General features: G+C 48.1%; 3 protein-coding genes and 1 non-coding gene across 7 annotated transcripts; 1 reads left to right on the top strand and 3 right to left on the bottom strand.

Annotated features, from left to right (window-relative positions):
* Positions 1–2292: 2292 nt before the first annotated feature.
* FBXO31 (F-box protein 31) lies at positions 2293–26913 on the bottom strand. Of its 4 annotated transcripts, none has more exons than XM_042027061.1 (10): positions 26523–26913; positions 19502–19573; positions 17616–17702; positions 13969–14045; positions 12359–12526; positions 11615–11689; positions 10164–10273; positions 9356–9509; positions 8410–8771; positions 2293–7157 (listed from the first exon to the last, which is right to left on the bottom strand). In XM_042027061.1, exons 1-10 carry the CDS (start codon positions 26911–26913, stop codon positions 6935–6937), a joined length of 1719 nt encoding a protein of 572 aa, XP_041882995.1. In that variant the 3' UTR covers positions 2293–6934. The 4 variants fall into 4 exon arrangements, with proteins under 4 accessions (XP_041882995.1, XP_041882997.1, XP_041882996.1 ...); XM_042027063.1 differs by lacking the exon at positions 26523–26913 and adding an exon at positions 21223–21396; XM_042027062.1 differs by lacking the exon at positions 17616–17702.
* Positions 26914–27360: 447 nt separating this feature from the next.
* TRNAM-CAU lies at positions 27361–27433 on the bottom strand. Its single transcript has one exon. It is a non-coding gene; the product is annotated as a tRNA-Met (tRNA).
* An 8586-nt stretch (positions 27434–36019) lies between these two features.
* Positions 36020–44618, top strand: MAP1LC3B (microtubule associated protein 1 light chain 3 beta). The gene is made up of 4 exons (XM_042027060.1): positions 36020–36193; positions 38730–38785; positions 41097–41203; positions 43107–44618. Exons 1-4 carry the CDS (start codon positions 36154–36156, stop codon positions 43279–43281), a joined length of 378 nt encoding a protein of 125 aa, XP_041882994.1. The 5' UTR covers positions 36020–36153; the 3' UTR covers positions 43282–44618.
* Positions 44619–44756: 138 nt separating this feature from the next.
* Positions 44757–94438, bottom strand: ZCCHC14 (zinc finger CCHC-type containing 14). The gene is made up of 13 exons (XM_042027058.1): positions 93785–94438; positions 80749–80872; positions 60705–60778; positions 58039–58110; positions 57723–57832; positions 55630–55724; positions 55484–55538; positions 54752–55025; positions 53393–53484; positions 52264–52391; positions 51801–51941; positions 50265–51731; positions 44757–48903 (listed from the first exon to the last, which is right to left on the bottom strand). The coding sequence occupies exons 1-13, from the start codon at positions 94346–94348 to the stop codon at positions 48848–48850; spliced, it is 3252 nt and encodes a 1083-aa protein (XP_041882992.1). The 5' UTR covers positions 94349–94438; the 3' UTR covers positions 44757–48847.
* Between the last annotated feature and the right edge of the window lie 15712 nt (positions 94439–110150).

The following is a 110150-nucleotide window of genomic DNA, read 5'->3' as shown; positions in this document are numbered from 1 at the left end:
TCCATGTCCATGTCCGTGTCCATTCGATCCCGGTCCCACGAGTGTCCGTGTCCGGTCTCCAGGCGCCCCCTGGCGGACACGGCGCCGCCCAGCCCCGCCCGGCAGCGGCTGCTCGGGGAGAATCCCACGGGAGGAAGCCCACGGGAGGAAGCCCACGGGGGCTCTGAAGGGACAAGGTGACATTAAAGCAGGAGCCAGGAGCAGAGCCCATCACCCACAGAGGTTTAATGACAACAAGAACATGGCAGTGGGCAAGGAAAGGAGTGACAGCTCCAAGGAACTACAGAGGGAGCTCAGAAGGCTTTAATTAGCCATTAATTAACCGCCTCCACTGGGAAGAGGAGGAAAAAAGCAAGTTCCTGCTGGGAATCGGGATGAGCAGAACACACAGCCCACAGTTTGCTCACCCTCCTCCAGGCAAGGCGCTGGGATGATGCAGAGACAGAGTGGACAGCCCAACTTTCCTCCTGTTCAGGTGTCTCCTGAAGTCTTGGGAATTGGGAAATGCAGCCCTTGGATCACGGAGCAAGGTGGGTAGAAAGGCAGAGGGAATGGCAGAGCCCGAAGCTGTCACACCCCATCCTTACCCCAAGGAAAGGCTCCGGCTGCTGCCAGGGCTGGGCTCACACTGGGAAGTGATTTCAGGCTCATATTTGTGGCTCTAAGAATGGAGAGCCACCTTCCTTCCTGTCTGGAAGCAAAAGCCTTGTGGGTTTTAGGAACAAGCCAGGTAGGAAGGAGGAGGAATGCTGTGCAGGAATGTTGTGGCCTCTCTGGTGGAGCAGAGACATTCCCGAGAGCAGAGACCAAGACCCAGCACAGATTATGTCCCCAAACCTGTGTAGGACGTGTCTGTCCTGTCAGAGAGGGAATAATTCACCCCTGCATGGCCTCAGCTCCTGAGCCAACACCTCCAGGGACAACTCTTACCCTGTTGCACATGAACAGCCCATAAAGGCCGTGACAGTCAGGAGCTGACCCCCAGCAGATGGCAAAATCTCTTTATCCACCACTGAGCTGGGAGGAGGAACCCACCTGCCCAGAACATCTCTGCCAGGTCCCAGGGAACTCCTCACTCCTTGGCCAGGGGTTACAGCAAAGGAGCTCAGCCCTGCAGTGATCCTTCACACCTCCAGCTTCCTTGGAAGGAGAGGGAGGCTCCCAATCCAGCACTTGGGAGGTGCCTGTGGCTGGGATTCAGCAACACTGCCTCTTGAGAAACCACATTCGTGCTCCTCCAAGCCAAACATACAGCAGGAGTTACTGCACTTGTTGTGTTTTACTCTTCCCTTGCCAACAGGCCTGCAGCACCACAAAATCAAGGCATGTGATGAGGGGAAGGCATTGGTGTATAAAAATACATAAAAGAGGGGAAATGGAAGATGCCAGACATTCAGAGGACGGCACTGGGCAGCTGTAACAGAGCCCTCCAGCCTGGATTAACCACCCGCACTAAAGCAGAGCCACTTCCAAATTAGCAGTTCGTGCCTGAACTTGGGGAGTTCAGTGCTCCCCAGCCAGGGTTTGTTCTCGAAAAGAATCAGCTGCCAAGGAACTCACCAGCAGAACTGGGCTGCAGAACTTGAAGCACGACATTCCCTCCAGGAAAGGCAGGACAGGGAGCACGGGGCTGGCACAGGATCTGCAGCAGGAGGAGGAAAAGCTCCTTGGTGGCAGCCGAGCTCATGCCACAAGTTGTCCCATTTCCACAGCATCACTTGGAAAAGCAGTGCAGAGCTGGCGTGGGTGTGGATTTCAAGTGCAGGGAATGCAGACAACTCCCAGTGTGACCCCACAGAGAAGGGGGATGACACCATCACGCTGCCTCCCTCTCCTCACCCTCATGCTGGGTCAGTGCCAGCCGATCCCTTTCAGACCAAGTGGAAGGAAGAATGGGAAAAAATAAAAAAATCCAGGATTACCTCATGCTTCCTTTCAGACAGAGAAAGCTGGGCCTGGGAGAGCAGAGAGGCTTTGTCAGGGCTCAGGGTGTCAGTTCTGCCCCCCCAAACCTGCAGTGTGAGGGAGCAGGGCACCACGGGCACCCCAGGGGAGATGGAGGAGGAGAGAACAGAAAATAGGGATAGGGGAAGAATTGGGATTTTACAGCATGAGGTGTGGGGGGTGTGTCTCACATCTTCAGGAAATCAGCACTGCTCACCAAGTACCCAAACAAGGGAAAATTAATTCCTGTCCCACGACGGAAGACAGGCAGCTGCACGTCAGGAGGGAGGAACTGGCCCAGCATTTTCCTTTGGGACAAGGGGGGGAAAAAAAAGAAGCAAACAGAAGTAAGTTCACAAAACTTTGCTTTTTATTATTTGAAATTGGAAAAGGCTCCTTGGGTAACAATGATCAGGTGTAAAAGTAACACACAGGGCTTGCTCAGCTTTCCAAAACCCGGGGTGAAGGAGGCCAGGTGCTGATTTTATACACCCTGTTCCTCTCAGAGCCACCAAGAACAGGACAGGCAAAGCCCCAGCCCTTGGGCAGGGGAGCAGACTGGGCAGCTGAGGTGTTTAAACTACAACTGCTCATGTTCCACATGGATATCTGTGGTGGTGGATGTCCAGTGGTTTCCTCCCACTGCCCTCTGTACAAAGCAGGGATTTATCTTTCACCTTCACTTTTAATACTTTATCGAGACTTATCCACACTCAAAACCTACAGGAAATGCCCAGATCAATCCATTAGTGTCATGTTAAAGTGGTGAGTGCAAAATACACGTGGGAACAGGGAAAGGGGAGTAATCAATGACAAAACAAAAGTGCAGATTGCTTTAATTAAGCTAATGAACACGGTCGAGCCAAGTGCTCTTTGCCTCAAAAGTTCCAAATATTGCAATCCAAACAAAAAACCAGAATCACACATTTTAATTCAGCACACAAAGCACCCAAAGGTCAGTGGCACTCACAGTTTAGTACCTCTATCTTCCACTCCACATCCCAAAAAATTCACTGTTCCACTGGGAAGGGCAGCACGAGCCTTTGGCAGCTGAACATCACAGAGGATTATTGGCCACGTGAGCAGCCAGCTACAAGACAGAGTTAACACATTACCATTCCCTAAACTAGCAAGTCGAGCCTAAACAACCCATTTCCACACAACAGCCAACACTCCCATCGAGTTCCACTAGGTTTAAATTAATAAAAAGCAAGAAAAAGTCATCCTTGTTGAAAAGTAAACACTGAGCCAGCTGCAGTTGGGGCTTTTCCTGGGAGCTGACAGCTCCAGGCACAGGAATTCCCTTTCTCCCCAGTACACATTTCCTAAGGAACCGCCCTCCAACAGCAGCACTGCTGTTCACTCCACAGAGAAGCTGACACCCAAATCCACAAACAATTCCATCCTTTTTCCCCATCCTTAGTAAAACCCAGCCTGACAAATCCCCGTGGAGGGAAGAGTCTCCCACAACCACCAGGCCTAAGCACAGCATGTTCACAGCTCTCAAATCAGGCCCAAGGCAAACAAACTGGAGCTTTGATGTTCCTCTTTTCCAGCTGGCCAAACCCATGTGTTCTGATGGAGGAGCAGAACCCAGCACATGAACCAGTCACTTCTTGTCCCTGAGCCAAAATTCAGCCCCAGGTCTTGCAGTGGCCATTGGGACTCTGCAACCTCCCTGCAAAGGCTTTGTTTAATCCAAAAGGCTCCTGCCAAGAGTATTCCTACCCCTGACAAGTTGTTTTCCATCCTCGCCAGCACTTTCCACCCATCTGGGATGAAGAAATCCAGCCAATTGTCCCCAAGATTTCCTGCAGAGCCAACAGGACGAGGAGACGTCGGCAGCAGAGATTGATCACCATCTGCAGGGCCCCAGCACACATTATCCCTGTCAACAGCTCCCAGAAAGATCCCAGGGGGCTGGAGAACCGGGATTTGGGAAAGCCATGGGGTATGCAGTGCTGGGCAGGGGGTGGAACAGCCTGTACCAAACACGAGCAAGCACAGCAAAGCCCTGTCCTGTCAGCACCACTTCCTGTGAGGAAAAGCAGGACTGGGGAAAGCAGGAGCATCCCCCTGGCCACGGGGGATCAGATCCAAACTGCCTGCTCCTAAATCTGTCTCCCCTTTCCCAAAGATTGCAGGGCTGGGAGTTTTAACTCCGTGTTACCCTGCTTTGCTGTGGAAGCACTGACAGAGCCAGGCACAAAGGAACTGGCACAGGAGCACCCCCAGCATTCCCAAATCCATCTCCACAGCTTTCCTCACCCTCAGCCGAATCAGAGGGGATTTTCTTCTGAAATGCCACTAAAGCCTGCCAGGCTTGGAGCAGCAGCAGGTGAGAAAAGGCATCAGAGGAGGAATATTAATACAAAACTTGCTATTTCCTTTGCTCCAGACAGAACAACGCCAGGGGGTACCAGCAGTTTTCCCTTTAATCAGGAATTATCCTGACGTTTTGAGGCCAGCCAGGTAAGTTATAAATAAAAAGATGCCACTACAGGGGCAAGGCAGAGCTGGGAAAAATTCCCACAGGGAATCAACTTCCACCAAAGCCCTTCTCTCCAGCCAGCCAAGCAGGTCTGGCCTTCAAGAGACCCTTGGCAGAAGGGACAAGAAGCCTGGAGAAGAGCAGATGCACAACCTGTGCCAAGAGCAAACAGGTGACACCTTGCCCAGGTGACAAAGGACAGAGGCTACAGACAGGTCGGTACTTGGGAGAGCGACTCAAGCCTCAGGCCAAGCACTTGCAGGGCAATCAATGCAATCTGGATTTTAATCTCCATTTAAAAAATGTGAATCGTAATTTAAAAGCTAAAAGCAAAAATTCTCAAGTCAGTAACGTAAAATTTCAGGATTTTGATTTTTTTTTGGTAGGGATATTGAAGTGGGGAGGAGGAATCTGCAATCAGAGCTATGGATCCAGCTGAAGAAGAGCTGGTTGTAGGGACATGCAATGGGAACAGCTGCCCAAGGGGACATCTCCCATCCCTTTGGGCTGTGAGGGAGAACACAAGGCAGACAAGAGATTGCCTAATGGCAAACTCCAAGATAAACAGGCCACTGAGACACCAAATAAAGCCCTAAACATAGAATCATTCAGGCTGGAAAAGACCTCTGAGATCGAGCCCAACCATTAACCCAGCTCTGAACATCTTCAGTTGTCCCAGGAACCTGCACCAAGCTGGAAACCTCAGTCTGCAAATCAGGCACAAGCTGTGCACAGAGCTCAGCAGCTGCAGCAGAAGGCTGAGATGCCCAATTTCAGCTCCAGGTCACCTCTCTGCCCACTCACCAAGGCACAGGGAGCAGTCACTCCCTCTCTCCCCAGCCCTGTGTGATCCAAACTGGCTCTTCCCTCTGCCAGGAAAACCCCTACAGGCTGCTCACAGCCAACCTACTTTTCACAGCTTATTCACCAAGCCTCTAACAGCTCCTCACCCCCACCACTGAGGCAGGCTTTCCACTCCTCACAAACCTGCAGGAAACACAGCAAAAAGTGCCCTACATCACCTTCAAATTCCCAGAAGTTTGGAGAACTCTGTTCAGAGAGACAGGAATTAATCCTGTGAGTGACATGAGCTGCTGCTCAGCATCCCTGCTGGAACCTGGGTTCTCACACAGCTCAGAGACCTCATGTGCCAGAAATGGCAAAAAAGCCCTTGTGAGAGTGAGAATAAAAGCTGCTCACAGGCACTGGAACCAGGCAGGGACTGAAAACTTCTCCACAGAAGGGGCCTGAAACCTCCCAGCACAGGTACAGACACATTTAAAGACCTAAAACTGCAGAGATGTAAAGGCAGGGGTTTGTTAGACACTGATGAGGGGAGAAGAGAAGGGACCTGGAGTTTGTCCTCACAGCCAGAGAGCAGCTGCAACAAAGGGTTGTGTTAGTGCTGCTGGTTTATAGCACAGCTCACAGCCTGGAGATGAGCACTGGCCAGGATTTTCCTGCACAGCACAGTCTAGAGGGAATCTGCTTCCTCTCCTGCAGCACACAATTCCCAGCAGAGCTCAGATCTGCCACAAAATCACCTGGGATGAAACAAGTGAAACTAGAAAGGGAGAGAAGGGCCCTGTGAGTGGGGCAGCAGCACCCACCCAGCAGCACCCACCATTCCAGGAGCCAGAACGAGCCACACAATAGGAGGACAATCCCTTGTCACTCCTTTGGACTCCAAAGGGCATCCTGAACAGGAATGACACCTGTGGGTCACACATGTGGCACCTTCTGCTGCCCAGCTGGGGTCATCTCACAGCTGGGTTTCTTTTTTGCTCCTTCCTTTCCATTTTCAGACCCACTTCACAAGATCTGAGAAAACCTTCCAGGTACAAACCAGTCTGAACACATCAGAGCTTCTGCAGTTTACACCCAGTTCCAGTGCCACAGCCAGCTCCTGCAAGGAGAAAGAATCATCTCTGTGCTCAGGGAGACACCCAGACCTGCAGCTCCAGGGACAGCACATCCATCCAGCTCCAGAAACCAGGACAATGCTGAGCACTCTCATCCTGCCCTTGCTGAGGGAGCTCTCCAGAGGAAACCACATACTCCAATTACCAAGCCAAGGACGCAGCTATCACACCAGCCTCTCCTGGCAACGCTGCACCCACAGAAAAGTTTCTGGAGAGGAGGATGTGCTTTGTCACTGCCTGTTCCTCTGCCCAGCTCTGACCAGGTGTTGGTTTTGTCCCAATATACTCTTTTTTTGCACTAAGGAAGGTCTGTTCCTTCCTCTGCAGGATCCCTTCAGCTCTAAAAAGCCCAGACTGGGGAACAAGGACTGCTGGGAAGCAGCGTGGAGCAGCACAGAGGAAAAGGGCAGTCATGGATGTCTGAACTGGGATGTGTGTACATTTGGGGTAAAAAGGCTTTATTCAAAGTGCATGCTTTTATCCAGAGGTACCAAGAGCGAGGACTCCCCAGCCCAGCCCCGGCTGGGGAGCGCAGCAGCCTTTGCCACCCCGAGCCCTGTCCATCACCAACCACTCATCAAGTAGCCAGGGACTGAATGTTCTTGAGCATCTCATCAAAGGCCTCCCGGGAAGGCGCTTGGGCGTTCTGGAAGGAGACCTTGATGCGGCTGTAGAGGCTGAAGGATTTGAGCTCCAGCCAGATGAAGCCAAAGCGGTCGTCGTCGAACAGGACGAACACCCCCGGCGTCCGCTCGGGGCTGGTGAAGCCGTGGCCAGCGATGAGCCCCGTCCCGTAAAAACTGCAAGGGGATAAAAAGAGGTGTGAGAACAACCAGAATCACCCAGTATTTAATCCAAAGAAATCAGCACAAAACTCTGATGAAGCCAGTCTTGATGAAGCCGGGTGTGACAGAATAGCGAGTTTTACACTCGGTTTTTAAGACAAGAAACTCCTCATTGCTACTTGCAGGTTGCTGCTTTGGGTTATCCTAATTAGCACCTGCACACCAAAGCTGGGTTTTTCAGTAGTTCAGCCCCCTAACCCATCTGAGATTAACTTGTGCAACTCAAGGATCAGCACAGGATCAATCCTCCCAGGAAAGCAAAGGCACGTTGAGAGCATGACCAGAGTGGCAAAACCTAAGGGAAGGGAGAGGAAAATCTAAAAAGCAGAAAAAAATCTACCAGGATCTGAGGAGGAATAAAGGTCAGTCAAAGCTCTGAGCAAGCAGCAGGTGGAGCAGGGTTTTATCCAAACAACTCAGCTGTGACAGCAGGAGCCTTCTGGGATTAACCAGCTCTGGGTAGGTTTTTCCATGAGCACAGATGTTTGGCTGAAGGTCACCTGCCTAAGCCGCAGCTTTAGGGCTCCTTTTCCACACTTCATTTAGTGTGCTGCTTCACCAACTCCAGCTCCCATTGAACACAGCTCTCTGCATGCCTGCACCTCCTGCTTGGGGTACTCAGCACCTGCCAGGGCTGCCCCACGGCACCAGAGGCCAGGGAAAGGTGGGAGAGAGCACTGTGTTCCCACAGCCAAGGAACATGAATGACACACATGGGAATGGGAAGCAGCTTGAACAGTTCTAAATATGTGAGCTGGGCAGCTCTGGGACATAAAACACACCAAAAAAATGGATGTGTGTGTGGAATTCAGGAGAGGTGCCAGCTTCAGAAGTAAATCCAGCAAGGAAGTGGGATGGCAGGTGACAGTGTGGTGAGAGAGGGAACAAACCAAAGCATGGGAAATTGGGCAGCAGAGGCAGGAACCAGAGAGGTTGTGAACTCCCCATCCCTGGAAGTGTTCAAGGCCAGGTTGGATGGGACTTGGAGAAACCTGGGATAGTGGAAGGTGTCCCTGTCCAGGGTGGGGGTGGAACAGGATGGGCTTTTAGGTCCCTTTCAACCCAAACCATCCCAGCATTCCATGAAATCAGAGCCCAAGGGGCTGGGAGATCCACAGGCAGGCAAAGGGCACACAAATACAGGACACACCTCCAAGATTCCCCCTTCCCTTTCAAAAAGTGACTGGGCCATAAAACCACCAGTTACCAGATCCGGCAGGTCCGGGGATAATCCTCGTTCCTCGATATCACTCCCATGGGCAGCACGAAGGGCTGGGAAGCTGGTGCCTTGTCCTGGGTCGTCCCCTCTGCCCCAGCTGCAGTCTCTTCCCCCTCAGCACCTTCTCCTCCCAGGGGACTGGCAGGCTGGGAGGCAGCCTGCTGGGAATGCTCCTCTTCCTCCTGCCGCTGCTCCCGCTCCTGCTCCTCCCGCCGGACCTGCTCCTGGACCTCCAGCACAATACGGGAGAGCTCGCTGAAGTCTCGCAGGTTCTCGATGTCAGGCAGCCGCAGAGGATGTGCCAGGTCTATCTCCACAGTCTGCTGTCCAGCTGGGATGTTGGGATCTCCCTAGGGCAGGAAGGAACAGCACGGCTGCACACACCAGGTGGTACAGAGCCATCACCTCATTTGTTAATAGTTCACTCTATTCTACAGTCACCAAGCTGGCAACAAAGAAAAAAAACCTGCTTGGACCTTGTTTGCTGTCCTCTGACATCTCTGCTTTCCCCTTCCTAGAAACAGAACTTTAAATCTAAAGCTGTACTTGCAAGGGTGAAAGAAAGTCAAAGCTGTAGCTGCACTTCACCAGAATCCCTCCCCCGTGGGGAGGAAGGAGCTCCCCAGCCTGACTTCAGTGAAGAGCTGCCAACATTTGGTACCTGCTCTTCAGACACACACAGAGGATCTCCAGAGACCTGCTACCAGCTGTTCACAGAAAGCAGCTGGAAGGGGGAGGAAAGGAAGGGGGAACCAGGAGAAACTTTGCAGAGCAGGTTCTGGCTACTCTGCATGTGCTGAGATTCACCCAATGCCACCAATCCCCACAGGGAGCAGGGTTTGGGCTGCCAACTCCCAGACAGAAATCTCTCCTGTGCATCCACGGCACTGAGAACACTTTCACAAGCACCTGAGAGAAAGGAAAATGCACTCACAGTGATCTTGGTGCCCTTGGCTTTCTTCCCATGAAAGCTCAGCATGACAATCTCCAGCCCGTGGCTGCCGTAGGTGCCTTTGAAGAGGCCTGGCTGGATGAGGTCGTCGGGGCTGCTGGGGGGGAGGTAGATGCGCCGGTACGTCAGGCAGTTGCTGTGCAAGAGAAAAACGTCAGAGAAGTCAAGAAAAAAACCCCTCCCCATCAGCAATGGGATTGCATTCTGCTCCTCCAGCAGCTTGGGGATGCTGTCAAGACAGGCAGGATCTGTGTATTCAGCAATGCCAACAAGCTGAATGGATTTGCTTTAGAGCTCTGCAAGCATTTCCTCCCTCCCTGCACTTCTCTCCCCACCATCCTTGTGAGCACACCAGGAGATTCCTGCAGCAAAGAAACCTCCTCAGTCCTCGAGATTCCCAGAGAACCTGAGAGTGAAGCATATTTAAACATCTGCTACACCGAGGTGGCTGCTAATAGAAACCTGGAGAGATGGTTACAATCCCCAATTTCTCAGGGACTCTGATTCCTGCCCTACAGAGCACACTGATTAATATGGATAATAACCAGACACTCCTTGGCATCACATTTGCTCTGTCTTCAAATTAAACACAGTTAAACGACTCAAAAGCACCTTCCTGTGCACAGTTATTGTGTAGAACTTGGAATCCTACTCCTACTGCTGTCGTTCCACCTCATCTCCCTGTACAGCTGGAAAGCACTGCAGAGACACAGCATTCCTCTGGCTGTGGAAGCCCATGGAAAACCCCTGTCTTGGGGAGAAATGCTTGTGAGGTTGTAGCAGCCCTTACTCATATTGGCTGGTGTAGATGAACTTCATCAGGATGAGCTCTTGCATGTGTTCGTGGAAGATGTCTTCCAGAGTCCGACCCCACTCCTCCCTCAGCCACGTCCGGAATTCCTGCAGCACGAGGAGAAAAGGGGGAGGATGAGGACATCGCCCCAAGATGACTTCACTGTGTGACTCTGTGGCAACACATTTCACTGGCAGAGCCACAGACAGGGCACACCCTCTGCCAAAGACAGGGAAACGTGGCTGGATTTGGGAACAAGCACGTGTTGGCTTGGAAATATGGTTAACAAACAGTGATTATGGTAACTGCCAGTGGTCACACCATCAACAGGCTTCCCTTCAAAGAAATCCCAGGTAGAACCAATACAACCCTTCAGAATAAAAGCAAAAGCACAGCCTGTTACTGCAGAGTAGCTCATCTACTCTTTCCCTCACAGTAACTCATTTGTGTGCCCACAAGCTGACTCCTGTGCCCTGTCCCGACATGTTCAACATAAAAGAAAAAGCTTTTGAAAAGCACTGAGGGTTTAGGAGGTTAAAACCTGCTGATTTAATTCTGATGCATCTAAATCCAAAGGGTACTTTGAAAGCATCTCCTGAAGTACCCCAACTCCAGCTCTGACAAGTTAATACCCTGCCAGGAGTTGGTGTGATAACAGCTTACACTGAGATAGCAGCCTGCCAAGTGATATTCCAAACCTGCCTCCTTTATCTTCCCAAGCCAGATCCTCCAATTACCATAATGCCACGCACACTTAACGTGGTGCTTTGAAAGTATTAAAGCATTTCTCATCTGCTCCAGCACCAGAAAACACTTCACTAAACCTTTCACCCAGCTGTTTCCCATTAGCAGACAGACATTTTACAGCATTCCTCAGAAGCAGCTCAAATATCAGATTTGTCACGTGGAACCAGCTGGAAGCAAACAGCAGTACCTGGCAAAGGTATTCATCCTGACATTTATACCTGCATTTAAACACAGGTATTTCACTCAGGAATCTGCCTTGCTGGGTAGAGCTGACAGACACAGGAGAAACAACCAAATGAAGCTTTTAATCCCTCGAGCAAGGCAAGCAGTGGGAAGGTGCCTCGCTGACCAGCAGGTATCCAAATGCAGCTGGTGCTCACTGTGTTTGAAAGATCTTAATTATACAGAGATCAGTGCCTGGAGTGTTGCTGATGTCCAAGATGTGCTGCTGACCCTCTCTGGACAGGTCTGCTACCAAAACAGGAGGAAGGTGCTGGGACTCAAAGAGCACCTTGACACAGAAAGCTGCCTGAAACAGGACATCAGCCAAAAGCTCACAGCCTGGGGTTTCATATCTGCTCAGTCACACAGAAATCAGAAGGCAGAAGGGCACCTCCCAGACCCCAACAGCAGCTGAGAGCTGCTCCTCAGGAAGGGGACACACAAAGAGCCTCAGTGTGGAGCCCTGGCAGAGCACTCACCTCCTGCCTCCCCCCTGACATCCGGTGGTGATCCGTCTGGTTGCACTTGGTGGAGAACTCGTCCTTCTTTACAATCTGTGGTTACCATGGAGGAGAATTGAACAGGTTACAGCCCTGTTCAGAGATGCTTTGGATGACGTAGCCAAGACTGCTCACAGCAAGTGCTTTACAAAACAAACATTACTGGATTTGCTACAACACAGAAATCCTTCAGTGCTACCGAGTGCAGCAGCTACAGAACAGAGAAATAAAAGCAATAAAACCTCAATGCACTCTAATGAAAGTAATAGTTTTAAGCTGCTTCCCTATTTGAGCTTCCTCCTTTAAAGAAAAACAAACAGCCTGTCAGGAAGCTTTTTAAAGCATCCAGTGGATGCTGCATCACCTTCTCAAGGTCTCACTGTGGAGAGAGCTGCAGAACAGGTCTGTGTCTGCCTGGGCACACTCACCAGCTGCCCAAGGCCAGTTTACACATCCTTTCCCCAGATCCTGGTGCTCCCACCATGCTCCAGCCCAATGGAAAACAGCACAACAGCCTGCCTGTGCCACTGCCAGGGAACAAATTCAGAGCAGGGAACAGCCCACACAACCTGTCAGACACATAATGAGCGTAAAGCTGGCGCCCACACACACAGCAGGGTGGTGAAAGCCACAGCTCTTAAATAAAATCCTCACAGCTTTTTGAGGAATCCATTCCCAGAGCCGAAGTGCACACACAATGCTGAGGGAGGCAGAGGAGCTCACCTGGATGTGGCCATTATGAGGTCCCTTGTGACCATACATGCACTCCACCGTGGCACATTTCCTCTCCATCAGATGGATCCTGAAGAGGGGTTTGAATCTCATGGGATCATCCACGTGAGGGTCATGAGGCGGCAGGTACATCCAGCCAATGATGAACAAACCATCTACCTGCAGAGGGACAGGACACAAAGCGCACGGGATCAGCCCTGCATGATTCCTTGTGAGTCTGCAGCAAACTCTGAGGCCTCTTCTGGCCCAGGGCAGGAGCTGCAGAACAGTTTGCTGCATTCCCAAACAGCTTTCCAGCCATTAACCCAGACCATATGCACTCCCAGCACTCCCTGGGTGAAGAGGGCTTTTTTACAAGGCTTCCTGCACCACTGGAAAAAGCTCAGGCCTTTATTGTTGCAAATGACTTGCCTGGAGCGCAGGATCCAGAGGGAGAGACCACACAGCAAGTCAGGCTCTAATTGGTTTGAGAGCTCCTGCTTGCAGATATTCCAGCAGATGAATTCTGCTTCCCATGATTATCCCTGCCTTTTGGATGAGGAATTATTTGGCTTTATTACTCAGAGAACACAGGAAGCAACACTCTCCTCTCCTAAGAGGCACAAGTGCCAGCCCCCTTCCTGCACACCTAACAGAATCCTTCCCCATAGTCTCTGCAATTCCAGAGGCAGGATATTCTCCAAACAGAGGGATCTGAGATGAAGGCAGAGCAGTGCCACAAAGTCTTTATAAGGTGACAGTGGAAGTATTGATGCAGTTGGGTGCCCTCTTACACCAGTTCATGGAACAGAATCTTGCAAAATGCAAAGGCCTCGTGATTTGTTCCGCTTCAACCTGGCAGTTATTGAACCTTGGTGCAGAGAACAAGGGCTCCAGGCAAACTCCTGGCTCAGCTCTCACCAGCTCAGTCTAACATTGTTCATTAACTGCTCTCCCAGCAGCACCAGAGCTGCCAGACTCCACACATCTTGTCACCAGTGTCACTCTACATCTGATGCACGAGTCTTAGAGCTGGTGTAAAGGTTTGCCAACCACACAACTGCAAAGCCCTTTGCAAAAAGTTCAGCTGCAGGCAAAGAAAATGAAGTGAACAGATTCCTGTGCCAGCCACCGGAATATCAGTGTCAAACTCTAAATCAAGCCTTTCCCTCAAACACTGATCATGTTTTCTACCTGCTCCTGGGGCTCTGTTTGGCACAGAGCTGAAAAATAAAAGAACTGTCTGCAGAAAGGTGGTGATGATAAAAAGAATCCCAGAACCATTCAGGCTGGAAGAGAGCTCCAAGACCATCGAGTCCAACCTGTGAGCAATCCCCACCCAGAGCAATGAGTGCCACGTGCACTCCAGGGATGGGGATCCCACCACCTCCCTGAGCAGCCCAGTCCTATGTTTAACAACCTTTCCTGTGAAGAAATTCCTCCTGATGTCCAACCTAAGACAAACCAAGGAAGAACCAAGGAGCACCCTCCGCGTCCATATCACTCACTTGAGGGCTGACTGTTCAGACTTCTTAATGGTCTGGGAACGGTTGCCAAGGGTGGAAAGTGTGGGAAAAACCCCCCTCAGCCCTCAGAAGCCCCAGGATGAGGTACTCACTCACCACCACGTTCAGCAGTCCCCCGTAGGGCCCGATATCCGGCTGCCACAATCCCAGGATGTGCCGGTAGCGGTGCAGCACTGGGGAACAGGGAGACACACTCAAGTGAGTACATCCAGAAGAAGGAATTGGGATTTTGGGAATGAAAAGCCTGCTCCCAGGTTGCACACAGCGCTGACCAATAGCACCCACAACTGCATTGACTTGGGAAAAGTGGTTGTGTCCAAGCCCAGCCAGGAAGTTCTGAGCTGAGGCCTCGCCCAAGCTCACACACATTTATATTCTTTGCTCCTGGCCCTGTGGAAGGGCAGAACCACCTACCTCAGCAGGAATTCCCGGGAAAGTTTTGCAACACAGTCCCAATAATACAAATCACACGATATAACCAGAGCTAAAAACAAATAGAAGCATCTGCCACCTCCAGTTACAAAAAACACACTCGATGCTTCACACTGCAAAGCAACAGAAAATAGGGAAGGGCAGGAAGGCAGGAAGGAACAAGGAAATTTGAATATTTTGAAAGCATTTCACTGCCTTGTGTAGACAAACTTGGCTCCAGAGTTAAGCATCCTTAGAAACAGCCACTGGGAGCAGGGGCAAAGCACATGGGTCACTCCAGCTTGGGAATCTGGTGGTGAGGCCAGCTCAGTCACGGCCTTAAAACTTCTACAGAAGCAGCCACACCTCAGCAGTGCCCAAAAGCTGCTTCCAAAACCCACTCAAAATCTACTGTAGCAGTTGAGGCTTCTCTGTTTCTTGTCTCAGAGCCAGGTGTCCCTCCAAGCCCACCTAAACAGAGGAGTATTTTCAGCAATCAGGAGGAAAGGGCTTTTACAGAATGATCTTAAACCCGCTGTTGTGAGGACAGCTTAGAGATGGGACCTGCCTCCAGTCCTCACACAGCCATTCCTCTTGTCCATCTAATTTCCTTCGGTCCATCTGATTTCCTCCCAGGATCAGTAACCTTCACAAGAAGGCATTACAGAGCCTGGCATTTTGGGCAGGAACAGCAGCATGCATGTTATTTCCATGAAGAAGGTATTTCACTTGCCTTAGAGATGTCCACAGCCAACTCAGAAGGCCACAAGAACCCATTTTAACTTCCAGGACTGGCTTAAATAATAGCTTTGGGTTTGCATCAATTTAAAAGAAGAATTGTGTTTCAGTGCAGCTGTTCCAGCAGCTTTGTTTCATTAATTACTTCAGACAGCAAGAGCTGCAGAAGTTTTTTTATCCCACCAAAGCAAGAACTTCCACAGGAGTTTAGGACAGCAGGGAGGGAAGTCCAGAGCTGCTGCCAACTGGCCTGGAGGAGCCTTTTCCCTGGGCAATAAACAATTTCAGACTGAGACTTGCACTAAGGCAAGCAGGCAAACCCCACTCCCAGCTCAGTAATTACACATTAATTAATGGCATGAGCTGCTCCACCCACCACAGTCTGCCTTCCACCCTGTCTGCCACAGAGCTGATAAAACCCAGCTTTTTTTAATGTATTACTATTTTTTAGGACAGAAAACAAAGCTATCCAAGGGGGATGAGGATGTTCCTCCTAGCCCAGCTCCTGCTGGGAGCAATTTCAGGAACTAGGGCTGATTTCTGGACACAGGAGACCAAAGAAAAAAATCCCATTCATTTCCAGAAGCTACGGGGGAGAATGCTGGTACTTGGCCAAGGGCCCAAACAAGTCTCAAAACACAGCTCAGTTTTCAAGCCTGGGCTGTCTCTGAGCTCCAGCAAAACAGCAGCTAATATTAATTGCAGGGAAAACCTGATGAATTCCAGCTCTGGCTCTTCCTGGTAGGAGACAGGATGAATCTGACAGTTGTTTCCCTTCCTGCTCCTCGAAAGAAAACAGCACTCGGGTCTTTCTCCAAGGTTTTCCACTGCCTGTGCTCAGTCCTGGAGAAGCCTCTTGCCTATCCAAATTTCTGAGTCCACCTCCTGCCAAATGGAGCAAAACCACATCCACGGGATGCTCCAGTACAACCTTCACCCAGCCTGAATATTCCCCACGTTCCACAAGGAGCCCTGCACACCCTTCAGATGGGAAGGGGGCTTGAATCCAGCTGGGGATGGGCTTGGAAAAGCAGGGAATGCCAAACTCCCACCAAGAAAAGGCTGCCTGGGGAAGATTCTGAGTAGGAAAAACCCAAACCACTGCAATTCTCCCAGACTCCTGGGATGCAGGAAGGTCTCTATAAGCAAATTGAGCTGGAATAATGGAAGCAGTGCTCAGGTTGGTGATGCCTGAACTGCTCATAGAGAGAGCTCAGAGTAATCCAGGTGAGCTTAAACCCCTGGGGAAAGCAATCTGAGCTCACCTGGGTGACACTGCAGGAACAGGAATTAGGGAAGACTTCCATGGAAAATCCTGACAACACAGGAAGGGAAAAAGGGGAAATGGGCCATTGCTTCTTAAACCACATGGGCTCAGAACCACGGAATCATTCAGGTTGGAAAAGACCTCTAAGATCATCGAGTCCAACTGTCCAAGCTTCTCCCCAAGGACACAACACAGCCCAAGAGAAAAGGGGCACATCAGAAGTTTGGGCCTACAGCTAAAGAAGTAATAACTGAGGGAACAGCAGTAAATGTCATTTAAGAGCCCCCACAAACAGCATGCTTGGAGCAAACATCCAATCTCCAAAGGAATCCATCTTGCAGCTTGGATTTGCTTCCCCTTCCCATCCAGCCCCAGAACACAGTTGGTGTTGACAGGCACCCCAGGCTGCCAAACCCCAAATTTTTGTCCCAGTTCCTGCTGTAGCCGTGCTGCTGGTCTGTCCTGACTCACATTAAAGTCCTCACCTTCCCAGCATGGCCCCTGCTCGGTTGCTTCCCTCAGCACAGGGGATTCTGCAGCATCCACTCCCTCATTAATGTGTGTGATAAACTCCATTCCCAAGCAGCAGTGAGTTAGTAACTGAGTCTGCCAAACTCTGCAGACCCAAAGGAGCATCAGAGACAGCTCAACACCCCCTCCAAATAAACACCAAACACTCCTGGCTTCCTTAACTGATGTAAACTAATCAGTCCTTCTTCCCCCTCAACTCCTGCTGAACACTAAACTCCAAGGGTTTAACTGTTCCTCCCTCAACACAACACGAGGAGGGGAAAAAAAAGGTTATCCAAAATGAGGAAGGCAAATCACAATCTTTAAAACATTAGCAGAACATTTCCTAGAGACAGATGGTGCTTAAAAGCATTCAGTGTGCAGGGAGGGAATTACTATGGGAACACTCAGCATTTTGCACTGGAGAGGGCTGTGGATTTGACTGTGGCTCACTTGGATCACGACAAAGCTCTTTGCCAGTCCAGAGTTGCTTTTGGGAGGCCTCACCAGGGTATCAGAATTCTTCCCTCTCAGAAAGGTGCAATTCCCAACGAGCAGAGTGAGTGCTCCTGTTCTGTGAGGAGAGATCCTCAAAAAAGCACCTCAAAAAAAGACCAACACCCCTGAGTGCCTGCCCTGCTCACGCTGTCACCCCGCAGGGTCACAGCGCTCCTCTAACACACACCAGCCACAACTGGTGGCACCTCCCTGCTGTCCCAAGGTCATCCCCAATCCTTTGCTCCAAGCCAGGGCACACTCCATGCAGCATCCCAGGCGTGCTGGGTGCAGGAAGCAGCAGCAGCAGCGGGGTACGTACGGCAGGTGTAAACATCTCTGTACTCCATGTGCTCGTAGTCGGGCAGGATTTTCATAAAACGCCCCGACTTCACCCGTGGGTTTATACCTGAACAGACAGAGCAGGGTGAGTGCCAGCAAACTCTGCTCCACTGGGACCAGCAAACAGTTCCATGGATCTGGGACAACCACGCAGGGAAGTCCAGCTCTCTCCTTGACTTTGCTTCCAGTTGGTTCCGTCACCCCCGGTCTCGTGTGAGCAGGATTTCTCACACAGGACGTGTTCCAGATTCCCACAGACATCATTTACAAATGGCATCCAGTGAATTCCAAGTGGAATCAAAGTCCTTCCTCAAACTCTGCACTGCTGCCTCAAGAAGACCAAGTAAGTCCACGGACAGCAGCCCAGGCCTTGGATTAGTTCTGCTTTCAGGCAATGAGCTCAGTTCCCATTTTGCCCCACCATTTCTCACAGAAGCACACTCAGTGAACAGAAAAGTCCATGCAGTAATCCCAAATTAACTCCTCTGCAATTAAAGAGGTTTGTGGGACAGTAGAGAAAATGGGGTGACACCACCAGGAAACTGCTCCTGGCACAGGGCAAAGTTCTGCATCTGAGCAGAGGAGCTGAGATGGCGCATCCTGAAAGCCAGAACGGCTGCCAAGCATTCCCACTCTGGAGCAACCATCACTGGTTGGGATTGCTGGATGGATACGGGCACAGACCTCACACAGAAGTGCAGGAAAGACCATCACAGGGGTGGTTCTCACACACCAAGTGTGACTCTCTGCTAATGGATGCCATGGGTTTGAAAACTACTCGTGGAAACAGAGTGAGACAGATCTATTGCAGGTTATTAAATAAACGAACTGATTACACTCTGGAAACCTGCAAACAGTGGGAACGTTTAGGAAAATATCCCATAGGGTTGCTCTCTCCTCGGCCTTCCTGCCCACAGCCATGGCTGGGAAATACCGGGCTAGAGAGTCACCACTGTCCTGAGCCAGGAGGGCCATTTTTACCCACAGCTTGTGCATAAAAAGCACCAAGTATCACTTTAGTATCTCTGAGCCATGGAAGTTACGTAGTAAAAAGGACTGCAGGTCATGAAGAGATGCTGTCCCACTTAAAAGTGGCAATGAAGAGCTAACATCTGACCTGGTGTGTGCTGTGTAGCTGTCACCACATCAGTGCCACACAGAGATATGGGATTAAATAAGAATTAAAGGTTAATGGGACTTCTCTGGGGACATCCGTGTGCTGGCCCAGCATCACTCAGCCCTCCCAGCCAGGAGAATTAGGCAGCTCCATCCCTAGTGTAGTATAGAATAGGGAAAGACAGATATCAGGTGATGAAGTAATTTTCCTGTGGATGCTCAGCAAGTCTATTAAGGATGGGATTAAACCCCTTCTACCTGTTCTTCTTCCCGGCTTTAAGATCAGTACTTGAGGTCACTGCTGCTTCAAGATTCTAAAGGGTGCCACCCCCACAGACATTCCCAAAACACACTGACAGCTCCTGCCAGGCTCTCCTCCTTCAGGGAATGCTCATCCCTTTTCCACTCTCCTATAGCCATTTCCTTTCACTGAGATCAAGGCTTAGAAAAAATATCTGTTAGCTCCTTAGCAAAATCTGAAAGTGGCAAAACAGGAGGAAAAACCCCCAATATACTTCATTAAAAAATTAAATTCCATGCTCTTTTCCCACCAAAGGATTGGGAGGCACAGAAATCCCAACTCTTGGCATCTGCTTGGTATGAAATAAAACTCCAAACATGTCAACTTCCCAATGAAACCCCTGCAAATCAGTCTGAAAAACTTCTGCCATCAAAGTTCAATAAATATTCAACACTTCTATGCTCTAAAAACGGGTATTAAGCAAGATTTGGATTGGGTTTACCACTTACGTTTGGCGTAAACATCTCGACAGGACACTCCTGTGATCTCCAGCTTCCTCAGGTTTTCACACACTCCATACTCTGCAACAACATGGAAAAAAGGGTCAACTCTGGCACAAACAGGTTTGCACCCAGAGTCTTGGTAGCAGCTACTGAGATCTGATCAGGTGCATTCTTGAAGCTGCCAGAGTAGACCAAGAACCTTATTTTTGCTTTAAAAACCGGATGTGATTTTGTGGAAGATTCCAAGACATTTCACAAGCAATGTCTGCAACAAACACACCATAAGGCACAAACACACCCAGCAAACTCACAGCTGCTCACACCTCAGCCAGGAAGAGTGTGAAATGTGGGAGACATCCCCATTCCAGCTGGGATTGTGTGCCTGTTTCCAGCAAATCACTGCTGTGCAGAGCAATTATCTACTCCCACTGAGGTACCCGACAGGGAAAACTGCTTATTAGGATCCTAAAGGAAAGGTCACAGATTAGAAAAAGAATGAAATGGAGACATAAAACAGGCCCCAGCATGCACAAATATGGTTACACTTGAAAGCAGATCAGATTGAGAGGGGGCTGTTGTACAGGCAGATGCCTTTGATTGCTCCCAGAAGCCCCGAAAACAAAGGGAGTCGGAGATCTCGGAGCAGCTTTGAAGCAGAAAATGAGATTCTCTCCTTTCATTTTCAGGAAGTCAACATCGAACTTCTAAGAAACTTCAAAAGTAATAAAAGCCAAGTACTAATGTCTCAATGCCAGAAATCTTCAGAAGAGCAGAGGGAGGAAATGAGAGTAGGGAGATCCCAAAAAAATCAGCAGTGACAATGCCACCCTGCTGCAGTGACCCCGATAGATCTCAGCAGTGGAAAGTGCCCTCCTTGACATCAAAGACATCAACAGCACAGATCAAACAGCCGCTTTCCTCAGCAGCACAAACATCTGCCAGCTATTTGACACAAAACTGTATCTCTGCAGACCCTCATCAAGCCGTTAAATATGAAACTGATCCTCAGCTGAGCATCCTTGAATTACCAACTGTGGCTGTGAAGCACCACCTAATGCTGGAAACCTGCTGCAGGAGAGCATTCAGGTTCCAAAGATGAGAAAAGCAGGAGTTTCCCTGAATGAATTCAGCCTCCTTGTGTCTATAAACACAAGCACATGATGAGAAAGCACTCAGAGGGTTTATTGTCAGCCTGTCTCCAGGGAACACCCGTCCCACACACATCGCTCCGCCTAAGCGGTGGTGAGGGCAGCAAAGGTGAGAGGGGCACAAGGCACAACAAACGCTGCCCTTCGTCAAAAACCACCAAGGGCAGCGGCAGAATTCCTGCTGACTTCTGTAGGCAAAGCCAGAGGAAGCTCTGAGGGTTCAGAGCTCAATCCCAAGGTGGGCTGAGGAAGCACAATTAGGAGAGGGCAGACGAGCTGAGCTCGCAGGAAGAACAGCCCAGCACAAACAAACCACTTACTGCTGGGTCTGTGCCAGCTGTGTCCTGCAGATCCATGAAACCAGAGCTCCACGGGAGCCTGGGAATGCAGCCCCACCCTGCCAGAGCCTTCCAGGCTCTCCAGCACTGCTCTGTCAGTGAGAATGTGGTGGGTAAACACATCACAGGGATGCAGGGAACAGCGTGGAATGTCCCCAGCTGACTGGAAAGTCTTTGGAAGAGGGCAGGAACAGCGTGGTTTGGGAACAGGCAACTCTTGTCCATGTAAACAAACACTCACCTGGCCCCAGGATGGGTGAGATGAGCCCTTCCCACTGCAGGCAGGTTGAAGTCAGGCAGGGAAGGGATTTATACTGCATGGGAAAGGGAGGATTCTGCCCAAATGGAATCTCTAACAGCACCAAGAGTGACACACTCTCTTCACACAGAAGGGGCTGATTTTTCCCAAAGCCTTCTCCCTAATCCATAAATCACTCAAGTGAGTGCCATGGGAGATCCACCACCAGCAGCTACCTCCAAATAGCAGGGTGGGAAGGCATTTGATGTCAAAGCTTCATGCAAGAGCTCCTGATAACCTGCAGTGAAATTTTATGAAAGTCAAACCATTATTAAAGTGGTTGTAATTAAAACCTTCCCTGGAAAGATTCAAATAACAATTTCCTTTAAATAACACAAAAATTTAGGATTTGTATATTGCTACACGTTATTTGTCATTAGATATCCAAGTCCTACAAGAAAGTATTATCAAGAAAAAAATAATTTCATCTTAATGTGCTTTAACACTCATTTTATAACTAATTCTTACCCTGTTTTGGTCAGCAAACAACTACAGAGAGTGAAAATGCCACAGTGATGGCTGAGCTCCACAAGTGCATTACTGCAGCTCTCCTGAACCAGCTGTTCACACCACGATGGCCATTTTATGGGAAAAATCAATCTCTTGGCTCACAGTGCCGAAAAACAACACCCCTCCAAACATCATAAGCAAGAAAGGCCATCTCTTTTTAACCCAGAAGGCAAGAGGGACATAAATTAACAGCAAGTAGAGCTTCAAGATAATGAGAGAAAAAGAAAACTGGTAAGGTTTTCTTTACAGAGAACTGAAATCCCTTTCCAAGAAAGATCTGAAGAGCTCAAGCTTCCTGGAAAATTCCACTTCAGTGCAATTAAATCTATTTTAAGGAAATGTATCTCAGTGCAATAGCTCACTGAGTTAAGTATTTTTATTTTAAGGAGTTAATAGTCACCGAAATTCACACCCTTAGAAAATGGCTACTTAATCCTGCTCCCAAAGCAAGGATGGAAATTGGTTTTTCCAAGTTCCCACTGACCAGCTGGAAAGGCTGCTGGAGTGGGTTTATAAGGAGTGCTGATTTCCCAAACACAGGGACACGCTGCTGTTTCCATGGTCACATGCACGGGAATTTAAAGGACTTGGAAAAGCAGTCTCCATCTAGGCATGAGCTGCACTAATACTTCTCCAAGTGGCATTTATTCCTTGCCCTGCTCCCACTTCCAAGCCTCACATTCCCTGTCCCTCCCCCAAAAGAAGCTCTGTCACCCCCACCCTGCGTGGCCCATGCAGGAGTTTAAAAACAAGCAAGGTTCTTCCACCCCAGGTTGGGAAGAACCCCTGTGCTCACATCAAAGCCCCAATTCCTGCTTTTCTGCTGCCTCTCCCAGCACAGCAATGCCAGGGAGCTGCTGGAAGCTGTGTGTGCACATCCACAGTTTTGAGGAAATGAGGATGTCTGGCAGAGCTCGATCCCCTTCACCATTACTGAACTCCCACTGTGTCCTGGCTAATCAAATCCTCCAATTATCCCTGGATAAATGCATATTCACAAGGCTGGACACAGAACAGAGAGGATAAAAACTCACCGGATTATTCCAGCTACCACAAAAATGGGAGATTCTCAGGTTAGCACCTCTGAAATACCAGGTGGACAAATTTGGAACTGGCTTCTTGTTTCCAAAGGCTGAGCAATCAGATTAAAACACACCCAGTCCTCTCCCAAACACTTCTCCCAGGGGAAAGCTTGGAGTTACCATGGAGGAAAGGGAGATTTGTTCTGCAACAAATGCAAGTATTTGTGGAAACCCTAGAGCAGAAGATGTGCAGCTTGCAGACAGGTCTGAGACTCTGAAGGGTGGCTGAGAGTGCTGAGCACCTGCCTGAGCAGTGAGGAACAGCAAACCACTGCCAGGTTGTAGCTTAAAGGCCAGAAAAGGTCATCAGAGATGAAGAAAAGCCACAGACTGACACACTGCACAATGCTTTCACCTCACACAAAGGGAGCTTGGAGCCTTGTGACTTATGAAAATCACCTCCACCTTTACAAGGGCACAGCACTGCAAGAAATGGCTCCTGGTGTGGCAGCTTTTGTGCATCAAACTCCTGCATGGATTCCCTGGAGTCTTGTAAGAGCTGAACCCCACCCAAGAGTCTCCTCACTGAGTGTACAAACCACATTTCCCAGCCTTTTTTCCCCACTCTTCTCCACAGGCACCTCTTTCCATACAACCTGAAGGTCAGAAACTTCAGCACCTTGGCTGACATTTTGCAGCAGGCCCAAAAGCTGCTGGAGGCTGTTTTCACAAACAAAAGCCTTTTCTTCCAAGCTCTAGAGCTGGTTATTCTGCATTACTGGTCTGTTCCCAGGTGCCCTGCTGCACTCGCCCTGTTCTGGTTTAAGAGAAAAGAAATTAAAGATTAAAAATGGACTATAAGGTGTTAATCAAGGTAGGTCAGGCCACCAGCCAGGGTGACACGAGCTTTAATTCTGCTCCTGCTGCAGAGATCAGCAATCTCCTATTTATAGAAAACATGGAAGTGACTGCAACCCTCTCCTTGCCAAGGAAGCGATCCAGAGACATTGTTTACCCCAAACAGTTGCAATGATAAAAGGACAACAGCTCTGACAGTCGTGTCAGTGCTACACAATTCCCCCTGCTTCATCCCAGCGCTCTCCCAGTCCTCCACCAGCAGCAAAAGCCACTCCACTTTCAGGCAGACAAGTCCTCTGGACACTTGGAATAATCACAGCATGTTTTCAGACTAATCTACAGCTGAGCTGGCCCAGAGCAGGGCAGAGCAAGACATCAACACTGCATGGACCGAGGGCCCCATCCAACTTGGGACACAGCCAGGCTGCTCCTCACATCCAGCGCTGCTCTTGTCCAAGGAGAAGGGAAAAATGGCCAAAACAAAGCACTGCAACAACAGCTTCTCCCAGAGCAGCTTCTGTCTGTTCTGATGAATTTCAGGATTCTTTCCTGCCTCTGCACTGCTGTGCATTCCTAAAAACAGAAGTAGTTTTGCACATGCAGCTGACACCAAGCTGAAGTTTCCCAGTTACTTCTGGAACATCGTGCTGGATTTGGATGATCCTCATGGATCCCTTCCAACTCAAGATATTCTGTGATTCCATGAGCATCAGGAGGCCTCAGAGCAAATAAACCAGCAAGGCATATGTGTTCTTGTTCTGTTTTTAGGACATGCAGCCTCACCACACGGCTCAGGCAATACAAACACACACTTAAGCACTGACTAGAGATGAGAATTGGTTTGGTTTTGGCAAAGATTACAAAAAGTGATGACATTTTATGTTTGACTATCACACAGCCCCCAGTGCATGGCTGTGCAGAAACACAGCACAGAGTATTTTAAGTTTTAAATGTGTATTTATTTACCAACACCTGATGTTTACCCATAAAATATTGCCTAATTTTATCCTCGTGTGTACAACTACTCAAAGTTCCACTCCTACCACAGCAGAGCAATGCAAAGCACCACAAACAGCGTGAGAAATCCAGCTGAGGAACTGTTTGGAAAACCAGGGCTGGTTAAAAGATTCAGGCTCAGTTTCACCACTGTAGGAAGTTTGCTGGCCAGGAACTGCCCCTTATCTGTTCAGCACGGCTTGGGCACCAGCCTTTGGTACAGGAGCCTCCTCAGCCACACCAGCAGCCATCAAGCTGCTCTCTGACACTCCTTGAAATGGATATGTTGGGAAGCAGGAGAAATTACATGCAAAAAGCATCAAAATTTGGTTTATGCACCTCTCACCTGGTAGTTAGCTAAGGGCCATAGACAAAAGTGTAGTCTTGATACCTTCCCTTCCTGTCCAGGTTAGTTTTAGCCATAAAAATTCCACTGTTTGCTTCATTTCCTTGAATTTCAGCTGAGCTTTTGAACACTGCTTTATCTACTGAAAAGAAAATCTGAGGAGCAGACATGAATTAGATAAATAAATGCATTTCCCCACCAGGCCTAATTTAGTGGCTCTTTTATAAGTCAACCGTGCCTATAGTTAAAAAGTGACATATATTTCTATATACACATCTTGCCAGGATCATAACCTATTAAAATAATTAATCAGTCAAGTTTTGCAAACCATTCATCAAACACACAAACATCCATGAGGGCTCTAAGTCACTAGAGGAGTGTAAGGAAGGAATTAACACCATTTCATTAGCCTGTCTCCTACAACCAGTGTTAAATTATTGGGACAATGCTGAACTATGAAATCAGAATGCTTTGGTTTACATTTTCCAGGTGCAGTTTTTGTGTTGTCCAAAGGTTCTTGGATAGTGCTGATAGAGGCACGAATTCATTCCTGCAAGGCTTCAGGCATTCCAACAGATCCCACAGCAGGCAGCCACTGACATACCCAAATCTTTCATCCCTGTGCCCTCACTGGTATTAAAAACAGAAAGCAAACAGGGAAATACACATGACTTCATGTGCTGGCAGCAACAGCACCTGGCAGGATGGCAGCGTTTGGAAAGAGGATGAGCACAGCAAGGCAGACCTTGGGAGGTGGGACAGGACTGAAATAACAGAGGACAGAGAGCCACAACGGTGGGAGGACGAGGATGAGGAGTAACGAGGGAGAACTGCAGCCTCATAGAGCACAGCTGAGGAAAAAGCACCTCCCAGGCCTTCACATTACTGCAGCACAGCATCCTTGCACCAGATGATCCCTGGAAAATGCACACGCGAACCTGGAACCTCTCCACACCTGGCCTTATGATTCCCCAAAGGATGTCCCTGGCCTCCTCCGTGCACCACAGGACCCAGAAGGCTCCCTGCCCCCGGTGTATCCCCCGTGTCTCCACGGCTCCAGGAATCCCAAGGGCACCCCTTTCTTCCCTGCTGCAGGGGCTGAGCATTCCCTGTCCTCGCTGCCGAAACCCCCCATCCTCAGGATTCCCCCAAGGACATGCTGCATGGAGGCATCATCTTCCCCGGCCTGCTGCCATCCCCCTCCTCCCTTTCAGCTACCCCTGGGGGACAACCTCAACTCAATGCCCTTTGCCACAAGTCAAGTGCCACCACCAAGGGACCGTGCCCAGGGGACCCGAAATGTGCCCACTTCTCCGCCCTGCACACGCGGAGCCCTGCGAGCCACGGCCCCACAGCCTGCACCCCCAGACCCCAGCTCTGCCCGGCACCCACGGAGCCCGGCCCTTCAGGATGCCCACTCCATCCCCTCCCGCACTCTCCGTGTCCTCCTGCATCCTCGAGGCTGCTGCCCTTGGACCCCCGGACCGTGCATCCCCTCGGGCGGGCGGTACCTTCGCGGCAGCGCCGCCGCCAGATCGTGTCGGTGCGGAGAATGCGGCGAAAAGTGGTGCAGACTCGGGCCAGGCTGGGCAGGTCGGTACCGGGCAGGGAGCCGAAGATCTGCACCAGGAGCTCCGGGGGCAGCTCCAACAGGGACAGCGGGGCCCGCCCGGCCGGGCCGGCCTCGACGGAAGGCGGCAAGGGCCGCCCGCCCTCAATGCGTTCCGCCGCCTCCTCGTCCTCCGTGACGACGACGACGCCGCCGCCACCGCCCGCTTCCTCGGGGTCGGTATCGGTGTCGGGCTCGCTGTCGGCGGCCCCGCGGCGCTGCTCCCTCGCCGAGCCGCGCCGGCGGCAGCCGCGGGCCGGCCCGACGCCGCACAGCCGTGCGCACACCGCCATGGCCGCCGCCGCTCTGGCCGCCGCTCCGGGGCGCGCCACCGTGCCCGCTGCTAAGCCCCGCCCACCCCAAAGCCACGCCCACCCCAAAGCCCCGCCAATCGGTGCCGCCCATCCCGCCGCTGGGCCGCGCCCACCGCGCGGCTCCGCCAATCAGCGCCGCCTCATCCAGCCGCGCCACGCCCCCGCCGGTAGCGGACGCTGCGCGGACGCTGTTCCCTAACCGATACAACCAGCGTGCGCGCCCCCTAGCGGGCGGGGGGACCGCGCGCATGGCGGGGCCGGTGCCCGGTAACGCGGCGCGCTGCGGGCCGGTGCAGGGCTGGGGAGCGCGTTCGCCCCGCTTCGATCCCGCCTCCTGCTCGAAATCCATGGAAAAAAATGGATATTCCCTTCCCTTGGGAAAGGCTGCGTGCGGGAAAACAGAAAAAAAAGAGAGGAAACCGTCTTTGCCCCGTGTGAGGATCGAACTCACGACCTTCAGATTATGAGACTGACGCGCTACCTACTGCGCTAACGAGGCTCCTCGGGAAACACGCCACCGCGCAGCACCCTTGTCCCTGTGCCTGCGCTTCCCCGGCCTCTCGCCAGTGTTCGTGTCGTCACCGCCGTTCCCGAGGCGCTGTCTGAGAAACCTCCTTCCTTACAAAAAGCTCCTTTTCTGCATCTGTTTTGTTCGTTTCGTTGTTTTTTTCCCCATTCGTTCTTCTCCCTGCTTTTCTGCCTGCCAGACCTCACATTTTGCGCAAATGGCTCCTCTTTCCCACGCTGTTCTGCAAGAAAGATCTTGGGTTTTGTCTCTTCTCTTTATTTTGTAAATGGGTCCTATTTTTTTCATGTTGTTCTGCAAAACAGCTGTAGAGTCCTTTGGGGTTCCTAAGCATCCTCATCCTGCTGGCCAGGAATAGACCATGAGAGCTGCACTGACAACACGCTCACGAGGAAATCAAATTGCTTCCACATAATTAACAAAAATTAGAGCCAGCCTCGTTTGCTGTGAAGACATGCTGTTCATCTGGGATTTCTGCAGTGGAATGAGCTCCCTGCTCTCAGAGAGTGCTCAGCACAAGAGGGTCCCCAGTGATGCAGGCTGAAGCGCTGCCCTGAATCCTAATGGAGGGGCCTCACCCTCAGCGAGGGTCCCACGGCAGCAGTCGCCATGACAATCAAGCAACAAATCCCCAAACTGGCAGAAGCCAGGAAAAGAGAGATTTAATTGATGCAGAAAGTCTGCGAGCGTCGCCCACAAGAATCGCTGCAGGGAGGCTGCTCTGCAGAGCGGGGAGCTGGCAGAGGATGAAGGAGGAACATTGTAGAATTGTAGAATGGTTTGGGTTGGAAGGGACCTTAAAATCATCCCATTCTCCCCCTGCCATGGGCAGGGACACCTTCCACTGTCCCAGGCTGCTCCAAGCCCTGTCCAACCTGGCCTTGGACACTTCCAGGGATCCAGGGACGGCCACAGCTGCTCTGGGCACCCTGTGCCAGGGCCTGCCCACCCTCCCAGGGAACAATTCCTTCCCAATATCCCATCCATCCCTGCCCTCTGGCACTGGGAAGCCATTCCCTGTGTCCTGTCCCTCCATGTCTTGTCCCCAGTCCCTCTCCAGCTCTCCTGGAGCCCTTTAGGCCCTGGAAGGGGCTCTGAGCTCTCCCTGGATCCTTCTCTTCTGCAGGTGAGCACCCCCAGCTCTCCCAGCCTGGCTCCAGAGCAGAGGGGCTCCAGCTTCTGGAGCATTTCCGTGGCTCCTCTGGACTCACTCCAGCAGCTCCACGTCCTTCTTACATTGGGGGCTCCAGGGCTGGACACAGAGCTCCAGTGGGGCTTCATGAGAGCAGAGAAGAGGGGGAGAATCATCCCCCTTGTCCCACTGCTCACACTCCTTTTAAGCCCTACCAGACCAGATGAGATGCTCGAGTTGCCCAAGAATTTTACTGATGGGCAGCTGTTGTTGTCAAGGCCAGGATACCCTGATTCCCAAGGACCTGGGTGGCCGTGCACATGGGATGATCACATCCAGGCTGCCTCGTGGTACAAACAACATTGCTCCAACCCTGGGATGAGCAAACGCTCGGTTTCTCCCAGGCTGAACCGCTGCATTCCGCCCTCTGACTCTGCCCACGTGCAGGATGAGGTGTCATTTTTAGTGCTGTGCTAATCATTTGGGGCCTCAGTGATGGACAAATTTAGTGCCCGCAGTTCTGATTACATTACAAGAAGCTGCTCCAAGCATCTAAACCAAAGCACATGGGCAGTGAGTCATGTAAACCAAACACCAGCTCTCTGGAAACACGGCCGGAGCTGTTTTGCACCTGTAGGGAATCACATGGCTTTTCTCACGTTGTTACACTATACTCAACTGGTACTCAAAGGTTCTGACACAGCTTTCGAAGGCCTTGTCATGTCTGTTTGTTTAGGAACTGATGGATTCATGGAGGGGACAGGGAAGAGTACTGATGGCAAGGATTTTCGTGTGAATGAAACAAAAGATGTCCTGGGTGACATTGCCTGGAGCAGAACCACAGCAGTCTAGAGCACACACATGCTTTCCCCTCTTTTGCCTTTCTATTTTTATCTGAACTTTATTCTTTTTCCTTTTCCACTGAATGCTCCTGCTGCCTAATCACCCTACAACCTTCTCTCCTTTCCCTCACCCACCTGACCCCTATAACCTTACCCCACAGTCTTGGCTCCGTGGGTGCTGAGCCACAGCTCTCATCAATCAGGCTTTCCCTTGGCCCACTGACCCCCTTTCCAGTCCAGCCCAGCAGAAGGCAGGACAGCCCATCCCAAATCCATGCCAATTCCCAAGGAGCTCCATTGCCCCGTGCTGATTTCCTCCAGATGAAGAAGGGCAAGGGGAAAAGTCTGCCCAGCAGCACCCACCTGCATCCCACACTGATGTCACCCAGAGCCCAGCAAAGCCTGAGGCAAAGCTCTCAGTGCTCCAAGTGACCATGTTTCCCCTTCCCACGGAGCAGAGTGAGGGAATCCCAGCCTTTCATCACATCAGAGAGGAGAAACACTCACTGTCTCCAATTTCCAGTGCTGTTCTTGTGGAGTAACACACAATAATTTTGGAGCCTGGGCACATCCCAGGTCCTTGGGGCCCAGAAGGTGGAGAGCTGGTGCACAACAGGGTGGTTATAACTGAACTTCACCATCAACTTCAGTATCCACCACCCCATCATCAAAGTATAAAACTGCTGCTTTCTCCCCTATCTTACCAAATCCATTATCTGAACCAACCAGCTTTGTTTGTCACGGTAGGGAAAACAGGAAAAGTGAGTTATCATCATCTCCCAGCCTCTGTGGCACTGTCTGAGCACCCTCCTTGCAAAACATTCCCAGAGTAATGGCCCAGAGCTTTCCAGTGCTGCTGTCTCAGGCAGGCAGCTTGCAGCCATTACCACAGGGCTCTTGAAAAAGGATGCAGCGAAGGGGGAAATGTTATTGTTTCATTTCCCCTCAGCAATTAAGGAGCTGATGCAGGTCTCGCTGTAGTCAATTAGTCTTCACGCTCACTAAAGGGCTTTGGATGGGTCCCAAAGTTAGTGTCCTCATTTTCTGTAATCCTGGATGTGTTTACCCCTTCCCAGGCTCTGAGTGGGGATGAGCCAGCTGATGGCACATCCAGCCAATTAGAACCACAACAGCGAGGAGAGAATGATTTATTTTCCATTTGGCAAGAGGGACAGAAGAGTGTGGCAAGGCAGGCCGAGACAGATGAACAAACCCCCTCTGCAAGCCCTGTTTGCCACAGAGAGTATTTGCAGCATGTTTTTTTGGCATGGGCCTGCACTGACATTTCTGCTTTGTAATAAAAAACAAAGACTCCTCCTGCCTCCTAAAAAACTGCCTCCATCCTTGGAGGCAGGACACATCAAAGGGAGAATATTCCAATAGAAAGGCCGAAGAGTTTTGCTTTGGTTTTTGTAATGTGTATATTTTAAGCTGGAAAACAGCTCTTCTTGTCCTGAGTCTATGATTTCCCACTTCCTTGCTCTCTCTGTGGACATCGATCTCACCAGACTTTGCAGGATAAACACCCTTGGACAGGCTGGGTTCTTCAGGGAAAATCCAGAGCACTGCAGAAAAGCTGCTGATGGCTCAGGAAGTGGTTACATCCTTCTGCTTTAGAGCAGAGCTTGGCGCCCTCTCTTTAATTGGCTCCCACTGCCAGAGGGCAGGGCTAGATGGGATATTGGGAAGGAATTCTTCCCTGGGAGGGTGGTGAGGCCCTGGCACAGGGTGCCCAGAGCAGCTGTGGCTGCTCCTGGATCCCTGCAAGTGCCCCCTGGACGGGGCTTAGAGCAACCTGGGATAGTGTGAGGTGTCCCTGCCCATGGCAGGGGGTGGGACAAGATGAGCTTTAAGATCCCTTCCAACCCCAAACATTCCATGATTCTATGATTTCTGGAAGAGGGCACAATCTTTCTTCACCGCGCTGCCCTTGCGTCTCAGCATCAGTGAGGAGGGTGTTTACTGAACCACAGGCGACGTAGAACTCGGTTAATATTTGAACATTGGGGCACTGCTGCAATCCTAGGAGTATCAAAAATCAGGGGAAGACCTTGTTACACGCTGTGTTATTCCACGATGTCCCCGCTCTGCCTCCCGCGCTCGCGCTGGCCTTGCTGCTTGCCAAGACGTTATGGATTTTCCGAGTGAAAAGCGGTACACAAACACAACTCACTGTTGCTTACACCAACTGATTTACTGTGTTCCCTCGTGAAAGCAACGTCTCCCACTTAAAACTTGATCCTGGAGCCAAGAGCCGTTCGCTGGAACAGCAGGAACAGCAGGAACTGATGTCGGTACCCGGCAATGATGTCTTGGGCAATCCTTCATGCAGAGGGAGTGCAGGGAGTTTTTAGCCAAACATTCTATGAACATGATGTTTTTGTGATGACATTGCACACATCTGTGTGTTAGCTTGGATTTGCCATCCAAAAAAGCATGTCTAATAGTCTAGAACGTGATATTCCAACAGACGGTGTTGTGTTCCCACTGAGGGACGGGCTCAGCTGTTGTTAGACCTCAGAGAAAACCCACCCAGGCTAAATGTTCTGCGAGTGGTCTCTTTAGCTTCACTTTTCTCAAATTACACTTTTCTACCCCCAAAACAGGTATTTTGCCATTCTCACTACTTCTTCCTAAAGTTCTCCTGACTCAAATGGTGAAATTTGAAGTGTGGGAATTTGTTCTTAAGGGTAGCTACCATCTTGAGGCAAATTTAAGAGGAAAACTTCCCAGAAGAGTTATTTTAAGGCATTGCAAACAATTCTCTATTATTTGATTCTGCCTGAAAATGTCCAATAGCAGCTGGGTAATGGCTGCACACTGATAAAAAAACCAAACCCACATTAATCTTGAGCTGAGCTGGATCAATAAGAACAATTTGTGAGAAAAGAACTGAGGGGAGGTATTTTAATTCAGGTTGAAATGCGAGTCATTATCAGCACAGTGTCCTTCCTTTTATTTTATGGGGCTTTTCTCTCCGTGTTCCTGGTGAATTTAATACTGCTGACAGCTGCTGAGCTCCCAGCCCCACACACTGAGCACTGTCTTCCAGGAAGGGTGCAGCACTGCAGAGGAACAGCTTCGCCTGTTCCCTGGGAAAAAAAGCCTTTTCAGTCCCGTTGTACCAGAAAAATGAGGGGATGATTTATAATTCTGAATGTGAAATACACTCACTTCATTGTGAGGCAGCTCATGTGGGAAAAAAATAGGAAAAGTGGGAGTTTTTCCCAAGGGAATTGCTGTGAATGTCAGCCACGGTTTGGAGTCACTGGCTTTTTTTCATACTGGCTTTTTAACAAAAAAACACCAACCCAACCTTGTGGAAGATAGAACAGTTGGGAAAACCTGTTTTTCTTTTTGTCTCTACTTGGTATTTAGTCTGGTGTATTAGGTGCAGCCAGGAGGATCTGAGCTGGAATCCAAACCCAGCCTGTGCTCTAACCTGCTTTGTAAATTTGGGAAATCACATCTCCTTTGCCTCAGGAAAAACTAGGGCTGACAGGGATTGTAGGGGATTATTTACCCCATCCTTTGCCCTGAGATCAGAATGATTCTCCCTGAACTCTTCAGAGCAGATGTTTTACTAATTTCTCATTAAATAAAAACACCCAAAGGTGATTATTCCATTTCTTTCCTGGGGAATTTCTTCTGGTGCTCAACTATTCTTACCCTTAGCCCAGTGCCTAATTTCTACAGCCTTTTCCAAGATGTAAGCTCATTATTTCTCATCCTGGTCCCACAGCATGCAGGGAAGAGCTAATTCCCTCCTGCTCTGCAGAAACCTTTTGCATATTTGAAGACGATGTAATGTCCCCTTTGGGTTAAGTCTCCTCCTCCTCAGCCTAAACGCTTTGTAAAGTGTTCTAAGGCCAGGATAAAAATGCTCTGCGGCTCCATTTTTGAAGGGCTCCGTTCCAGCGCCGTCGCCGAGTCTGAAGCCAAAGCATTTTCCAAAGCAGCGTTTTCTCACTAGGGCTGGGGGGCTGTGCTGAGGCAGAGCTGATCCCAAAGGCTATGTCCATGCTGTCATTCCAACTGCTCCTAACACCTTCCTCAAATCCAGACTCGCCAACTGTCTGTGCTGTCGACATGCAGACACGGGCGAAGGCTGAGATGAGGAGGGAAAGGTCAGGCGAGAGTCTCGGTGTGGATCTAAGTTTCCTTCTCACAGTCTCTGCAGATTATTTATGAGAGGAACATGTGATAGCCCAGCCTGTCAGCAGATACTCTGATTGTGGCTCTCCCCAAGCACCATATGGATGCTTTCAGCCGGAGCTGCAGCCCTGCTAACAGTCAGCTTGTGGATGCAAACCACACGGCACACAGAGCCCGGAATTGTCAGCCTTGACTCCAGGACGCACCTGTACACCCCAAAAATAACATTATGTGGTTTCACCAGGGCTCATCCTCCTGCCTTCAGCCTTCAGACACAATTCCGAGAGCGTAGTGGAATTTCCTCAACCTGGAAAACGTTTTTTTAAAAGGCAGACATTTAAATAAAGAGGAGTTCTGTTGACACAGAAATTTGGGGTTGTTAGTTTAAGCTGCAGATGTATCAGTGTTCTGCTGGTCATCCATGTCTCACCTGCTGTCCCTGGACAGTGATGTGATGGACAGAGCAATCATACACCTTAGGGCTGTATTTCCTTGTTAGTCACATCTTTAATGGCCTCATAATTACAGGCCACCGGAACTGTGTGACCGTGAATCACAAAAATAGGTAATGAGCCCTCATTCCATTGTGTGAGTGCAGATTCACTCCAACTTCAATGCGCTGCTCCACCCCAAAAATGCAAAAACACTGATAGTCTCTAAACTGGTTAGAAAGCTGTCCTTCTCCCTGTACTCCCAAGGACAATCCTGGCCGCACCTCTCTGCCCCCTGGATTGTACAATGAGATTGTGTCACCCTATTGCCACAAATTCATCCTTAAATTTCAAAACACGGTGCCAGGAACGTATGTGAGAGAAAGAGAGAAGGAGAGATGCAGCTGAAAGGCTCCAGCCAACAGCTTGTGTCAGAAAGCTGCTAAGCAGGAAACAGTTGGGCAGTTTTACTCACAACATGGTATCTGTGACTAAAATTGTGATTTAATCAATTCCTTACAAACCGCACGAGACCGGGAGGTAGCTTCCAAGACAATTGGAGCACCTGCTCCTAAAATTTTGTTCCCCAAATATAAACTCTACCACATACTCATGTCAATGTGAAGGCAAACTGGTGAGAGATCATTGAACTTGCATCTTTGCATGGAGAAAAGTGGTTAAGTGCTCATGCTGTTGAAGGGGATGTTGTGGGGCACTCCAAGGTGGCCATGGCTGGGAGTTCATGGAATCGTGGCAGAATTCAATACCAGGGTGGAGGGGACCTCAAGGATCATCTGGTCCAACCTTCCTTGGCAAAAGCACAATCTAGACAATCTAGACAAGACAGCTGAATCTTAAAAGTGTCCGATATTGGGGAATCTGCTGCTTGCCTGGGAAGATTGTTCTTTTTTGTTCCTGAAGGGGAACACGGCCTGGCACCGAGGTGCCCATGGCTCTGTGTGTGTCACTGAGAACACAGCCTGGCACCAAGGTGCCCATGGCTCTGTGTTTGTCACTGAGGGACACGGCCTGGCACCGAGGTGGCCATGGCTCTGTGTGTCACTGAGGGAACACAGCCTGGCACCGAGGTGCCCATGGCTCTGTGTGTGTCACTGAGGGACACGGCCTGGCACCAAGGTGGCCATGGCTCTGTGTGTGTCACTGAGAACACAGCCTGGCACCAAGGTGCCCATGGCTCTGTGTGTGTCACTGAGAACACAGCCTGGCACCAAGGTGCCCATGGCTCTGTGTGTGTCACTGAGGGACACAGCCTGGCACCGAGGCGCCCATGGCTCTGTGTGTGTCACTGAGAACACAGCCTGGCACCAAGGTGCCCATGGCTCTGTGTGTGTCACTGAGGGACACAGCCTGGCACCAAGGTGCCCATGGCTCTGTGTGTCACTGAGGGACACAGCCTGGCACCGAGGTGGCCATGGCTCTGTGTGCCACTGAGGGGAACACAGCCTGGCACCGAGGCGCCCATGGCTCTGTGTGTGTCACTGAGAACACAGCCTGGCACCAAGGTGCCCATGGCTCTGTGTGTGTCACTGAGGGACACAGCCTGGCACCAAGGTGCCCATGGCTCTGTGTGTCACTGAGGGACACAGCCTGGCACCGAGGTGGCCATGGCTCTGTGTGTCACTGAGGGAACACAGCCTGGCACCGAGGTGCCCATGGCTCTGTGTGTGTCACTGAGGGACATGGCCTGGCACCAAGGTGGCCATGGCTCTGTGTGTGTCACTGAGAAGAACACAGCCTGGCACCGAGGCAGCCATGAGGCAGCCATGCCTCTGTGTGTGTCACTGAGGAGAACACAGCCTGGCACCGAGGCATCCATGGCTGTGTGTCGCAGTGCGGGGACACGGGCAGGGCACTGTGACATTCACACAGCACGATGGCTGCGTGTGCCTGACGAGGAACACGGCCTGGCCCCGAGGCGGCCATAGCGGCGCTGCCCCGGCGCCACGCTCAAGATGCCGGCGGGGCGAGGCGAGGCGGGGCCGCCCGTGACGCGCGGGTCAGCTGACGGCCGAGCGGCCGTGGCGGCGCGGGGGGCGGGCGCCGGCACTCGGAGGTGTCCGCTGCCGCCGCCGCGCAGAGCCGCCGCTGGGCCCGGGCCGAGCGAACGCCGCCATGCCCTCGGAGAAGAGCTTCAAGCAGCGCCGCACCTTCGGTGAGCGCCCCGGCGAGGGATGCGGCGGGGTGGGGCCCGCCGGTGCTCCCGGCCCGGGTGGACTGCGGGGGGGGGGATCGGCGGGGAGAGGAGGGGGCAGATCGCGGTGGGAGCAGCGAAGATCCCCGGGCGGCTGCTGCTGCTGACAGCGGGGCCCCGCGGGCGGAGCGGGTCCGGAGCCGCCCCGGTGTCCCGGCCTGCTCGGGGCTGCGACGGAGTCAAAGCCCGGCCCGGCCTCCGGGGCTTGTTTACCCCGGTGAGAGCCCGGTGGCTCGGGACAGGGGGGTTTTGGGGTGCCGCGAGGTGTGGGGTGACAGCTGTGCTGTGCCCGGGCGAGCTCTGCGCTGGGAGAGGGGGCTTGGGGTGGGGAGATCTCTCCATGGCATCATCCATTATGGACTGCAAAACTCCCAGGAGCCTGGAAACATCCTCGGCGTGTGTGCCAGGAGCTGGGCCTGCCCTTCCCTCCGGTGTCTGCTCCGTGTCCGCCGGCCTCTGCGCCGGTGGCAGCGGAATTAAAGCTCCACTGGCAGCCGATGCTTGGTGCGGCGTGAGGAATTCTCCACCCGGGCAGCTGCGACTGGACTGGGGCGTGTGGCTCCTGTCTCTGTTTGGCTGTTGCAAACTAGCAGGGCATGGAAAAGAGCTGTGTAATGATGGCTGGGAAAATGAGATTAGTCCCTTCCGAGAAAGAACAGCCTCGATAGAGCCGTGCCACGCTTCTGTGTGTGTGCTCAGGATGGGACCGGAGCAATCAAAGGGCTCAGGATCTGCTCATGTGTGTCAGTAAGGGAGGCTGAAGCGCTGCGAGGGTAACAAGAACTGGCAGCGTAACCTATTTCTGCATGAACTATAAAATCCCGTACGTGAGATGGAATTGGTGGAAGTAATTGATCCAGATTTTCCTTTCTTCCTGCCTTTGGGTTAAAGTCAAGCTGCTTAAGAGAGCTTTGTGATATGCCCACCCTCGCCTTTGCTGTTGTGGTAAATGTAAGCTGTTCCCTGCAGTGAAGCAGGGAGGATTTTGATCTCATAAAACTCTGTGTTTATGCTGCCCCTTTTCTCGGAGCCTTCCAAAACTGTTGTTGACCCCATCGCCTGTCAGCAGCCTCTGTTGCAGGTATTAAGTTCAGCTAGGATGGCAGCCAAGCAGTTGCCACTGCAACTACTGTCGTCAGAGAACAGTGTTTATCTGTGGCTGACTGGGGCCTGATTTTGAACACGCCACACACAATAATCTCCATGATTTGCCCGGTTTATGTTCCTTCTACTCCAGGGAGTTCTGCTGAATAACGTTGCTGTGAACAAACGTGTTCCAGCTGAAAAGTTAGTGCTTGCCAGGTGGATGGTTGCTCTCACTCCCTCCACGTATCTTTTGTGTTTCTGGTTAATCTTAAAAAATATTTTAACGAGGTGGAACTCTCTGCCCTTGGCCGGCTCCCGCTGGGCTGTGGGAATGTGGCTCGGGATGTGGGGTGGCTTTCAGGTGAAGGCTTCTCGTGCTCCTTGCCTTAGTTCTGCTTGATTCACCTGCAGCTTCAAACGGTGATTCACGGCAGTTGCATTCCTTGCCGGGCTCGTGAGGAGGATGTATTCCATGGGCACAAACACGGACTAATGGAGACCGAGGGATGTTATTGCTGAGTGTCCTGCCATTAGCATTCCAGCAGGGAGCTGGCCTAAGTGCTTCTCTCCCTAGGCAGGTGTGTGTTCAAGCCGTGATGCAACGCTAAATCATCTCTCTCAGAGCTGTTCGGAGCATGAAAACAGCCTGGAAAGCCCCATCCCGCTGAAAAACCGGAGGGGTTAAAATTGAGTTCACTGAATCTGAAAGTAGGCAGAGCACACACAGATGCAGCGGCCCCTGAAAGCAACTGGCTGTTTACTCTGGCTCGTGTACTTTAGCCTGGTTCATGATATCTGTTCTATTAATATTTCTGTCTGAGGAGAGGCGAACTTTATCCTGAAAACTGGCATGGAGAGTGGCAAAATTTGCAGGTCCGGCAGAGCCTCCAGCAGCTCCTGCAACAATGGGTGCGGCCAAGTCAAAATAAAACCTGGAATTCGGTAACACGAGAGCGCACAAGGAAAGCTGATGCTGCCAGGCTTGGGCCAGTCCCGGGGCTCAAATAATTGTTGACCATTTCCTCTTCTGGGACCTCACAGAAATAGCACAGGGTATTTAGTTGTTAACTTGGGTAGTGTAATTTGAGGCCATAACTGTGTGAGGTTAAATGTGTGCTTCAGTGGGCAGAAAGTGAGGGGGTGTGGGGAGCAAAGGATCTCCTTTAACACTTTCTAGGAGTTCCAGGCAGGTGCACACAGCACTTGTCATCTTGGGTTAAGGAGCAGGGGATCAGCTGTCACAGGAGAGGCTGTACTCCTGATAGCGCTGGCCCATTTGGAAATTGCTTTGCCTGAATTTCCTCTTCTGGCTTTTCCTGACACGTGGTCCCTCTCTTCAGTGGTGTAGAAGTAAGGGAATAACAGCATTAGCTGTGAATGTTTAAACAGATTTTTTTTTAATCCCTTGCAGAACAAAGAGTGGAAGATGTACGACTGATTCGGGATCAGCATCCCACTAAAATACCAGTAAGTCCAGTTCTTTTAATTTTTTACTTCAGTTTTGAGTCTCATGTTCTTTTTAGCAGTTAGAAACCTGTGAAAGAGCTTTCCTGAGGAGACCAAATGAAAATGTGGCTGTTCAGGGTGGCTAAGCCTGGGTTTCAGGAGCATTCTCAAGGAGTAGTTCTCAGGGTTGGTGTGGGAGAGCAAGGTGCTCGCTGGGGGCTGGAGGAAGTGGCGTTTCCGGAGTTTAGCAGCTGTGTTGTAACTTGGAATAAAACCACGCCCCGGCTGAGCTCTGAGATCCTCCTGAGCGCTCAGCTCTGCTCCCTCAGTGGTTTTCCTCTCCGAATTAAGAGTCTTCAGAGGCTCACCAGGAAGAGTAGACAGGAGTGTAGAGGCAGATACGGATTTGATCCTCAGCCTGTGCTGAGAAGGACAGAAATGCTTTTCTCCTGGGAATGGGCCTGTGCTTAGGTCTCCAGGAATGCTGCTGGGCTGTCAAACCCCTCCAGCTCACCTCACATTGGGTATCACCCCTCACCTTGTCACTCTTTAGCTGCTCAGCTCCAAATGCTGCCTGAGTTTGTGTTTTATTTTACTCACGGCATCCTCAAAGTTAAAAATGCAGAGAAGGGCATGGATCACGTTCTGTCACTGGTGAGTTCTTCAGCAGAGGGAACTGAACGGGACCCTCAGCCTTTGGCTCTGTGATGAGAGCTGGTGACCCCAGTGTGTGGGAATTCTGCTGTGAACCAACTGCTGCAAACTGTCCCCCGTCCCTGAGCAAGTTTACTGACAGAAGCTGCCGTAGAAACTGAAACCGAAAGGTTTTCAGCTTTCCTGGAGCTTTAAACTCCTTCACCTCAGAGCTGCCACTGCTGTTTCCCTGTGCAGTGGGGCAAAGGAACAAGGAATACTTCACAGCAGGGATTTTCTGACTTTCTTGGAATGTTTCATTTTCCCAAAAGGCACTTTCCTTACAAATCCGTTTCCTGACAAATACTGCTTTTTCACTCACCTTTCAGAGACCACTTAGCCATAGTCCCCAAGCTCTGTGACCACTGACTGAAAGCCAGGGATTTATGGCAAAACTCTCACTTTAAGTCAGCCATGGACAGATTCCAGGCAAAAATCCAGTGGTACCTAAGGAACTTGCTGGACATGCAGTGATGCAAACTCCCAGCTATCCCTGCTGGGATCTCTGGAGTCTCACTGGGCCAGTCACTGCCTCGTTGTTGTCATTAGCAGTTCTGGATGAGATAAGATGGCAATGTCACACGAGGTAGTAAATCCCTCCTGTGCTGTCAACATCCTCCTTTCTGCTGTTAGAAATATCTCCTGCTTATGGCCCAGCTGCTTAAAAATAGTGGGGTTTGTTGTCCAGAAGGAGCCAGCATTTATTTCAACTGATGTAAGGCTCTTTCTCTGGTAGAATTCCATCAATGTCTCTTCACCTGTGCAGCTTTTTAAGATCAACATGGCCAGACCCCGTGAGCATGGAAAGGATCCAAGGGACTGGTGTCACGTAGCTCCTGTTGATTGAAAATCAACAAACCCCCCATGGCTGTGGAAACAGGAGTACACGAGTTCTGAGATCACTTCTTAAAAGCAGGAGCTGCCCTCAGTTGCTGGGCAGGGTGTTCCTTAAATTGGGAAATCTGCAGTTTCTCTGTGAATTAAGTGGTTACTACACAGCAATCCTGGCAGAATTACTGGTTCCTGAGCATGCTTGTGGAAATTTTCTCTTTAATTTGGAAATGGGAGGGTTTATAGCCTTCCAAAGTAGCTTTTTCTCATGCATTAGAGGAATCATGGGAGGTGGATGGAACAGCAGAGTCATCTGGAGTTGTAGTTCTTAAAGAGATGGCCTGAAGCTGGAGAAATTCCAGCGCAAACTGCTTGATCTGGCAGACCTCTATAGCAGCACAAACCCCTGGTCAGCCACTGCAGTGTGTTAGGGGGAAGTGGGCTTGATCTTTCCTTGGATTTCCTTGTTGCTGGGTAATTCAGTGCTGGATCAAATGATTGCAGCAAAGGAACTGTTCTAAAATTGCACGGAAGCCGTGGATGTGTGCTGGAAAATCCCTGTGTGTTACAGTGGCTCTTGCAAACAGAACAGAGGAGCACGTGAAGATTATTAATTCTCATAGAAACACAGAATTGTTTGGGTTGGAAAAGACCTTTAAGGTCGTTGAGTCCAACCATGAATTGTCCATTTTCAGATTGGAGATGCTGCATTCACACATGAAGGGAAATGGAGCTGGGAAGGGGGAGATGAGGGCACCAGGCACTGCTCCTGCCTTTCACACCTTCTGCTTCTTGTGTTTCTTCTCAGGTGATCATTGAAAGGTACAAGGGAGAGAAGCAGCTTCCAGTTTTGGATAAGACCAAGTTCCTGGTGCCAGATCATGTCAACATGAGCGAGCTAATCAAAATTATCAGGTAGTATTGCTGGGACTCCAGTGTGAACTGATCAGCCTCGGACTGTGATGCTCTGTTAATTCCCCTCTGCTGCACTTGGGAGGTCTAAATGGAAAATTCATCTAATGAGCACAAACCCAGGAGAAGGTGCTTTTCCTTTTGCTTTGCTGGAAAAACCCCACTCTGAAGGGAGCTGGGCTGGTAGTCTGCTTCCAAGAGAATTAACTGGTTCCCAGAGCTGTAGGAGGGAATGTGGGGCTGTGAATCCCTGTCTAACATGGGTCCTTCTGCCCAGGGCTCCAGCACTTCCTCCTTGGCTATTTTGGGATGCCTCCTCAGTTCTGCCATGGAGTCCCCCTCTGGAGTGGCTGCCTCTTCCCACCCACTGGGAAGGGGAGTTTGGGCTCAGAGCCAGAGCTCTGTGCTGCTGCTTGGGGAGCTGTTGGCATCCCTTGGGAATTGGAAGTTTCCCTCAGTGACAGCACTGAGGCCTGGGAAGCACCCACTCAGGCCAGAGTGTTTCTGCCCCAGCTGCTTGCTCAGCTTACAGGAAAGGCAAAGGGCAACAGCCTCGTGTGGAAGTTGTGTGGTCGAAAACTGTGGTCAGAAGTTCTGCTAGAAGTGCATCTCTGCTGGCTCAGCAGCAGGGTCTGATTGCTAAGGGCTCTCCTGTGGTAACTGGGAAGTGAGCAGCAAACCAGAGCTTGTTTTGTGCTGGTCACGCTGCAGCAGGAGCTGGTTCATGGAGGCCACAGGCTGTGGGAGTTGTCCAGGGTGTCCAAACAAAAACTCTCACAGGCAAATCCCAGCTCCTACAGGATGAAGAAAGGGAGATAGGCTTTGGAGACAGGAACCAGGTTGCTCAAGTCTTGCAGAGTTTCTCAGGAACATGAAAGGCCCTGGGCAAAGAGGTTAACTGCAAGCTGAAGGATTTTCCCACCTTTTTTCTCTGGCTTTACTGTTAATAAATAACTTGGTACCACCCAGACTTGGGCCTCAGCCAGCTCCAATGATGCACAGCAAAGCCCATCCTTCCCAAACCTTGGAGAGCTGCTGCCTTCCCTCAGCCTGCTGTCTCTGGAGTGATTAGAGCCAGGCTTTGGAAGGCTCCCTGTCCAGGGCTGTGGTTGGGAGCTAAATAAATCCTTGTTTCCAGCTGCTGCTGCCCCTCAGCAGCGAGTGGAAGCAGCAGGAAGCTCTTCTGATCTTTTCTGTCCTCCTTGCTGTGGTGGCAGCTCCACACTCCCGAGCTGCTGTTGCTCATTTGGTTTATCAAGTGGGAAAAGAGCTGCTCTCTGCAGAGCTGCTCTGCAGGAGGAGTTTAGCAGAAACACCCATTTCCCCAGAGCTGGAATGACCAAGGGAAAGCCAGAAATCAGCTGTTTCCTGTGCCAGGCAGTCTGTGCAGCCTGTGGCTCCATGCCCTTCCCATGGTGCTTCTCCTGGGAGGGAGGAGGAGAGGGAGCAGGATGCTCCAAGGTTAAAGTCAGGCTGTTACAGAGCTGGTGACAAAGTGAGTTTAAAAGTTTCCCAGGTTTTGCAAGGAAGCTCTGCCCATCTTTCCCCATCTTCCCACAGATCTCTGGGTTTTCATTACTGTGAGCTGCAAGCCGAAGGTCCCTGGCTGTGCCAGGGCTGCATCTTCCCAGTCCCTCCAGTTTAATGCCCTTCTGGAGTGCAGCTTTTCCCCTGAGCGAGTGGATGCACCTGCCTGGATTTAGGGGAGGAATTCAGTTTTGAGGGACAGGGCTGGGTGGGGACATGCAGAGAAAGGTGCCGGTGGCAGAGGTCGAATGAGATGAGCTTTAACTCCTTCCTCCCCAAACCATTCCCCGATTCTCTGCTATGACCTTGCTGCTGTCGGTGTTGAGGACTGTCCGGTGCCATCTGTCCTTTGTCCCCCCTTCCCCTCACCCCTCCCCAGGCGGCGCCTGCAGCTGAACTCCAACCAGGCCTTCTTCCTGCTGGTGAACGGGCACAGCATGGTGAGCGTGTCCACGCCCATCTCCGAGGTGTACGAGAGCGAGAAGGACGAGGATGGGTTCCTGTACATGGTCTACGCCTCCCAGGAGACCTTCGGAGTGCCAGCTTCCGCCTAGGACACGCCAGCGGCTCTAGCCTAGGATTTGGGTTGACCCTTGGCCATCACCCCCACTCTTCCCCACACACCCCCCAGGGAAAGAACCGGATGTCACCTACGCTCTCAGTCCTTAGCATAGTCTTGCTTTAGCAGGTGTCTCATCTCACCTTGCCTTGTTTGTGACTATTAAACAGTACAGACGAGCACCTCCAGCTTTGAAACCTGCCCTAATAATATTCCACACAGGCACATTTACAGGTCTGGACCTGACGAAAGGAGCCCAATTGTGCATGTGACACTTGCAGAGAAAGGGACACTCGATTGACTTTTACCAAGCAAACAGGCACCAGGGAGGAGCTAAAGTGTTCCTGTGAGTTTGCTGGAAAATCTCCCTATGATTCCTTAAATTTTTTTGTTTTTAAATGGGAAGGTTTCTCATGAGAGCAAATGCATTTTAATGTTCCAAAGGGGAGCTTTTTCTTCTGCAGCTCCATCGTGTCAGCGCTGCAGGGAGTTAAGGCAAGTGCTTGGGGTGAGCTGGGGGAGGACTCTTCGTGTCTCCGGTTTTTGGGCACCGCACGCTCCAGGGCGGTGCCGGTTTCTGGAATACTCATACCAAACACCACAGCTTTATTGTAGTTTTAGGAAGTGTCTAACTGTAAAATACACACCTGGACAGGTAACATTGAAATAAACTCCAGTCTGTTACGAATTCCCAATCCCTGTGTGTTCATCTGAGCTGGCTTCCAGCTATCCATAGGATCATGCCCCTAGCCCGAAGGTTGGCCATTCCCTTACCTGGGAAATCGGGAGAAGCAGCTCAGGGCCGGGAGTCGCTGCCGAGAGTTGACGAACGAATGATTTGTGGTGGCACCGCTGGAGGCTCCAGCGTGTGTCCCTGTGGCCGGGCAGGGCACGGCTGTGCAGAGGGGAGCTCTCCCGTAGGACAAACCTGTGGAGCGAGGCGCGGCGGGATCCCCGCGGCGGCCGCGTGCGCTGGCTCCGTGTGTCACCGGCAGCTCGGCTCTGGCGGGGACAGAAGCAATACTGCTGCGCCTGGCGCTGCGCGGGTGCGCGCCTTGTACCCCCTCCGCCTTGTACCTCCTGCACTCTTTGCATGCATCTCCTTCCCGGGGCCCCCCCGCCCGTTTTTTATTGTCCTTTGTGTTTTTACTCCGACGTGAACTTTTTGATGCAGCTTGTTCTCTGTTTAGTTCTGTTCGTGTAAGAATTCGTTTAACTCATAACTGACAACTGTACTTGTAATTACGACGTGATCGACTGATATTCCTGTACAAATGTTGCTTTTTTAAAATTAATACAGTGCTGATATGGATGGATTACATCCCAACTTAATTCTGGCTCGTGTGGTTATTCCTAGGCACTTTCACAGCAAAATAATTAAAGGAATTAAAAATAATTCCCTGCTACTGCCAAGCTGGAGAAGCCCCCACACAGCTGAATCCCTTTAAAATGAAAGCCAATACCAAGGGATTCTGTTTAACTCTTTATTTTCCATACATTAAATTTACTCAGATAAAAACATTCTAAAAATGTACAATTTAACTTTTAACAAAGTATAATAAAACATAAAAATCCCAATACCAGAATACTTGACATTTACAATTCAAAATCAAATTAGCTGAATATTAAATATTTACAAAACTATTTAAAATATTTATAAAGTTACATGCAGAATTTGTAATACTAGAAGTGATCGAAGTAAAAGAAATGGCTCAAATGGAGCAGGAATTTCCTTCATTCCTAATGGAAAGTTATGTCCAAGAGAAGCTGTTAATCTGCACTTGAAAACACACGGGATTTGCTTTCTGCTTCAGTACCAACACGGTTCTTGTGTACATCAGGAAGATTTCAGGGAACAAATGGGTAATTCCAAGGGTTTATTACAAGAGCTGTGGGGCCTCAACCAGCCAAAGTGATTCCTACTCTCACAAATGCTCCATTATGTGGATTTTTGTCCAGAGTTGCCCATATTCATCCCATTTACAGGTGTTCCAGACTAGCCCGGATCCAGCGCTCCGAGGGTCCCTCTGGCACAGCCACAGCTCCCCCGCAGGATGATTTTGGGAGGAGCTTTGCTCTACCCGGTGCCACAGCCTGGCTCATCCCGGGATATCTCTGCCCGGAGCAGGCCGGTGAGGAAATGGGGTTTGGGGGGGATGGCCGAGGCCTGGTGCTGGAGCGTTAAACTTTGGGAAGTCTGGTGCTTAATTTGCCAAGATTTAATGACCGTGGTATGAAAAGGTTTCACAAAAAGCTGAGTGTGACAGAGCTGGTTTGAATAAAAACCAGTTTTGATAAACTTTAATAACAGTTCAAATATAGTTTTCAATAAAAGTAGGGTGGAACCCTCTGATCAGTATCTCAGTTCCCTCTCCTCCTTCTCTGCTCCCCCATTAGGGTCAAGCCCAGAATATTTATTAATGCTTAATTTGCACAGGTTGAGGAGGAGTTTGCTGGAAATTCCATCCAATTTTGAGTCTTTCCATCATCAAATGGAAAATGCAGCTGAACTGCACCACTTGCTGCTTCCCTCCCCTGGGAAAGGCTCCTTGCTGAGTTCTCCGTGCCCCTGCAGGGAGATGGCTGGGGATTCCCTTCCCTCTTACACTGAAAAATCATTCCCATTCCACAGTGAAATCCACCAGGAGAACGAATTCTTTTTATACTTGCAGGACAAAGATAGGGCTAAATAACATTCTTTGAAATCTCCATCTTTCAATGTACAAAAATAGGGTTTAAGAACTGGTTCCTTCAGGCAGGGCAGCTGGAGCTCTACTATTCCAAGCCAAGCTGCCTTGCTTTTTAGGGGTAAAAAGATGGATTTGTGCCTTTTAAGAACAGATTAAGGATAATTTTATGGAATTAAGGTGCTCTGTTCGGACTTACCAACTTTGGTTGTTCTGGGTACAGAGTGGAGGGTGTTCACTGGCAGGTCTGAAGCCCCAACTCGCTGGGATTTGGGGAAGGCTCTGAGGTTGCTGCTGGCTCACCAGACCTTCCTTTCGGACTCTCGTGTTGCCTCCAGGTCCTTCTGGATTGGATCTTACTCCAAACCCAGCCCCAACTGTTCCAAAGCGCCACCCAAACGCAGCCACGAGCCACTTGAAGAAACATCAGCCTTAACTTGACACAAAGAAACAATCCCAAAGAAAGGAATGAAACAGTTTGCTGGAAACATCAGCCTTAACTCTACACACAGGGAAAGGATCCTAAAGAAAGCTCAGGAGAAAGGAATGAAACAATTTGCTGGACAGAAGTTCAGTTTTACAGTCCTTTTGATATGATTTTTTCTGTGATGAAGATCAGACACAACTGTGCCCAGCCTTGGGCAGTAAAACAAAACACAACTGCTACAGAAATGACTTTTTTTTTTTTTTTTGCTGCTGCTGCTGCTGCTGTTTTTTGCTGTTTTGAGAAGGTTTTGAACACTCACATGTGTGTTGAAATACAGTTTCTTTAAATACAATTTTAAAATATTGTTTAAAAAAAGTGAAAAAAATAATAACAATAATAATAATAACACTAAGTTTGGCTTTCAGCACATGTTCCAGGCCACTGGAGAGACCCTCAAAGCTGCAAATAGTAAACACGGAACTGCACGTTTTCCTTGGGCATGATGCAGTGGGACAGACTGTTCCTACCATTGTCTTGAGCTCATTAAGGCAAAGTAAATTGCATTGTCAGTTTTCATCCCTTTAGTGTTGTAGGTCTGAAGGTTGCTCATGGGAACACAGGGAACGTCCTCAAATGCAGGCAGAGCCAGGAGGGAGCGGGAGCTGGGCTGGGAATACACAAATCAGGGGGTTCTTATTGCATAGCAATAAAAAGTATCTTTTGTTTGTTTGTTTGTTTAAACCAACTGTTCTGCAAATTTTGATGTTGGATCCCTCCCTGGGCCCACCCACATTCCTGAGGCTCTCCCGATGCTCATGATCCCGCCTGCCTTCCAGCGAGGCTGAGATGCCCTTGCAGAGACAGAGGGACACAGGGATGGCCCAAAATGTTCCTTTCCTATGAGCATGGCCCAGGAAGGGCTGAGCTCCCCCCTCACACGGCCCCATCTCCTGGGGGCAGCTCTGCACAGCTCCAAACCCTCCTGCTCCCAGAGGACTTCCCAAGTCACTGCTCCGCTACAAATCCTATGGATTCATCCTGGTGTAAGGAATACCTCCGAGTGTAAACAAGGCTTCAGACTTTAAAGGTGTCTCCCAAATTACAGGATGCAAATATCTCTCTGTCAGACACTTTTACAGAGGAGGCCTCACCCATTTAATGCCGTCAAATTCCCGGGGAGGGGGAAGCCATGAGGATTAGGATCTTCTTTCAACCAGACAGGACCAAAGTGTTTCAAATTAGCAGTTCGAGATGGGTTTGGCTTCCTCTCGAGTCCTAATTTAGATTTGTCACCCACAAATGATGGACTAAGTAGTTAACACCAAAGCTACTCATCTACAACCTACTGCAACGAAGGAGGCCGACAAGAAATCCTTCCAAGTCTTGATAATAATGAAGTTTTTACTACCTTTTACATGTTTGACTCCCACCATTCCTGAATCCTGGGGTAGGAGCCAAAGGGTATTTCATATAAAGTAAAGCAAAAGCTTATTAACTCTGCTGCCAGAGTTCTTAGTTTGATTTTTTTTTTTTTTAGGATGGTTTAAAATTCATTTACAAAAGCAGAATAATAAGGTTTCTGTGAAAGAGACCTATATACAGTAACAGGACGTAAAGGTTTTGTGTATTACAGGAAAAATCCTTGAAGCCTTTATGACTCTGGAGTCTCTGGGACTTGGACCCTTGGAAACTAAGTTTATTCCAGTGCTGGGAACCCAGCACTAGCTAGTAATAGGTGAGACAATGAAGCACGAGTTTGTTTCCAGAAGGAACCGAAACTGCCGTGTGTGTTCTTTTGGAAGGGAAAAGAGAGACTTTTTAGGATTTTTATTGTGGAATTAAGTCCCGTAAGCCTGCTGGTGCCAATTTGTAAAGGTTGGAACTTCTTTGCCTCTTGCACTGGTCTCAGAGTGACACTGTCTGCTAAAAGTGCAGAAAGCTTGAAGAGTTTTACATTCTTCTGTAGTGCAATCCTTAAAAATCCCAGAGATTAGTGCCTGATCACTTTTGAAAAAAAGTAGACATTTTACCTAGCCCAGGGGTGCCAAAGTCCTTCCGGCCACTCCTACCTTTCGCCTCAGAACGGAGCTGCCCTGGAGTCAGGCCTTTCACCTTGGAAAGTCCAATTATGGCAATGTTCTCCAGCCAAAAAAGTACACAGGATGTTGTACTTCCAGCAGGAACTGCAGCTGGCCAGCTCCACCATCCATCCGTCCATCGGTCCGAGGACACGGAGTCAGGAGTTCCAACAACAAAGCTTGAATTTGGCAATCAAAACTGGGTTGGCTGCACCCCTAAGCTAGATTTTCTACCTAGTCTAATAAAGTAAAGCACCTTTGGATTAAAAAATACATTAAGCTTAACAGCAACTGGACGTCTCAGTTTTGTAGTTCGATCTCCGTCGCTCTCCATGGCTTTACAGCATCGTGGTGCCAGGTGGGGGAATCTCAGTCTGTGGAGTCCAGACTTTCGGAGGGAGGGGCGTACTTCAGCCTGAACGTACCTGGGACAGGACATGGACACAGGGGTTACACACCAGTCACCTCCCAGAGCTTCCCAAACCCACCTGCTGCTTCTTACACATGGAATGCACCACTGGAGCTTGGGTGCAGGTTTAGGGCTGGCACAAGTTTGTTCAATGGAGCCACAGAATCCCACAATGGTTTGGGTGGGAAGGGATCTTAAAAATCATCCAGTTCCAACCCCAGTACTTTCCACTATCCCAGGTTGCTCCAAGCCCTTGGACACTTCCAGGGATCCAGGGGCAGCCACAGCTTCTCTGGGCATCCCGTGCCAGGGCCTCCCCACCCTCACAGGGAAGAATTTCTTCCCAATATCCCATCTAACCCTGCCCTCCTTCAGTTTAAGGCCATTCCCTCTTGTCCTGTCAGTCCATACCCTCGTGAAAGGTTTGGGAGACTTTTAATAGGAATTTAATTAATGAAATTAAATGCAATATAAAAAGACTTCAGAGTCTGCTGCATTTCTGAAGTTCTCCCACTCAGGACTGACAGGCCAGCAGCTCTGTTTCCCCCTGGCCAATACAAAACCATTTGCCACAGGAATTCCCTCAGTATTTACCTTTTTCCTGCTGTAAATTGCCACCCAACGCCTGACACTTGTTAATTTATGGTGTTCAAACTGTTGAGACCACATAAAAATTAATCCAGTTGAAGGCTACAGACAAGGCACAATGTCAAATGGAACCTCAGTGCTGTTCACTCAGTTTGCATTTCATTTTTTAGCCTACACCACTCTCAGACTATCTCAACATAAGACAATTGAAACAAAAAAGACAAATGGGACTAAAAAGTGCTCTTGGTAAAGCAGCATTTTTCTTTTAGCTGTTTCCTGCCCAGAATAAAGGATTCAGCTCTCTCCTGGACAAGCCTGTGCTCTAAGTGTGTATGCAACATGTCCTATAAAAAAATTACAGCAGCAAACAGGACCTTCAGGAGTGTTTGAACAGCAATTCTTCATTCAGGTTATTGTTTTGGGCAGGAAGGGAAGAAGAACACAGATTTCAGTTTCTAAAATTCCAGGGGAATTTACAGCAATGACTGAAGCTGACCTGGCTGACAGGGCCAGAAGCAGCAACAGCAATTCTGCTGCAACCTGTCCACAGCAGCTCCCTCCCTTCCTTGATGTTTCATTCCTCCCCAAAAAACAGAGCCAACCCCACAGAGCACACCTGAGGCCTCGCCTGGGCCCTCCTGATGAGGCTGCCTAAAATTTGCCAATAGCTCAGACCATCAACTTTGTTAATAACGAAGTATTTTCACAAGCCAGAGATTCCAAGATGCCGTCAGACCCCGTCCTGTCCCGGGCCAGGGCTCAAGGCCACACTCTGTCGCCCACCTTTACCTTGCCGATTGAAATCCATGGGCGGCTGTTTGCAGTCCTGAGCTCTGTGCCCGCTGGCCCCGCAGTTGTAACAGGAGAGGTTCCCGTTCTTTTTGTGACTCGACCCGTTGCCGTTGCCCATCATTCCCTGTGCCTGGTACACCCCGGCCGTGCCCGCCATAAAGTTCTGCATGGGGGGCACGGCGAAGGTGGACTGTCCGGCCATGACGGAGTCGGGGGCCAGGCCGCTGTTGTAGGCCGTGTGCACCACGGGGAACGTGGTGCTGCTGTTGTACTGCTGCGTGTTGATGTAGCCGTTGCTACACAGGGGGTTGAAGGGCAGGAAAGGGAAAGTAAACATGGAAGGTCCTGAAAAGGGGTGCTGGAAATAGTTGGCGTAGCTGACGGTCATGCCGCTGGAGCCGCAGTTGCCGCTGCAGCCGCAGGAGCTGCACACCATGCAGCCGGGCGGCTGCGGCGGCGGCTGCTGGTGGTGGTGGTGGTGGTGGTTCTGGTTGGGGACAGGGACGCTCCCGGCCGAGCCGCTGCTGCTGCTGCTGCTGCTACTGCTGCTGCTGCTGCTGTAGAAGTTGTTGTCGGCGCCGGAGGAGAGCGTGGGGCTGGAGCTGGGCGCGGGGCAGCTGGGCAGGTTGGCCATGGTGGTGAAGGACGGGGACGGGTGGCTGCTGGAGGAGGCCGCGTTGCTGTTGGCGCAGAAGCTGCCCTGCATGGGCGCCACGGGCATGCTGCTCATGGCAGAAAAGGCAACTTTGGTGTTGGCTGTGTACAGAGCAGTCCGGGGGTTGATTATTGCAGGGGACACCGTTATTTGCATATTACTGGAGCAGGAAGTCTGTCCGGCCATGGCGGAGTCGGTGGGAAGAGAAGACGACACCAGCAGTTTGATGGGCGGACGAGCCACGTGGAAGACTGTGCTGGACGTCACCGTGGCAGCAGTGCTCGTCTCCACTATGAGTCCTGGCTGCTGGGCTGGTTTGATCACTCTGTCCAGAGTGGAAGCGTGGACGACTTTGGCCCGAGGCCCAAAGTTCATGGTGGAGGTGGGGGAGCTGCTCTCGGCACCCCCCGACAGCACCTGCAAGGGCTGGTGCGGAGAGGACGCGGACATGACATCCACCACGGCGTTCCCAAAGCCCTTTTCCATCTTTATGCTGCCCCTGGAGCTGGGAGACACTTTATTCCTTTCTTCTAAAGTCAAGAGGGAGTGCACAGAGGACGAGAGCAGCTTCATGTCTGCAGAGCCGCGCTCTGGTTTGTGCACGGAGCTGAGCATGCGGATGGGGGTGATGTGTGAGGGGGTGGAGGACAGCATCTGCATGGGCAGCGCGTGGTGGCCGCCCGGGCCCGAGCCGGCGTCGTTCTGCACGGGCAGCACCTGGGCTGTGGGCCTGGCAGAGCTCGAGGGGAAATGGTTCAGCAGCATCACCGGCTTCTCCTTGTCCGAGGCGTCCAGGTGCAGCTCCAGGCCTGGGGAGAGAGGAGCTGTGAGGACAGCCCTGGGCATGGCAGGGGGCACGGCTGGGGGGCTCTGCTTACGTCTCTCGTTCTCCTCGGCGCTGTCCGAGCTCTCCTCCCGCGTCTGGATCCCCATGGGGCTGGAACTGGAGCTGGAGTACTCGGAGGAGCTGCCCTCCCGGGGCAGGGGGTGGGCTGGCTGATCCACGTCCACTCGCAGCTCTGCAGGGACAGGGGTGGGAACACGGGGGTGACACTGGCAGCAGCTCAGAACACACATACAGTGATGCTCAGGATTTACAGAGATACATCAGAGGTGGAACAGTCCGACCACAGCAGCTGCCTGTTCCCACCAGAGCCATGAGGAAGAAACTACTTTTTATTGCCCCCAATAATCACTGAAATCAGACTTTTTTCTTGCTCCCTATTAAGCCAATAGCTTTTGGAAGATAAAGCTTGGGGAAGAAGCAGCACAGGAATGAGCTGACCCTTGTGTAAGCAGAGCTGAGCACAAGGGTCAAAGCTGTGTCCCTGCTCCCCTTACCTGCGGCGTGGTTGCCCCGGATGCTCTGGATAGGCCCCACGTGGGAAGTGGGGGGAACCCTGGCCACCCCACTGCTGGTCACTGAGGAAGGTGTGGAGGGGTTTAGGCACCGTTTCTCTGATTTCTCCCTAGGGGTGATGGAGAGGAGTATGAAGAGATAGAAACTGGCTAAGACACAACCACAAATCCATTTCTGATTGAACCCGAAGCAGACAAAGCCCATTAAACAATCCACTGATGCTGTGCTCATTTCAAATGGAAACACTTGGAAATCACACCAGTGCTGACCATAACTGCCAGCAGTTAGGGTTGGACTATTTGCCATGTGATTACAACACTAATGCTCTTATCTGTCCAGGGTAAAACATCACCAAACCCTGACTAAACTAAAATTCTGTCCCGTATTATGGCAGCGCATCCCAAACCCAGCCCTGCACACCAAACCCAAAGAGAAAACAAATACAGTTCCAAGTTTTCCTTTTCCAAACACACTCTGGAAAAACTAAGACTGCTGAAAAATGCTGCCAAGGAGCTCTGATAAATGGGCACAGATTTGGATTTCTAATTGCTTTTTAAGGAACAGCAGTAGCTGCAGAATAAACACTTCCCAGTAAGTGGAGATGCACAAACCAGGACAAGCTGTTGCATCAGTGTCCCCAAAGGGCTGTCACAGCTGCCTGGGGTCACTGTGGGACACTGAGGCAGCTCCCAAAGTAGCTGTGCTTCATCCACATGGATTGGAGCCAAAAAATTGTCACTTCCTAGGAGAAAAAAGTCCTGCTGGACACCCTGACTTTGGGTGTGCATCCCCTGGGCTTGCAAATCTTACAGCTCCCATCAATGTCAGCTGGGTGGGAGCCCAAAATCTTTGCAATAACCGTGACACAAGTTTAAAAAACCCAAAAATAATGTGTATATTTTGTGTATTATTTTAAAATTTGGTATCCTTATCACAACCCTGAACAAGCAGCAGTAAACCAGAAAGTACTCAATATTGTTTAGTAAGGGAGATAAGCATCATCCATATCTCCAGGTGGGAATCCTGGTGGGTTTGTGGTCTGGGAAGCAAAAACTACTGTAAAACTTGCATTTGTTGACCTTAAAGAAAGTTCCCCCAGCCCTCACTTACTTCTCCAGCTCTAGTTGGGTCTTGAGCTTCTTCTTTGCTCCCATGGTGAGGGACTCAAACTTATTCAAATCTTCCTCAGTAAGACTCAGAAACTTGGAAAGCAAAAACATGTGCTTAGTTTTATAACCTGAAATATTCTTATTCCCGTTTTCAGTGAAGAGCAATTCCAAAAGGCAACTTTAAAACCATTTTTAAATTCAAACAAACCCTTTACTCCAGTTTTCAATTATAGAATCAATGTAAAAGGAAAGTGTGGGGGACTGGCATGAAAAAAAGAAGACCTGTAGATTTAATTTAATTAGGAGTGTGCTTATATTAACCAGTCCCAATAAAGATGAAATAACTTGTGAACATATTAAAATAGAATTAAATTAAAATAGAACTTGGTGCTATCAGTGAATTTAAGGATCTTAGAAAACCACTCCAGTTTTCCCAGTGTGTCATTTACCACAGAAGCGCAGTGGAAAATATACACCCATAGTAAATTTAATAATAAAATATAGAGATAGATACAGACATTTATATTAAAATGTAATTAAAATGAAAGCCAGTGAAGTATGCATAATAACAATTGCTTTTTAAAAATATACTGGAATAGAGAGTTTTACTACTTTATTAAAGAAAAAAAAAACCAGTATATTTCCCTTCATATAATGAAGAAAATTAAATCAGAAGACTCTGGTAAGAGATTAAAATTAAAGCCATAAAATATTCTATAACCAGCACAAAGCTCAGCCCAAGCCGTCCCTCCACTGGAGGGCGTTCCAGGCCAAAAGACAGAGGACAAGGAATTCCCCAGTGGAGCTGGGAAAATGCTCTAAAACGTTGTTCAGATAAAATCCAGCACACACAGGTGTTATTTGGGACTCTTACAATGCAAAGAGATGATTCTTCCCCAGGAATTTCTGCAGGAAACAGAGCTCACTCACTCATGTTCACATTCATGCCAGAAATCTCTGGAAATCTATTTTTTAAAATGAGGATAACCAAATATTTTGGGAGAAAAATCAACCAAGAAGCAGAAATAAAGAGAAATCAACATATTTAGGTATCTACTGCACACAAAGGCATGTTCAGGGGAGCCAAGGAGAGCTCCTAAGGCAGCATCCAAGCTGGATCTCCAAGCATTCCATCAGGAAGCCTGGGAGAGGCAGCAGCTGTTGGACAGCCCTGGACACAACACAGAGAGAAAACAGCAAGAAGGTTTTCATCAATTTATTACTGCTCTCAGAAAGTGAAAACCAGAAATCAGAAAGTGAAGTGCCAGAAACTTGTGGGATCCTCAGCACAGATGTTCCCAGCCTGGAGAACATGGGGATAATTTAAAAGCTGGCTGCTTTCCCCCATTTCCTGCCCTACCTTTTCCATGGTGAGCTGTTTGAAGACAGGGTAATACTTGTGCAAGCGCAGCTTCCTGAGCCAGTCCAGGATCCCATTTTGCTCCTGTGTCTGAGGGGTCTGAGGGCTGGAAGACATCAGCATGGATGGAGAGGAGGTGTCCATCTGGGAGCGATAGCCCAGCGAGGAGCCGGCGCCTCCGGAGTGGGAGCAGTGGGGCAGAGCAACGGGAGCAGCAGCCGAGTGCTGGACGTGGTTCTGGGAGGACTGAATTCCAGCCACCCCACATATAGGTCTGAAAAACAGGAGCAGGTTTGGTTTAGCACATTGGATAAAAGCTGTGTCACCCAGAGTTCAGCTGCTGCGGCCACAGAAATTGGGATTCTGGGAAAAAACCGCCCCGTTGGAGCCAAGGTACAGATTTGTACCTGCCCTGTTCCACAGCTCAGTAAAACAGGGCAGTTCTGGCGAAGGGTGAAGCTGATCTTCACCTTAAACAGAATTTTCCTTCAATTATCTCCTTCAATAATCACAGATATTAAATATTCTGCTGCCTCTCTGTGATTTAAAAAAGCTTTTGAGAGAACGGCCGTTGCATTGTTAAAAAGAAGTGAAGAAGCCCAAATATAATCCTATGGAAATTTTTCACCTTTCCACACAGAAGTGGCAAAAGAAGCCACAATACTGGCTCCTGGGAGAAAATGAAAACTGTCTCTTAAAGAGAATGAGTTGTATGCAAGATAAATATTTCACCTTCCAGATGTTCCCAGCGTAGTTCCTACTTTATACAGGGAGGGGTTGCCAGGATCTGGAAACAAGGAACAGAGTTACAAATGGCATCAGTTTAGGAAATGCACACCAGCACAAAAAAATACTTTTTAAACGTTATTTCAACTCACTTGAGCTCTGAAGTTGCTGTGAGGGAGATGAAGTGCTGAAGAACTTCCTGACGTGGTCGTTTTTCACCACGTGGGAAGGGAACGGGGCCAGGTACCTGCAGCAAACAAAGCCCCTGCTCTGTTAGAGCCTCCCAAATCCATCAGGATTGCACTCTGGACAGCACAGTTGGAAGTTAGATTGGAAATTTAAAAGCTGAAACACACCATGCAATTCTGAACTCTGGGAATTTATGGATATTCTTATCCTTAATACCAAACCCTGTTACTTCTGGGTTGTTCTCACTCCGTTGAGTGTTTCAGCAAAGATGCCCCTCGCTTAGGAACCCTGAACACTCCTAAGGCAGAAAATGTTCAAATGTGAACTTGAAAATTGCCTTTCAAATGCAGGAACCTGAGGAATATAAAATAGAGATGGATCTGTTATTGAATTTCCTCCTCTTGGAGATAAACAGCAGATGCAGAGTCTGGCAGTTTAGGGAAAAACTTATGTCACGTTTTCCCTGTGCCTCTTTTAAGAGAAAAGAGCCCTTGTAGCAGCATTTCAGCACCTAAAGGGGCCTGTGGAAAGGCTGGAGAGGGACTCTGGACAAGGGATGGAGTGACGGGACAAGGAGGGACAGCTTTGAGCTGGAAGAGGGTGGATTTAGACAGAATATTGGAGAGAAATCCTTCCCTGTGAGGGTGGGCAGGCCCTGGCACAGGTGCTTTCCAATGAGCTGTGGCTGCCTCTGGATCCCTGGCAGTGCCCGAGGCCAGGTTGGACGGGGCTTGGAGCAGCGTGGGACAGTGGAAGGTGTCCCTGCCCACGGCAGAGGTGGAATGGGATGAGCTTTGAGATCCCTTCCCACCCAAACCACTCTGGGATTCCATGAAAAAACACCAATCTCCCACAACTCTGCACCTCCACATGCCCAGAGGTGCTTCCCAGCTGGAAACCCCACAGTTCAGCGCTGCATTTCATAGCTGAGCAGCACCTCAGAGCAGCTCCTTCCCCTGCTCCAGAGCTGCAGCTGAGCCCTGGCAGTGCAGGGTGCTGCTCCATTAACCCAGATTTGGAGAGGCTGTGGTTCCTCAACAGCAGCCACACACATTCCCTGCAGCTTCCCGAATTCTCCTTGCAGCCTCTGCTCCTTGGAGCACAGCAAGGGAACGGGAATGATGTTTGCCATGAAAAATAATCCAGGCATGCACCTGCTGGCTGCTGCCTATGGAAAACCAATATCCACCGTGGCTTAGGGAAAATGAGTGTAAAGCAGAAGCTCTAATGAAGTTAATTAATATTTTAAAGTGTCGTTTAATATTATAATAATATCATATTAAGATCAGAATAATATTAACATTACAATAATCTCAGTTTGCATAGATACAGACAGTAGCAGCTGAAAAGAATTTAAGTCCCTCTAATTTTCCTAGGAAAATCATATTTAGAAAGAGAAACCTGATGTGATCTACCACAGATTATGATATTTAAAATACTGGTTTATATTAAATAATGGCCAGATATTTGTGATAATTTAAGGAGGTACAAGCTAAGGCTTCAAAAATTTCTTAGCTGTTAAAGGCTTCCAAAAATTATAAATATCTAATGATATCTAAATACATACCTAACATTTTTAAATTAAATTAAACACCACAACAACCTAAAACAACTGAGAAAATAAAAACTCCATGAAAGGGGAAAGGGGAAAAAAAATCCCCACAACCCATTCCTCAATACAGATGGGTGACTGTTCAGGCTTCTATTTTTTTCCTGAGTTTTGAGCGATTGTTTTAAGCAATTCTGGTTATTTTTGAGTCCAAAACAAACTTTTGCAGAGCCAGTGATCCTCTATTTGTTCTTCACAAGGAATGAGGAAATATCAGTTCTTCAGGAAGCTTAATACAGAATATTATTACCATCTGTATTTCTGAAGAAAGAATTCCTGAAAAATTGTTATGCACTGGAATTAATGGAACATCAAGGAAAAAAGCTGAGGATCAGGCTCTAATTTCTTTAAAGTAATTTAGAATATGGAGATATTTCTAGTTCCTGTTTTTTTCTTGGTGAAAGAAGCCAAGTGTGAAGATAAAAGCCCCACAAAATCCCGGCATACCTCAGGTCTGATTCCAGGTCCATGTGGTTCCGTTCCAGGTAAAACGAATCTGGACCAGCTAAGCAAGGAATGAATTTCTCCAAGTTTTCTTCTGGATACAGCTGAGATAGCTAAAGAGGGAGGATATTACAAATAAGAAGTGAAAAGAAGCCTTGTTATTTCTACAAGATTCAAGCCACTGCCAGTTACAAATCAAACATTTAATGAAATTCAATCTGAATTATCTTGGCACATTTTGAAAAGTATCATTGAACAAAATTAGAGAGAGGGACAAAACATTTTTTCATTTTCAAAGTGTTTTTCTTTTCATCTTTACCTTTGAAATAAATTCAGTCACTTCAGCAGAAGATTTGGTTACCAACGTCACCGAAGAATCAGACCACAGGACCTTGGGGAAGAGCAAGAAGGATTTGGTTTAGTAATTATTTTAATTTGGTTCCTAAAAATTCAATAATTGGCATCCACTGTCCCTCACAGATGTTGTGATGGGTGACATCAACAAGGAAACACTTTTTTTTGTGCACAAGGACAAAATTGCTGCCCAATTCTCGCTGTTTTTACATTTCACACTACTCTGGATGCTTGGAAAAGCCTCTTGGAGTTTACACAGCCCTTCCACACTGCAGACACCCAGAGTAAAGCAACCAACCATGGAGCAATGGAATTTTTTTTTCTCATTGTTGTTAAAGAAAACAGCTGCTTAGTAGGATCTGCTTTCCAACAGGAACGGCTCCCCCCACACAAGGCTGCCTGTTGCTAATTAATCAACTCCACATGCCACGTGAAATTGGGAATGGCAGCAAAAAACCAAGCAAAACCTTCCCAAGGAAACCTGGAGCTCCTGCTCCAGACTCCATCTTGTCCATGCCCTAAAAAAAGGGGAATATTCAGTATTTATTCCCACACAAACGAGTCACGACATCCTTGGATATTGAAGCACTTATTGCTTGGGAGGTGAAGTTTAACTGAGCCAAAAGTCAGGATTTTTTGGCATGAGGAACATCAGCGTGAGTCAGGCCAGGGATGAATCCCTATGGATTCAAAATATCCATTGGAGGCGTCTGGGAGGCATCTGGATCCATAGGGGAAGGAGCTGGGTGGATGTTTCGGGATCACAGAGGAGCCTCTCACATGACATTAGTTTCAATGACAACTCAAAACATACACAAAGTTTTTCCAGCCATCCAAAAGCTGCCAAAAAAAGAGTGGGGAGAGGAGAGGATTTCAAAATATATTACATAAGGGAGGAATTTCCTCTCGGCAAAGCTGTTACACAAAAAAAAGGGGGGGAAAAAAAAGACAAGACAGAAAGACTTGAGCAGTTTTACCAAGTTTGTGGGTTGCTTTTTTTTTTAATTTGTTGTAAATAATTTTTTTTTTTTTTAAATTCATGAGGAATTTCAGAAAATACAGGAAACTCTCTCTTTTTTTTCTAGCTCTGTAACAACCCAACAATTGTCACGACTTCTGTTTTAACTTGGATTTTCAAGACTTATAAAACAATAATGTGAACTGTAAATGGGGGAACAATAGCACTGCGAACACTAAACTGCTTCATCCATTGACCCGCTATTCCCGAGCTCCTAAACAGAATAAAAACATTCCATAATTGGGTTTTTAACCCAGCAAACAGCAATTTATCAGCTCAGCTGAAGTCTCAGCTCTCCCTTCAGTTCAAGCTGTCAAGGGAAACACTGGGTACAGTAATTTCTGTTATTTATAGAAAAATTTGTAATAGGAAAAGAAGTTTCACGAGATCTTAATTGGAGTGGAGACAACTGCAGGCTTCATATGGAGTTTGAAAAGCCCTTGGAAAAAATCCTGTGTGTGATCGATGACATCTGGAACAATCGGGGATTCAGGAGATTCGGGACATTCTCCATGAATCCAAGCCTGCAGAGGTTAATGCTGCCAACATCCCAACAGATGCTGAGCTGATGCTCTGCCCTGGCTGGGAGTTTTAAGGAATAATTTGGTGAAAGTTGTGGATAATTGGGATTCTCCTGCCCGGTTCCTTTTGGGTTCTCCTTTTCACACCCCGCATTTGGCTCCGGGACCTCATTAAACAAACCAGAGACGTTTTCTGGGCTGTGCATCCTGGATTTTGGAATACTTCATTCCAACTGGAGGAAAAGCAGTTTGTCAGCTCCTCAGCAGCACCCAGATCCATCCCTGCCATTCACCCAGGGTTTCATGGGATGAACTCATCCCTCCACCGGAATTGGGAGCAGCAACCCAAGCTCCAGAGGCTGCGTCAATCCGGGGGGAAGCCACTTCTCCTGGTGGTGTGTGGTGAACCACACTCATTCCACAGGCACTGCTCTCACTTCCACTCGGAGTCAGGCTGGCTTCAGTTCACAGACAACACTTCCTGTGCTGCCTTTCCTGCTGGATTAGCATCCCCTTTGCTGGGAAGTCTTTTTATTCCCTTTGGAAACGCTTTTAGACCATTGTGAAAGTCCCCTTCCAGTCAAGTCCCCCAACTCTCGCTCCACAGAGTTTTCCTCAAGCCCTGAAGAATTTCCAAAGCTTTTCTGTACTCTCCAACCTTTTGGAACCACATCCCACAGGCTCCCTCCCTGCCTCTTTCCAGCAGCTGTGCCCTCAGAGCCCCACATTGTTCTTTGTCCAGATTAAGATTTAAATTCTCTCTGGCTTCTGCATTCCAGCAGAAGAATGGACATGGATATGGGTAACCATCCTGTAAGTGTGGCATCATATTTCCCCCTAAATAAACACTTTGCCAAGACTTCCTGCATTGAAATAACTTCTTTTTTTTTTTTTTGCCAGTCCCCACTTACCAACCTCTGCACCATCCACAGCCATTTATGACTTTCAAATCATTAATTAAAAACTACCATCTATCCCAAAGGAGCCCTACTAGACCAATTTTTGGGATCCAACGATAAAGTTTGAGAATTTCCTTAACTCCTCCTTAAGAATTATCCTCCCTTTTTCATAGCAAAGGAAACCCAAACTTACCTCAAAGGAATACTCAACATTTCTTTCATTCTTCTTGTGTGCCAGTCCCTTTAATTCCACTTTTTCAACACTCACTACGGAAAAACAAAGAGAGAAGAAGAATGAGGAGGATATTCCTAAATACAGGCAGAAGTGATGACTTTTGGGAAGTGCCAGGCCTTGTTCTGAGAGCATCCCATGACCTGTGGAGGTGTTCCAGGTGCCCAGCTCTGCCTTCTTCCCTCGGATAGGAATGTTGGTACCACCACTCCGTGCTATTTTCACTTCCAGCCTTGGGAAAGCTTCATTCCAAGCAGTTTCAACCAAATAATCCACTCCAAGCAAAGCTCTTTATTTCCTCCTGGCCTTATCACCCCACTCATCACTGTAATAACACACTACACACACATGGAATTATCTTAACAACATCAAGGAATAAACACCATCCCTCCCAGGGAAACTGGGACAAAGAAAAAGTCTCCATGTTTTCAGGGCCTGGTTTTACAAGTTCAGTGTGGTTTTATGGCTCTGTTGACATCCTGACTCCTCCCTTCCTGCAGTTTCACAGAAATTTCAGCCTCTGTTGGAATAAGGTGTAAGTAAAAACAGGATTTGAGTGTGGAAAGGATGGAATGCCAGGACAGGTCACTGCCTCTATCCCTCAGCCTCTAAAGACACCATCTTACACGTCAGGTATTTGATGTGCTGAATTCTTGGAGACTCCCACTTTCCAAGACGCCCAGACCAGGAACTCACCATGAAAAACTTTCTAAAGATTATTTCATCGACTTTGTATTCTCTTATAAATGTCTCCTGCATTTTGACTGCACTCATGGGGATACACACAAGGATTTTTTCTTATAAAAAGCCAATTTACATTGGCTTAAAACTACAAAAGCAGAATTATCCCAACCCAAAGTCACTAAAATTTTACCTGTGAGTGACAGGTCCCTGAAGGGACATGTGCTGTGCATGGTGTGTTTTCACTGAGCAGTCCTACCAAGCAGAGCCCAGAACTCTGTCGCTTTATTTCCAGAGAATCACCATTTACAAGCTATTCACCTGTTTTCAGAACTATTTATACTCTCTATAATCAGTAAGACTCAAACCAGTGTTTATCACATGGAACTTCCTCCTAAGTGCCCACCAAAACACTGCAGTGCCGAAGTTACAGCAGCACCATTGCAACAGGTGCCACCTTCCTTGTCCCTGTCCCCAGGGAGGCTCCACCCAAAGCCACCCTCTTGCCCATCTGGAGCTTGAGTTCCCTCTGTTTCCCAACAGTCACGGCCTGAAGGTTTTGTTGGGGCCTTTTAAATGTTTTATTGTGTCCTCAGAGAATCACAGAATCCCGCAACGGTTTGGGTTGGAAAGACCTTAAAGCCCATCCAATTCCAACCCTGACACCTTCCACCATCCCAGGCTGCTCCAAGCCCTGTCCAACCCAGCCTTGGGCACTGCCAGAGATCCAGGGGCAGCCACAGCTGCTCTGGGCACCCTGTGCCAGGGCCTCATCTCCCTCACAGGAACGATTCCTTCCCCAATTTCCCATCTAAATCTCCCCACTTTCAGTTTAAAGCCATTCCCTGTGTCCTGTCCCTCCATGCCTTGTCCCCAGTCCCTCTCCAGCTCTCCTGGAGCCCCTCTAGACACTGACAGGGGCTCTGAGCTCTCCCTGGATCCTTCTCCTCTCCAGGTGAACACCCCCAGCTCTCCCAGCCTGGCTCCAGCCCTCAGAGCATCTCCATGGCCTGCTCTGGACTCATTCCAGCAGCTCCTTCTTACATTGGGAATCCGAGAGCTGGATGCAGCTCTGCAGGTGGGGTCTCAGAGGAGCACAGCAGGTCCTGTTCACTTAAAAATGCTGCCACCTGGGTCTTGGCTGCTTAAAAATCTCTTCTTTGAGTCCTATATGCAGTGAAAATTTTGAGAGCCTCCAAATTCAGATCTACAGATGTTTGTGCCTGTCTTTACACGGAGAGAATGAACGTTCCTTTTCTGGTCCCCACAACTGTTCCTCCTCCACGTAATTCCCAATTACAGTTCCATCAATCCCTGAGCTTATGAATAATGGCAATTCATTACTTACTACTTTCTCCTGCACATTCTGCTTTTTGTAGAGGTTTGTTCCTTTCAAAAGATTTCAGTGGGTTCCTCTCACGCTTCTGAAATGATTTTGTGCCACATGCTGAGCACCACAGGGATAAATCTGCTCCCCAGACGTTGCTGAGCCATCCAGACAATATTTAGTGGCATGAAGGTTTGAACATGAAGATTTGAACATGCAGAAGGTTAATTAAAAAAAAAAAAAAAAAAAACAAACCACCTCAGTACATTTATTTAAGAGAATTCAGAGCCCCCTGAATTGTGATCACAGTTAAAATGCACTGAACGTTGACTGGAATTGTTAAGTACTACAGGATTATAATGAGAAAGAATGTATAAAATGGATATTGAGAGGGGAGATGTGGTGAAGCAGCTGAAGGATGAGCAAATAACTTGCAGAAATCCTGGTGTCAACTGCTGCAACATCTGGTTTTGAAAAACACAGCCGGTGTTATGCAACATTTGTTGTTTATAGCAAACCCAGCACCACTTTCCTGCAACTGTTCTTATCATTTGCTATTCTAAAGGATTCAAATCCCATCTCTTCCAGTCATTCATTTTTCATCTCCAGCAATTCAAGCAGAATTGGATTACCCAGAGACATAAAATCAAGCTATTCCTGTTTTACTCTGTGTGTTAATAACAAACCTTAAATCACCCCTGGATTTTGTGGTGCTGACAGTGACACAACCTTTTCGTGCTCAACTTCTGGGCTGAACTTGCCCAGTGAATAAAATCCACTGCAGTGAATTTATCCATGGAAAATGATTGCAATTAGAAAAATGAACCTTTAGGTAAAGATTTTTGCACTGATCTTGTAAGATTAGGTCTGTTCTAGAGCTTGAAATACAGTTCAGTGTCCTGCAGGACTTTAGGGACAACCAACTGGATGATTCCTGGTATTTATTATACACACAGTTCCAGGAATTTTCTCCCAGCTAGCTAACACCACAAAAAGTATCACCTGCCTAAAGAAATCTTGTTTAATTTCTCAAGTTGTATGTTTTTGTTCTGTGGCATCTCACCTGTTCTTTGTGTTGTTTAACTTCTGGTTGGTTTCATTAAAATAACCTTCCTAAACCTACCCTGAAGCTTAACTTTATTCAATCAGTGATAAAGAACTCCAGAAGAAAAGGTGCCAGCCACCAAGCACAAGGGAGGAAAAAAAAAGGGATTTTTATTTACTGCTTTTACTCTCAAAAGCTTAAAGAGCTGACTCTACTCAATATCCCAATAAGTGAGTCCAGGAGCAGAAAAACCTTTGTACAGAATTAAGGACACATGGTACTGATGTCTTTTCAGGATGCTGAATTCAGCAAAACTCCAACTTCCCAACCCAGGGGATACAAAAAGGTAAAGTTTCTAATTCAGGAGATTCCCAGAGTATACTTGCACTGGCAAAGGGGCACACAAGGCTTTTTGCTGTGGAGATTTATCCATAAATATCTGAGAAATTCCAGCAGGTAAGTGGAACAGCTGGACGAGATCCCCCAGGAAAGGGGGAGAGGAAAACAAAGGGGGTTGGAGAAGCTCAGGGCTCTAAGAGAAGCTCCAGCGAGGCTGTGGCACCCTTGGTGCTCCCAGAATCTTCTGGCATCATTCCTTAAAGGTTTTTTAAATTATTATTATTATTATTTGCTGCTTTCTTTAAACACAAGAGAAGCATTTTCCATGCAGTTTTTAAGTGCATTTCATTGTATCCAGCATGGAAGGCTGTGTGTGGAATACTCCAGCACTGAGGCACAGCCAGGAATCACAGCCAGGACAGGAGCTACGTCATCTGTCTCCTTTTCAAACACTGCCTCCCACCCCCTTCCACAACATCCAGGGAAAACAGGTCCAGGGAGCTTGAAGACATTTTATTCAGGTCTGTTCTCCTATTCCAGACAAGGATTTTCACACTTCTGGCCGATATTGGGAGCATTTCTCATCTGCTCAGTTCAGGGCTTCTGTGACAGGACACAATTCCCTCCCTCTGCTCATGACCACATGTTAAATCCTTTGGATTTCTTGCCTCCACCTCCAAAAAAGCAGAAGCTTGGAGCTCCTCCTCTTCCCAAAATGTCAGCAGCTACACAAAGCAAAAGGCCAATTCCAACCCTTCAGGATTTGCCATTCCTGGCTGGTCAAGGTCAGGGTAAAACCTGCACTGGACATAGGCAAGGGCAGAAGAGACATTTTGGGAAGCCACCTCAATATCCCATTGGATATTGATCTTTTTATATTTCCCTCTTTTCAACTTCTGGATCCATCCTAATAAAAGGGTTAGACAGATCAGTGCCTCAATCCCCACTAAGAATTTTGTGCTCCTCCTGAAAAAGTAAAGTAATTCAAGATAAAACAGGAGTGTTGATTGTGGCCCAGCCCTTTTCCATAAAATCCAGTATTTCACCACTCCATACCTAGGCTAGAAGTTTTCCTTTGATTAAATCCCTGGATGCAGGCTCAGTTTGTGTGGGATGTAGCATGGAAATGCCACTCTCCAGGTGGCAAAATCTGAGTCTCCTGAAACTGGGTTGAACATCTTGGTTCGTGGTACTTGACCAAAAACAGCAGAAAGGCTGCAAGTTATTTTTAAGCTGGGAAAAAAATCCTAAGTAAAATCCTTTCTATAGGAGGCCATAATCATAAATGATGCCTCTGGATTAAAAGATTTATTAAATTCTCATTCATGAAGTTGTACCTTCATGGAAAGAGGCATCAAACACCACGACAGCAACTGAGTTTGTGCTGAAAAAGTGGAACAAAAGGGAACTCATAAAATCCTTTCCACATCCCTGTTTACACAGAAGTGGGAAGAAATGCAGCACCACCACTTTCACATGGCATCTCCCCTCGGCGTGCTGAAGAAATGCTTCCAAAGCAGCATTACCCAACTCCTGCTGCCCATTAGAGGCCAAGATCTAGGGAAAAAATCCCACAGAGGGTCTCCACAAACCCACCAGGATTTATATTCCCATAGATACAGGCAGGAGGGAAGGGAAACAGAAAGAAGAGTTTATTTGCTACAGGCAAAGCATATTCACGGCAACAAAACACCAGAAATTAAAGGAGTTTGTGGGGCTTTTGTTTGGGTTTTTTTACTGCTTATAAGTATCAGCTTAAGAGAGGTTTTTTTGGCTGTTTTGCAGAAAACTTCCTGCTTTCACTTTTCTACTCTTTCTAAAGCTTTTTATCCAGGCTATGATGGGGAATGCAAAAAATCAGGATACCCTCTTGTTCCCAGCACACACATTGATCCTCTTCTGCACAAACACACAAGGGCTGTGTTTTCTCATCACTAAATTTGATTTCCCTGTCTCCTACTTCTCAAAATTTAAATTATCCTATAACTGGAATATTGAAGGCCTGAGGAAATCCTGCAGAATCAAATATTAGGTTTTGAGTCTGTAGGATGAGGACTGAGATCTAAATACAATCAACACCTTTCAGGATGCCAAGAAGTTGCTGTTGGTGCTATCCCAGGATCACTTTGGTTGGAAAAGAGCTCCAAGGTCATCGAGTGCAACCTGTGACCGATCCCCAGAGCACTGAGTGCCACATCCAGTCATTCCCTGGACACCTGCAGGGATGGGAACTATGACCCAGGAGCTCAAATCAGGTCAGTCTCATGTTTATTTACTAAAACTCCTTTCAACAAATCATAGAATGACAATATTATCTTCTAATAGCTCTGTCACTAAAGCCAAGAAAGAGCTGGCACTGCTCATCTGTGCCTGGGATGATTTCAGAGGAAGATTTCCCTGGAAGAGCATCCCAAAACCTGACTTCAAACTTCCAACCTTGCCTCCAGCAGGCTCTGACCCCCTCAAATCTGGAGAAGATGACACTGAAACCATTCAGCTCGAACTCTGCTCTATTCCACAGTCAGCAAGAACACACCTTGGCTTGTTCCATGACACATTAACTCCTGCACAAACCATTCCTCCTCGGACATATCTAATCTGCATCACCTGATGGGCCAGAGTCCAACTGCAGGAGGAACAGGAGGTGCTCCTTGCTGTAGGAGGGCTGTAGGTACAGAAACTGCTGCTGAGGAGGCAAAGAACATCAAATACATTCTTCCATGTAACTGCAGCAAACAATTAAAAGGCATAATTAACTTCATTGACGAGCCATGAGCTTGTCTATAGAGATACCAGAGGAGAAGATGCTCCCACTCAACAGCATCCAGAAGTGTTTCAAATATTCCCTTAAAAGGGAGGGAAAAGAGGCAAAGAAACAAAGGTTTCTTTTTGAAAATAATCTGATTTTGCTACTTCTAGAAAAGGCAAATGTAGGAGTAGATGCAACAACTCTCTCTGCAGTTTGTTGCATTGACTTGTCACGTGAAAATGACCTTTTGTTATTATATTAGTGAGAAGTGACATCTCTGACCTCTCCAGGAGGATAATTTATAAAGATATTAACCTGTTTTCACATCCAGCAGTGGTTATGGATGGACAAAACACCGTGTGAAGAGGCCTCAGACACTGAAGTGACGCCAAATACTCTCTGCAAATATAAAGCTTCTGCTTGCTAAGGAATACTTAAATTGAATGTTGAGATTGAAAAAATCAAAGTTTAAATTTAAAATATTGAAGTGCTACAGAAAAAGGAAGATCCAATTCGAGTTGGGCTCATTTGGACCCTGCTCAGCGTCATAACAGGATCCATGTCCAGTTTTCTGCTGGTATCCCTTAAAACTAAAAGTGGATGAGCAGACGACAGCTTTTCCATGGAAAAGGAAGGTGCAGCTGGGAAAAAACTAGTAAGCAAACAGAGCAGTTTTACTAGTTAGCAAGAAAGTCTTCTGGCTGGCTGCTCCCCCACAGGAAAACCCTGGAAATTAAAGTTTCACGGACAGAATGAAAAATTTCTGTCAGCAGAGGAAAAGCTCTCAGAACTGGAATTTTCCTGTGCGAAAAATAAGGGTTCTTCCAACATACAGAATATTTAAGATCCAAACCAACACATACCTCCACCATGAGTTCAGGTGACAAATCAATCCTGCTTTAATTGAAGAGCAAGACTGGAACCTATGAAGTGCAGTATTCCACAGGAAATAATTATACAGCTTTTTTTAAAAACTAAGGCCATGAGCTGAGTTTTGGCAGCCCAGAAGAAGCAATAACACGCTGGGGTTGTAGCACTCACCCCAAACAAATGAGGAATTTTCATGCCCCTGCTATTTCCTCACTTTGGCTGATTTTAGCTGCCAACTAAGTGACCTTCTTATGTTTCTCCAAAACACACAGATATTTTAAAAAAAAAAGCCTGTATATCTCAGCTTTTAACTGAATTCATGCATTTTCCTGAATGATCCTGTCAGCACTTCAGCCAGCCACAAAAGTCAATCAGTCTAAAGATGGGTTGTGCAATTTCCCTGGATTCAAAAGCTTCACTAAACCCCAAAGTGCCTGTGCTGGAGGCTGGAGAAAACTCCCATCTGGACAGGAAAATGTAAAACCCTGAAGAGCCACTCAGCTGCTTTGAAAAAAATCGAGACATGGCTTCAAACACTGTTTTGAAGGGTTTTCTTCCCAAATCCTTGAGGCCAGGAGCACTTTGCCTCCCTGCTCCCTCCTGCCATGGCCACTGAGCACACAACTGCCTGACAAGTTACCGTTTTTTTTTCTTCTTTTCTGAGGCCAGAAAAAGTTTTTGCAGAATAAATTACCCAGAAAGGGCTGCTGGATTGGCCGTATTTGTGAAACAGCTCCTAAATCCGAGCACCAACACATGGCACTGAGCAGGTGCTGGGCCTGGGAACATCCAGCAGGATCTGCTGCTGAGATATGGAATAGTGCTCTGGGTGGAAAAAGTTATGGTATAGAGCCAGGAAAGGCTGCAAGAGTCTGAGATGAGGGACAGCCCAGCAACATATTCCTTAACTCAAACAGCTCTAGCTAAGCATAGCTGCAGCTCTTCAGGATATCAGGCAGAACACAGGGGAAAAGGAATCCTGGAGGATGGGGTTTAACACCATGGCATTTCCAAGCATGATTTTAGGTAAATATGTGCAACACCGAAGGTTGAAAGGTATCCTACAACGAATTCAGACATATCAGTCACAGTGAGAGTCTAACACGTGCTCAGATTTTGTGCCCTGGGGGCTGCATTTTTAAAAGATTCCAGGAATTTAATTTGCACACTGTATTTACCGCCTAATTCCACCTGGAACTGCAGCTAATGAACTATTTGCATACAAGTGAGAAGGGCACGTGTAAGTTTTCAATGCAGCTCTGGTCTTTGTTTGCTCAGGGATGCAGCCCAGTGACTCATTTTCCTTCTCCCAGTTAGCTCAGAAACATGGAAAAGAATTCCTGCAACAGTGACCAAAACCCCAAACTCTGGGGTGAAGGGCAGCTTCAGTAACCATTAACATCCAGCCTTGTGCAGGCAATTTAAATAAGCAGGCTGCCTGTGTTGAATTTATCTAACAAAAACATCTCTGAAATCAAGAGAAATGTTCAACTTCAGATATAAATAATTTTACTTTCTGGGTAAGCAAGACGCAATTGTATATTTAGTCTGGTCTTATCTGATGGAGTGCTTATTTTATTTACTATTCTTAGAGCACTTTTAAACAAAATGTTGGCTTTGTTTCTCATTCTTAAGAGAAGCTTTGCTCATCACAGAGAAATCTCCTGCTTTTCCCCAGAAAGGATTTTCTCTGGCACATAAAATTCCCTGAGCCCCCTCAAACCCAAGGTGAGCCTCATGATTAATTCTGATCTGAATGTTGTATTCACCTACAAAATTACACATGCAAAGTCAGTTTTCCGTGGAAAACTTTACTTTTTTTGCTAAAGTGCAGCAAAGCCCAGAAACCCCAGACTTCCCTAAATCCCAAAGATCACCAAAGGAACAAACCCAGTTCAGCCAAAGCCTTTGAAGTTTGAGGTCTGCACAGAGCAGCTGCTTACCCTGAGCTCAGAGAGAGGATTCAAACCTCAGAAAGGAAACCAGAACAGGGAAAAAGTGACACATTCAGGTGGTCACCACAGCTGGGGATCTGAGCTGGTGTTTGAAGTTCGGAGCAGTGTCCTCAATACCAATGGACAAATTGAGTCTCACAGCAACACACAGTGAAACAATGCACCAAAGCACCTTTGGGTGCAGCTTGAACGAACTACAGACCACCTTTGCTGGAGGTGAGGAAAACGGCAACTGAGCTAAGGCTGTTACTACTCATTAGTTTTCCTTCATCACCCACGATTTTATTCACTTAATGAATGAATAAAGCTGATTTAAGACCACTTAGCTAATCATAATCCACTGCTGCTCTATTAAAACACCCCAGCCCTCACTGCATAAACCCAATCCCAAGTGCATCCGATGAGGATTTGCCCAGCACAATTTCAACTTTTAGAGACCCCAAGGCAGGAGCTGAGTGCTACATATATAAATATACATTTCTCCCAACACAGAGGGGTTTGTTTCCCAGCCCAAGGGTGCAGTTTGTAACCATATATCGGCATGGCTGGAGCCCAGAGGGAGGGGACGAGGCCGCAGCTGCTCAGCCAACGTGCCCTGGCTTGAAGGGCATCTGGTGCTAAAACACCACAGCTCCAGGATCAGATGGCTCCAAGGATTCCTATCCCTACCCAAAGGAGTTAAGAGATTCCAGCTCCAGAGAAAATGCAGCATTTCAGTCCCCAAGGCAGATGAACGGAGCAGCTTGCCTGGTTTGGAAGGGCTGCTGCAGGCCAGCAGGGTTTAATGCTCCTGTAAATAAGCACGTGCTGTTTGCTGCATTTTTGAGACTGGGCTCAGCACTGGAAACTCATGACTAAGGCTGCAATAACAAGCAGCAGCAAGGACAAAGTCATGTTATAGCAGTTTCAATTTTTATTTTCTATTTTATTTGTTAACAACAAAAAAAATTCTCTTAGCATGCTATGTAAAAACACCAGACTAAGGGACTCATGTGGAATAGAAAAATCCTTGAGTACAGACAGTCTTGCCAAGAGCCACAAATGCATTCAAGTGCTCAGTTCAGTGAGAAACAAATATCCCTGCACAGCCACTTCTGTGAGGTTCCCCTTTTGTGGCAATTTTTGTGTCTCTGTTCTCAGGCTTCAATATTCTTGTTCCCTTTTCTACTTTTGTACAACTCATTGTTCCTTCTTTTTGGATGCCAGACAAGATTTGACCAGTGATTCAAAGAGAAGAAAAGTTCAAATTCAGCAGTTAAACTGATTTGGAGACACTACACAACTACTGGACAGCTATAACACATCTATGAGGCAAATACAGAAGGGAAAAGATCAAAGTAGATTTTATTTGCCAGGGCAATGAGAATGCCCAAAAACTGAGCTAAAAAGAATGGAAAAAACACCAGACCCCATCCATTAAAAAACTCAAAGCCCTGAAGCTCTGAAACTCCACACTTGCCAGTAGATCCTTTAGCAGGGCCTACAGAATGAAACAAACCCCCACTTCTAGCAAAAATTACTGTTTAAAGCTCTAGGTCCCCACTTTCTTTTGCAATAGCCGGATATTCAGCAAATCCCTGAACTATTTAATAACAGGAACAGGAGGGAATACAAACTTGGAGCTCTCCAAGCCACTGAGACCTATTTCATACCTGCTGTTTTTGCAGACAAATGCACTTATTACGCTTTTCCTCGGACCTGTTCACAAGGGTGTGATTGCAAACAACTCTGCTGGAATGATACACCTGGAATAATTCACCCCCAGGAGTGGAAAACACAACAGGGAGAAACTCCAAAGGCCCTGTTGTGTTTTCTGCCATTTCCTTTCAGCTGGGGATATTAATGATGTAATTTTAGCAGGGCTGCCCCTCTGAGTGATGGTTAAAAATAGCACCCGCACCCTCCGCTGATGAAATGCATCCACTCCAGGCAGGGAAGTCGTGCAGCACAGCAAGTCCTCTCCTTCTTTTTTCCAGGGAGAGATAAAAGAACAAGTCAGAAAGCAAATGAAACATTAACCTTTTAGCTTAGCATTTCTGCGCACCCAAGAAAGAAAATTTACTTTAATCAAAAGTATTGTCTTGCATAATTACAGCCTGTGACTCTCCAGCTTAAAAGAACAAGAGAAAATGAAATTAGAAATGAAAATTCAAAGCACTAAACAATGCCAAAGTTGACTATTTGTCTCCTCTACTTGTGTGGCACAAAGGAACAGATCTACCATATGGATCAGATCCACAATTCCATGAAATGCTGTAGGGAAGTACAAGGGACCATGTTCACATGGGTTTGGGGCAGTATCACCCCTCAAACTTCTCGCAATTCCCACTACCTGCAATCCCCGAAGGAGATTTCACTCTCAATTTACTCCCTAGAATCAGTCCAAGAACAGCTCCAGATGCTTTCCTTCCCCAACAGCTATCCAGTCTCTTCATCCAGGTCTCAGGATCAGGCTCTGCTCTGGCATTTTCCAACACATGCCATTTATCAAAACTACATTAAGCTGCCATTAAACACAAGAACACAACTTCCTTTAAACAACCCCAAAATAACTGAATTAATGGACAGAATTCCACTGCTTTGACTCTTCTCAGCTTTGTTCTTTCATATTACGGAATGGTTTGGGTGGGAAGGGACCTTGATCATCGCATCCCACCCCTGCCATGGGCAGAGACACCCTCCACTAAGCCAGGCTGCTCCAAGGCCCATCCAGCCTGGCCTTGGACACTGCCAGGGATCCAGAGGCAGCCACAGCTTCTCTGGACACCCTGTGCCAGGGCCTCCCCACCCTCAGAGCCAAGAATTCCTTCCTAATACCCAATCCAAACCTATTTTCCTTCAGTTTGAAGCCATTCCCCCTTGGTCTGTCACTCTAGTTCCTGATGGAGCCCCTCTCCAGCTTCACTGCAGGTTGAACAGCCCCAATTTCATTTATTTATTATTTCTAATTCCCAATATCACCCGTTGTTCCAGTCCTACAATATCTGCTATCTTTTCCCTGCTGCAGTCTGATTCTTTCCAAAATTACAGCCTCCCATATCCGCAGAGAAAAGCCCCCCTGTGAAAATTCCAATGCTGACATCAAAGGCAAGCAAGAAACCTCAGATTTATTTTAAATACCCAGAAATTTTCAGGTCTGGACCCAAAAGTCTCTGAGAGATGACACCATTTTTAACTTGTATATTCAGATACCTGTAAAAACTCCAGGTACCTATTGAAAAAATTATTCTACTTTAAGCCTATTACCCTCAGCTTTTGGAGGCAAGAATTCATCTAAATGGAAAGGTAGATGGAAATGAAAAATATGCTTTGGAAAATGGGGGGATTTAGGAATAAACTGTTAAGGGAAGGCAAGGAACATTTACCAGCCAACAACTAACCAGCTGTAAAAGCTTCCTAAGCATGACACGCACCAGAAAATTGCCATTTAGTCATTAGTACAGTGGTGACAGTATGTAAAATGGGCAGGGAACCTCCTGATTTCTAGGAGTACATGTGAATCACTCCTATTTTCTTCTCTAAAGTGGCAATTTTTATCCAATTTCGTTTAAGGGATAGATAGGATAAGCAAGCCATTTCTTTGAAATTCTTTCCTAAATTCTTGCATGCCTCTGTTTAAGATGGCAGCAAAACGGGCTATTTCAGAACAGGCATTCCCAGATGTTCCAGGGTGCTGCATTCTGAAGGCACAAGGAACAGCTGAGCATTTCTGAACATTTCTCCCATCCCTCATTCAATCTGCAGGCAGCAGACATGGGAATGTCCAGCCCCACGGAGCCATTTCCCATCAGGTTGCAGCAGGAATGAGCCAGGAGGCAAAAATCAGCAGTTAACATTCACCTTCTTGGGTGGTTTTTTGGGGTTTTAGAGTCTTGAATTACATATTTGTTATCCTTCAGTAATTTCTTAAAATTCAAATTTCATCTCCTGCCTTTAATTAAGGATTTTTTCAGTAAAAATGCAGGTTTAAGCATTAGTTCCACCACAGGAAAAGCTCTCCCAACACCTTTTTTATTGCCTCAGAAGATGGGCTGCATGAAGCCACTGCCATTAAGATCTGAGAAAAACTGGTTTTCTCCATTTAATGCAATTTTAATTAAAAGCTGAAGTTGCTTTGTTGTTTCCATTACAAGGAGAAGGTCATGCTGCTGTTTCCAGAGCTGCTGAGGTAATGACCATTAATTTTACCTTCATTAACAACTCATGTGCCACTGAAGGCACTTCCAGGACTCCATAGGCATGGACTGGGAAATGGGAGAATCCTTCTAGGAATGCACATCCTACGTATGGCCTCCAGTGCTTCTTGAAAGCCACGGAAAAAGGCAAATAATATGAAATGAGTTTATAATCTCACAGGAGATATTGATGACTACACTGTCCTTATCCAAGATCAGGAATGTGCCTGAGGTAAATTCTTGGCACAGATGGATTTACCAGCATCCTATTCCTAGAATTGAAATTTTTCAGAGTAGCTTGATTAAATCAATTATAAACAAAAGTATTATCCAGCTCCCACTGAAGCCAAACTGAAAGAACTTCGGAGTACTCCAAATTAAGTGTTCTTTGTCAAATCCTATTGTAGCAGAAAACTGCTCATTTCCTAATGTTTAATAAGGAAATTGTATTGTCCAGCACACAAATCTTTATTTAACACAAGGATAAATAAAAGCAAGATGAGTGATGGGGCTCTGAGTGGCCTGGGCTAGTGGAAGGGGGCAGGAGTAGAATGAGATGAGCTTTAAGGTCTCCTCCAACACAAATTCTGGGATTCTATGGATTACCAAGGAGCAAAGCCTTATTTCCATGGATCCATGCTGTACCTCAGCTGTTCTTACCTCTCCTGGAGGAAGCATGAATGAGTCTCTTCTATCCAGACACAACTGTAAATAAAATCTCTAAATAGCTCTATCAAATTTGAATGAATTTAATCAACAGGCTCAGCAGTTAATTAGGTAGGGACCAACAGCTGCCCAAGCAGAGCGATTCTACCTCTTTACTGAGGAAAAACAAGCAGGAAGTCCAAACAAGACTAAAGTTAGAGAACCAATCAGCAGCTTCAGGATAAGGCCCTCAGGTAAACACATCATACCCATTATTTTAGGGGAATATGTGATCAAGGCATATGGTGTAGACACAACTAAAACTGCTCGGAGGAAATGAAAGAATCCTCTGTGATACGAACTCCAAAAGAGCCACGAAACACACAGAGCATCACTTTCCACTGCAGCTCTTGGCCAAGGGGTGACCTGGGAGTCCTCCCTGTGGAGCACAAAGGGAAGGAATCGGGGCCATGGATTCCAAACCTCAGGCAGAAGCATTTTCAGATTGGCACAGAAAGGTTGTGACAGGCGTTGCATGAGCAGACAGCCAGGAGCCAACTTCCCACCCAGTTAGAGGAGTGTCCATGCTCCCTCCCCTCCCTTTCTACCCTATTTAGCCACCCCAGATCTCTCCTGACAAGGCTCATTACCGGGAAAAGGAGGCAATGAGGGTGACAAAGAAATGCTGACTCCAACCTCGAGAGAGGATAAAAGTTAACTTATTAACAGTTGACAACATCAGTTTGCCAGAGCCCAAGTGCAGCCCCAGGAGTGAGGAGCTCCACTCCCAGCTCTGCAACAGCCCAAGGATGGGCCACTCACCCTGGCTTTGGGGACATAAAATGGGCTTCTGTAAGCAGAGGACAACTAAACTATCAGTAAAAACTTGAGGTGAAATGCAACATTTCTGAATTTTTTTTAAACCCTAAACTTGAGTACTGTCTTTATTGCAAAATCAAACCTCCAACCTGAACTGACCTCCCAGCTCCAGATTGAGCAACGTGATTTATCCATCATCAAGAAATTCCTTAACATACAATAATCTTCTAGCACAGGGGAAAATATGCAACATCAAAACATGTTTTTTGGAGCACACTAATCCTCGGCTTTGACTTCTAGAATTCACTCTAAATACTTGATACTCCTCAGACAACTCATGTGGCAGAGACAGAAGGTCAGGAACGTGGTGCCTGGTGTGTGATCTCAACCTACACTGCTCAAGTTTAGAAGCAGAGCTCTCCCTTCAGAGGCAAAATGAACAAGGACATACACAAACAGCTGAAAAATTATATACAGTTGGGAGAGGGCGATTTTTCCTGAAGGATTATCATAGCCTAAATATTTCTTTAAGCCCTACCCTACCAGTAGTTGACCCAATATTGTTTGAGATGATGTAGTTACTTAAAAATAGAATAATCCAGCTCCACGACTGATGCAGAACAAGGCACTCTAATGTCTGGACCTGAACAAAACTGATTTCAGAGCTTTTTATTTCCTCCCCCTGTGTTTTCTGCCTGCTTTCAGCAGACTGAACAACTGGTGTCAAACATTTCAAGAGGAAAAGGCTGTCGATCGCCATTAGACTGCGAGAGCTCCTGCAGCCTGGTTTCTTATGGAAAAAGAATGAGTCAAGGAAGTGGGAGACAAAAAAAGGTGCAAGACCGTACAAACACATTTTGCCAAGGAAAACAGAGCGGCAAAAATAGTGGCGAGAAGTTCTGGAAGGCTGACATCACACATTTCTGCTAACTATTGTCATGAAATAACTCAGACACCAACGTTTGCTGCACGTGCCAACCACCACAACCCACCTCCAACTCATCCCACCTGGGCTCAACAGGAATGCTGCAAACAGGGCTGTATTTACATCCTAATACTGATTGCGAATTAAATCAATACATTCCCGAGATGCATTTAGAGCTCATTTTGCTTCATGTCCACAGATTTTTATCCAGTCATGTGCTATTCCATGTATTTATCTGAGCCTGGGACGCATCAAGGCTTTGCAGGACCTTGTGTGTGGACTCAGAGTATCCCTTCAATTAAGCAATTGGTTTTCCTGTGCTCAGCAGAGCTAAATGGGGACGAGATTGTAGAATCAAGCCTCCTGCCCCCATTTTCCATCTCAAAGCTTTACTCCTCACTCTCCAGCAGCGGCTTGTGCCTATCCTTAGATCCCGTGTTGCAAGAATTATGATTCAGCTTCACTCTATAAGGATCAGATTTCAACAGTTGCCTCATTTGAAATCAGGCTGGCGTGGAGACAATTTGGAGGGTTTTGTGTGGCAACAGCGGAAAGGCAAGATAAATATACAGGAAACACAAGAATATGAGAGTTTCTGTCACTTTGCAGAAAATGAGACTTGTTCAGTCGAGGAAATCATTGGCCAGGCTGCTCTGGGGAGGGACATGGGAAGTGCCACCTGCAAAGGGTCAGAGCAGGGATGTGCAACTTCAAAACCCCAACAAAGAGCCTCCAGTGCAGAAAACTTCACCCAGAGGCTGTGACCAATGAGGATTTTACTCAGCCCCGAGAGCTGTGACAGGATGAAGCCTGCAGAGTCTCTGTACTGGGATGTTTGTAACTTATGTTGTCTTTATTATAAAGATTCTTTTGTTCTGCACTTCAACATCTGGTCTAATGCACTTCATTCCTCTGTGCTTTTGGAAAATATGCTGTGGTCACTGACCATGTTTAATACATTGCTAAAATATGTCACATGCAGAGAGCAGGACTTGCCTCCAGTGCTATCCACCTAATGGCCAAATCCTTGGAACCTTACAGTAGAAGAGTAATTAACGACATCTCTGGAGCATGGAAAATTCCTATTGCTTTTTTGAACAAATAAAAATAAGCTGATTTTTTCATTCAGCTGTGATAACCGTAACTACTCTCTTTTGGGAATTACCCCAACTCTACAACTACAGGCTTGTTAAAAATTAGCTCTGTGCATGGGGCTTCCCATGGGTCACATAGCTCCTCCTGAACTTTGGAATAAAAATGGAATTTCCTGAATTTTTCTTTGCTACCAGCAGAGGATTGCCTGCAAAACAAAATAGTGAAAAGCAATTTTAACTCATGACTTTTTTCTTAACCACCTTCCTACTGGGAATGGCTCGGGAGACAAAAAATGCCCAACCTTTATTTGAATTTATTTTGTTCAAGTGGTGTTAAAACCATTATTAAAACCTGACTACATTGTAGGAACAGTGGGAAGAGGGACAGAAAGCAACATATCCCTCCTGGAATTTTAATTATTTGTAATTCAAGAATCTGTGTTTATCTCTGTTCTGCTTGACCAATGAGATCTGTCAGTGCCTCAAAACCTGTGAACAAGCCTGCCTGCAGCTTCCAGCACAACAACAGCCAGGTCCTGAGAACAGGGAAAGCCTCCACTTCCCAAAGTTACCTCCAGTTAAAACAATTCCACGTATGTGAAAACGGCTTTGAACAGCCCTAAATCTCTGATCAAAATAGGAATAAAAAGCACATTTTACACTGCATGTTACAGTTGCTGGTTTTCATGAGAGCTCCACATCCTTCTCTCAGAACCCATCTGTATTTTTTTTTTTTCCCAACTTGCATAGGGCAAATTTTTAAACTTTATTTTACAAAAGAAAAGCCCAGATAGAGCACAGATCCCCAAAATGTTTATGTGTCAGCAGGTACAGGAGCTTCCCAGTGCCACAACTTTTACTTTGCAGCAACGTCCACCTGGTTTATCCCATTTTACCACTGATATGTACACAGGGACAAAGGGGTTTAGCCTGGAGAAACAGCATGAAAAAATGGAGGAATTTTGATAAAAAACCAAGAGTTTGCTGGTCACTACTCTCAATAACTTGGGTATTGCAGCATGGATCCAGCACCTGGGCTAGTGGAAGGTGTCCCTGCCCATGGAATCAGACAATCTTTAAGGTCCTTTCCAATCCAAATCATTCCATAATTTCTGATTTAATGCCTGACAGTGCTCCTACAGCGAGCTGGGCCTCTGGGGTAAAAGCAAAGGTTTGTGCACTTCTCAGGCTGACACTCCTGTTATAAATTCATTTCCTGAGGCAGCACAATTCTGGTGAAATTATTCCCAGGTATTTGACAAGTCTCTGCATGAAGCTGTACGAACATTCCCAGCTACCACTTCCAAGTGCACACACACTGCCACTGAGAGGATGCAGCAAAATGCTCCTCTCTTCCCGCCTCTTTCCCATGTACAAACTCAAATATTTGATGCCAAAAGTGGTGGATTAAGGAAAACACAGTCACTGAGAGCTTTCAGGTCCAAGCTACTACAACCCCCAGCCACTGTTCAGCTGTGGAGAGGAAGTTAAATACTGACATTTCTCCACATCAGGATTAAAACATTCCCTGGGTTAATACAAACTGTCTCTAATCCAGCTAAGCACAACAAATACTGCACCTTTCTCATTTTTCTTTTCTTTCTCATGTTTCAGCTAGAGTCTTTTTAACTGAGACACTTCCAGCTCAAGGGCTTTGCCAGGAGAGGAATGACGACCTTGGGCAGCTCATTACTTCTGGGGAGAAATCCTGTCCTGTCAAGCTGTCTGAAACCAGTCTCACTAAAAAATAACAACATGAAAGTCAAGCATCCCATGCTTTCATGACAATTTTATGTGCTCCAGGTTAACAAGTTAGTGGGTCCTGCTAGATTAAGAACTGTGTTTGCTATGAAAATGAGGAATATAAGTCAGTAACACTGGATTCAGGCTGGCAAATAATCCTAAATTGCACTCCAAGCTGAAGAAACAGAACTCCCAGGCAGATCATCAAATATCAAGGAGAATTCAACACTGCTGGTGAAGCAGAAAGCAGAGTATCAGTATTTGTTCCACACCCCCTTTTCCCAACTATCTCTGAGGCAGTCTGTAAATTAAACTGAACACAAGGCAGGTATTCTATAAGAGAAAAACAGATCAGAGGAAAACCTAATTAATTTTCACAGCGCACCATGACTAATCTTAGCATATATGGTACTGGAATAGCAATCACTGAGTACAAATGAAAACAGTGTTGAACCCTGTCCTATTTTTAATCAGATGAAAGCCACAAACCCAGCCATGCTTCTGCTTAGTGCTGCGTTTTCTTCCACCCTGATGGTTTTTACAGCTGGAGAAATGGCTACTTCCAGCATTACTGTGCTGTAAAAAATTACTGCTCCTTACACGTCTGGGATTACAGCGGAGTGTGTCACAGAAAAGGAGGGCTGGTGGAGGCAAGTCAACATTTCTTGGGACCTTTAACCCTTTCTGAGCTGTATCAGATCTTCTGAGTGAAGATGTGCTTTGAAATTCTTCAATTTCTGTGGTATCAAACTGTATTTGCAAAGTTCTGTAGGAAGGCAGTGGCAGAGAAGAGAACAGAACTCAGAAGACAAGTTCCAAATTAAAAAATTTAGATGGTGCATGACAATATTTTTAATGATATTTGAAGGCAACATATGAGGGCAGATATTTCCCCTGATTAATTCTGCCCTACAAGGCTCACAAAAGTTGCTCTGCACAAAGAGCAGCTCCCAGTTCAAAGACTTTCCTCATTTACCAGTGGGTTTTTTAATGCATTAAATAAAAATACTGTTAGTCACATTTAACCCAGACATTTTCATATTTGCAATCAGAGCCTGGAGTGTGGAAATGGAATAATTAACCCTGATTTGCTAAGCCCAGTTTTTAGCCAGGTCAGCATGCAATATAGCATTACAAAAACCAGATTTATTTTGCAACAGAGAAAGGTGCAAGATCTCTCTCCTATCTTCCACTTCTCTTCCCTCAGTTTCTCACTTTGGAAAGCAAGAGGAAGGTGGAAGTGGCAATCAAACTGTTTAAATGTCTTTTCCCTTGGAGCAACGCTCAACACCGCGTGCTTTATCCAAGAAATAACCTGGGGAGTGGTGGAACGTCCAAGACACTCACTCTTGGAGAATATTTCATGAGAGCTAAGCTGGTATTTCAAAAGAAGGTGTTTCAAAGCACCTTCTTGCTTATTTCCCAATGGAAACAAGCAGGATACTCCTCTCTTGCTGGCCATTTCCCCCTGACACACTCATACTTCCTACAAATCCTTCTGAGACTTCCTTTGCTCAACCCAACCCAGAAGTAAAGCAGCAAAATTCCAGCCTCCAATCCCAGTGAAAATAAAGCTGAGTGCCACCAAGGATCTGAGTTGGTTCCCCACTGGAAGCAGGCATGAGGAAAAGGACACACCTTTGGAGTGTTTCCCCGAAGGCCTCTTGGGTAATGACTCCTCCATGGAATGTGTGGATGTATGGAGCACATTTTCCAAACTGTTGCTGACACTGTTGATGGGGGTCTCGGACCTTGGAGAGACCTGGAAAGAAAAGTACAAAAAATCCATTAAAATAAATGGAGGGAATACACAAACATCACACCTTCTCTGCAGTGAGGGATCCTCTGGGAAGGCAGTCAGGACAAGTTGGCCTCCTTTAAAACTGAGGGTGTTACTCCTGATATTCCCCAAGTAACAGTTCAGGGAAGTGGTTTCAGTCAGCAGCTATTCACAAACTGAGATTATCTTGGCTAATCTAAAAAGCTACTTAACAGCATAATTCTTTTTTAAACAATAGTCACCCAGCAGTCAATTGGAGAGAGATTGCAAGACCTTTAACCTCTGCACACCACAGATTTTAACTTTTCAACAAGAGAACTGGGGAAAAGGGCTCTTGGAAAATTTTAATGTTACATCACTGTGCTGGGTTTGGGTGGGGTAGAGTTAATTTTCTTCATAGTAGCTGGTGTGAGGCTGGTTTGGATTTGTGCTGGAAGCTGTGGATAACTCAGGGATGTTTTGGTTACTGCTGAGCTGGGCTTACACAGCCAAGGCTTTTTTGGGTCCTCACTCTACTCCACCAGCACAGAGGCTGGGGGGGACACAAGGATTTGGGATGGGACACAGGCAGCCAGCTGAGCACAGCTGATCCAAGAGATATTCCAGGCCCGTGGCATCATGCTCAGTATGGAAAGCTGGGGGAAGAAGGAAGCAGGAGCCATTTGGTAACCCCAGTACTCTTCCCAAATCACCACGACCCGTGAGGGAGCCCTGCTCTCCTGGGATGGCCAAACCCTGCCCATCCACAGGAAATGGGGAATCAATTCCTTTGCTTTCCTTGCATGTGGGACTTTTGTTTTCCCTATTAAATTGTCTTGCTTTTAACCCAGGAGTGTCCTCACTTTTACTCTTCCCACTCTCTCCCCATCCTGATGCCAGGGGAGCAGGAAGTGGCTCCACAGGGCTCCATTACCTCTCCAGGGATGAGACTCAAGGCATTCCCAAATATTTCCACACAGATTGCAATGAAAAATTCTTAGCAAAACCCTGATTTTCTTGTCTTTGCCATTTAATAACCTGTTATGATCATATTTCAATGGAAACTCCTATACTAACAGTGCCCAAGCAGAAGCTTTCAGCATCAAAACAAAAAGAAGGTTTAAGAACCTTGAAGAGGAAAAGATGCATTAAAGAAGAAGTTCAGACCAACAAAAACACCCCTAGTAACTACTCAGAGTAACTGTGTGACTTGAAATTCAATTGTTACATCTGGAATCAACCTGAAATGCTGGTAGGGAGAGCTGTAATTAGAATTTCACACGGATTTTAGCCTGGCGCAAATCATAGGAGAAAATGTGCATCTTGCCATAACAAAATTAGTTCTCCTTCACTCAGGGTAACTCAATACCAGCAGCTCCAGGTCCCTGTAAGGGAAAAGGCTCCCTCAGACGCTGCTAACTTGACACAGTGCCCTGAGTTGGGACAATTTCTGCAGCAAACAATACTTTGCACGCCCTCCCATTCCATGTTGCCGTCAGTCAGCACACACAATGCAGGTCAGAAATAGCACAGCCCCACTCCATACAATTACCTATTGTAAGCTCCATTTTAAGACTGACATTTATAGATTTATACACACTTTAAGGCAGCAGAACAAGTGAAAGGCTCTGTATAGTTGACATCCATTAAAAAAGCTTCTATGTGTAAAGAAATCAATCCAGAATGGCAGATGGATGTCAAGAGAAAGGAGGGTTACAGGCAGCTGCTTTCCTTTTCAGCACTACTTCTTGATAAAAAAAATAAAGTTTATTTTATATATATAAATGCAAAAGTATTATATTTATCTAATTATATACTATTTCTTCAGCACAGCTTCCCTCCAATAACAGAACTTAACACCAAGCTTTCCCTTAGACCAACCATTAAACTCCAAGCTCAGTGGGAGGGTGGGGAAGAGTTTAAATTTCCTTGCCAAAGCCAGTCTTTAGCAGAGCTTATCTCACACAGCCTCTCTCCTGGAGCTCATTAAACTCTCCCTCCAGCCCAGGGCTGCTGGGAGGAAGTTCCAGAGGGCTGAGCACCATCCTCCTGGCAAAGGGACAGTGCAGAGGAGCAAGCTGGGAAAGGAGCTCAGGCAGGGCTGCGTTATCCTGGACAACCAGGTTCCAAATATTCGGAACAATCAGAAATACAAACACTCAGAATGCTTCAAACTGAGTAAGAGCAGCCACACAGCTCCAGAAAAATCTCTGAACAAGCAGTTTGTTACAATTTATTGCCTCTTATCTTGTATTCCCTCCTCTCCACTCTCCTTACAACAAGCATCGCGTGCAGCTTATAATTTGCATTTTGTTTATACATAACCTCCATTTTTTTTCCATAAAGATTTAATTTTCCTAGACTCAGTAAGGATTAATTTAGCCCATATGTCTTGCCTGCCTGAGCTCATACTATCTGATCCCGTCGCACATCAAAGCAGTTCCAAATTGGCCTAGAAAAATCACAAAGCTCTGATTAGTTCCAAATGGAGCACTTTGTTAGGGAGCTGAATGGTGTTAGAACCACTGAATCCCACTGCTTAAAGCTTCCATTCCAAATTTTGAAACAATTTTTTCCACTGACTTAAACATCACGATAGTGCAACGGCTTGGATTTGTTTAGGGAAAGTGAAATAATGAAAAGTGGTTTGCAAATCAAAGTTTTAGTTCCAAAATAGTAACAGCATTTTTTTTTATCCTTCTTTCTTTTTTTGTTTTTTTTTTAAACTTGAGGCCAAGCCAAACAGAGGAACAATAACCCATCAGCTCAGAACTGCAGGAGATATTGCTCTGGGAGGGTTGGGAGAAACACTGGAAAAAGCTTTACAGGAAGAACCTGTCCAAATTCAGCTGTAGAAACTCAGCATCAGGTAAATTCAGGAAGGAATGGTTTCCAGATATATCTGAACACTCCTGTATTCCCCAGTTTGGGCTCAGCACAAACAACTACTCAGGAGAAACTGGATTTGGAATAAAGAACAAGGCATTCCAGGGAGATAAGGATTTGGAGAAGCAGAGAGCAAATCGCTTTGGACCTTTTAGGAGCTGTAACATCTCTGAGAAAGCCAAGATGCCATTAAGGAATAAACATCTGCAGCTCAAGAACTGTTCGAGGCTTGTTTTCTGAGGCAGTAACAGGCCACAGTGAAGATGGATAAGTTGGCATCACAGGGACCAGGAATGTTCAGGCCATACATCATAACAAACCACAGGAATGACATTTTATAAATGCAGAAAAAAACTCCATGAATCATTCAAGGCCTAAGAAGAAACAGCATCAGACCTTTGAATAAAAGGCTTTGGATTTTTCTACAGAAATTATTTGAGAACATCAGCAGAAACAGTCCATGAAGAGCAATCAAAACCAGCAGCAAGCCCAGTGTTAAATATTCTCCACTGTGCCTGATTTTACCCCCAGCATAGCATTTCCTGGAGGGCCAGGGAGAAGGAAAACTCTCTGATGCACCTCTCCGTAGCTTCACTGCATTGTTCAGAATTCCTTTCACACACCAGTGGCCTGCAGGCTTCTTCAATGCCTCTAAAACCTGCAACTGGGTGCAGAAAAGATTCTCAAAACTATTTTTACTCCACTCTGATGTTGCATCTTTGATTGGAGCAAGCTGGTCTACAGGAAGGTGTTGGGGGTTTGGAATGAGATGAGCTTTAAGGTCTCTCCCAACCTTGATGATCCTGTGATCTTTTGATCTGCTCCCTCCATAGCAAAGCATCTGGCTCCCAGATGGACTTCTGATTTTCCAGATGCAAACACTGCTGTCTTCTGCACTTCAAGTTAAAGCCAGAATTGAAAATAACAAAGAAAATTGATCACTGCTTAGTGACTGAGGCTCAGAGTGAATTCTTCTCTGCCTCATTCTCTGTTGCAATGATGACAGGATCAAAATTGGTACCAGCTACTGAAAAGTGGATCCTTCCCAACACAGATTATTCAGAAGGATCACTAAATGCTGCCCTCCAGTCCTCCACCCCCAGGAGTTACCAGGAAGAGAAACAATTGCTTTGACCCAGGGGTTATTGACAAACATGCCAAGGGAACAGAATTCATTACCAGAATTCTACCATTATCCCATTTTTCCCATTTTCACCTGCCATCATCCAAACCCAACTTTTTTCCCCCCAGAGTGAAGTGATTTCCTTTCCAGCACCAGAGAGGTCCTAACAGGCTCAGATCTTCTTGGGACAGCAAAAGCAGCTCTAGAAAGCTCTCCCAAGCCCTCAATCCATCAAAAAGCACACAGCAAAATAAGCCCAGGTACTTCCCACATGTGGTGCTGCTCTTGCAGCCACTGCTGCCTGAAGTGGCTCTGTCCCAGACAGTGGGAGCCACTGTGGAAAATGGTCAATCTGGGAAGCTGGGTAACTGTTGGCTTTGCTAACATTTAATACAGCAAAGTCTTTCATAAAAATAACAGGACTGATAGGAGTCAAACTTAATGTGGTCAGAGTTTTACCAAAACAGCAATTATCTGTTCCTTTGAAAAATAAACAGAGCACAGAAAATACATGGTTTAATAGCAAAGTATTTGCTGACTTAGTTTGAAGTGGAGCCAAAAATACTAAAAAAAAAAAAAAAAAAAAAATCAACGCAGCCACTACCCAAAGCACCATGGACACATGGAACAATGACACAGGATCTGAGGGAACAAAATATGGATTTTTATACCTAGTCAGGTAAGAAATGTAAATAATGTATTACACAGGAAAACAAACAATATATAGGAGCAAAGAGTGAGTTAAGTGAGGTCCTGAAACTCCAAGCCACACATTCTCCCCCTGATCACACAGGAAAAGTTGTCCATGTTTTCAGCAATGGCCAATGATAAATTGAGAGTCCCACAGAGAAATGCTTCTATCCATCATACTGGCTTTGGAATTCTCCTTTTAAAAAGGTGGTTTAGCCATAAACTGCCCTCCAGGAGCAGGTAACATGTGTAAGTGAGCTCAGGAATGGGAACAGTGAATCCAGGGGGTAAAAACCACTTAGCTCCTGTCCTGGCAGGTTCATATTACTGAGTATTAACAGCAGCTTACTTGAGGTTAACACCAAGGTCTTTAACATGGTGCAATCCTGTTGGCAACAATGCTCCAGGAGAAGTTTGATGGCAAGGATATGGCCCCTGCAAGCTCAGGCAGAGAAGCTGCTGATTCCCATCAAAGGGGCAAACTCAGGTTTTTAAATAATTTTAATAAAAATGCCTTGCTAACACTCAGCTGTCAGTCTGACACCACATGATATTATTGATCAGGCTAAGTCCAAGCCAGACACAAGAGCAACCAGTGCAGGGATCTGGAATTCCAAATCCACTGAGACAACCCCAGGAGGAGCAGAACTGAGCAAACATCTTCCTCTTGGTAGTAACAAGTCATCAGTCTCCCCAGCTGCTTGTGAAACCACCGCCTCAGGCACCAGTCCTGCATTTACTCACATATCCAAACACCTGACTGTTCTCCCACCAGAAGAAGAAAATTCCAACCTTCTCCTTTGGAAAATTCAGGCTCTTCCATGAGGACGTTTAAGAAGTGCTCACAAACAGCCCCTCACTTTCCACATACCCAGTAAAGTGCTCATCACTTAAATTTACACACATTCAGTTGCTTTGTTGGACGTGGATGCAACTGGAAGTGTTTGGTTTGTGCTAGAAATTCAAGCGGTTCCAACAGCCTGAAAAAGCTGTAAGAGCCAGGTGCCTCCATGTTTCAACAGCTACAAAATCCACCTATTCTCCTAGAGAAGGAAAACAAAGGGTGAAGAGGCAATTCACAGGGAAATGGGATAATGGATAATAGATCAGATGGTTTTGTCCTGGGAGACTCTCTGGAATGAAATGAGGCATGTGGTACTTAAACACTACGGGACAATCACGCACCTGCTCCAAGGCTCCTTATGAATTCAGGAGAACAGATGGACCAAAATAAGTCTGGGTTGGATTTTATAGACTAATTTCCACTAAAAACCCTTTGCTTAAAGAATTGTGAACACTGGTGGTAATAATAGGAACATAAATGTACCACAGAATTACTGAACTCATCAAATCTGAATTTTACAAACCAATCATTCAAAGCACCTCAAAATCAAAACAAATCCCTGCTTATAACCAGACCTTGGAACAGACACTGCTGCTCCACATCCCAGCGCTGATGTGCAAATGTGACCCTGTTTCTTCCCGATGCCACTAAAAGCTAACCGCCCCTCTCTTCTGCAACAACTGACAAAAAAATCATCTGACAGGTCACAAATCCACTGAATTCTATTTCTCCCTCCTTCCCCTTCTCAATATTCACTTAAGTAATGGCTTGAGTGTAATAAAACTACTCAGAACCATGGAAGCACAGAGTCATTAAGGTTGGAAAGGACCTCTGAGACACCAAGTCCAACCATGATCACCACCAAACCATATCCCCAGGTGTCACATCCACACGTTTTTTGAGCACTTCCACAGATGGTGACTCCACTACTTCCCGGGGCAGCCCATTCCAATGCCTGAGCACCCTTTCCATGAAGAATTTTTTCCCAATATCCAGCCTAAACCTCCCCAGGAGCAGCCTGAGGCCGTTCCCTCTCCTCCTGTCCCTGTTCCCTGGGAGCAGAGCCTGACCCCCCCGGCTGCCCCCTCCTGTCAGGGACTTGTGCAGAGCCACAAGGACCCCCCTGAGCCTCCTTTGCTCCAGGCTGAGCCCCTTCCCAGCTCCCTCAGCCTCTCCTCGTGCTCCAGACCCTTCCCAGCTCTCTTCCCTTCCCTGGACACACTCCAGGCTCTCAACGTCCTTCTTTCTTCCACTTATGGTGATAAAAGAAGACGTGTATCGGAGAAGAATTCATAAAACACGTGACAAGCGTTCACTTTCACTCTTTATCATCAGGAATTGGGAGGTCTGTAATTCAAATTAAGATCTTGCTCTTCAGTAACTGATCTGATTATTTCTGGATCACTTCAGCTATTCACAAAACCCCTGAAGCCCTGTATTGGCCTGAACACCTGTTAATAGGTTTATCCCTTCCAATTCTGATTATTGGATAATTATCCCAATGGAATCAATGGAAAAATTCGGGTTCAGCATGAGGCAATAGCAAGGAATTTAGAAGTTAGCTATTAGAAACCCCATGCAAAGAAACACAGATCTGAACCATATCAACATCCTTTTGCTCGAATTAATGCCCATTTCAAACATCAGGAGGGAACAGCTTCAGTTCAACTGATTCCAATTCTTTTGCCAAAGACTGAAGTCAAATTTGAGTGGAAGCGTGACAATGGCTCTCGTTTCCACCGACAAATTAGATCCAGCATTTCTATAATAAAATTCTGTGGGCTCTGAGAAATCTTATGTATGTTCTTGGGACCATATTTGCTTTCTTTAGGGATTAAAAGCACTCCAGTGCAAGTAAATGGACAGTGGAGTATTTGAATATTGAAGATGACAGAAGAAGCCGAGCTCTGCCCTGCCAGGAAGAGGCAGGGCTGTATCTACTGTCACTGAAGGTGACAGGATCTCAGTTTTAGCAACTCAAACATTACAAACCCACTCAACCAAATGGTTGAACACTTCCAAACAAGGCTGCTGTTCAGCACCTTTGAAGTCAGCCCCTGGAATGCCTGTGAGGTGTGGTTAACTGCTGCTGGCTCTGCCTCTCCACCCAGGATCTGCTGCAGGATCTCCTCCAGCTCGTGCACTGATTCCATTAAGACAGTTTGGATCTGGTACAGTCCAAAACATCCAACACCTTCCAACAGAAATCTTTAGTCCACAAGAATGAGGCCCACTTCAGTGTTGCTTCACTGACGACAACTAACAGTTACGAGGTAATTAGTAGAAAAAAGAGTGAATTAAAAGAGTGAAGTGGAATGCACTCTTAAAACAAAAACTTCATTCAGCCCATGCAAAAATAAATGGGAAAACAGTTCATGGAAAAAAAATCATCATTATTAGCTCAACACACATTTTTTTGGCTGCTCTGTCCCTGATGTTTGGATGCACAGTGCATTTCCCAGGCAAACTCGTTTAGGTTCCTAAATTCAAGGTCAGCACAGAACATATGATTAGGCAAAGTGAATTTGGTGCTAATTAATATTGTTACTACCCAAGACCATTGTCTTCTAAGGATTCCTTTATATGTAAAGCTCATTTCTGAAAATATTACGGGTTTGAGACTGAACCATTTCAAATTTCGAACAAAACCACAAGTAAGAAAAGAGCCAGAAGTGGAAGCCTCACATTTTTTAAGTGGAATATCAAGAGGTATGTGCAATCCGTGTTTCCTGGAGTACCCAAAATTCTCACAGGATGTGCAAAAGACACACAGGGCTTGGCAATGTCACCAGCTGGAAGCTACAAGACCTATCCCTACAGCTCCTGAGGTTGGATTCATATGGTTTGGAAAGTGAGAACATTCTGAGATAGCAACTCCTGGTATCAGTGAGTAAACACCTCTAATCCCAGCCAGCAACTGCTCTTAACATGGTCATCTGCTAAATCCATAAAATACCCGTAAAGAGGCTAAAAATTAAGTTTGTCACGATTTATTCTATCCCTATAAAGCTCAAAAAAAAAAAAAAAAGCCATAAAGGCAGCTGACATAGATCACTTAATAGCTGCATTGGTTTGTCTGTGAGGGCTTGAGGTCTCAGTCTCAACCCAGCAAGTGATGGTTCTTTATAACTCATCACTCCATTGGTGAAATAAAAATATCAGAATATTTCTCAATGGAGTTATGTCCATTCATGCTCCTGAGACAAACAGTGCAGACAGGTGAAGGTGTTTGAAATGGATCCCTCAGGGCAACTCCACAGCTCCCAATATACAGCCTTGAGTTATTTAGAAGTTTCAGAGGAGCCTATGGAATTAGCATGAGTGAAAAATAGCACCTTATGCTATACACTTGAAATAGCCATTGATGCAGTATTTGGAAGCTGACTGGGCAAGAACCCTCCTTCCCATTCACAAGATTCCAACCCGAAACAGCCGCATAACCACAGTGTCACTGCCCCTGATTTCCCTTCAGCTGCAAACAAACTGCACTCAGGGTGACTATTTCTGACCCTGCCTCTGCAGCTGAACCCACAACCAGATCAGAATCATCATCACAGAATTATGGAATGGTTTGGGTTGGGAGGGACCTTAAAACTCATCTCATTCCAGCCGCTGCTGTGGTTGCTCCAAGCCCCATCCAGCCTGGCCTTGGGCACTTCCAGGGATCCAGGGGCAGCCACAGCCTCTCTGGGCAACCTGTGCCAGGGCCTGCCCACCCTCACAGGGAACAATTCCTTCCTAATATCTGATCTAAACCGATGGCTCATCACCCTGACTGCACTGAAGGGCTCTTGTCACAGCAGAGCAGGTGCTGAGTACCCAAAGCATTCTCTTATTTCCCTGGTTTTACAGCACGATCTCCATGAGGAGAGGAAACAACTCCAGGAAACCGAGTGAGAGATTCACGAATAACTTCCCTAGTTCTGAAGTTCTGTCCTCAGAGTTACTGCCAGTAGAGCTCTTGAGAGGAAAAGTCCATGCAGAGATTCATATTATGATGTCCAGTATCCATGTAGCTCACAGAATCCAAGCTCACATTTGTGTTTCCACCTGCCATCCACTCCAGCAGAGAATCACAGCATCACTGAGGTTGGAAAAGACCTCCAAGGTCACTGAGTCCAACCTGTGCCTGATTCCCACCTTGTCCCCAGGCCAGAGCACTCAGTGCCACTCCAGTCCTTTCTTGGGCACCTCCAGGGATGGGCACTCCAAACCTCCCTGGGCAGCCCCTGCCAAGGCCTGACCTCCCTTTCCATGGGGAAATTCCTGCTGCTGTCCACCCTGAGCCTCCCCTGGCCCAGCCTGAGGCCGTTCCCTCTCCTCCTGTCCCTGTTCCCTGGGAGCAGAGCCCGACCCCCCCGGCTGCCCCCTCCTGTCAGGGACTTGTGCAGAGCCAGAAGGCACAGGGGGGATTGCTGGGATGTCCTGTGCAGGACCAGGAGCTGGATTCAATGATCTTTGTGGGTCCCTTCCAATTCAGGATATTCCATGATTCCATCCTCACTGAGTCCAAGGCAATTTAGAGAGGGCAGCATTTTCCCTCCTTAGGGCAAGGAAACCATGTTCACTTTATACCATCAGGTAGAAACCATGAATCTAATAATTACTGACCTACTTAAAGCCAGCCACAGCCACTTTTTCCTTCAAACTGAAGATTCAGATAAGGCAAGAAGCATCTCAAAAAGCACAAAAAAATATATGGGCAGCTGTTTTATGCCTCCTCACAGTCAGCAACTGCAGGCAGTAAAAAGAAACAGCAAGAAGCAGTTTGCATCACTGACCACCTTCAGCTGTGCTCACCTACCCCAAAGCAACTTGAGGAATCATGAAATATTGACAGTAAATTTGTATCAACTGTTCAGTCTCTTCACTGTTAAACAATTCGATTTTGAGATATTTCACTGTAAAATATGAGAGAGGAGATGGAAAAAGGATTGCAGGTCTCTGGAAAAGGTTATAGTGAGTATCAGGTTGGGGCATATTTTAATAGGACTGGCTAAGCAGAAGCAGCACATTCCCATTTGTTTCTGCAAAGAGAACAAAGAGCACTGCTCAGATTTCTGTTGCATCTCCCTGACTAAACAAGTTATCCATAAATCAGAATTGTAACAGTAGAGCAGGTATAGTTACACAAGAGTTACACCCTACTCCCACCCTCACAAGAGGAAAGCTGTAAGGTAACTCAGCCAGTTCACAAACAGCTCCCTGTTTGCAACCCATCTCACATCCACACCATCCCAGCTTCCCAAAGTTCTTCAGGACCTCAGATGGTGACCAGTTCCTTAAGGATGGGCTCAGAGAGGTGTGTATTGAGACCTGAACATCAGAAACTCCCATTTTTTAACATCCAGCTTCCAGCACCAGCTCAGCGTGGCTCACACTGGACTAAAGCAACAGGAGCCATAAGAAAGTGCTGGCACCAGGGAGTGAATTCTCCAGTTCCAAGGAGGAAAACCAGCAGCCCAGAGCACTCACTTTCTCTCCACATCCACATTGCTTTTTCTAGGTGACGTTACAGCACAAGGATTGTCACAACATCACTTGGTAACACCACAAGATCTAAGGCCTTCGTGCTGGAATTTATTTGTGCATATTTAAACAGGGCTGAATGGAGAAAGACATTGTATTTTCCACTTGCTTCATCCAAGTCCTGGTTTAAGCCAACTGCTTACTCTAAAAGTAGCAGAATTACCCAGTCAAGGACAACAAAAAAAATAATCTGAAGGAAATCTGCATCACTTCAAACAAAATGCACATTCAGAGACTGTGAAGGCAAAGTCACCTTTGTGTTCCCTCTCACTACTCTGTACTTAGCAACCAGGATTCTTCAACACAGATTTCTATAAAAATGTGCTTTTTAAAGAGACAACCCTTCAGTGAGCTCACAAGAAAAGACAAATCAAGCGACCATCCTGGCTGCCTTATTTCTGGCAGGAAAAATGGCAGGATGGATTCTCCGTCCATCTTAGATTGACATAAATAGTGCCGGAGTTTTTCAGCTCCATAAATCCTGCAGCTCGGAAAGAAGACTCTCAAAAACCTTCCTGCCTGCCTGATTTTATCTTTTTTTTTTTTGGCTGGCATTATTTTGGGGGAACTTGTATGTGATTTACACTGTTTCCTTTCCAACCCAGGGTGGCTGCATTATTTGAAGAAGGGAAGCTGCAAGCAAAGTATCTGAAAAGAAGCTTTTTTCTGCTGTTAATTAAACCCTTCTACATCCTGTGTGAAATATTCTTTCCAGCTACATTTTATCCACATGAAGGTTTCAGCTGAATTAAGAGGCTTGCCTATACCTTGTTCTTTCCCCTTACTACAGGAGGTTAGGAACAGGCACAAGACAGGAAGGGAAGAATAAGAAAAAGATGAAGTTTAACACATCTCAATTTTACAAAGCAGAGGTGTTTAAAGAAACATGAATTTGGAAGGAAACTTGTATGCAGAAGAAGACTGTGCACAGATTTCTGTCTCAGTCTGGAATTCAACGCTCAACTTAGTGAAATCTCTACTGAGCCCTCAGAAACAGCTTTATTTAGGATATTGCTCCAATACAGGGGTTTTCACAGCTTTTAGGTATTCCCCACCTATCCCAAGAGCAGAGTAACACATTATCCACTCATCCTCAAAGGCTGCAGCCTGTTAACTTCTCACAAGCATCCACTAAGCTGGTGCTTAGTTTGAACTTTCAAGCGGGTTAAAATCAGGCAGAAAGACAGTCGGACTCCCTAATTTGTAGCAGGCTGAGAGCAATTAAGCACTCACATATCTACTTACAGCACATCTTAAAACGTTCCTGTCTGGCCTAACTGCTGGCAATTGAATGAAAGAACAGCGAGTTAATGACGGTGAACCCCGACACCAGGATCAATACCCGAGAGATGCAGAGTGACAGAAAACGACAACATTTCTTTCAGCTTAACACCAGCAACTCCGAATGTTTGCCATCACATCCGTCTACACAAAACCCAGGCTCACCAAGATGCTTTGCCACTGGACAGCTACTCCTCCTTGCCAACTTTTTCGAGGGGAACTTTCAAACAGATGCTCTTATCTAGAGATACATTTGTTTCCCTTCCTAAATCACTGCTTCTCCATGCAGCTGGCAGGACTGTTCCCCCCAGCTTTGAGAAGCAATCAGGGAAGGCTTATATTGCTGCTGTTGATCTGCTTGTGAACCCCTTCTCATTTAAATGTCACAAGCTCGTAAGAACTCCATCCATCCCCTCGCTCTGCCCTCAGCTGACCATCCCCATCATCAACCAACTGCCAGCCTCTGAAGCTGCCATTTATCGCCGTGCTAAAGCACGGTTTCAAATGAGAGCGGAAGACACAGCCCAGTGCCATTCCAGCGTGGAAAAAGCAGGATACCCACCTTATGGCAGCCAGGATAGGTTGCCATGGTGTTGAGTGTAGAGGTGCTGGGATTCTTGCTGGTGCTGGCCATGAGACTCTGGATCTGGGTGAGCTCCTGCCTCAGCACCTGCTTCTGGTGGAAGCTGAACGCCGGGTGGTTGGATGCCATGGTGAAGAGCAACAGGAACTCATCCCCCGTGCGGCCCTCGTTGAGCTGCAGCCCGTAGTTGTTGATAACCGAGTCGATGTGGGTGAGGGTGCGGAACAGGACCCCGGCGGCCTCCCGGTGGGCAGAGCCGAGCAGGGCGAGGGACACCAGGAGTTTGCTGCGCACCACCTCGTCCGTCAGGTTGGTGAGGCTGCCCAGGTCGGCGGGGTTGTTGGCCTTGATCTCGGAGTCGCGCAGGGAGTGATAATCCTTGCGGGCCAGGTCCTCCAGGCAGGCGCCCAGGAAGCGCAGCTCCAGCGGGATGCACAGGTCCAGGAGGCCGCACAGGAACTCCACGCGCTGCGGGGAGGGCAGCTCGGAGAACCAGCGGTACACGCCGTCCCGCTGCAGCCGCGGGCACCGCTTCTCCACCATGGTGCCCCGCGCCGAGCACGCCCCGGCCGGGGCTCGCACACCCGGCCTGGGGCAGCCCCGGGCGGGCAGGGCCGGGCCGGGCCCCGCTGAGGGCGGCGCAGGCCCGAGCGCTGAGGCGCGGCCTGGCCGCGGGGTCCCCGCCCGCCGGCGGCCCCGAGGAGGCCGCTGCGCTCCCGTTCCTCCCTCACGGGGCGGCTCCTCCGTCCCTCCGGCGGGCGCCCGGTGCCTCCATCCCTCGGCCCCGCCGGGGCCGCCCCGCCGCCGCGACCGCGGGAAATAATCCCTCCCGGGCGGAGGGGCACGGAGCGGCGCGCACACCCCGCCGGCCGCTGCGCGCAGGCGGAGGGATCCCGCGGTGAGGAGGCTCGGCCGCGAGCGGAGCGGGAGGAACAGGGAGCGACGGGCGCCTTCGCTCCCGGCCTGACCCCGCGGCGGGACACGCCCCCCGCAGCGCTGATTGGCCGAGCCGCCCGCCCGCTGATAGCGATTGGCTGCGGCCGCGCTTGTCCCCGCCCTCTCCCGCGCGCTCGGGAGCGGGGTCTCGGGGGCTTGTCAATCGTCCCGGTTTAGCCCCGCCCCTGGCGCTGATTGGTCGGAGGGGCCCTTAAATAGGGGAGGGGCGGGCACAGCTCCCTTTTGTGCGTGGTCGCCCGCGGGTGCGGAGGGGTTGCGGCTGCGGCCGCCTCTGCCCCGGGGGTCTCTGAGGGGCGGTGACCCCTCTCAGGGCAGAGCCGTGCCTTGCCCTGCTCCAGCTGACCTGTCAGAGTTGACGGGTTTGGGCCTGGGGCTCCTGTCCTCCCCGCAGGGTTATTCTTGCAGGCTGGAGAGGAGCCTCAAGGTGCATCCTGCCATCCCAAATCGTGTGTAAGCACCTTCTTCCTTCTCTCCTTCATGGCCGGTGCATTTGCAGTGTGTCCCCTGACTCCGAGTGCTGCCCGTGCTCTTTGCTGACTCCCGTGGGGGCAGTAGGTGCCTTTTCCCTGCCTTTTCAATCTAAACGCCTCATTCCAGCCACGAGGAGCCTTATGGAGTAGAAAAGGGAATGCCTACAATGCTTTCCTTCCTCAGCCGTTGTTTTAGGATGACAAAGAGCCTCAGGGATGCAGCCTGAGCTGCTGCTGGGTGGTGATGCCAAAACCCCCATAACGCTTTTGGCAGAGGTGCTTCCCTGAGCCACCACCAGCCCAACCCGCAGTCAACGCCAGTTTGGCACCTGACTCCAGATTGTCTTTAAATACAGTGTGGAAACAAAAGAGACGCTAAAGACCTCTCAAAAAGATCATTTTTTCGCCCCCCACATTCCCACTCTCCATTCTAAACCGGGATTCTGGCTGGCAGCGACGTAGCAATGCACATTTTCTAGCAGAGTTGTCGGCTGCAGATCTGCCTGTGGATTGCACGGACGGCATCAGGCGGCCAAGAGGTGGACGCACAATTTCTGTTTTTCATGGTGTTTTTTCCACGGGACTCGGCTGCTTGGCTGTGGTAGCCCAGTAGCCAGACTGCACATCAGCTGGATGAATGACACAGGTGAAGATCTTTAAGTGGGACAAGCCAGGAATAACATTTTTAAATGCAGCCCCAGGCAGGCAGCGAATTAGTCTAGGCTTGGTTTTTATATGATGGTAATCTCGGAAGATGGACCATGTGTTTTATTTTCACAAGTGCAATGTTGCTGCGCCGTAGATTAACAAAAGACTCAACATTGATGTTTTTAAAGGCAAAATTGCATTTTATCTCGAGCTGATCTTTATGGGATGTGCAGATGCCCAAATGTGGGCTGTCACATGAGTTGTGTGACCACTTATGTCGGTATCACAGAAGAGAAAAAGTCTCATTCCTCTGGGTGATGCTTTGTTGGAAATCTCATTATACACCTTGCTGAGACGAACTGCTGCACCACAAACATTCCAAATGCTGGTAGTTTATCCTTTTTTATTTCCCTGTGGAATATCGTGGGCCATCGACTGCATTTATTGGAGTCCCACTGAAATGCAGGAGTCAGCAGGCAGAGGACACAGACGGGGGCTGCATAATGTCACACATTGTAAAGAGACACAGCCCTGCTTCTGTTGCAGACTCCTGCTGAGAGAGGGTCCTTGACAATCCCGCAGCCTCTCTGTGTCCTTTCCTTGCAGTGATCCGTCACGGAGCGCTTCCATATGTGCTTCCTTTTCCTGTCGTGCCCAGCCTTGTCCATGGGAGGAAGGGATGTGTGGAAAACAGAGGAAGTGCTCTCAGTCCCTTAGGAAAGGTCTGCATTGAGTTCTAGCATGGGCCAGGCTGTTGGCATGGGCACAATGAGTTCTTTGGTGGCCTTTCTGCTTATATTGATGTCTTTATCCATCCTGAAAGCGCATCCTTTATCCACTAATCCATCCTGAAAGCACCACGCTGTGCTCAAAGTCGGGTTTCTGTAGCAAGGTGAAGAAGGTTGAAACTTTCTGCTTGGGAACCAGATCTAAGCCTGAGTTTAAATAAAAGTTTGAATGAGAATTTTGTTTCAAAAGAGTGATTCTGTGGTTTACAGCCAGAAGTTTTTTGTCTTTTATGCCGGACAGCAAAACAAACCCTAACCTGAAGTGTATTACATGAACTGGGAGCCTTTTCTCTGATTAGAAGTGGCTTTGGGTGAAGCCTGAGGGAACCAAAAGGGGCATGACATATAATTCTGTCACCAAGAATTCCTGGCTATCCAGGGGCAGAGCCAGGAATCGCCTTCAGGGAGATAAATCAACTGTGTAAGAGCTCATCTTACCACTTGTCCAGGCAGTGGGTTGGGAGTGAAGGTCGTTCTGGGGTGCCTGTGCAGCCTTGTTCCTCCTGCAAGCACAGGACACCAAACTCCTCATTTCACCCCCAGATCATCCCATGTCCTGCCTGTTCTCCCTGAAAACTCTCTTGGTGCATGCTTGAAACAACTGGGAAAGATTCTGTGCCGGAGTAATCAGTAAAAAACAACTAATTTTCCTCTTTTTGTATTTTCAGAGCATGCAGAGGCTGTTACTGCATGTTGCAGGCAGCTGAGGACTGAGAGAGGCTCCAGTCCTTCAACACCTCAGTTTTACCTGCTGTTGTAAGGGTCCGAATTCTCCTGCTTGGATTTCCTCAATCCTGTTAAACCAAGGAGCTTGGCTGAAGTGCTTCTTTCCCTTCAAGCAGCACCTCAAAGCCACTGTAGCCAAATCCACCCAGATAAATCCTTCCTGGGAGTTTGACTCCACACGATACGGAACGGCCAAAAGCCTATAAAAATTAACTGAAATAATTCAGTGTGAGGTGGGGAACTGAGTCCAGTGTGAAAGGAGATCGTTCACTCCTGTGTCCATCCACAGAGACAATGGAAATAAGAATCTCTACCATGGAAAAGGAGGAGATTTGTTTGGGAGGCTGCTGGATAAAAGACCAGTTGAGTTACCCACATCCATCAAGTGCCCAATGCTCCCAGCCCACAGAACTCCTCCACAGGGACCTTCTCAGAGCTTTTTCCCATCACATTTAGGAGCCTTTAGGAGGCTGTTCAACACTTGCAAAAACTTCTGCCCATTTAATGACGTTTGACATTTTAAACCTCCTAAATGTGGCTTAAACCTTAGCACTTCTGCCAGAAATCCAGCCTGGAAATCCCAGATCTTCTACCAAAATGACTTGCAAAGCCAGGGATGAACCCACTGCTGTCTCGGGTATGAGTCAGCTGTGATGGGCAGACTTCCCCCGGGTGGGTTCCATGCCAAACCAGCTTTCCCTCTTTTTTGGGATGGAATGCTTTCCCAGGATGATCTGAGCTGAAAGCCCACTCTGTACATGGATGAACATAAAAGCTGACAGACCAATTTTGGGTTGTTTAGAGTGCGATCTCTGTGCCCTTCACCTGGAGCTGCTGGCTCCTTTGGAGATACTCAGCGCTACCTCCTTGCTCTATCCCACCTCTCCCAAATTTCCCGACGCTGATCATCCCCTTCCTCTCCCTTTATCCCCTTCCTGGCTGCCTTGTTCCAAACCTTCCTCCTCATTGCCGTTCTGCCCTGCCTGACGCCCAGCTCTCCCAACCCACACCGAAATCCTTTCACCCTGCGGCTCCACCCCAAACCCCTCCCTGTCCTTTCCTGCCGGGATGCAGTGAGTGGCAGCAGCTGGAGCCTTGCGTGTCTCCACTCCGATCCACGGAAGGGGAAGATAAATATTGCCCTTGCACGTTCTCCCAACTACTTCTGTGCACACGGGTTATTTCCTGTCGGCTTTCACGCAGATGCTGGAATCGGAGCTCTCGGGCTTGAAAAAACAAACAAACCCCGGCTTTGAAGCTCAGAGAAAAATACCACGTGGGCTTTGGGAAGAGGGGGGAAAAAAAACCCAGACCCCAAACCAAAAAGCGGCCACATGCCGGGTCTGCAGCATCCCTTGGGGTTTGATTTTCAAGGATTAAGCCCGGTTTGGTTTGGGCAGGGTGGGGAAGGTGTCCTTGCTGTGGCAGCAGCAGGAGCGGGATGGATTGAAGGCTGCCAGCGATGAGCGTGTGCCTGCGAGTGTCGCTGCCCTCTGCCGATGGACCCCGACACGCACAGAAGGCTCTGTAAATGCGGATTTTCCAGAGTTTTTTTTCCAGCTGGAGGCATAAGAGACTGGCTCTCCTCTCCCTCAGCGAAGATCCCCCCTCAATCACGCCCTGCCTCGTCTGTCACCTTTTAAAATTCAAAGCGTGAGCAGCCCTGAACATCCCTTGCCCCGTGTGTCCCCCGTGTCCCTTCCAGCAGTGCTGGCACATTCCTCTGGGACAGCCAGGATGCCCTTCTGGCTTTTTCACGTCCTTCAGCATGACAATCCACAGTGCCTGGCTGCCAAAAACATTTCCTAGCTCCCTTCCCTCGCTCCGTGCATCTGTCTCAGGAACTGCTGCGAAAGAAACATATTTGGGTTTCTCTGTCTTTCCCTGCCAGTGCTTGGGCCTGTCCCAGCCTCTCCTGGCTGGAAGGACAGGGATGCCTCAGCCTGGCCCCCCTGCCCCATCACAGGGCAGCTATTTCCTTTGCATTCCTGTTTGGAATAGTTCCTTACTTAAATCTTACCCCAGCAAAGTCACATTTTGGGTGACTTTACCAAATTAGGGATGGGCAGCAACCTAGCATGGAGTTGTCCTCTGTGATCCACAGGCGGATTCCAGCCCCCATCCATTACACAATGTTAATTTACTCCTTGTTAAAGCCAAAACACTTCAGAGCTGGAAAGGAAAATCTGGAAGTATTTACTTGATCATTCCAGTGACATTCCTTGGGGTGTTTTCACATCATATCTCTTCTCTCGCTGCTTGGGTCAGTATTCCAATAACCAGCTAGATCCATCTAAAATGCTGGAGGAGAAAGGACGAGGAAGAAAAGGAAAGTGCCCAAGGATGTCCTGAATATGGATGTAAAGTTCAGTGTTTCTTTGCAACATTTGAAATTCTTGCTGCACTTGGTTGTAGAAAATCAGCTTGGGCAAGAATGAAACAATGGTTTGGGTTGGAAAGGAGTTAAAGCTCATCCCACTCCAACCCACTGTCCCAGGTTGCTCAAACGTGGCCTGGGACACTGCCAGGGATCCAGGGGCAGCCACAGCTGCTCTGGGCACCCTGTGCCAGGGCCTGCCCACCCTCCCAGGGAACAATTCCTTCCCAGTATCCCATCTCTCCCTGCCCTCTGGCAGTGGGAAGCCATTCCCCCATCCTGTCATTCCATGTCCCTGTCCAAAGTTCCCCTTGGAGCCCCTTTAGGCACTGGGAGGGGTTCTAAGGTCTCCCTGGAGCCTTCTCCTCTCCAGGCTGAGCAGCCCCAGCTCTCCCAGCCCACCTTTAGAGAGCTGATGTCCCCAGTCCCACCTGCAGGTCCCACACTTAAACACTTCTGTGCAAATTCCCAATATTTACATGTTGGGATGCACGCTGGGGATGATTTCCTGAAGAAACCCACAAATAGCTTCTGAATGACGACCAAAATGAGAAAATTGGGATTGGTTCACGGGCAAGTCATGAATAGAAAAAGAGATGAAATTAGCTGAATGAACTGTTCATTATGCATTATTCAGCCAGCTGTACTAATTAGTGCCTTAAGGACTGTTCCTGTTCCCACTGCAGCCAACTCTAAAACTCCTTTTGATTTCAGTGGGAGCAGGACAGAGCCCTCAGAGAATGGGCCTGGTGCCTGCTCCCTCTGCAATGCCTCATGTTTTCTTTTCCTTTTACTATTTCTTACTGATTCCAATTCTTTGTGCCTTCTATTAAAACAGCTTCCGAAATGTCCTGCGTGCTGCTCAGTTAATTACAGGGACAGAAATGTTCCACCAGTCCCACGGCATGTCCTGTGCCCGATGTGTTCTCTGAAGGGAAAGGTTTTTCATGTCTCCTTTTGCTTTGCTTTTATCCAGAGGAAGAGCGAAGCTTGAAAACCCTTTGGAAAACACAATCCATCCAGAAATGTCACTAGGCCAGGAAGTGCTGGAATTATATATTTGCACTCTGAGCCCAGCAATTGCAGCTGGGCATTTAATTTTTTTTCTTTTTTTTTTTTTTTTCTGTATATGGATAGTGTTTGTGCTGGTTCTTTCCCACCAGAAATTCCTACAGCTCCGAGTGTGGCAATATTAGAAAAAGACACCAAACCGGTGCCTGTGTCACATCAACAGCAGATCTCTGCCAGACCATGTGTTGGGGAGCAGAAAAATGTGTTTTATATCTCACTTTTCTCCCCATGGACAAACCAACACCTTCAGGAGAAACAAACCCTGATTCTGGTGTGGCTCAGGGGACACTCCTACGTCGTTCTGCTCCCTGCTTCATCCTAGGCTGCAAGGCCAATTCCTTTGGAGAGGCACCACTGCAGATCATCATCCACCGAATTTTTCCAGCTGGTGGTGAGGCCAGAGAGGACCCAGATGGATGCTCAGATCCCAGGCTGGACTTGAAGGGATCACATTTAAATGAATTATTCCACTCTTGTTGCAGAGTCCTCTGTCCCCCCAGCCCCAGGCAGAGGTGTCTCCACTCAGGACTGAGTAGCAATTGCTGGCCAGAGAGCAGCTTCCCATTTCCAGGTTCTGCTGGATTTTGCCTATCCCTGTTGTGCCAGCCACCTTTTTTCTCCCAATTCTTTGGGGCCCTTGGGAAGGAGCAGCAGCGATGCAGCTCCACAGTGCTGCTGGTGGGTTCCTGCCCCAGCCTGCCCCGAGCTGGAGCTGCTGTGGGATTCCTTCCCAGCAATTCCCTAAAATTCCCTCCTGGAGAGAGAGCAGAGGATGTACCAGCAGCTCAGCCTGGAGGAATCTCCACAACCCCACTCTTTGGGCTCGTCTCCACAGACTGCCTAAAATGGGTATAAAGGAGCCTCGGCGTGGAATTTATTTTCTTCCTAAGACCATCCTTAAAATAACAAACAGCAGCAAACTGGTGACATGCGGTGCGTCTGTTTGAATAACACGGACCTTCTGCTTGTAAGAGAGGAAACTCCAAATAACTCTTTGATTTGTGTTTCCTTTCTTCTCCTTCCTCATCTCCTCCTCCTCACTACTGTATACAAATCTGTTCTGCCAGCTCCGAGCCACCAGTCCCCCCCTCCCCTGACGAGCTGCTTTTTACGCCATGTGATGGTTATTTAATTTCCTCTTTGGTTCCAGCGCGGCCAATATTTATCCTCCCTCATGGGATTGTGCCTTTGTTTACACGCTGATGTCAAGGGGGAAGGCCAGCACTTCTCTGGGGCCAGCAGACCAAATTCCTGCCCTCTGACTGCATCCCGAGGAATAGCATCTTCCCTGCGGGCGGTCCTGATCCTCCCGGATCAGAGGAGCAATTAGGATTAAAAGGCTGGTTTAAAGTTAGCACATGGAGACATCCTTCCCCAAAGAGGGATGGAGGGGCTGCTGGGGCAGGCAAGGGTCAGGCTGTGCTTAAACCTGGCTCGGTGTTACCTCCTGATTGCTTCCCCACAACGAGCAAGGCTGGGAAAACCACACCTAATTGCCATTTCCCCCTTCTTTTCTTGAGACAACACAGTTTAAACACAAAGGGAGATTGTAAAGCACTGCTCCCAAAAATCCGACTGAAATCCATCTGACTCTCAGAAAAGGCAGGATCTTACCAGGAGCAGCTTTCCTTTGTTCAAAGCTGTGCTCTAAACTGAGTTAGGAACCATCTTTTCCTCTTTAAATTTGTTTCCTTTCAGCGCTGAGCTTTTCCCTTCATTACCACATGCAATTCATTTTTTTTTTTTAAGCCCTCATAGCTAATATCACAACTATAGATCTTGGGGTTATTTATAGCCCCAAACTCCGCAGAGAGCTGTGTGTCTTGTTGCTGTGGAAACTGGGATTCTAAAAGTAAAACGGTTTTAAAGGGATTTCAGAAGAGACCTGCTGAATTTCAGGACTGGCTTTCACTTCCAGAGGTCTGTGTTTGACTGTGCCTTACTCTTACAGGTAAAATTCACCTGAGGGGCTCAGGTAACCCTCAGGGGATACCGGGGAATACTGGTCCAGTATGGTTTTTATGGTCTGGCACATCTCAGCCTGGTTTTTGCTCTGTGTTGCGAGGCAAAAAATGCCCAGGTAGCTATGGGAGTGTCAAACTCTTCATGTCACCACTGGCACATTTGCCAGGCTCTGGGCTGTTTGCTTTTTTCTTTGGCTTTTATTGGTTTTTGGGAGCCTTTTGCCAAGGGAAATGCCACCTGATGGGCTGAAATCTCCTGCACACTGCTGCCAATCATTGAATCATGGAATGGTTTGGGTTGGAAAGGACCTTAAAATTCATCCCAATCCACCCCTGCCATGGGCAGGGACACCTCCCACTACCCCAGGCTGCTCCAACCTGACCTTGACACTTCCAGGGATCCAGGGGCAGCCACAGCTTCTCTGGGCACCCTGTGCCAGGGCCTCCCCACCCTCACAGGGAGGAATTTCTTCCCAATATCCTACCTAACCCCACTCTCTTTCAGTTTGAAGCCGTTCCCCCTTGTCCTGTCACACCAGTTCCTGATGAAGAGCCCCTCTCCGAGGACTCCGAGCTCCTCTCCACAGCTTTGAGACTGGCACGGAGCAGCGTTTGCTGGGAATTGGATTCTCCTCTATTAAACAGTTATTTAAATGATTTTATTTGTCTCTGGGTATAGAGTGTAAAGGACAAGGGTGAGATTGATGAGCTGGGTCCTGCTTCCTACCCCACTCCTCTGGCAGCTCAGCAAGGGGCAGACTCTCACTCGGCAGACATTCCATGCTTTACCTGGGCAGGGATCTTGTTGAGCCGCCTGTGGAAAAGCCAATTCTTCCCCATGATCCACCCTGGGGTCCTCAGCCTGAATCCCAGCTCCTGACGAGAAGCCAAAAGCCGCAGCGTCCTGCCCCCTTGGCCTGAGGCTGACAGGAACGCTGTGCTTGCCTCCAGCCCGGCTTTTTCTGTGCCTCTAAATGTCAGGTGTCCCCCCCCCAGTTGGGGACAAATCCTTGGAGTGCTTCCCTGGCTATGGGTGTCACTTTCTAGCAAGAACCAAGCTTTCAAAACACCTTATAATTCAACCAGGAATTCTGTTTACAAACCGGCTCCAGAGCCAAGGCCGACCTGAGATTGCAGCTACTTCCAGGATGCCAAACTCGGAAAAATATCCTAGAAAATTCCACCCTCTCAGTGTGGCCGAGGGAAAGGAGGGGGAAAGGGAAGGTCAGGCAATGTAACATGATTAGCCCCCGAGTAATGCGCCTTAAATTCACAAACAAAGCCCAAATGTCAGCGCTGATGAGCTCTCCCCTTGCATTTCCATAAGTAAAGCAGCAATCCCTGTGCGTGCCGGATTCCCGGCGTCGGGGGCGAGCACCAGGCAGCCTCTCCTTCCCCAGAGCAGCCCTGACATTTGTTCAGCACATTCTCCAGGTCCTTCCTGGCACGCCGTGTATCGTGCCTGGCTCGGAGTTATTCCTGTGATACGGGATTAAAAACAGAAAGGCAGGAGCCGAGACTCGCAGCCCGAGACGGTGATTCAGTGACTGAGCTTTTCCATTAGAGGGTGCCAGGAACCTACTGTTGCTACAGAGCCCAGGAATCGCGGAAAACACGACTTTGTGCCGTACATTTCGGGACTGGGCAAATCCATACCCATTTTTGGACCCCATTCTTGTACTGCCCAACTAAAGGAGAACCGTAGAATGACGGAATGCTCTGAGTTGGGAGGGACACAAAAGGATCATCAGATCCAACTCCTGGATCTGCACAGAACATTTCCAAGGATCCCACCGTGTGCCTGAGAGCATCGTCCAAACTGCACTTGGGGGTGTTTTGCAGGCAGAGGTGTGTTTTGAAGAAGTGGATGTGGGCAGCAGGAGATCCCAGCATTCCCAGGGGATTCTGGGCACTGGAATGCTGTCACACTTGGAGTGAATAGGAAGTCCTCGTTTTAAAAACACCCCGAGTATTAGCCACAAAAAATGGGTAGTTCTGGTGGAAAACAACAGTTTGTGTGGCTGCCACTGGTTGTGCTCGGGGTGTAGTGGTGAGGACAGACAGTAAAGGATGGGCCTCATCTTCTGCTCCAAGTCTGCCGAAAATCACCCAACCTCAGCTAACAACCCAGTTATCGAATGGATTTGCTTCTCCATCCCAAAGAAGCCCCTTTGGAGGAGCAGAACATCCTCAGCTCTGAGCTGCTTGCAGCAGACACGGCAGATTTAAAAGTGTCTTGCTTGGTTTTGAACCTTTGGAAAAACAAAGTTCTATAATTTTGTGGAAGGGTTGGTGGAACTATTGGGATCAGTCATAGAATGAGAGTGGTTTGGGTTGGAAGGGAATTAAAGCTCCTCTCATTTCACCCTCTGCCGGAGCAGGGACTCCTCCCACTATCCCAGGTTGCTCCAGCCTGGCCTTGGACACTGCCAGGGATCCAGGGGCAGCCACAGCTTCTCTGGGCACCCTGTGCCAGGGCCTGCCCACCCTCACAGGGAACAATTCCTTCCCAATATCCCATCCATCCCTGCCTTCTGGCAGTGGGAAGCCATTCCCTGTGTCCTGTCCCTCCCAGCAGTGTGGACACCGCTTCCTCTGTGGTGCAGCTGCAGGGGGGACACTGCTGCTGACATGTGGAAAAAGGAAGACAAATCCTTGGAACACGAGATATCTTTGTCCCTGCCCTGCCTCTGCAGATCCTGGGAACATCCATCCCTGTGCATCGTTTTCCCCACCTGCCTGTCCAGCACGGGATCTTCTGGAGCACGTGGAGTTGTGGTTAATGAGGGGATAGGAACCTTCCTGGGGTCGGTGTCTGGAAAGCTACAGGTGATTGCAGTGAGGGCGGGGAAGGGAACACGTCTAAATCTCAAAGCCCAGCGCTGCCTGACTCTGCATTGCATCCTGACAGCTTTTCTCGTGGATTTCAGCCAACGTGGCTCAGGTTTGGAGCCGTCTGCTCCTGTCCCAGGTCACAGTGGGTGATCCAGAGCAGATGGGATGAAGGGCTGACCCTGAGCCACCCAGCAAGACCGATCCTCACTTTCCTGACTGGGAATTCAGGACAAAGCAGGAGCAGCGGTGTCCTGAGCAGGTGGGTGAGGGCTGTGTCAGCAGCCAGCTCACAGCTGCTTCTTTCCCTGGTTTTTGGAGGAATCCGGTGCTTCTGAACCCAAAAGTCAGGACCGTGTGTTGGCAATTACTTCTGGCTGACAGACAAAACCCAGGGATGGTAAAGGAGCAGGAGACTTGTCTGAGACTGCAGTTTTGCAATAAAACCAGGCTTGGCCAAGTGCTGGTGTTGTCTGTGGTCACCCTTTTGGTCCTGGTGGCTTCCCTGGTGTCACGAGGATGGATTTTGTGGGTCACGCACAGCCCATGCAGAGCTTGGGCAGCCCATCCCCGGCTGTTTCCTTGCTGCTGTGGCCAAGGGGCAAGAGGAAACCCTATCCCCAAGTCTGTGGTCCCTGATCTCTGATTTCATGGGATGGGAATAACAGGATCCTGGGCTGCAGTCACACCCTCATGGGAAGAGCCACTGAGGGATGGTCTCATCTTACATTGCTGGAGAGTCTTCCTTCCCAAAATGATCCCGAAGCGTTCTGAGGAGTAAATATAAACCAGAGGTATGTGGGGAGGAGGATGGGATGGGATTCAGGGCTCGGAGTGGCCCAGCTCAGCAGCTTGGGATGGCAAGGGATGCCAGGACATGTGAGGACATGGGAGGGAGCACGGGCCAGCAGAGTGCACAGAGCAGCAACTGGCAAAGCTGGGGCTGGGCCAAGGAAATAAACATAGGAAGTACTTGAGACTGATGAGAACCATGGGCAGCCTGCTCTTGTTTAAGGAGGGGTTTTTGGGACACTGGGGCAGGCGCCTGTTGCTGACTTTCATTGACTTCAGCTGGGCCAGGATTTCATTTCAGATGGTTCTGGTTTTTCCCAGGATGTGATTTCCCCATTTTGGGACCTATCCCTCTACCACCCACTGCCCAGAAGGAATTTTGGAGACTTGTACAGAGATTTACGGATGGATCCTGTCGGGGCTGGGTGCTGCCAACATGTCAGGAGGAGCAGAGGCTGCTCTGCAGCACTCCAGACCTGTGTCTGAGCACTGAGGATCGATAAATCCAGAGCTGAAGGCCAAATCTGAGTGCTCAGCAGCTCTGCTAATCAGTTGGGTGCCTGCATGCAGATTGAAAGCCAGTTCCTTCCAAATTTTCTCTTCCAACAAATAACCTGGAGGCTTTTCACTCCAGAGTTTGACTTGGGCCCCTTAATTTAATGTTTCAGCCCCCTGTTTGCTCTTCAGTCTCCTGATGAAGATGGGGCATTCAAGGTAAGTGACAAACTGAAGCAGGTTTTCATCTGGCACCAGCTTTCACCCCGAGATCTCCAGAATTATCCATCCAAAATTCACAGGGTCTTGAAAATCCTGTCAATCATGGAGGAAGTCTGAAGGGAAGGGTCAAGCAATACTGGGAAATAAGAGCAGAGGGTAAAAGAGGAGCTTGGGGTGGTTGTGAGAAGAGCTTTTCCAGGAGGTGGAAAGCCAGGGAAGGTTGTATTCCTGGCTGGAAATAAAGCTGGGTAAGAAGTGAATGAGGACAGGGATGCAGCCTCCAGCTCCGCTCCTTTTGGGGAGCTCCGTTCATCCCATCATGTCTGGGATGAGTTTCAGTCCAAATCCAAAAGTTCCCTCACTTCAGAACAATTTCCACTGGGATTTGTCAGCACCTGGGCTCCTTTATTTCAGCAGGACCGAGGTGTGCCTCTCATCCCTGGGAAAATCCCAACATCCTGCTCTTCCCCATCCCTGCTGCTCCTGCTTTGTGCCCGCACCGGCGCCTGACAGTGACAGCCGAGTTAATCTGGTTTAGAACTCTCGTGGCTTGATTTCTGAAGGTCTCATTGTTGTAGGGTGACGTTCCTTTATCCCTCGCCCTTTCTTTTCCTGCTGGATTATCCCATGTTAATAGGTACCCTGTAATACAGGCTGTTATTAACTGCTCCTGAATCCTGCTCGCTGATTCCTTAAGCAGATCTTGAAACCCCACGAATCTGCCTTGGAGTTTTCTGGGGGTTTGTTTTGTGCTTTGCTCTTGTTTTTTCCCCTTTAAACCCAATGCATGAAATGTGTAGCATAACTTTCAGCTCTGGCTTTTGGGAAGCACAGGAATTTCTCATGTTCGGACAGCCCAGACACGCTATTCCAGATGGAAGTTGCATCTGTTTAAATCCCTACAAAACAGGCTGCAAGAAGGAAACATTGCTTGAAAACCTACATCAAATATGGAATAAATCCTTCCACAAGTATTTATCTACCCAGAAAAAAAGGTCCTTGGACACTCTTGTGTGACAGCAGTTCATAAGAAAAGAATATGAGTAATGTCAACTTTTTTACGTCGCTGTGACTTCTTGGTTCATTTCTTCTTTGTTATGAATTATAAATCCCTATTGCTACAGTCCAAACAATTCTGGGAACTTCTGCCACGGGCTTTCAGAGCCCAGGGAAGTAACAGTGTCCTTCCCATTCACAGTGCTCAAAGCATTTCCAAACATCCATTATTCACACAGGAATTCGTGCATCAGCAGCTCCATTAAACTGAGAGCGGGAGCCCTGCTTTCTTGTCAGGTGCCAAAATACTTGGTTGAGGTTTATTTCTTCCTCTGAGAGCAGATTCTAATCCCAAGGGTCAGAGCAGCCCCTTTTCCAAAGGGTTAGACCAGAGGAGTGAGTGTGGCCTTGGTCCCTGCCTCAGTTTCCCCATCAGGGATGTCACAAATGAGGATTCAGCCCACTGGGAGCTTGAGGGAATAATTTTAAAAAACACATTTGGCCAATTCTTGCAAATGCCAGCTCCCACAGTCCTGGAGTTCTTAGGGATCACACAGTCCTGGCATGGTTTGTGTTGGAAGGTACCTTAAAGATCACCTCATTCCACCCCCTGCCATGTGCAGGGACACCTTCCACTATCCCAAGTTGCTCCAAGGCCTGTCCAACCTGGCCTTGGACACTGCCAAGGATGGTGCAGCCACAACCTCAACTTCTCTGGATTATAAAAATCTTCAGAATTTAAAAAACTCCAACTTCCTGTAGCTGTTAAGCCAGAAAAAAACCCAAGCTCTTGGCAGGAAATACCCCAAATGCCCTCAAAGCAAAAAAAACACCCTCCAAGTTGTTTATTTTTTAACCTCATGCAGCTTCAACCTTATCTCAAGGCTGAGGTGGGACAGAGGGAGCAGAAATGGCTTTTGCTCCAGGTTTGGCAAAGCTTTGGGACGTGACCCTTCCTGGGTCCCACAGCAGCTCCTCCAGCCCTTCCCAACATCGGGCAGGAGCAGCCTTTGCCCGTGGCAGGGCTGGAGCTGGAAGCCAGCATGCCAAGCCCTGCTCCAAAGCAGGTTTCTTCTCCTCACATTATGTCAGCATTTCCTGACAAACCCAGCGGGAACACGCGGGCGACAGATGTCCCTTAATTATCGGCAGCGTTCCCACTCCTCGGGCTCAGACAGAAAATTCCGAGCCTTGAAATGAAGGCCCTGCTTGGTTTGGTTAAGCCTGGCTACCCTGGATTTACTCAAAGGCATTTTTCAGCTGTGGAAAATTGGTCATCTTGGGGGTTTCTGCCCTGCTGAGGGTATCCCAGAGTTCCAGGCAGGCGAGCAGGGTGGAAAATTGGGGGAGATGGGGGAGGCTGGGGAAGCCATGTCCCTGCAAATAAGGGGATTTGCCAGCTGGGCTGAGAAGGGCAAAAAAAGGGCCACCCCCTGTGGCAGGCTGTGTCTTTCTGGAAATGGAGCTGGGATTTATCAACATTCATTTTTTGTAGGGTGATCCAGTAAAGTAAAAGGGCAAACGAAGCATGTTGGGGGGAAATCACGCTGTTTTCCCTTGGTTTTTCAGTTTCCAAGATCACAAAAAATCTACCTCTGTCCCTCAGCAAACATCAGAGAGGGATGGAGGGAAGGAGGATGGGATCCCACCACCTGCAGAGCCGTGTGCTGCTCCTCTTTTCCTTGGATGACACCTCCTTCACAGGCCCTTACATGGGATAGCAGCTTGATTGTACCAAACACAGCTGCTGGGTGTGTTCCACAGCACACAGGGACTCAAATCCAGTCATCCCTCCATCCATCCCTCCATCCATCCATCCATCTGTCCATCCATCCGTCCATCCATCCGTCCATCCATCCGTCCATCCATCCATCCATCCGTCCATCCATCCGTCCATCCATCCATCCATCCGTCCATCCATCCGTCCATCCATCCGTCCATCCATCCATCCATCCATCCCTCCATCCCTCCATCCCTCCGTCCATCTGTCCATCCATCCATCCATCC

The sequence above is a fragment of the Corvus kubaryi genome, unplaced genomic scaffold (genome assembly GCF_017639235.1).
Source record: "Corvus kubaryi isolate FWS band 111438036 unplaced genomic scaffold, C.kubaryi_AGA036_p1.0 37300, whole genome shotgun sequence".
Classification (NCBI taxonomy): Eukaryota; Metazoa; Chordata; class Aves; order Passeriformes; family Corvidae; genus Corvus; species Corvus kubaryi.
Note: the sequence above shows the minus strand (reverse complement) of the source record. Positions and strands in the feature narration are given on the sequence as shown.

Excerpts from the sequence above, each read along its gene's own strand:
- ZCCHC14 (XM_042027058.1), bottom strand. The coding sequence starts at position 94,348 with ATGGTGGAGAAGCGGTGCCCGCGGCTGCAGCGGGACGGCGTGTACCGC. Across the intron at positions 55,725-57,722 it reads GACCTGGAATCAGACCTGAG|GTACCTGGCCCCGTTCCCTT; the intron begins GTATGCCGGGAT and ends TGTTTGCTGCAG. Across the intron at positions 51,732-51,800 it reads CGCCGAGGAGAACGAGAGAC|GCCTGGAGCTGCACCTGGAC; the intron begins GTAAGCAGAGCC and ends CTCTCTCCCCAG.
- FBXO31 (XM_042027061.1), bottom strand. The coding sequence starts at position 26,913 with ATGGCGGTGTGCGCACGGCTGTGCGGCGTCGGGCCGGCCCGCGGCTGC. Across the intron at positions 12,527-13,968 it reads GGGGACTGCTGAACGTGGTG|GTAGATGGTTTGTTCATCAT; the intron begins GTGAGTGAGTAC and ends GTCCCTCTGCAG. Across the intron at positions 9,510-10,163 it reads ATCTACACCAGCCAATATGA|CAACTGCCTGACGTACCGGC; the intron begins GTAAGGGCTGCT and ends TCTCTTGCACAG.
- MAP1LC3B (XM_042027060.1), top strand. The coding sequence starts at position 36,154 with ATGCCCTCGGAGAAGAGCTTCAAGCAGCGCCGCACCTTCG. Across the intron at positions 36,194-38,729 it reads CAAGCAGCGCCGCACCTTCG|AACAAAGAGTGGAAGATGTA; the intron begins GTGAGCGCCCCG and ends AATCCCTTGCAG. Across the intron at positions 41,204-43,106 it reads GAGCTAATCAAAATTATCAG|GCGGCGCCTGCAGCTGAACT; the intron begins GTAGTATTGCTG and ends ACCCCTCCCCAG.